Source organism: Cupressus sempervirens, chromosome 4 (genome assembly GCF_028749045.1).
Source record: "Cupressus sempervirens isolate cs-2001-9-10 chromosome 4, ASM2874904v1, whole genome shotgun sequence".
NCBI lineage: Eukaryota > Viridiplantae > Streptophyta > Pinopsida > Cupressales > Cupressaceae > Cupressus > Cupressus sempervirens.
The window spans coordinates 17,835,715-17,979,893 of NC_143121.1; the positions used below are offsets into that span (position 1 = coordinate 17,835,715).

Sequence of the window (144,179 nt, forward strand, 5' to 3'; positions counted from 1 at the left end):
CTGTTGCATTTTTGGTAGTGACCCATAAACTTTGGCATAGGATTCTAATTTTTAGTCTTTCTCCTACAAAAATTGGTAGTATTACCTATCTTACCACAATTATGACAAGTAGGCTTGGAGTTCTTACCTTTTTTATTGCTATCTTCACCACTTTTGGATAGTTCTCATTCTTTAGTAATAGTGTAACCCGATCGAAAAGTATCATTTTTTTACCTAGTAGATCTCATTCTCAAAATACTTGATGGCTTCACTAGGTTTGTTGAAACTTTTAGCAAAATCTTTTTCTCTTTTTAGATCATTTCTCATTTGTTCATTTTGCAACTTTGGTGTTGTGATCACAATATCTTTTCAATTTAGTTCATAATTTTTAATCATCATTTAATTCAAGTTTTCCAATTGCATGTGAGAAATCCTATTTACATCCGATGTTTTCTCTTCTAGTCTATTCATATTCTCTCTTGATATTTATGACCTCTTTAGTTAGGGCTCCATTCTTTTCCTTCAAATCTGCAACTATTGCATTAAGTTCACTTATGTTTCCATTTGCGCACAATTCAATATTGTCAATCTCTTAGTAATGTGTGTCATTCTCTTCAATAGCTATTTCCTTCCTTCTCTTTAGTGATAACTTTGACTCATTCCTTCCTTCATTCAGCTCATGTATGACAAGTTGTATTTCAATCTTCTAGTTCTCAATAGTCTTTCCGAACTTCTAGACTTCCATCTTCAAGATCTTTCCTCAAAGATGTAAAGGTTTACTTTTAGAGAACTTAGCTCTGATACCAATTGTTGTAAATACAATAGTAGACTTTGAGAGGGAGTGGCTGGGTGAATTAACACTTAAATCATCAACCTTAATATCATTCACCACACATCCTTCTCAGAACTTATATATGTAAACTGAAATACCAAATTAACCATATAAATCTATAGAATGAAAGTAAAAACATTCAACAAGTGCATGAAACAAGATATTTGGTTACCCAGAAACCCTCCAAGGAGAAGGTAAAATTGGGGTGAGGATGACATGCACAAATCTCCACTACTACATTAATAAAGTGTATTCAATTAAGGTTACAATGTTTTGATCATGAAATATGATATAACTTGTAAATGTTCTTCCCTATTAAAAGCTTATGAGATTATTAGATCTTACCCTATGAAAACATTTCAACACCTTGTTAGAAATATTCCTAGTAAAAGTAATTTAACTTACAATGAAGTAATATCCTATTAAAAGATTTACAATAGCTTGTTAAGACTACTATGTTAAGAGATTTAACTGATTCACCTAAGAGAATGTCTAAGAAATGATCCTCTAGTTAACACTCTCTTGCTTAATGATAAATCATCTCTTTCATGATGTGTACTTGATTCTTTCTAATTAGATGTAACTCTATTGTCTTTAATTCCTTTCCTCTATTCTCTTCTAACTAATTTTGATATGTATCACAACTCCTTAGTCACCATGAATGCTCTATTTTCACATGCAAACTTCTATCTTTTCTCATTACTGCATTCATAAAAAGTTTAGGGTTTCTCCTCCTTAAGAAGACCTAGGTGACTTAGGGTTAGATAAGAATCAATGATTATGATTCAACCATATAGCTACTTAATCCTTCCATTTTTCTACTTGGTTTCATGTAAAGAAAAGGGATTCATAATAAACATTCATTCTTATCATCTAAGATCACAAAATAATACTTAAGTTAGCTCAAAAATTGTTTACATAGAAGCTTGTGCCATTACGAACAACTATGTCAAAACTATATTGATTGACACTTGAAGTCCCTAATGCTCAACATCAACTACAACTTCAATGTTGTAACTCAACCTTTAAATGGCTTGGCATCCATTGATCACTTGACATTTGAATAACTCAACACATACTATCTGCTTGGCACTTGAGTGACTTAGCACTTATTAGAGAGCATATATGTTAAGTATGAAAACATATAGAAATTCTTCTTCATGCTTAAAGTTCCTCTAAGAAAGTTTCTCAAAGAACTAGAAATCAATTCGGCCTAGTTGAATTAAGACCCTTTCAAAATAATCTAAACATAAAAATAGATCTATTCTTCAAAAGAAGACATATCTAGAGAACCACAAATTTGATGTAGCAAGACCATGAAATAATGAACCTATGAAGTCATTTGACCTTTCTTGAGAATTTTAGGCAACCAAGAGCCAAATTTGTAAGGATTTTTTAATGCAACTCTTTGCAATGATAAAGGAGAAGTCAAATCTGTAAATTGTTGCTCTTCAAGATGAAATAATTTGGACATGGTTTCCCTAGAGATATTAAGAAACATACTTCTATCCTTCCTCTGACTAGGCATAACATACATCTAAATACACTCCTAAAAAAGTTCTAGACTTTGGTATGCATGCAAGAATTGGAGGCCATGAGAAAATTAGTATCCAAGGCTTTGGTGGGAAAAGGGTCTGCAAGTTTCTCACACAATCTATATGTTACTCCTCCTAGCTTAACTCCTAAAAGGTTCATGTCTGATACAACATATGACTTACTATATAGACTATGGGTATTCCCAAAAATGTGCATAATAGACTTCATGATTCAAAATTCCTTCCTATTTCTTGAGAATTAATGGAGAAAAATACAATCTTTCTACTAATATGTGAAAGAAAAAAGTCAAATATCATAAGACTTACTTGAAGAGTGAGAAATATGACAACTAAAAAAGAAGGTATCCTTCCTTAGATTCCTACTACTAAAACTTAACCAACTAAATAAATTGTTCTTTCAAAAGAGGAAAATCTTACTCAAATATACTCCACAAAGATATGGCATTAATTATGGGAAGGATAAAATTAATTACACATGCCATAGGAATAGGAACATGTGAGAACATGATGCTTTTCATTAAATATAATGTAACTTAAATGATATGTTACATCTGCATGTACCAAATTTCCACTTTTTCCTTTAAAAATAAATATCAAAATGATATTTAATGATTTTCTTACTCCAATTTACTACCTCTTCATAAATTATAAGTCACATACAAGTGTATTAGACCTAACGAGGTGTCCAGCTATAGCATATCTTCTAAGAATTGAACTTTGTAGCATGTAAGGCTATGGCCCACCATAATATTTCATGAAGACCAAAAAATGGGTTGAAATGTTGATCCTTTTGTATAAAGGGTGTAAGATGTTCAAGAGTTATTAAAGAAAATAAAACTTTGAAACATGACCTCAAAAACTATATTTACAAAGGAAAATAGAGGATTATACTTGGTAAATAATAGGCTTTAAGAGATGGAAAGGAGAAGGCTCATAGAAGAAAAAATGAAAAAGGGGTTATTGAACCTCAAATTGCATTTGGCACTTAGAGAAAAAAAGGGTTTATAATAACCATTTTAAAATAGGAGTGAAAAAAAACTAAAGAATAAAGATGGTGACTTTGAGAAAAATCCTGAACTAACATTGGCTTTGCTTGGGGACTAGTTTTGAACTAACTATAGAACTCAAAAACTCAGGTTATCAAAACTAAAGACATGAAATAGAAGGAAAATGCAAAAAAAAAAAAAAAATGGGAACCTAGGCTAAATATGTAGAAAAGATGGATGAAAAGCTTCAATACTTAAATAATTTCAAATCCTATCCAGTATATGTGTACAATAGGATTTCACCATCTAGATATGAATATTTCATAGCATTAGGTTTGATTACTTCAAGCACCTTGAAAGGATCTTTCCACAATGATTCACATTTTTAATGATTCCCTTTCTTCTCATTTCATTTATCCCAAAAAAGGACTTCATCACTAGGCATGAATTTTGTTGGTCTGAAATTTCAATCAAAAATAGTTTTTAACCATCATCTAATGTTCTATAATCCTATCCACCATTTTATTCATCTGTTTTTTTCCAAATAGTTTAGGTATATAATGCTCTTCTCTAAAGATGATTATAGAAATGAATCTTTTATTGTTTTTTATAATTTTGTAGCTACAAGATTCAAAGGCAAAGGAACTTGTGTATTAATCCCATACACTAGTTCAAATGGAGACATACCTATTTCCCTCTTAAGAGAACTCTTGTCCACCTAGATTGATTTATATAGTTTCTTATGTCAATATTTACCATTACATCTGACTAATTTCTTCATGAATGGGACTAAATTTTTATTACTCCTCTTAGCTTGACCATTACCCTATGGGAAATAATCTAAAGGATGTGCTAGGGTGATCCCATTTTTATAGCACAACATAGCAATTTATTCAAAATAAAAATAAAAGGCATTATTAGCAACTATCTTTGTAGGTACTCCAAACCTTATGAGGATATGATTGATTAGAAATTCACAAGTTACTTGGATTTTTTCTTTCTTGTTTGGAATAGCCTTGACCTACTTAGTAAAATAGCTGGTTGTTATCAATATATATATGTCCTACACTAGATGTTGTATTCATAGGCTCAATTAAATCAATTACCAAATTTTAAAAAGGTTCATTGACAATCACTAGTCTAAGGGGCAATGTTTTTAGTTGAGGTTTGCCTATAAAAAATCTATGTTTCTCACCGTATTTGACATATAGATAAGCATATCGAAACATCCCAGGCTAGTAAAAATAATTCCTAAGAAATTTATAAGTTGTGACAGAGGAAGAGAAATGACCTCTACATACTTTTTCATGAAATTTTTTGAGAAATTTCTTCTAGTGAGCTTCATCGATACATGTTAGGTATGTCCCACTTATGCCCTCTTGTACAAGGTGCCTTCAAAAATTACATATTTCATAGCCTTTAGCCTGAAATATGCTTCCTTGTTCAGAGTCATTCTTTCTAGACAATCTTCATATGTCAACTAGTATGCTACTTTGGAAAACCATGAGTTAGACTTACCCACAATACTTGTGATGGTTCCTTCTCATTAGTTGTAATGAAAGTGTTCTCTACCATTAACTTGGATAGGCCCTTTCCTCTTACCAAGTTTTTTGACTTTGTATCAATATCATATTATTACAACTTAACTACTTCAGTAGCTCTTTTATTTAGTCCCACATCTGGTTCATTCAAGATACTTTCACAATGGTTTCAAAAACATAAATGACAAAATGATAATGCAGGAAATAATATCTAAATTTTTTAACTGCTTTTATGATAGCTAAGGCTTTCTTTTCATTGAGTGGGTATTTCAATTCATGCCTTTTCAAAGACACCCTCATAGACACAATTGATGATTTAGTACCTTACTTATTCTTTTATGTTAGGATATCAGGCAACATATGTTCAAAATCATAATAATAAATGATGAAGTCTTTCTTAAAATTAGGAATTACCAACATTGGAGCTAGAGAAATAGATTTCTTTGTCTCCGTGAATTCTTAATACCCATATACATTCCATTCAAAGAATTCTTTCTCAATCATCATATTTATTATGTCTTTCATAAGATCCACAAAATATGACACAAAAGCTCAAAGGAAATTTACCTAGCCAAAAAAAGATTTGACTCCTATTTTATTCACTTGAAGACTCAACTATTGCATAGCCTTTACTCTCTTAGGATTTATCTAAATTCCCTTTTCTGACATGATATGTACTAGTAGTTTGCCCTCCTTAACAAAGAAATTTGACTTTTTAGGATTTAGGAATATCCCATGTTCTCTAGACCTCTATAGTACAATAAATAAATCTTTGAAATGATATTTATTCTTCTTAGAAAATATAGCCAAGTTGTCAAGATAAAATACAATGACTATGTCTCTTAAATCCTTAAAAGAGGATTCATGGCTCATTGAAATGTAGCACTAGCATTGATGAGGCCAAAAGGGATTCTAGTAGAAGAAAATATTCCCTAGGGGGATATAATTTTTTTTTTTTTTTGTGTAGATCTATGTATACTACACTGATTTGGTTGAAAACTTAAAAACTATCAAGCATTGACACCATTTCTTGTCCTGTGGCCATTTGAAGTAAATGCTCCATTATGGGGAGTGCATTTTTATCCTTGAGACTGACTTAGTTCAAGTTACAAAAGTCCACATAGATCCTCATTTCTCCATATTTCTTCCACACTGGGACTATATTAGCCACCCAACTAGAGTGGTGGATTAGGTAAATAATTCATGCCTTGAATATCTTTTCTATTTCCTTCAAAATAGTATGGAACACTTTAGGATTGTAATTTCTTAACTTTTCCTAAAGGGGACAACTTCTATTTTTTACGGAATAGAGTTTCTGTACTCTCCATTCCTAGAACTTTTCAAATCATTATAACTCAAATCTGAGTAAACATTTTTAAAATCATTTGATGATAATTTAGGTTGGTCTCTTTTTTTTGAAGAACATGTTTTTCCAATAGAAATCCATTTATGATCATCACCGCTCTCGACATTGATCTTATCATATTCTCTATTTACTTCAAGGTCTGGCCCCTTTTTTGGTATAAAAACCTTCACTCTTTTATGAAAATATATTTTTAGGAGAAACTAACCCCTAAAGAATTTTTTTTCCTTTTAACTAAAATATCTCTTGATTATTAGAGGGGTCTAAGTGATCTTCAATTAGTATTTTTTAAGAACCTTAAAAATAAGAATCAACAAAAGATCCTGTCCAAGTCATAAATAGTTCAATCTATTTATCATTACCAAAGACCTATGAATGATTTACATTATTAGGCACACTAGGGCGATAATCTCTCTCAATCCTATATTTCTTTTGATCAAATTCCTAATGTGGAAGAAGTAATGAGGTCGATACTACTAAAGAATCTACTTGGAATTCTTGAGTCTAGGGATTTCTTTGATATTGAATGCATCAAAAGACTCAATATTGTCCCACACTAGGTTTCAATACTATTTTAGATGGTCATCCTTCATAGCATAAAGACCTCAAACTTGTTGTACAATTAGTTCAAAATCTCCTTTTACAATGAGTGATTTTATTCCTTTCAAATTCACTTTATGCAATCCCAAAAGAAGGGCTTCATACTCTAAAGTATTATTGGTGTTAGGGAAATATAACTTGAAAGAATGTGTTGACATATATCCTTTACAGGAAATTGGGACAACACCAAATCCTAATCCATAACTAGATCAGCTTCCATCAAACTCGATGCTCGACATTTCTTCTTCCTCCAAGTGATCTACCTCTTCTTTAGATTGAATAAAGTAGTTACCAAACTAACATTCCTAATACAAAATGTGAGATTTTGGATCATCTAAAGGAAAATTTATGTATTTTTTCTCTCCTTAGGGATTAAAAGGAACTTCTTTCTACCAATAGGGATAAATGCTTCAAACCACTCCATTTTTATGTCAACCCCCATGTCTCTACAAAAAGTTATACTAAGCAACATTTCATTACTCGTTGGTATTTCAACCACTAAAATGATTCAGTTCAATCTCTTGTCAAGATATAATGCCAAGACTACCTATGCATCCTTTACCTAACCTATTAGAGGCACCTACTTTCCATCTATAGAATATCATTTTCTATAATTCTTGGTAAGGCTTAGTCTTAAGGCCTTGGCAATAGAAGAAGGCATTATATTGTTAGAAGCACCTGATTTGATAAAGCAATTACTTACTTTCCTTCCATTGTGTAACATGGAGATATAAAAGCGATAATGTTTTCTATCTTGATTTTCTATCTCAATTATCATTAGGCTCTCAAGATCTACAAGTTTCTCTTGGGTATGCTCATTTGAAACAAGTGTTTTAGTAGAATTAGAAGTTCCTGGTTTGAGAATTATTAGATTGCTCACATTTTATAAACACAACTAGTCTATCTCATTCCTTAGGATTAGATTTTAAGCAATCAATAGTTCAAGATTGAGAAAATTGAACTATATCAAATGAAGCATAAGAGCTTAGATTTACTATACTCTTCTTAGGAAAATAAAATTTAGTACCTTTGGGAGGGGTCTTTGGTAGGCTAAGATGAGTCTTTCACTTTCATACCTTGTGAACTTGAGCATGCTCCAAGGGTAAATTTGGACACCATTTGACCTCTTCTCAACAAAAACCATGAGAAATAATTTGTGGCTAACAAACATCTCCACTCTAGTCTAAATCAGACTTGTATTCTAGAGAGAATGCTTGTGAGGTGCTCGTTTCAGATGAATCTGATTCTAAATCACTAACTATCCCATGCTAACCTTTGGTTTCTTTCATCTACAAGTGTCTTAGATAGTCTATAGATGTTTCACCTTCATGATCTATAGTAAGGATAAAATAATACATTATTTCTTTTCTGGGGTGGACTTCAATTTGCCACTTATTCGGTGGGCTAGGCAATTGATAAGTACCCCTTTCCAATTGTGTAGGGAAATTATTCTATCCAACTTGATTATCATATTGATTTGGATAAATACTATGCCTACCCTACTATCCCTTTAGGGTGATAATGTCATTAACTAACCTTTCAACCATAGGGTCTATACTCATAGAGGCCTAAGGGTTTGAAGTTTGAACATGTCTCCTCCATTTTTCTGCAATTAGCAAATCATCCTCTAATTTAATGAGTAATATTTGGGAAGCAGCAAAATTAGCTAGTAAATTTCTTCTTATTTAAAAATAAATATCAAATGACATCACTCTTATGAAGAATACTTTTTGATTCTCAGTGTTGGGTCTTGAGGTTGTGGGAATTCTTTCTAGAATTTTGTTGCATTTAGCTATAAATTCCCTCATAGGCTTATGCATTTCTTTCTTAAATTGGGAGAATTGGACAAGAATAGAATTATCAGCACTAGGGGTCTTCAAACATGCTTCAAATGCATGATTCATGGTATTACAATTATTTATGGAGGTATGTGGGAGGTGACTAAAATAATAGGCTATAGTATTAGTAAAGGTTTGAATGAAGAGTAGAAAAATGACATCTTTAGTAGGGGCATCCATAGTCTCGTGAGATGCTTTGAAGGAGCTTAGATTCAACTAATGTTTTACTATCTCTACTAAATTTGGGCAAAAAGTCTTTAGCACCCTTGGGCATAGCTCCAATATTTTCTCTATGTTAGAGAGGCCCAATTTTTGGACCCTAAAAAGCCATATGTGGATTGATAACATTCAAAGGTTGAATGTTTATGAAGAAGGGAACTATAATAGAGGTATTAAGGGATTGTAAAACAAGAGGGGGTTGTATGGGAGGTCATGGATATGCAAGACTACTAATTGACCAAACTTTATTTTTCCTTCTTTTAGTATGATCAAGTTTGAAATTAATTAACTTTAAAGTTTCAAAGTCATCACTCATTATGGTCTCAATCTCTATATGTCCTAGAATGTCTTCTCTTGACCAGTTTTATCAACCTTTTTAATTTAATTTCTCATTAGTTTTTGTGCTAAACTTTCTACCATAGAAGTTTCTCGAACCACATGAATATCTCTCAGTCTCTCGCCAATTTCTTATTCTCTTTCTAAGACTCGAGCAATTTGTGCATATTTTTGGTTACTGTTTCTCTCCAAGCTACTTTGTTTATATCTAATATGATATCTTCCTTAGTATTATTAAAACTAATATTAGGGTATAAAATAGGGAAAATATCATAATGTGGGAGTACCATATTGGAGCATGGCACTAGTCATTTATTTTTGAGCTACTAAATCTTCTTTGTTCGACTCCCTAGTAGAGTCACAAAAAAATCTTTTGGCAAACAATTTTTTTTAAAGAAAATAAAGAGTCAAAATCCTATATTCCCAAATTCATAAGACAAAAGAAATCTTCCAACAGTTGAGGAATACTATTTTATTTCATCCATCTTTGAATGTTGCTAAGGTCCATCTCCCTTATTATAATTTTAATGAATACATTCTCTTAAATAAAAATTATTTTTAAGTAGAAAGTAATAAGGCCTCCCATCTATTCTTGTATAGAGGGATAATCAAACAAGAACAAATAAATAAATCAAGAATTGGATAAAATGGATAGAATGCATAGTTTCTCCATCAATTTATTTTTTGAAAGAGATATGTAATAAAAAATTATCTAACACATGCACCATATAAATATCCAACATCTAAAGAGACCCAATACTTCAATTCTGATTCAATATAGAATTGATAGAGAACAATCCAAAGCATACAATCCTTAAATATATATGTATAAGATCTCTTTTCATCTAAAAACTATCTTTTTTTGTATAATGTTGTTAAAATATACATCAAGAACTAATGATATCTAGTATGATATCCATGAAAAACTGCCAACCCCTAACACAATTGAGTTTCTAGCTTAAATAAAGTAATGTCAGTGAATCTCCATCAAAAACTGCCAACCCCTAACACTAATATATTTCTAAATTAAATAAAGTAATGTTTGAGAATATCCATCAAAACTTGATTCTTAGACAATTTAAAAATAGTTAAAATAACCAAGTTTTTCAATGGGTAAGAAGACCCCAGAAGTAATTGATTTAAAATTAGAACTTGAAAAGAACATAAGGAAAATATTCCCTAAAGAGAATCATCATCATGCTTCTTCAATGAGTCTTCTTCTTCTTTATCATCCTCCTATGTAGAAGGTTCTTGCACAAGCTTCTAGACTTTCTATGTACCTCTGAATTCTAACATGGTATTCTTGTTTGGACTCTTCATGCTTTACAAGTAGTTTGTCCATGTGTCCATATCTTGTTTCATTTTGCTGAATCCATCTAGATATTCTGGAAGTTTTTGGCTACACATGTTGATCATAGTTTCTATTTTAGAAATTTTTGTAAGATCTTTCATGGTCAAGTCAACCCCATTTTTTATTTCTTTTAGGGGTTTTTCATATTGTTTAACTAGTGCCTCTAAATCTGAACCTCATTTTTTGAAAGCTACCAAAGGAGTCAAATTGATGGTCTACAAATATTTATTCATGCTATCTTGAATTGCCTTGAACTCCTTTTTAAAAGACTATATGCAAGAAATGGAAAAAACTATAATTAGATACATACAAAGCTATGTTCTTTTGCAATGTATAGATCATCCCTACATCAACTAGGTATAACAATTTTTCCTCTAGGAATTTATCTAGACCATATTCATCTGCATCTGCTAGCTAAGTAACCAAAGCCAATAATCTTTCAGATTCTATTTTCAATATTTTCAATTGTATACAAGCCTCATCTATCACAACTTGACCAAGAGTAAATATTCTATATAGGTTTAGTATAAACTTGTTACCTAGATTCATCAAATAGTCTTTCCAATTATGGATGATAGAAGTTATGGCTTTTCCTTTCTTTAGGTTAGTTATTAGTTATTGATTTTTGTGTACATTAGGATCAAATGTGGCCTAAGATGAACCATAAATTGCTGAAACTTGACTTGTTAATGAGCTTGTATAATCCTCAATTATATGCAATTCTACCATCAATTTCCCCTTTTCAACATCATCCTTTTGTGATTGCAAGATAATTTTCTTGGTGGATGATTCTACTAAGTGCTCATTCATCTCCATATTTATCACTCTCAAATTGGTCTGACTAATCTTAAAATAATTCAAATTCAGCCCACCCATATCACCTTTGTGATTATGGGTAGCTACCTCAAAATTGTTTTTGTATGTTTTTTGATCAAATACTATCTAGGATAAGTTCTCAGTTCTTTTGGATTTTGAGGTTTTGGTAGTATATTTACTCACAATGTCATCGATAGGAAATCCAAGTGGAACTAGGCTCCTCTTTTTGTTAATTAAGGCCACCAACCAATTTTGTGTGGAATCGGGAACTTTCTGAGATTTATTTCCTTTAACTAGAGCATTCAAATTTTCTATCCTCTAAGGAGAGGTTTCCATAGTCATCTTGACCTGTTGAAGATTATCAATGAGCATACTTATTGAATCCCATTCAATTTTACTATCAACTTGAATAGCTATAGTAGACCCAATAGGTATTTTCATCTTGGTCTGGTTTATAGAATGATTTTTTTGCACCAGCAGAGGATTATTGACATGTGTCTTGTTAATCCTTGTTTATCTCCTACTACTTGTAGATTTGGGATGAACATTAGAAAAAGAATTAGTTTATTTTCCATCATATTGGGTCTTTTTCATTATTAGCCAATAACTGCTCTCTGAAGCATGATCTTTGTTCTTTCAAGAATACTATATTCTTCTTGAGAATCCAATTTTATAATAGCTTTGCTAGAAATCAAAGACTTAGTTATTTGAGTGCCTATTAAATATGATTTATCTTCTTTAATATCAAAGACATCTATATCAAAATTTTAATGGAAGAGATTAATTTGAGAAATGGTGAGCATGTTACATTCTCTCCTCCAAACCTCTAGTTCATCTACACAATCATCCCAAAAACCTTCAATATTAGGGACATGAGAAAACTTCACCTATGATTCAAACAAGCTATAAGATATCATTTTACACTCAAAGTTTTTCCTACCATAATATGACTCAAGATGAAATTTTATTTAATCTGAGCTTGTGCATGTAGCATCTTCCATACTCCTATAGGATAATTTTCCTAGTTTGAGCAGGAAAATGACATCATAAACCTCATCAGTGGAAAACATGTTTATGACTCAAATTAATTGTTGAGATACCTCTACCAAGGAAAAATAATCAAGGGAAAATCTAAGGAGTCTTAAAGGTTCCTCATCAAAACCACCTATACTTATGTAAGTGAACTTGGAGAATTGGCTTTAAATGCAACCAAAAGATTGAATAAATTTCTTAAATTCAATAGAGAATCTATGATGAAGAGAAAATTTCATTTCAAAACACAATTTTTGTAATAGAATTCCATGAATCTTCCCAAAATTTTCTAGGGCTTTGTCTCTATGTAACACACAGTTGTAGTTACATATAGTGATGTTTGTTGCATAGCATTCATGTGGTAGATACGGAAAATCTTGAGCACTAACACTATATGAAGACATATAGAAATCCTTCTTCATGATTAAAGTTCCTCTAAGCTTGTTTCTTAGAGAGATAGCAAAATTTGACTCATCCTATGAATTGTTATGCTTTGAAAATAATCTAAACATAAAAATACGTCTATTGGGACTTAAACTTATAGCCCTAATCTTGAGTACCATTGAGAAAATTAAGCCCTATAAATGCTTTTTGATGCTTATGTACCTGGCTGTCCACTTGAGGCCAAAGAGGTGTTTAATGTTTCTAACACCTTGCATTTAGTGTATCTATATGTTTCATAAAGTTAAATAGCCATTCTAAGCTATTTCATGAAGTCTCATTTTGAGCAATGTCCAATTCTACATTTTCGCCTAAGTGTCAAACATTGACACGAATATTTCATGACTTTCCATTTTTAGAGTGTCTAGTGTCTATATCAAAGAGACTATGTTTCATATTTTGAGTCATTTCAAATCTGTTTGACTAGGTTTTGAGTTCATGCTGACGCAATTTGTTTTGAATTTTGGGAAGCCTTATTTGGCTTATCATATTTTGACCCAGTCAACCAAAATGCTAAAATTATTTTTGCATCATATTCTATATGACAAATCAATTTGATCAATTTTCAAATGTTATTCCAAATGCAATTTGTAAAGTTTTATTGGTCTCAAGAAATGTAGATTTGTCAATGCCCCTATTCATGATGTCATAAGTTCAAATTTGTGATAGGTGACATAGAATGGATTGTACCATTTTTTTCTACTCTAAAAATAATTAAAGTGTGCCAATATTGAAGTCTTGATGAATCTATTTGCACACTTTCCCAACTCCATTTTGTTTACAAAAAATGTTTTTCTATTAGTGTTTGCAGTCTGCAAATTTGAGTAGCCCACTTTAACTACTCTCCAAATGAGTCTTATTATTTTTCATTAGCCCTAATCCCAAATTTAAGTTTTCCTAATGAAAATGGTCTAGTTACTCAATTTTTTTCCCCCAAGTTTCTATTTTCCAAAATTTTTAATCCAAAATGTAATGTAATTAACTTTTTTCCAACATGTTTTCTTGCAGGCAGCTCTAAAAGGGCAACTTTGAGAGTCAATATATTTTGACTGAGAATTTTTCCTGAGATGAGGTTCGATAGGGTAAGACTATGTGGAATAGAGAATTAATATGTTCAATTTCAAAGCTTAGTTACCTGTTTGGGCTTGTTTTTAAAGCTAGCTAATAGGCCTTTTTAGCAGAAAATCACAATTTAAACAAAGTGAGTAAATAAGTTCTAAATGATTGTTTCATTTCTCAAATCTGATTTTGATCAATATCAAAGTCTCGGTGAATGAGTTTGTAGTTCAATAATTTGGAAACAATTTTTTTTTTAGTCAGACCCGCTTTGGAGTTTGACTAACTCCAAGTTGACAAAGTACATCATGAGTTCAAAGATGTCAAAAAGATGTTGTTGTGCTTCCAACTATTACAATGTTATATTTCAATACAAGATAAATTCAATTAAGTGAATAAGAGGAATTCCATGGTCAACATAAATAACAATCACCTTTGCACAGGTTTGGGTATCAATTGCTTCTAATTGTAGTTTAACAATGGCCATGCCTAGAATTGGGAGATGATGTCGGATGGGATCAACTGAGTCTTCATCAATCAATTAAGAATGGAATCTTATAACTACTACCTCTTGACACACAAAGGGTCTTGCTATATATTGAAAAATTTATTTTAAAAATGTTCATTGACTACAATTATAGTAGATAACTTATCTTATGGTGGGGATAAAAACAAGTCTAAATTTTCTACCCTTTCTCTATAGTCAAATCTCCATGATGTTTAATAATCACATTGGTGGAGTTTATGATCCAAGAAGAGACCAATTTAATAATCACCAAAGGTGATTTGATCAATTTCTTGGACATGGATTTGTAACAAAGCTTTTTAGTTCTAGTCTTATTTACAAGTATTATGGATTGAAGGTTATTGCCAAGGAGTTTGGTCTAGATGCAAGGCATCTAGATGTATACCATGTCTATTTGGTTGTATATAAGAGTTTTCTAGAGGATGTGACATCTAAAGATAAGGTTTTTTTTTAAAGAAGGCCACAAAATTGAGACGTGACACACTCCATGACATATGGAGGAAATGGCCCATGATTTGCATAAGGCACACATGTTTTCACTGGGGAGTAGGGACAACATAAAAAGAAAAGAACAAAGTAGAAACATGAGTATCAAAGGGAAGCAACTATCAAAAAAGGAAGTCATTGTGAACTATAGAGGTGCCTAAAGTAAAGGCCACATTTTAGTACGTAGATGGAGAATAGGGAACAATTTATTAGAGACGAAGAGGAATCCATGCTAGAAGGAGAGATAGTCAAAATAAGAAGGCATTTGAACATGCCAAAAGTTGCCAAAGGGAATCCACATACATAGAAAGAGGGAGAAGTGAAAACATAGATAAAGAAAAGGAGATATGTGTGCATGGAGGAGTGTCTCTATTCCTCTATTCCCACATTGTTAAAGCGGGGGTGTTTTTTTGTTTTTAGATACCATTCCACTCATATGTTATGTGTCTTAAAAGACACATATGATTTGGAAGCCATGGCATGCAGAGGGGCCCACTTGGCCAGTCGGTGAATAGTGTAGTATTTTGGTTAGAAAGAAAGGTTCATCATCAGAAAAAATTGAGAATTTTGGTGGTTGCTATGTCACCACTAGAAAATGGGGTGGTCTCACTAGTAGCGACATGGAAACCTACTAGAAAGTTGAAATTCTGGCAAGTGACCTCCTGAAAATAGTAGAAAATTGACAAAGAACATGGGTCCCATCTAGGTGATTTTGCGATTATGTGGTAGCATCAACAAATAACAAAATGACACATGGCACTGCATGAATGGTCACAAGAAGTTCCCCAGGAATATCACCAAAATTTGGTGGTCACCATGTTGTTACTAGTGAGATGATCTTGTTTTCTAGTGCTAACATGGCAACATGGTGACCTACTGGAAAATCCAAAAATCTGGTGAGGAGTCATAAAGAGATGTGTGTCCCACCTATAATTTTGATGAATTAGATTCTACCATGTGGCACTAGATGATTGGGGACAAATGGAAAGGGATAAAATAAAGTTTTAAATCAGATTTTTCTTATCTAAATACACCAAAATTTCAAAGATTGAAATATTTTAAAATTAATTTATTTTTTATATAGTTTCACCTATATAATCATTTAAATTTTTATTTTAGCTCTATTCATGACTCGTGAGCCAAATTCTCAGATTGATCAAGGGCACAATTTTTACCCAAAATATATAGTGTAACATACCATTGGAACTAGGAGGAGATGAATTTTTGAAATATTGCATCATATTTTGCACAGGTGCGTACTAGTTGATTCTACCAAAATATTTGTATATTCTGAGGCATTCTTAGTAGGATAGGCAAATTTCATCATCGGGCATCAAAATTAGTTGGGAGGTACACACTGAAGTTTTTTTAAGACTAAAGTGATTCTAAAGAGTTTTCTTGGCTTCTATAGGTCATATCTAACTAATTTTTTGGTTTACGTTTGTCTTGGCTTCAAGTTTGGCATCAAAATCAGTTATGTTTTTTTTTTATCGAATATCTAAGATATTTTGTTCTTTTGAGAGGCAAAATAATTAAAGATTTGATTTACCAGTTGTAGAGAGAGATTAGAGAGATTATTTTAAACTTCAAGGAGATGTTTTTCAAGTGGACACATGTTTAACAGACAACAGATGTGGGAATTTACTCTCCTCTATATCTTGCTTTCTTTCAATTTTTGTAGAGGTTGGGAGTTTTCTCTGTGATATCAACAAGGTTCCAATTTTTACTGTGGGACCAAGTATTTGATGGTTTTACTTCCTATCTAATTGAGTAGAGCTCTAGTAGTGAAGGCCACACATCTGCTCTTGCATAGATTTTCATTGTATTTCATATATTGTTATTCTGAGATAATGGAAATTGATGATAGATCGACTAATATATCTTGAGTTGCATTTAGTATTACTAGTTGATGTATTTAGTATCTACAAGGATGAATAAAATGGGGATTTACAATGAATTATCTATGTTCTTTTATTCTTTCTCCTAATTCTTAATATGCTATTAACTTTGAGATTGAATGAATAAGGTTTATTCAATTTAAGATAGCTTAGATGAGTTGTATGTCAAATCTATTATTTATTTCGATTCAAGGAGTTAAGTAAATGTTTCAATGTTCTAATAAGGTTTCTATGTGTATGGAGGGGATATTTCATGAGAATGGAGTTTGGGTTTTAGTTGACAAACTTAATTATAAAGCAATCAATTTAGGTCATCCTAGTGGTAATGACTCTATTTTTCAATAGATAAGGCATTGATCACTAAATCAGATGCAAGATAAGATGAAGGGCACTTGCACAAATATTTTAATCAAATAAATTCAATTTTTTACATTTTGTAGTGGGCTGAAAGGAATTAACCCTCACTTAGCTTATGAGTTCATGGGTTATGATTTGTAGCTATCTTTCTTCTATGTCATTGCATACTTATTAAAAGAAAGGGTTTCATCTGCTATTATTTGATTCAAATTATATGTTTAATTACACTGGTACCGTATATTTAAACCTCAAGGTTAACCTACCTAGGTTTTGCAAAGCCTAAAGTAAAGAAGGAGATATGCCTTATAGTTGGCCAAAGATTACCATCAAGTGCATCCATCATAGGAATTTTCTAGCCTTAGATGCATTGCTCTAGTTTCTTGGTTATTTTCAAAACTATTAAATTAGGGGCCGAAAAAATGGTGACACTACTGGGGAGATAGGATAATAACACATTTTTTTAAGGACAAAGATCTCTGGTGTTAGTTGAATATTTAAGTCCTATTTTTAGTATGGTTTAGCCCATCTGAGTCACCAACAAAATATTTGATCAATTTTCCCAGTAAGCTTTATTTTGTTATAGTAGTAGGTCTTAGATTGTATGCAAATTATGTTGAGAAATGAGTATGCCTTCAATTAGTTCAATTTGGTGTAAGTGGCTATTGTAATTTCAAAGTCAAGAATTTTATGTTCCAGCTTTGTGTAGAGGTTTCAAATCCAAGATAAATCTAAAGAGGTGTCTTCTATCTGCTATTGTTTCAAATTAGTTTGTGGTATCTTCAAGACTAATTTGATGCATGTCTCAATTAATGTGAGTGGTTACTTAAAGTTAATCTCTATACTAGTATAGTTCTATACATGAATTGTGATTAGTTGTCACAAGAGAAGAACATATTCAAAGAGGTTGAAACATTCAAATGGTTGGTAAGATTTTTGATATGCTAGTTCAAATAGTTTAGTAAAGAATTGATGAGATTTTGGGTCTACTATTGTAAATAGTGGATAGAGAAATTTTATCCATCTAGATCTTGAGGTATTTTAATTTTCATGTATTATATTTTCATGAAAATTGATTATTAAAAGGCAGTGTTCTCCATAAAGTGAGTTTCAACACTAAGTGGAGGAGAATATCTTGACAAGTTTCATACACTTCATTGTATTGAGTTTTAGTTGGTTATATAAAGTTTGTGAAGTGTATTTGAAGAGATTTATTTGGTAGAAGGTTGTATAGATCCATTGTGAGTTGTGAATCTAAGATTTATTATTGATGAACGAGTTTTAAATCTTTGAAAAATGTCAAGTTTCATTTCATCTAGTATGTAGCCTGTCAGTGAAATTTCTACATCTATTTCTGCCAAGTAGTATATACCATTATGTTTTGATGGTATTCATGGTTTCCCACATGTCATTCCTAATGATGTTAGAAATAAATTGCCTAAGTTTGGTGGGAACCATCTTGTTTCAGCTACTCATCATGTTTATTTGTATAATGATTTGATGGGTGGCTATGGGATTGCTCATGAGGATTCACACATGAAGTTATTTGTTCAAACTTTGGAAGGTGATGCTAGAGACTAGTTTTCTTTTCTAACAACATGTTATGTTTTATCTTGGGGTGAGTTGCATTCCACCTTCATGGAGTAATTTGGAGAAAGAGTAAGCATATCTAATTCTTGTGATAAGTTATTGAAAGTTCATGTTAAGTGTGATGAACTTGTGCCTCAACTCAATATCAGATTTGAAATTTTTTTGAATGATATCCCAAAGAATTATAGACAAGATGATCAAATGTGTGTAGTTGTCTATTTTGATGCATTTGACAAGAAAAAATGGCTTATTTATTGAGGGACAAAGAACCTAGGACATTATATTAGGATTTTATGATGGTATAGAGATTGGAAACAATATGAAATATGGATTGACTAGAAATCATTTTCCTAGAAATGTGTGCTAGTATAATGTGTTTGAAAGAAATGATGAATGTGGTGTTAATGCCTCAATTTCAAATCAGCTTATCAATACCCTATTGTAAGTTTTAATAAATTGGAAAATTTAGATTAGACTATCTATATAAGGAAGGTTACTTTGATTATAAATGAAGTTACACATGTTGTTGATGCTACATCAGTAAGAAACATTTCAGACTTTGATAGGGTTGAACACTATGTTGATTTTATGAATTAAGGTTTAGTTATAGAACTAAGTTCGTCTCATGATACTTATATCTATGATGGTATAACTAATACTTCAGAATATGATTTATGTCTCTAATAATGAGTTTGATGTTGTTAATATATCATTACATGGAGAGGTAACACAAGATGAATGTGAGTCACATTTATCTCAGTCATAGTCAAAAGAATAAAGCACACATGTTTGTAATGTTTTTGTAGTGGATGATAAGGTGGATTCAATTGATTAGTCAAATATGAAAGAAATGATTCTTCTTATTTATAGATTGCATCATGTTGAGAATGTTATAAAATCTAAATTTGAAAAATCTTCACCTCAATATGAGAAAAAAGAAGCAGAAAGTCATGTTTCAAGTAATGACAATAAATTTGTTGATCTGACATATTATAAAGAAGCATCATGTGAAGACAATCATGAGATTTGTGGCTCGAGACAAGAAGAGGATAGTGGTGGTAAATATTCATCTTCATAAAAATCTGATACAAATTGGGAAGAAGAAAGAAATGACAAAATGTTTCACTCTTATGCTAGTAGAGGTATGAGCTCTTTTTCTAAATCTGAAAGTGAAGTTCCATTAAAGAGTTATAAAATCAGCTTGAGGTTGAAAGTTGTGAAGAAGATTTGTGTACACAATATGAAGAAAAATAAATTATCTAGAAGGATGGATTACCTTATTGTATAGATAAATGTCTTGAGGATGTGTGCAGTGATAATCAACATACAATTGATTCTGAGATTAATGAATTAGAACCTATTGATAAAATGAAAGAAGATTGGTTTGCAAGACATTTGAATCACCTTGATGAAGACAATGAGAATAACATTGATTTAATTTCTACATACTTTGTTGATGGAGTAGAAAGTGCATCTTCATATAGCTCTAATTTTTCTTCACATCCTGAAAGTCTCCATGAGGATAAAATGGGTAGTGAGTTTAAAGTGTATACTAATGCTTTATATGATAAATATCTCGATGATGATCAAACTATATTTTTTCAAGATGTTCAAAAAAAATTATTACATGGAGTTATCAATCCATTGTTTGAAGAAGACATGGAATGATTAGATTTAATTGAGGATGATCTTAACAATGATACATTATCCTACTACTGTAAGAGATCAATTTTTTCTTCTTTCAAGTTTGATAGTGATTATGATGATAATGTTGCATCTCATAATATGGATAACAAGTTGTTTGATGAGGTTATTAGTGAAAATAAGCATGCACCTTCTAATGAGTTTTATGATGAATACTCTAATGTAATGATTAATCCATTTACTAATTTCAAAGGACCATTTGATGATCCTAGATTAGTTTTAGATGTTGACATTGATAAAATGTGTGAGTACAAATCTGATTGTTCATTTGAATACAATCTAGATATACATAAGGATGGATATTTTCAAGGTATGTGTGACCTTTTTCCCAATGTTGAATATGGAGCTTTCATATTCAAGAGTAATAATATGCATGGTTCAATTGATGAATAAGATTTTTAGTTTAAATCTAATATTTTTGAGCATGGTGATCAAAATCTTCATAATGAGAAAATGGTTGAAAGTAAGGATGTAGATTTAGTTATGCTAAGTGAGTTAATTTATGATGCTAATCTAATTGGTAAAACTGATAGGAGAAGTATTTCTAGTTTACCTAAGGAAATTTTAGATAAGAATCAGATTTATGATAGAGGTAAAAGTTTTTTTTGAAGTTCGGTGGCTCGAGGCCATCATTTTTACATAGTATAAGTAGTTGTTTCTTGCTTTCAATAAATTTGTGCAAGAGAAGCTTTTGTTGAAAGTGTGTGGTCTTCTTCTTCTAGATATCTGAATCCTTTCCATGCCTACAAGGGACATGCATCCCCAAATAGACCCACTATTGGGACATAAAATTGAAGCCTCAATTTTGAGTACCACTGAAAAAATTAAGCCCTATAAACGCTTTTTGATGCTTATGTACTTGGCTATCCATTTGAGGCCTAAAAGGTGATTTAATGTTTCTAAAACCTTGCATTTAGTGCATCTATATGTTTCATGAAGTTAAATTTCAATTTCAAGCCATTTTGTGAAGTCCCATTTTGAGCAATGTCCAATTCTGCATTTTTGCCTAAGTGTGAAACACTAATAGGAAGTTTTGTTTGCAATTTAATATCTCAGACCCAGTAATGTTTCATGACTTGTCACTTTGGGAGTGTATAGTGTCAATATTAGAGAGTCTATTTTTCATGTTTTGAGTCATTTCAGATCTATTTGTCTAGGTTTTGAATCCCTCAAAATTGGTCATTTATTGATGCCATGCTGATGCAATTTGTTCTAAATTCTAGGAAGCCTTGTTTGACTTGTCATAATTTTGACCCAGTTGAAAAAATGAAAAAAATCATTTTTCATCATATTATAGAGGTTAAAGACTTTCTATATTTCAATTTTGAGCTTATGAAAAATCCAATCCATTAGATCAGTTTTCAAATGTAATTCCAAATAAAATTTGTAAAGTTTTACTGGTGTTGAGAAATGCAGATTTGTCAGTACCCTTGTTAGTGATGTCATAACTCCATATCCATGATAATTGAGATCAAATGGATTGTACCATTATTTTATACTCCAAAAATACTTTAAGTATGATAATTTTTAAGTCTTGATTAATCTATCTACACAGTTTCCTAGGTCCATTCTATTTACTAAAAATGTTTTTTTGTCAGTGTTTCCAATCTGCAAATTTGAGTAGCCCATTTTGAATATTCACCAAATAATTCCTATTACTCATAATGATCCCTAATTCTACATTTATGTTGTCCTCATGATAGTGATTCAATGCCCTAGTTTTATTTTCCCTAATTGTATGTTTACCTAGTCTTCAAAGCCAAAATAGAACATGATTTATTATTTTCTAGTGTGTTTTCTTGCAAGAAATTCTGAAAGGGAAACTTCAACAGTCAATATCTTTTGATTGAGAATATATCATGACATGAGATTTAACAAGGTAGGAGTATGTAGAATAGAAAATTAATATGTTCAATTTTAGAGCTTAGTTTCCTATTTGGGTCAATTATTAAAGCCAACTAACAGGCCCTGTTAGCAGAAAATCATTGTTTGTATAAAGTGAGTAAATAATTTCTAAATTATTGTTTTAGTTCTCAAGTCCAATTATAGTCAATATCAAAGTCTCAATGGATCAATTTTTAGTTTAGTTGTTTAAAAAAAAAATGTTTTTTAGTTGGAACCACTTTGGGGTTTGACTGACTCCAAGTTGATAAAGTACTTTATGAGTTCAAAAATGTTGAAAAGATGTTTTTGTGGTTCCAACTATTACAATGTTGTATTGCAATACAATATCACTCAAATTTAGTGAATAATAGGAACACCATGGGAAAGATAGATTACAATCACCTTTGCATAGGTTTGGGTATCAATTGTCTCCAATTAAAGTTCAACAATGGCCATGCTTGAAATCAAGAGATGTAGTTGGCTGGGATCAACCAGGTATTCATCAATCAATTAATAATGGCATCTTATAACTACTGCCTCCTAGCACACAAAGAGTCTTATTATATATTGTGGCATATTTTTTAAAAAAAGTTCATTGATTGCAATTATAGTCAATAACTTATCTTATGGTGGGGATAAAAACATGTCTGAATTTTTTGCCCTTTCTCTATAATAAAAAAGCCATGATGTCTATAGTAAGGTTAGTTGAAGAAAATGGAAGAGTGAAAACTATTGACACTCATCACTATGAGGAAGCTTTGAGCTATTAGATGATATGTGACACTACTAAATATGTCAGTGCAAAGATTGTCTAAACTAGAGATTCGTATGTGCTAGATTCATTAGATGTTGTGCTGGATACTAGTGGAGTTTATGATCCAAGCACATACCAATTTGATTATTAGCAAAGGGGATTTGATCAAGTTTTTGGACATGGATTCGTAACAAATCTTAGCAGTGTTGGTCTTGTTTACAAGCATTATGGATTGGAGATCATTGCCAAGGAGCTTGGTCTAGATGTAGGGCATCTAGATGTAGAACATGTTTATTTGGTTTTATATAAGAGTTTTGTAGAGGCCATTAATGCTATAGGTAATGGAATCAATCGATATGATACAAATCAGCCTCCAAAGTATGTTAACTCTACACACCTTTCATCTCAAGTTGGGAGGTTGAACTTAGTTTGGATTGATGAAGATCAATCCCAAGAGAAAGAAAATGAAAGATTTCATTTTGCTATGAGTCTTGGTAGTGGAGAATTTAAAAAGAATGTTCAAAGTCATCCCAAATCCTAGTTACTTGCTCATTCTATCATCAAGGAATCACTTAGACTAAGGCACGAGATTGATTCAAGTGGAAAAATTTTGGTTTTGAAGTTATTTTTCCCTTGGAACCTGTACCTATTTGAAGTTGAACTAGAAACACACTTAAAAAAGAAATCGCTGAATGAAGAGGTAGCACACAAAGGATTTTAAATGTTTATATATATATATATTCTACTACCTTTGAAAGGAATCTATGGTAGGTGATCGAAAGGGCACCCACATGAAATGGAAAAGTTTCCAGCCACTAGAGAGGAGATGGCAAGTTAATGAGCATGATGGGAGCTCCTATGGCTAGGGGAAATTTGAAAGAGTGACGAGGCGACATTTGAAGATAGGATTGTTTTTTAAAGAAGGCTACAACATTGAAAGGGGAAACACTCCATGAAATATGGAGGAAATGGCCCATGGTTTGCATAAGGCACCCATGTTTTCATTGTGGAGTATAGACCATGTAAAAAGAAAAGAATAGAGGATCAATACAAGCATCAAAGGTAAGCTGCTATCAAAAAAGGAAGCCATTGGGAACTATAGGCATACCTAGAAAAGGCCATTTTATAAGAAATAGATGGAGAACAAGGAACATTTTATCAAGGATGAAGATCAATCCATGCTAGAATGAGTGGTAGTCAAAAGAAGAACCCATTTAAACATGCCAAAAGATGCCAAGGGAGTCCACATGCATAGAAAGAGGACAAAGCCATAGTGCAGACAAAGTAGAGGACATATGCATGCATGGATGAGTTTCCCTATTACTTTAATCCACTCATATGTTATTTGTCTTAAAAGAAATGCATGTTTCGGCAAATGTGGCATGCAAAGGGGCCCACTTGGCTAGTTGATGAATAGTGTAGTATTTTGGTTGGAAAGAAAGGTTTGTTGCCAAAAATTGAGAATTCTAGTTGTCGCTATGTCACCACTAGAAAAAGGGATGGTCTCATAGGTAGTGACATGGTGATCTCCTAGAAAGTTGAAATTCTAGCAAGTGACCTACTAGAAAATGTAGAAAATTGGTAGAGAATGTGGGTCCCATCTGGGTGATTTGGTGGTGATGTGGTAGCATCAAAAAATAATAGAATGACACGTGGCACTGAATGAATGGTCAGACAATTTTTTTCAAGAATATCACAAAAATTTGATGGTTTCAATGTCACCACCAAAAAATTGGAGGATTATTGAGCAAGTGACATTGTGACCTACTAGAAAGTCCAAGAATCTGGAAAGAAGTCATAAAGAGATGTGGGCCCTACCTATAATTTTGATGAATCAAATTTTACCATGTGGTATGTTGGTACTCAAAATTGAAGGCCCAATTTTGAGCACTACTGAGAAATTTTAGCCCTGTAAACACTTTTTGATGAGTGTGTACCCGGCTATTAGTTTCAAGCCTATGAGGTGTTTAATGTTTCTAACACCCTCCATTCAGTGTGTCTACCTATTCCATGAAGTTAAAATGACATTTTGAGCTATTCCATGAAGTCTCGTTTTGAGAAAATTCCAAATCTACATTTTACCCAAGTGTCAGACAGTGACAGAAGGCCATGTTTGCACCTAAATATCTTGCACCTAGAAATGTTTTGTGACTTTCTACTTCGGGAATTTAGTATCCATACCTGAGAACCTATGTTTCAAATTTTGAGTCATTTTGAGTCTGTTTGACTAGGTTTTGAATCCCTAAAAATTGGTTAGTTACTGTTTTCATTCATTTGCATTTTGCACCATTTCTGGGAAGCCCTATTTGACCTATAATAACTTTTGACCAGTTGATCCTAATGCTAAAATTCCTTTTGCGTTGCATCCTAGATGTCAGAGACTTGTCATGTTTCAAGTTTCAGCTCTTGAAGAATCTGTTTGATCAGTTTTCAAACCCAATTCCAAACGAAATTTCTAAAGTTTTACTGGTGTCAAGTATTTGCAGATTGATTTGTACCCCTGTTCATGACATCATAACTTTAGATCCATGATTGGTAGGACTAAATGGTTTGTTCCCCTATATTGTCCACTAAAAATACTATAAGTGTGCCAGTTTTTAGAACTTGACAAATCCGTCTTCACACTTTACCAGGGTCATTCCATTCACAAAAAATGATATTTTACTAATGTTCTTTGTCCTGCAAATCCAAGTAGATAACTTTGCACGTCTGCCATTTGCGTCTTGTGATTCATCATGAGCCCAAATGGTAGAATCATACTTTCCTTGTGGCAAAGTACCAGTGTCCCAGTTTTTAGAACTTCAAATACCCATTTGCCTAGTTTTCTAGGCCATTTCCAAATGCAATTTCAAGCTTTTTAACAAGTTTAATTGTAGGTAATTTCAAGTGAGCAACTTCAGAGGTCGATATCTTTTTACCCTGATGTCGTCATGTAGTGAGATTAGGTAGACTTGTTGAATGTGTCAGAAAGAACAATGGTCTTGAGTTTTAGAGCTCTATCAGATGTTTGAATCAGTTTTTAAGGCCACACAACTGGCCTCTTGACAGAGATTTCACAGTGATGTGGAAATAATTGCATTACATTTTCAGTGATGATTCAACATTCAAATTGGTTTCCAGTCAGTTTGAGAGTGTTAATGGATCAGTTGCTGAATCAATGGTTTGAAAATGAAATTTTTTTTAGCCGAACCCACTCTGGGGCCCGACTGACTCCAATCAAATTGTCAAGAAGTTTGGGCATGGAACGTTGTGTTCATGGGTTGCAATGAGGCAACATTGATGATTCTTAATGATCAACTGTTAACAAAGGCAATCATGAAGGTCCCTCGCCATTTTCAAAGGAATAGTAGACCCATTCTTCAAAGATGCATGGTTAGAAGGAATGGAGTCGGGTGTTCAAAGGAAAAGTCTCCACGCTAAATGACAAGTGCAAGTATGTAATAAAAAGAAAAAGAACTAACCTTTTCAAGAGCAGCTAGGGCATTAAAGAAGCAGCTCTTCTCACACATGAGTTAAAGGCATGGAAGACCTAGCTAATGCATTCCAAGGATATATCACAAAGGACATGTTATAAACACCAAGCCGCCCCTCACAAAGATTTTCACATCTTTACATCAGAATCCCCAACATGTGGGCTGCCCCTCTCATATTTTCAATGCTGAACATATTTTAGAATCTAAGTTTGATTTTCCATTGAAGGCTATCCAATCATCAGTTTTATTTTCTATTAATGTCTGCTTTGTTGGGGGATGATCTCTTTTTATCCCACGCAACAAGCTTGATGTTTATGGGATATCTACAGATGTTGTTGCATGTGGGCTTGATGTACCTAATGTTGATCTGATTATTCATTACAAGCTGCCAAAATTCTTCAAAAGTTTTGTTTATATATCTAGGCACATTGGGTGTGCCCAACCAATTCTATGGGCTGGTTACGGTAGATGATGATAACATTGATAAGATTTCCTTCAAAAGTTCTCGCTTGTAAAGCTTCTAATTATCGCCCTTTCTTCCTTACTGAGGATTAGAGAACGAGGTCGCTCAACTATCTATTATAATGAGCAACAATCTAGGGTCGTGATCAGAACTCAAATAGTAAACCATGTCCATAGCAGGTTGAGAACAGAGGAATTCGCAGGTATCAGAAAGAACCGCCCACAATAACAATGAAGTTCACGCAATCATACATAAAAGAGCCATAGCAACCATTAAACAAAACATGGCTAACCGAGAGGAAAACTCCATGCCATTTTGAAATATAATAGGCTCCACGCTTCAAAAAAGGAGGTGACATCATCAACAAGGGAGGAGCCCCACATTGGTAGTAAGAAAAGCTCACACAAATTGAAGAGACACCTTGCAGCTAAGAAGGAAAACATAGAGCAGAGAGGAGAATGTTCATAATTGATTATCCCACATTGATAAAACGAGGGGATTATCTTGTGTTTAAAGACAATAACAAACACTTTACATAATGTCTTAAGAAGATGCCCTTTTGAGAGGGCAAGTGGCCGCATGGTGGGGCCCTATGCACGAGGATGACATTAATAGGCAATCATTAAAACATAAATTTTAAATGGATACACACAGATGCTAATGTGGCACATTCGGAGGAGAGAGCTGAGATTGCAACATGTGGCCAAGATCTGTAGTGGGCGCAAGCCAGCAATAGAAAGTTTCCCACAAGATAAAGAATGTGGGAATGCACTTGGGTGCCACGTGGCAGTGGGCCCAAGACACAGTTGAATAGTGGCTACTCAAAATGGGACCGTCAGATTTTGCCACATGGCGAGATCCGACGGTTGGTGCTAAATAGCAAAAGGAAGTTGCAAGGTCAATAAAAAATGTGGGAAAGTTGATAAATGACACATGGTGACAGGTCCCATAGATGATGATGTGGCATCTGAGAGCAATGGTCAGCCAATCAAATGTGAACACATGGAAAAAGGATGGTCAAAGCCCATTGATCAGAATTGGAAGGATAAGGAAAGAATGAGAGTAATAAAAGATAATAATATTTATTATTTTCTAAAAGCATGGACCCACGTTAATTTTAGTTTTAAAAGGTTTTAATGCTAAAGTCAAACTTTAGAACCTTTAAATTTTTCTAAATTTAAAGTATCAGAAGTGCAGACCAAGGGAGTGCCATGCTAGGAAGGCATTTTTCAAATTGAGATTACATGAGTTTTTGGACGGCTAGATATGCCTTATCATGTACCGCCAGAATCGTGAAAGTCTGCATTTTCTGATTCTAAGGTTAGTTTCTGCACAGAAATCCTTTCGTTCAAGTTACACGAGGTTTTCTATTAGGTACCTGAATGACAATTGTTTTCAGTTATGAATGTTTAGAATTGAATTCTAATGAAGTAATGACTTGAATGGGTTAAAAACACAATGAAAATGTAGTTGGGGTCACATTCACTTGGTAAAAAATGAAGTTTTCACCAGTATTTTCATGGGGCAATCAGATTTTTTGGGTGATTCAAAGAATTTCATCATTGAACTAGGATATTTGCAAGTTAGTTACAATATAATGATGAAACAAAAAATAAGATCAAATGGTAGAGAGATGAAAGAGGTTTTCAGTTGCACAATATGGAATTCCAAATGGACACTTGTCATCTTCAGTTTCAATTTGAGAATTCATCTCCTTGCTATATTATTCTTTCTTTCTTCCATTTATGGGGTTCCAAATTTTTGTGATTGAGAGACTAATCATGGTTCCAATCTTGAGTTCTCTCAGATCTATGTTACCATTCTTCAACAAATTTCTCATGTAATGAATAGAAAGAAATAATGAATACAGATAGTTCTGATATGTTAGGTAGCTTTCCATTTAAATTGCATGCATCTCCTGTATTTGTTTTAAATAAATAAATAGAATTCAACAAAAAATTAATTTTCTTTCTGGTATCTTGTCTCCCATTCATGTTGTCTATAATCTCTTGCGTTTTGTAAACAAATAATATGAAACTCAGTTGCAATCTATTGGTTGTATATGTTGATTTATTTTGCTGGTAACTCAAAGGGTTATGTAAGTTCTTAATTCATCATCAAAGGATTGCAGATATCAGGAAGGGATAGGTCGAGTATGAGATTCAGAAGGATGTAGATGTCTGATTCATAAAGTGAATAGATAGATCAGGAAAGTCCTGATATATGGCATATATCAATGACTTTCTGGGATGTGTGTTAGGGATTTCTATGACTGCCCAATAGATAAGGCACTGATCATCTTGAAAGATCATAGGCTTATGTTGATTCATGTCATGGTTTGCTGAAAATCAACATTATTATTCAATTGTATTTCCATTTTATGTTGAAAGAGTTATAATAGAATGCCCTCACTCAGCTTATGAGATTCCTAGATCTACTTTTAGCTACTGTAGATTGATGTTATTTCATGAGTTATCAGGAGAAATAAGGGTTTTTATCTACTTCATATTAGATTCAGTGTATGCTTTGATAACTGGTACCATATAAAGAATCTATAGGTCCACCCGCCTAAGTTTTGCAAAGCCTGAAGAAGAAGAAGGGTCATGCCTTATAGTTGGCCTGGTGTCTAAAATAGCATGTTGAAAATGGGAGTTAGGTGCCCCTAGATGTGTTATATTCTCATTGGGATAAATTGGAAATGGGTAACATTTTCAAACACCAAAAAAATTGTGACTCTGCTCGGGACTTGTATTGAATCTGAGTAGTAGGAAAACCTTGAGAATTTGAAGAAGATTCAATACAACAAGAAAGATGTGCTACAACAGTAGGGTTGTGTGAGGTGTTTACCATTTCTCTGTTGATGTTTTATGTTCCCCAATAAGCTTTATTCATAATCAGTAGTATGTTGTGAGAATTGGATGAAAATTGTGTGCTATGACTATTATAGGTCTATCTTCAATCAGTTCAGTTTGCAAGTGTTGTTGACAAAGTCCAGAGTCAAGAATTCATTTATAAAGTGTAAATTCTTTTCAAGATGTCATTGATCTGCAAGTTTCCTACATTGAAGGTTTGGTTTAGATTTGTCAAGTGACTAATTATGTTTTATTTTCTCACATGAGTGAGTGGCGACTCTCAAATCTCTGTACCAATTTTTTCTTAGTCGATTTCATTGCAAAATCTTGAAGGACTTTCAATTATATGGGCAGATCTAAAATTGTTGATAGTTTCTTGGAAAGGAATTCTAAATTCTTGATAAGTTTTAAAGTGTTGTTTGAAATATGCTGTTATAAAGAAATTGAAATGTAAAAAGTAGATCATAGCAGTGATCTCTTTATCCTCTTGAAAGGAGGTGGCGACACTAAAAAGTTTGATTAGTGGTGTGAAGGAATTCCAGTCTTGCACCTATGCCAAATCAGCAGATCGAAGTTCAACATCAGCACTGGAGGTATTTTGAATTTTATGCTTCTTTTCATGGAAGTCAAGTGTTTAAAAAAGTTGCCTCTATTCAGTAATTTTCAGCACTAGAAAAAAGAGGTAGAAATTTTGTTTTATAATTGAGTCAGATCTTAGATTTGAGATTAGTTTGCCAAATTTTCAAAGTTTGAAAATTGTGAATAATAACATTGCTATGTTGAATAGACTGGTCTACAAAAGGATTGTCAATCTTATAAGAATTCAAGTAGGAAGTACTCAAGGTTTAAGTGTCGAACAATGCTATTTAAGGCTTAAATCAGTAAGTAGTAAGATGCCTTTTCATTGTAGACCTGAGGAATCTTCCCTGCCAAATGTTTTCCTTGATGTTCTAGCACCCAATTCAGTCAATTGGCCAACACCTATAAGACTAGAAAGGTTTTTACAAATTGAAAGATTCATTCAGGAGATGGAAAATGATGATTATGAATTTCATGTTATGTCTTCTAATGATAATGAGTGTGCTGAAAGCCAAGGTAGCATTGAATATAATGAGTCTGTACAGCAAGATAATATGTCTTCTAAATGTGAAGAGGTGGATTCAAATGTTAACAAATCAGGTAATAGCAATCAGCATGAAAAAGATGGATATGAAAGTGAAAAGAAATTTTGTTACAGTACATATGAGGTTGAAGAAAGTTGTAACAACAGTAGATCTAGTGATTGCCATGATAAGAATGAATGTTGTAATAATATTGATTTTCTAGATTGTTACACTAAGGATCCTACTGTTGTAAGTTCTTCATGTTATCCATATGATAACCATAGTCAGGAGAAGATTTGTGAGTCAATCTTCTTGAGTTCTGATGAAATCTCTATTTTTTTGGCTTGTGATTTTGGAAAGAACATAAGTATCTCTAAGGATCTTCGTATTTTCTCTCATAATATTTTCTCATTCAGTCAAATCAATTCCCCAAAGTTTGATGTGGAAAAAGAGGTAGAATCTGAACAATCCTTATCAAATTCTGGAGGTGTAGGTGATAGTTCCTCAAATGTCTTTGCACATGACGATTTGTTGAATGTTGATTATGTTAATGAAGGGAAGGTTAATGTTGTTTTAGATTCCTTTTATGTTGATCTTGTTGAACATTTTTTTGATGTTTCATATGATGAAGAGGAAAACAGTGAATATTGTCAACAGTTTATAGATTTTCTTTACATGCTAATAAGTCTTGTGAAGATAAGTTCAAGGTGTATTCTAACTTTTAGTTTGATGAAGAAGATGATAGTGATCAACATAGTTTGGATTAGTACTTTTAGAATGAGTTTTCAATTTTGGTGACTAATCAATTGTTTGAATGTGAAGAGGTTTCAGCAAAGGATAAATCTAATTTAGTGAATGATATGACTGCAAGTAGGCAACAATTAGATTCCAAATACTCTTCATAGCCAGAGGTACAAGGTGAGTTAACATCTAATTCATGTAACTCGTTCAATGAAGTAGAATATCAAGCTTTTGTGTTTCTAGTTGAAGGAATCCATGACTCAATCAATAGTGATCAGTTTCATTTTTAGTCTGATGTCAGTTATTATGATCACACTGATTCATATTTTCATAGTGAGCAATGTGTAGAAAGTTTGTCTAATTTTTATATGCACTATGAAGATGATGATAGCAATTTTTTTTTGCCTAATGAAGTAATTGAAAGTGTTGATATGAAGGGTGAAACAAATAAGGATGAGAGTTTCAGTTTGCCTCAAGAGAACGTAAATGAAAATAAGGTGTTTGACAGAGGTAAAAAGTTTTGAAACTTTTTGGTGGCCTGGGGCCATCACTTGTACATAGTTAGAGTAGTTCCTATTTTCAATAAAGCTGTTCAAGAAAGTTTTTCTGTTTAGGTGTGTGGTCTGCTTCTTCTAGAGATCTAAAATCTTTCCATGCCCACAAGGGGCATGCATCCCCAGAAAGAGCCACTGTTGGCGCTCAAAATTGAAGGCCCGATTTTGAGCACTACTAAGAAATTTGAGCCCTATAAATGCTTTTTGACGAGTGTGTACCCAGTTGTTAGTTTCAAGCCTAAGAGGTGTTTAATGTTTCTAACACCCTCCATTAAGTGCATCTATGTATTCCATGAAGTTAAACTAACATTTTGAAGTCTCGTTTTGAGCAAATTCCAAATCTGCATTTTACCCTAAGTGTCAGACATCAACAGAAGGCCATGTTTGCATCTGAATATCTTGCACCTAGAAATGTTTTGTGACTTTCTGCTTTGGGAATATCTAGTATCCATACTTGAGAACCTATGTTTTAGATTTTGAGTCATTTTGAGTCTGTTTGACTAGGTTTTCAATCCCTCAAAGTTGGTATCCTAATGCGAAAATTCCTTTTGCGTTGCATTATAGATGTCAGATGCTTGTCATGTTTCAAGTTTCAACTCTTGAAGAATTTGTTTGATCAGTTTTCGAATGCAATTCCAAATGGAATTTCTAAAGTTTTGCTGGTGTCAAGTATTTGCAGATTGATTTGTACCCCTATTCGTGATGTCATAACTTGATATCCATGATTGGTTGGACTAAATGGTTTGTTCCCCTGTATTGTCCACTGAAAATACTACAAGTGTGCTTGATTTTAGAACTTGATGAATCCATCTTCACACTTTACTAGGGTCATTCCATTGACAAAATGATATTTTACTGATGTCATCTGTCCTGCAAATCCAAGTAGCCAACTTTGCACGTCTTCCATTTGTGTCCTATGATTCGTCATGAGCCCAAACAGTAGAATCATACTTTCCTCATGGCAAAGTACCAGTGTCCCAATTTTTAGAACTTCAAATGCCCATTTGCCTAGTTTTCTAGGCCATTTCCAAATGTAATTTCCAGTTTTCTAACACGTTTAATTGCAGGTAATTTCAAGTGAGCAACTTCAGAGGTCGATATCTTTCGACCCTGATGTCGTCATGTGGCTAGATCAGGAAGTCTTGTTGAATGTGTCAGAAAGAACAATGGTCTTGAGTTTTAGAGCTCTATCAGATGTTTGAATCAGTTTTTAAGGCCACGCAACTGGCCTCTTGACAGAGATTTCATAGTGATGTGGAAATAATTGCATTACATTTTCAGTGATGATCCAACATTCAAATTGGTTTCCAGTCAGTTTGAGAGAGTTAATGGATCAATTGCTGAATCAATGGTTTGAAAATGAATTTTTTTTAGTCGGACCCACTCTGGGGCCCGATTGACTCTAGTCAAATTGTCAAGAAGTTTGGGCATGGAACATTGTGTTCATGGGTTGCAATGAGGCAACATTGATGATTCTTAATGATCAACTATTAACAAAGGCAATCATGAAGGTCCCTGGCCATTTTCAAAGGAATAGTAGACCCATCCTTCAAAGATGCATGGTTAGAAGGAATGGAGTCGGGTGTTCAAAGAAGAAGTCTCCACGCTAAATGACAAGTGCAAGTATGTAATAAAAAGAAAAAGAACTAACCTTTTCAAGAGCAGCCAGGGCATTAAAGAAGTAGCTCTGCTCACACACGCATTAAAGGCATGGAAGACCCAGCCAATGCATTCCAAGGATATATCACAAAGGATGTGTTATGAATACCAAGACACCCCGCACAGAGATTTTCACATCTTTACATCAGAATCCCCAACACATGGCCTGCCCCTCTCATATTTTTAGTGCTGAGCATATTTTAGAATCTAAGTTTGACTTACCATTGAAGGCTATCCAATCATCATTTTTATTTGCTATTAATATCTACTTTGTTGGGGGATGATCTCTTTTTATCTCATGCAGTAGGCTTGATGTTTATGGGATAGCTACAGATGTTGTTGCACGTCAACTTGATGTACCTAATGTTGATCTGATTATTGATTACGAGCTGCCAAAATTCTTTAGAAGTTTTGTTTATAGATCTGGGCACATTGGGTGTGCCCAACCAATTCTATGGGCCGGTTATGGTAGATGTTGTTCATATATAAGATTTCGTTTGAAATTTCTCGCTTCGAAAGCTTTTAATTATCGCCCTTTCTTCCTTAGCAAGGATTAGAGAATGAGGTCGCTCCATAGTCTATTATAATGAGCAACAATCTAGGGTCATGATCAGAACTCAAACAGTAAACCACATCCATAGTAGGTTGAGAACAATGAAATTCGCAGGTATCAAAAAGAATCGCCCACAATAACAATGAAGTTCATGCAATCATACATAAAAGAGCTGCAGCAACCATAAAAAAAAAAGGCTAACCGAGAGGAAAACTCCACACCATTTTGAAACATAATAGGCTCCACGCTTCAGAAAAGGAGGTGACATCATTAGTAGGGGAGGAGCCCCACATTGGTAGTAAGAAAAGCTCACACAGATTGAAGAGACACCCTGCGGCTAAGAAGGAAAACACAAAGCAAAGAGAAGAATGTTCATAATCGATTATCCCACATTAATAAAATGAGGGGATTATTTTGTTTTTAAATACAAAAATAAACACTTTACATGATGTCTTAAGAAGACACCCTTTTGAGAAGGCAAGTGGTCACATTTGGGGGCCCTATGCACGAGGATGATGTTAATAAGCAGTCATTAAAACATATATTTTAAACAGATACATGCAGATACTGATGTGGCACATCCAGAGGGGAGAGTTGAGATTGCAACACGTGGGCAAGATCTGCAATGGTCGCAAGCTTGCAATAGGAAGTTGCCTGCAAGATAAAGAATGCGAGAATGCAACTGGGTACCACGTGGCAGTGTGCCCAGGTCACAGTTGAATAGTGGCAGCTCAAAATGGGACTGTCAAATTTTGCCACGTGGCGAGATCTGACGGTTGGTGCTAAACCGCAAAAGGAAGTTGCAAGGTCGATAAAAAATGTAGGAAAGCAAATAAATGACACGTGGCGATGAGTCCCATAGATGATGGTATGGAAACTAAGAGCAATGGTCAGCCAATCAAATGCGAACACATGTCAAAAGGATGGTCAAAGCCTGTTGACCCAAAATGGAAGGATAAGGAAAGAATGAGAGTAATAAAAGATAATGATATTTTATTATTTCCTAAAAAGCATGGGGCCATGTTAATTTTAGTTTCAAAAGGTTTTAATGCTAAATTTAAAATTTAGAACCTTTAAATTTTTCAAAATTTAAAGTATTAGAAGTGCAGACCAAGGGAGTACCATGCCATGAAGGCATTTTTCAAATTGAGATTACATGAGTTTCTGGATGGCTAGATATGCCTTATCATATACCACCGGAATCGTAAAAGTCTTAATTTTTTGATTTCAAGGTTAGTTTTTGCACAGAAATCCTTCTGTTCAAGTTACACAAGGTTTTCTATCAGGTACCTGAATGGCAATTGTTTTCAGTTATGAATGTTTAGAATTGAATTCTAATGAAGTAATGACTTGAATGGGTTAAAAAGATAGTAAAAATGTAGTTGGGGTCACATTCACTCAGTAAAAAATGAAGTTTTCGCCAGTATGTTCATGGGGCAATCAGATTTTTTGGGCTATTCAAAGAATTTCATCATTGAACTAGGATATTTGCAAGTTAGTTACAATGTAATGATGAAATATAAAATCAGATCAAATGGTAGAGAGATGAAAGAGGTTTTCAGTTGCACAAGATGGAATTCCAAATGGACACTTGTCATCTTTAGTTTCAATCTAGGAATTCATCTCCTTGCTATATTATTCTTTCTTTCTTCCATTTGAGGGGTTCCAATTTTTTGTGACTCAGAGACCATTCATGGTTCCAATCTTGAGTTCTCTTATATCTGTGATACCATTCTTCAGAAAATTTCTCATGTAATGAACAACAAGAAATAAGAATACAGATAGTTCTGATCTGTTAGGTAGCTTTGCATTTAATTTTCATGCATCTCCTGTATTTGTTTCAAAGAAATAAATAGAATTCAACAGCAAATTAATCTTCTTTCTGGTATCTTGTCTCCCATTCATGTTGTCTGTAATCTCTTGTGTTTTGTAAACAAAGAATATGTAACTCAGTTGCAATCTATTGGTTGTATATATTGATTTATTTTGCTAGTAACTCAAAGGGTTATGTAAGTGCTTAATTCATCATCATAGGATTGCAGATCTCAGGAAGGGATAGGTCGAGTATGAGATTCAGAAGGATGCAGATGTCTGATTCATAAACTGAATAGATAGATCAGGAAAGTCCTGATATATGGCATATATCAATGGCCTTATGGGATGTGTGTTAGAGATTTTTGTGACTGCCCAATAGATAAGGCACTGATCATCTTGAAAGATCATAGGCTTATCTTGATTCATGCCATGGTTTGCTGAAAATCAACATTATTATTCAATTTTATTTCCCTTTTATGTTGAAAGAGCTATAATAGAATGTCCTCACTTAGCTTATGAGATTCCTAGATCTATTTTTAGCTACTGTAGATTGATCTTATTTCATGAGTTATAAGGAGAAATAAGGGTTTTTATCTGCTTCATATTAGATTCAATGTATGCTTTGATAACTGGTACCATATAAAGAATCTATAGGTCCACCCACCTAGGTTTTGCAGAGCCTGAAGAAGAAGAAGGGTCATGCCTTATAGTTGGCCTGGTGTCTAAAATAGCATGTTGAAAATGGGAGTTAGTTGCCCCTAGATGTGTTATATTGTAATTGGGATAATTGAAAACCCTCCAACATTTTCAAACACCAACTCAATGATTAGGGGAAAATGGTAAGGTATAAAATAGAGTTTTAAATCAAATTTTTCTAATTTGAATGCACTAGAATTTCAAAGATTGATAAAATGAATTTAAGTTTTTATATAGTTTCAACTATAATCATTTAAATTTGTATTTTAGCTCTATTCCTTACTCGAGAGCCAAATTTTAAGATTGATCTCAAGGGCACAAGTTTTACCCAAAATATGTAGTGTATTATACTGTTAGAACCAAGAGGAGATAAATTTTCCAAATATGGAGTCAAATTTTGTATAGGTGCTCACTGGTTCACTCTATAAGTAGATTTGTATTTTTTGAGGCATTCTTAGTAGAATGAGCAATTTTCATCATGGGGCATCAAAATCAGTTGGGAGGCAAATATTGAAGTATTTTGAAGCCTACAGTGATTCTAAAAAGTTTTCTTGGCCTCTATCTAGGTCATATTTAACTAATTTTTTAACCTTTGCCTTGGTATCAAGTTTGGCATCAAAATTAGTTATGTTTTTTCATTCAAATATCTATGATATTTTGTGCTTTATAGAGCCAAATTATTGAAGATTTGATTTACCAATTGTAGAGAGACATTAGATAGATGATTTTAAAATTCAAGCTGATTTTTTTCAAGTGGACACATGTTAGATGCACAATAGATCTAAGAATTCACTCTCCTCTATATCTTTCTTTCTTTCAATTTTTGTAGGGGTTGGGACTTTTTTCTGTGATACCAGTAAGGTTCTAGTTTTTACTATGAGACTAGGTTGTTGATGGTTTTACTTCCTATCAAATTAAGTAGAGCTCTAGTAGTGAAGGCCACACATCCACTCTTATGAAAATTTTCATTTCACTTCATGTGTTGTTATACTAAGATAATGGAAATTAATAATAGATCGAGTAATATATCTTGAGTTTCATTTAGTATTACCAGTTGATCTATTCAGCCTTTCAATGATGAATACAAAGGGGATTTACAATGAATTATCTATGTTCTTTTATTTTGTCTCCTAATTCTTCATATGCTATTAACTTTGAGATTGAGATTGAGCGAATAAGGTTTATTCAATTTAAGATACCTTAGATGACTTTTATGTTAGATCAATTGTTACTTTTGATTCAAGGAGTTAAATAAATGCTTCAATGTTCTCATAAGGTTTTTGGGTGTATGGAGGTGGTATTTAATAAGAATAGAGTTTAGGGATTTCAGGTGACAAACTTAATTGTATAGCAATAAATTTAGGTCATCTTGCTAGTAATGACTCTATTCTTCAATGGATAAGGCATTGATCACTAAATCAAATGCAAGCTTAGATGGACATTTACATAAATCTTTTAATCAAATAAATTCATTTTTTAACATTTTGTAGTTGTATGAAAGGAATTAACCATCACTTAGCTTATGAGTTCATATGTTATGATTTGTAGTTATCTCATTTCTATGTCATTACATAAGGGGTTATGTGCAAGATCATAGTGTGCTAAAAAGTGGTGATCTAAAAAATATGTAGTTCTAAAATTCCTCAAACTATTTCAAAAATCTATACCAACATTTTTCCCACCCACCCTGATACTAAATGCAAACAATTAATATCTTTATAAGGTCGACTATATCTCTTGATACCAATCTTATATGGTCAACTTTAAAAAATCTTAAAAATGTGTTTTTGGCCTATTTTTTGTGATTTTTACTTCAAACATTTAGCTAATGACTTTTTTTCAACCAAAATTTGATGAAATGAAATTAATTTCTTAAGAATGTTCTTATATTTCCATAAATATAAGTTTTGTCAAACTATGTGTTTAGTAAGTAATTATTACTTATTTTCTAATGGAGTTATGTATAAAGTTGTGACTAACACACTACTTGAAAAACAACTATAACTTTCAAATAGTACAACTTTTTAAAAATCCCAAAGATGCATCACATTCTATGTTTCTTCCACTATAAGGAGAAAAAATGAAAAATTAAATTTTGCAAAGTTTTGAATTAGTTAAGGCAATCAAACATGAGAGTTTTTTAATTCCAGAAATGCTAAAATCATAAATTAATTATTAATTATTTATTTAGAATAAAAATACCAAAAAATATGTGCCACATCTAGGCATGAGTTTACTACTTATATCTAGAATATTGTTTTAAAAAAATTATCTTTTGATATTGATTAAGGTGGAAGACATAAGTCTACTTCTTATTTTTGCTCTAAAAATTTTTAAAAATATTGCACTCAAATTCAAAATTTTGACCAATGATTTTTTTTTTTTTTTTTTGAGATAAGTCCTAGTAGTTTAGAAACTAGATTCAATTTCTTATATATTATTTTCTCTTAACTTTTTGATATAAGGTTAATAACAAGTAGAAAATTACATATCATGTCTTGACATAACCTTGATTTTCTAAGTTTTTATTGCCATTTAAGAGCATAGTTTGGTTGACCATGATCCTACACATACCTAAGTATCAGAAGACAAAATGGCTTCATCTACTATTACTAGGTTTAGATAATATGTTTAATTGCACTAGTACCATATATTATAACCTCAAGGTTAACTACCTAGGTTTTGCAAAGCCTGAAGTGAAGAAGGAGTTATGCCTTATAGTTGGCCCAAGATTGCAGTTGAGTGCATCCATTATAGGAATTTTCTAGCCTTAGATGCGTCGCACTAGTTTCTTGGTTATTTTAAAAAAAAATTAATCAGGAGCCAACAAGATCTATTCTTCAAAAGGAGACACATCTAGAGAACCACAAATTTGGTTCAGCAAGACCATGAAATCATGAACTTGTGAGGTCATTTGACCTTTATTGATTATTTTATGTAACCTAGAGAAAAAATTTTAAGCATTTTCAATCCAACTCTTTGTAATGATATTTCTATAGACATTTTACTTTTATGAGAATCTAGCAAGTGATAAATTAGGAGTTAAATCTACAAACTCTTGCTATTCAAGATGAAACAATTTGGACAATGTTTCCCTAGAGAGAATCATAAATATACTTCTATCCTTCCTTAGAATATTTCCACAAGGCATATCATACATCGAAATACATTCTTGAACAAGTTATGGACATGGGTATGTAGGCAGGAAGGTGTAGGCGATGTGAAAATTAGTAACCAAGACTTTGAATGGATCTGCAAATTTCTCATGCAATATTTTTGTTACTCCATCCAGGTCAAATCCCAAAAGGTCTATGTCTTATACAATGGGTGACTTACTATAGAGACTATAGGTATTCCCAAAAATGTGCAAAGTGGACTTTATGATTCAAAATTCCTTCCCGTTTCTTGAGAATTAAAGGAGAAAAATACAATATTTTTGTAATAGGTAAAAGAAAAAGATTCAAAGAACATAGGACTTACCTGAAGAATGGAAACTATAAAAATTATGAAATATAGTTCTCCCTCTTTAGATTCCTATTGCTCACAGTTAACCAACTAAAGAAATTATGCTTTTTGAAAACGGAAATCTTACTAGAATATACTCTGCAGCATATATAGGGCATTAATCATGGGAATGAAAAAATGAATTACACATACCACGGGAATAGGAACATGCAACAAGATGATGCTTTTCATTAAATATAAAAAGAGAAACTTAAATGATATGTTACCTCTACATGTGCAAAAGTTCAAGATTTGCCTTCTAAAAATAAATCTTAGCATGATATGTAATAATTTCCTTACTCCAATTTACTACTTCTTCATAAATGATGAAGTTATAGACGAGTGTGTTAGACCTAATGAGTAGCACATCTTCTAAGAATTGAACCCTATAGCATGTCAGGCTAGGGTCGACCAATGTTATTGCATGAAGACCAAAGAATGAGTTGAAATGTTGAACCTTTTAAACCTTTTGAACTTAATTCAAATGGTACAAAGGGTGCAAGAGGTTCAAGAGTTATTAAAGAAAATCAAAACTCAAAAAATGACCTCAATCACTATTTTTACAAAGGAAAACTGAGGATTTGACTTGGTTAACAATAGGCTTTGAGGGATGGAAAGGACAAGGCTCATGGATGGACAATTAAAAAAAGTGGTTATTGGACCTCAAATTGCATTTGACACTTGACATAACCAATGGCTCAAAATAACCATTTGAAAATAGGAGTGAACAAAAGCTAAAGAATAAAAATGATGATTTTGAGAAAAAATAAAAAATAACATTTGCTCTGCAAACATAAATCGAGGAAACAGAAAGAAAAAAATGTAGTTTAAACAAAAATGGGAACCTAGGTTAAATGTGTCTGAAAAAAGCATGATGAGATTCAATACTTAAAAAATTTCAAATCCCACTCATTATATGTATCTAGGATGCTTTCATCATCCATATATGGTAATTTCACATAAATAGGTCCAATTACCTCAACCACCTTGAAAGGACCTTTCCATAACGATTAAATTTTTTCATGACTCCCTTTCTTCTAATTTCATTTATTCCACAAAAGGACTTTATCACCAGGCATGAATTTCCTTGGGCTTGCCTTCTAGTCAAAAATCTTTTTCATCCTCATCTAATGTTATGTTCCTCAAATTCCTTTGGAAGACTTATCTAAAGAGCAAAAACTATGACAAATGTAAAAGATGATTCTCCTTCCTCAGATTCCTACTATTGACACTTAACCAAATGAAGAAATTTTTCTTTCAAAAAAGGGAAATCTCAATCAAATATATTCCACAACAAACATAGGGCATTAATCATGGGAAGGACAAAATGAATTACACATACCACAGGAATAGAATGATGTAAAAAGATAACACTTCTCATTAAATATAAAGTCAGTAACTTAAATGATATGTTACTACTGCATGTGCCAAGTTTCCACTTTTTCCATTTAAAAATAAATCTCAGCATGATATCTAATTATTCCCTTACTACAGTATACCACCTCTTCTTAAATGATGAAGTCACAAATAGTGTGTCAGACCTGAAAAGGTGTCTTTTTGTAGTGATTCTTTTAAGAATTGAAATCCATGGCATGTAAGGTTGGGGCCCACCAATAATATTGTATGAAAACCAAAAAAATGAGTTGAAGTGCTAAACCTTTTAAACTCAAAACATGACCTCAATCACTATGTTTACAAAGGGAAATTGTGGATTAGAGTTGGTTAGCAATAGGCTTTGAAGGATTTAAAGAATAAGGCTCATAGAAGGACACCTAAAAAGGGGGTTACTGGACCATGAATTGCATTAGATACTTGGTAAAATCAATGGTTCAAAATAACTATTTGGAAAGAGATGTGAACTAAAACTAAAGAACAAAGATAGCGAATCTAAGAAAAATCCCAGACTAACAATTTCAAAACTTATTATCAAAATTAGAGTATCAAATCTAGAGGCAAATGAATATGGACCTACCACTATAGGATATGGAATCATGAAAAATTTCTTCACACTTGAACATAGTGTGTTCACTTCCAAGACTCATCAAAAAAACTATACTAGAACTACCTTGTCCTCCAGATATCTAGGAAACCTCATGGGAAATCCATCATACACTTCTATTCACAAATAGGAGAAGTTTTGGAACTAAATGAATGAGCATCAAAATTGGCTAATGAAAAAAAATTCCTCTAGCAAGAATATTATTTCAGGGCATCCTTTTAATTCATGACACAACCTCATTATGAAAGCATCATTAACATATATATACCCCTTGTAGCTTCTTCACAGTTGTAGATATGGGTAAGATTTGTAGACTTTGGTCCCTTAATCATAATTTTTGATGCTTGGAAGAGTGCACCACAAGTGGTGTGTCACCAAAACATAGATCAAGTAAGAGGACATGTAGAATTGCTTGAATCCTCTTGAAGAATTCAACCATAAAGCAATCTCATCATAGATGATTTGTGCCCAATCAATCTTTGTATCCTTAGCATGTATTTATTGTACTAGGAAGAAATTATGCTTAATGAATTTGAAAATATCCTCTTTTCCCTTTAGCCTAAGGAGAAGTGTGAGGATATCCATGATCTCTAGGTTTAGATTTGTGCCAAATAGAGTCTTCAACATTTTTCTCTTCTTCGAGAAAGTACTAGAACTAGGTCCTCTACATGGCCTCGCATATAAGGGTCTTCATTATTTTTAACATGGATGTGGAGTACCCATAATCCATATAACAATACTTCTCCTACACAGGGATGCCAAATGTAGACTACATTAGCTTCTTGTTAATTGATATGAAAATGGACTAGTTTGAAAATAAAATTGTCTTTTTTTTCTAGGTATTATCTCTTTATACATTCCATCACTAACTTAGGTGTATGAGCTAGCATTGGAAAAATGACTACTTATACAAATCCACTCCATTTAATTTTATATGTCATTAGGTGTATGGGTTGAGTGTTTGGTCTCCTATAAAGATCACCTAGGTCATAGAACTTGAATGATTTATCTATAATATTTTTTAAATCACTCTCCAAGCTAATCAACATACCATAACCAATAGCTCTGATTTGCATTTTCTGTGACTGCACATGGTGCAATTCTTGATAAATAGTCATATAAATATACTTGAGGAAACTAATTACATAAAATTTTGGTGAAATAACTTTAGGAATTAGAACATGGGCACCACATGACCGGAAATAATTTTGGCCAATGACTATGACAAAAATATTTGAATTTAATTCAATGAGTAATGACTATTTAAAATTTATGTTCATCTGCACATAAAATACTTGTTAGAGTAAATAATTAATTATTAATTATTTATTCTATTTACTTAAGCTTAATTAGGTAAATTAATTTCATTTATTAGTTGTAGTCTAGGAGTTAGTTATAAGTTGTTGACAATATGAGAGTTTGTTCTCTCCTAAGTCACACATATCCTCTCATGTTGTTTGAGGACTTTCCAACTCATGTGGATGTATGCTTAGTTGTCAACCTTATCTCCTAGCATCTTTTAGCTTGTTCTAGAAGATTCCTTGAGCTCTTTATATTCGAGCTCCCTCATTGTATTTCAAAAGACATTCTACATATTGTAAATACAAATTTTCTTATTTGCAATATCTTGTTGTTTCTCACGTCTATTTAGGATTTTTCCCTAGCCCCATGATCTTCTCTCCTTTGCTTCCCTTTGACAACTTATTTGCAAGTAGGTGATCTTGGGCATCTTTAGAGTTGGCTTTCATCAACTCCAACATGTCATCAGAGCCTTCTTGCTACTGCTTGGTTGAAATATTTTTGAAGTCACAAACTCTAATTTATTTGTGCTTTTTCCTTCAAATTAGGGGTAGAGAATTTTTTTGGAGCACATTGGGCCCAAATAGACACTACCATTGGATTTAGAAGGTGCTTTTCAATTAGGATCCATATAATTTTTTTTTGATTTTGGAGATAGGGCTCTAGGAGGCAAAAAACATTTATTCTAGGAGGTTTCATACTGATCATATGAATGAGAACATAAGTTTTTTAAAAACTATCTATAAAATTAGGTGGACCACCACCATGCCACCACTAGGCCATCTTAGTGCCATTGGAACTTAGCCCATGAGCTGTCATAGTTGGCTACATTATGACAGCACTACTACGACCTAGCCACCACCCACCCACAGAGCTCCGTCGGTAGTGAAACCTTCTCCCGCCACCACCACTAGAGTCGTTGATCATCTACAAAGCCCACCACCTCCCTCCTCTACTCATGAACAGTCTACACTACCCACTAGTCAATAGCCACATTGGACTTCTATAACATAGTTAGCACTTGACACATCAGCTCCACATGGCCCTATTTTCTGCCCAGCTATCTACATAGTCAACCATAGGTGTGCTATGTATTAGTGCCATGTTTCCACATGGTTTCCACATCACCCTAGCCATATGTACCAGCCATGTGGCTTCCATGTGGCACTACTATGTCGCAGCCACATGGCTTCTTTATTAAAACAATGACTATTTAGCCATCAAATGTAGGGTCGTATTTTGCTAACATCAGCATGATGTCATCCTTGCATTAGTCCTTGTAGCTCTCCAATATCATTTTGACCTACTCTTAGTTTTTTCACCATAACTTGAGCATACGAAAGTATTTTTTCAATCTAAGAGAAGTACCAAAAAGTTGGTTTTGAGACAGAGACATTGGTGTAAGTACTTTCAAGTTTTGATGTAATTTTATACTATTTATTTAGTAGCAAATGTCCAAAGTCATATTTTTTACTCCGAAAAGCTTCTCTTTTGCATCCCATGTCCATTTTTTGAAAATGTTATAAATTTGGAAAGCTTGTTCTATCTACTTTTCAACAATGATGTTATTTCCTTTAGATTCTACCCCATGCTAATATTAATTATTAATTATTAAAGTAAATAATTAATTTAGCTTTTTCTATTATGCTATTATTAATTATTGAGTTATTTCCTTTAGATTCTGCCCCTTTAGATAGTGTTAGAGCAAATAATTAATTATTAATTATTTATTCTATTTACTTAAGCTTACTTAGGTAAGTGCATTTCATTTAATAGTTGTAGTCTATGAGTCTGTTATAAGTGTATACACTAATGTGTTAGCAAGAAATACTAATCTATTTAAAAGTCAAAGAATTAACTAACAAAATTAATATAAACTTCAAGAGAGACAAAGTGAGGTCCTCAAATGAGAATATGAGCCATGGATGGGCTCCCTCAATGAATATGATCACTTGATTTAGAGATATGTCTATTTGTGGATTTGGGATATATGCTCAAGATTGGTGCTCGAATTTGCTTTAGTGGATGTTGGGATTTTGATGTGGATGTATGTAAAAAGCTATGGAGTTTGTTCTCAAAATGGCATGGTAACTTTAGGTAATGGATTGTGATTATTTTGCAAAGGGAGAGGATCCAATTTATAGGAAAGAGGCTTGAGGGATTGAGGGCTAAGATGCAAGGATGGGGAAAAGCTCATGGAGGGCTCACATTGCATGAGAGGAGAGCACATGGATTGTGCTTCCTTACAACCAATCAGAGAGTGACACATGTCATAGGGTCATTGGTTAGAGCAAGAGTGGTTGAGGGGTCAACAAAGGAGGCTCAAAGCTCATAAAGACCCTCATAATGGCTTGTAAGAGCAATAAATAGGCTTGTAAGAGTCATTTATCGCTTTGTGGGAACATTTCTGGCTTGGTGGTTGGGATATTTTGAGGGAAGACTTTGGCTTGGCTTAGGAAAGTCTTAAGCTTGTTTAGGATTGTGCAAATGATTAAGGGTAGGATTAGAGATGGTTTAGGATTAGATTAGGGATGTTAGAGATAGGCAAGTGGATGGCATTTATGAGGGTGGGTGAGTTAGTAGCTAAGATTGGTTAGTATGGGTGGATGGGGTGGATTAGGCTAAATGGGAGATTAGAGATAGGCTTAGGATGAGGATGAAGACTTTCTAGAAGAGTCTAGAACTTCCTAGGATGAGGATGAATAAAATTTTAGGAAAGAAATAAAGTTTATTTATTTCAAGGGTTTGGGTTGAGGAGATATTTATTAAAATATTTTTAATAAACATGAGGATTAATATTTAATCTTAGTTAAATATTTTGAGTTGGGATTAGGGTAAGGAAATGACGAGATTAGCCTTTAATCAAAATTAAAGAAGGATTAGAAGATTTTGGAAGAGGTTAGTGGTCTTAAGGAAATTGGCCAAGTTTTGAGCAAAAAATAAATAATTTATTTATTTTGAGATTTTTGGTCAATTTATTAATTAAATAATTAATAAATAAGGAAATAATGTTTAAATAAGATTTAAGCATTTTTGGGAGGGATTCCTTAATTAAATATTTTTAATTAAGCTAAAGGGATTTAATGGCATAAAAATAAATTAATTATAAAATAAATAATTAATTAATAAATGATGATGTCATCAGGGACTTTTTCAAAAAATAAAAATACTTTATTTTCTAAAGGATTTTAGGTGTCTACAATAAGTTGTTGACAATACGGGAGTTTATTCTCTATTAAGTCATACTTATCCTCTTATGTTGTTCAAAGACTTTCCACCTTATGTGCATGTATGCTTAGGTGTCAACCTTATCTCCTAGCATCTTCTAGCTTGTTCTAGAAGATTCCTTGATGTCTTTATATTCAAGCTCCCTCATTGTATTTTAGAAGACATTTTGCATATTGTAAATACATATTTTCTTATTTGCAATATCTTGTTGTCTCTCATGTTTATTTAGGGTTTTTCCCTAGAGCTATGCTCTTCTCTCCTTAGCTTCCCTCGGACAAGTTATTTGCAAGCAGGTGATCTTGGGCATCTTCAAATTTGGCTTTCATCAACTCCAATATGGTATCAAAGCCTTCTTTCTACTGCTTGGTTGAAGGATTTTTTGAAGCCATGATTTGAAGTCACAAACACTAGTTTGTTTGTCCTTTTTTTCTTGAAATCAGGGGTAGAGAGAATTTTCATAGCACATTGGGCCCGAATAGACACTACCATTAGATTCAAAAGATGTTGTTAAGTTAGGATCCATATAAAATTTTCCAATTTTGGAGACAAGGCTCCGGGATACAAAATTTTTTATTCCAAGAGGTTCTATACAGATCATACAAATGAGCACATAAAAAAATTAAAAATATATATATATAATCAAGTGGGCCACCACCACTCAGCCCAAGGGTCGTTGCAGCCAGTTGCATGACTATAGCACTACCTAGCCCGGCTACCACATACCCGCAGAGCCTTCTTGGTAGTGAAACCTTTTCCTGCCACTAGCACTGGAGGTCACTGCCTATTTGTAGAGTCTGCCACCTCCGTCCTCTGCTCATGAGCAGTCTACTCCACCCACCAGTTAGTAGCCATGTTGGACTTCTATAGCATAGTTAGCACTTGACACATCAGCTCTTCATGGCCCTATTTGCTACCCAACTATCTGCATAGTTAGCCACAAGTGTGACAAGTGTCAATGCCATGTGGCACTTTGCCACGTGGCTACCACATCACCCCAACCATCTGTACCTACCACGTGGCTTCCACATTGCACTATTATGTGGCAGCCACATGGCTTCTATTTTATTGTGATGGTTGTTTAGCCATCAAATTTAGGGCCCTATTTTTTTGACATTAGCATGACATCATTCTTGCATCAGCCCTTGCACCTCTCCAAGTTCATTTTGACCTATACTTGGTTTTTTGTCCATAACTTGAGCATACTAAGGTATTTTTTCGATCCGAAAGAAACATTGGAAAGTTGGTTTCGAGAGAAAGAAATTGGTGTAGGTATTTTTAGATTTTTATTCAATTTTATACTTTTTTTTTGCAATCAAATTCCAAAGTCCTAGTTTTGACTTCAGCAAGCTTTTCTTTTGCATCCCATGTCTATTTCTTGAAAATGTTATATTCTTGGAAGCTTAGTCTATCTACTTTTAGAAATGCTATTATTTCCTTTAGATTTTTCCCCATGCTATTATTAATTATTAAAGTAAATAATTAATTTAGATTTTTTTTATTATACTATTATTAATTATTAAGTTATTTCCTTTGGATGGTGTTAGAGCAAATAATTTATTTTTAATTATATATTCTATTTAGTTAAGCTTACCTAGGTAAATGCATTTCATTTATTAGTTGTAGTTTAGGAGTTAGTTATAAGTTGTTGACAATATGGGAGTTTGTTCTATCTTAAGTCATACTTATCCTCTTGCATTGTTTGAGGACTTTCCACCTCATGTGGATGTATGCTTAGTTGTCAAACTTATCTCCTAGCATCTTCTAGCTTGTTCTAGAAGATTTTTTGAGCTATTTATATTCAAGCTCCCTCATTGTATTTCATAAGGCATTCTGCATATTGCAAAATACATATTTTTTTATTTGCAATATCTTGTTATCTCTCATGTCCATTTAGGGTTTTTCCTTAGCTCCACCCTTTTCTCTCCTTGGCTTCCCTTTGACAAGTTATTTGCAAGCATGTGATCTTGGGCATCTTTGGAGTTTTCTTTCATCAACACCAACTATACTAAGTTCCCAAAAGAAGTCTTACTTTTCTTAAAGCATATTAGTATGACTAAAAATCATTAAACAACATAAATTCTTAGCTTTGTGAGGAATGCATCCCTCTACTTCAGAATCCAAAAAGTAGAAACACTTAATAATATTAGTACATGCAAGAGAGAAGACACTTAGATTTTCCAAAAATCTATTTTTCTTTTATTTAGAATAACAACATAGGGAATAATTTGTTTACTATTTGCACAATTCATTCTTCCATTTTTTTATTAAGGCTTTAATACTACATTTCCCTCATAATGGGTGTGCATCTCCAACACTAACATCTCAGGAAGTATCTTTTTGACATCTCTAAAGGATATTCACATTTTAGGGTAATTTGAGTTTCTATTTTCAAAGGCCCTAGAGAAGTATCCCTTTTTGTTTCCTTGGGGTGGAAAACTCCTTTTCCAACAATGTTTTTTGGACTAAAACACAACAAACAACATTTAACTTTTCATTTCAACCTGATGACCTTAATTCTTAAACTTGAGCATGTCTTACTAGTTATCAGGCTATAAATGGCTCTCTCAACATCATGGTCACACTATGTGATCATCAGGCTTGAGATTTGACTCAATTTCACATAGCTTCCAAATCAACATTGAACAACTTCACTTCCATGAATATGCAATAGAGAAAGTATAAACCTTCATTCCCTCACAACACTTGATCTTATCTCCACAAATTTGAGTGAGACTTTCTTGAGCTTCTATCTACAACTTCATAGATCCTTGGGCATTGGAAAAATCATAAGTACAACCTTTTTATCACTTCCATAGCTTCAACCTTTAGACTCAAACATGGTATAGTTCACTCAAGGGGAAAATGATCTCAAAATCTCAGAATCTATGGGACATGGAATGTTGCAAAAAGATAGAATACAATGAAATTTTAAACACTTACTTGTCATCAAGATGATACTAGATCACATCCTAGCCATGCCTAAATTAGCCAAACCTCATGCACACTAGAAATATAGGAAGGAGACCCAAGAAACAAAGCAAGAAAAACACTTTGAGAAAGATGAGAACTAGGTGACCTAAAACATACTTGAACAACTCTCTCTTACAAACACACTTACCTCTATCAATGACTTCAATCTTTAAAGGGGTAAGACTCAAACTTGGAAAAAAAGTACTATGAAATTGAGCTACCATCTCTATAGTTATCCATTCAATTTCTTCATTAGATTGTTTTCTTAATTACATGTCTTATCTTCATCTTGATCCTCATCATCTAAAAATACTTGTTTATGATGTGAATGATATTTATTTATTTAATTTTAAACATCAATCTTAGAATCTTCTGAATTAGAATCTTTACAATTGTCACATATATTGATCATGCTACATGGTTCATCTTCATGATTCTTTTCATCCTCTCCTTCTCTAGTTTGTACTATCTAATTTTCTAAAAAGGATTGGGCAACTGTAAAATAATAAAGAGAATGAGGGGATTGACATGTAATACACCAAGGCATATCATGCATCATGTTTAAAGAGTTTCTTTGTAATGGATCTTGTGTACCTTTATATTTTGTGCTTTAGGTAGGATTAGGAATGGGCTTTCCATCCTTCCATTGTGTGGTGTAGGGATAATTTTGCATTCTATTCCATTTATTGTAATTGTTGTTGAATTGGAACTTATAACCAATATTTGGCTTATTATCATGGTTTGCTGATGGATTTAAACTCTTAAAAAATTCATGACTAGATCCATTTTTATCATCCTCAAGTTTCTTAGTTCCAACATGCTTATCACCTTCCTTTCTATTGTTAGAGTAAATAATTAATTATTAATTATTTATTCTATTTACTTAAGATTACTTAGTTAAATGCATTAATTATTTGTAGCCTAGGAGTTTGCTATTAGTTGTTGACAATATAGGTGTTTGTTCTCTCCTAAGTCATACCTATCCTCTCACATTGTTCGAGGACTTTCCACCTCATGTGGATGTGTGCTTAGTTGTCAACCTTATCTCCTAGCATCTTCTAGCTTTTCTAGGAGATTCCTTTAGCTCTTTATATTCAAGATCTGTCATTGTATTTCATAAGACATAACACATTTTTCATATTGTAAATACATATTTTTTGTGTTTTCATATTTGTCTCTCATGTATATTTAGGGTTTTTCCCTAGCTCCATGCTCTTCTTTCCTTGGCTTCCCTTTGACATTTTTTTTGCATGCAGGCAATTCTGGGCATCTTCGAAGTTAGCTTTCATCAACTCCAACATGGTATCAGAGCCTTTCTGCTCCTGATTTGTTGAATGATTTTTGAAGTCGTGATTTGAAGTCACAAACCCTAGTTTGTTTATGCATTTTTGTTCAAATTAGGGGGACAACATTTTTTTGGAGCACATTTGGCCAAAACGGATACTGCCATTGAATTCAAAAGGTGTTTTTTAGGTAGAATCCATATTAAAAAAATTGTTTTTGGAGACAAGGCTCCAGGAGGCAAAATTTTTTTATACAGGGTGCTTCCATATGGTTGTACAGACAATTTGGCATCTAAAATTTTTTTAAAATTAGTGGAGAGCATGCCACTGCGGCTCTGCCCAATGGCCATTACAGGGCCACTCACGCTCCACCTATTCTACACTATGACAGGCTACACCACCCTTGAGACACTTAGTCTTTGCCTCTACTCGCATGGTGGTGACGTGGTTCTTTCCATCGATAGTGCTTCTGCTTCCACCATTGCCATGAGTTCTGCAGCTCGATCTCTACCATAATGCTCCTCTCGACTAGTATCTACTTCAATCCCACCACTTGACACAATCAGTAGTGCCAGGTTGGATTTTTTTGCATAGTCATAGTACAGTCAGTGTGCTAAGTGGATTTCTCTGCACAAGTCAATACATTGTTTTCCTGCCATGTGGCAATACACCACATGGCACTTTTCCACATGGCCCATGCCATGTCAACCAGATGGCACATGGTGTTCCACATCGATTGCCATGTGGCCTTTCTTTTTTGTTTCGATGGCCTTCAAGTCGTAAAATTTAAGCTCGTGTTCTACTAACATCAACATGATGTCATCCCTAGATCAGCCCGTGCACCTCTCCAAGGGCATTTTGACCTACCTTTGATTTTTTGGCCATATCTTGAGCATATGAAGGTATTTTTCTAATCTAAAAGAAGTTTCAAAAAGCTGGTTTACACATTGGTGTAGGTATTTTTAGATTTTGATGCAATTTGATACTATTTTTTTGTAGTCAAATGTCTAAAGCCCCATTTTTTTATTCTGGCAACCTATTCTTTTGTGTCCCATTGCCATTTTTTGAAAATGTTATGTTTTTAGAAAGATGATTCTATGTACTTTTTAGAAATTCTATCCTTTCCTATGCTACCCCATGCTCTTTCTATTATTATTTTGGCATTTTTAGTCCTTGATGGATATCTTAGGTGTTTCAAGTATGAGGGTCGTTTTCTTTTTATGGGATCTTTTTGTTTAGAGTTGTACTTTGTTTTGTATCGACTTGTTTTTTGGTTTTGATCATTGTAGCTATCATTTTAAAGCACTTTAATGTATCACACTAAGATAAAGTGCCACTCTTGCATTTTGGGGATCATGAACATTGTTTTGAGACAAGTGTACTTGTACTATTTTTAAAAATCACCATGGGAGGGGATAGATGTTTGCCACTTTTGTGCCTTCTTCCTTTTTTATGTCTCATGCAAAGTTGGTGTGATCGTGTCTTTATAGGTTTTTTGTACCTCTTCATCTTTCTCCTCATTCTTGATTCATCTACAAGAGTCTTTGGCTAACCTTTTCAGTTTCCTATCATCGCACCCCATCTTCATTAAGGGGGGTTGTTCTATTGTTCTAATGCTTCTGTGGTTTGACAGTTTGTTAGTGTGAGCTATGTATTCAGTGGTTGATCCTATATATAAGGAAATTGTAGTGGCTGGCTACCTATGCATTTTGGTGAGATGGAAAATCTACTATATAGACACACTTAGTTCATGCCATCTTCTTCCTTGGTGGTTCTTTAGATCAATAGTTTCTTTCTGATGGAAGATTTGTGGCTTCTTCATGCTTTAGTGATGCTACTCTTTCATGATAACTTTCTTCTTCTTATTTGCAAGGACATTTTCTCTAGTTGGAGGCTTCTTTAGTCCTTTACTAATATAGATGCACTTTCAGTACACCATTTTAAAAACTTTTAAAGTTGCCTCCCATAAAGAATTTCCCAAAATTGTTCCCAGTATGTTTAACAAAGTTTCTATGAAGGATAGAATTATTTTTGAGTCAAGATATGCAAATGTGGAAGCAAATAGAAGTCAAAGTTCATTTTTCCACCATGGAGAAGCACTTTTTGAATTTTATGCAATGGAGTATTCAACTTGGGATTTTCCACCAAAAGTTAAAAAGAGCATAGTGGAAAACTAATTTTCCACTGTGCCTTTCATAATCATTTTCAGATTTTCCATTGGAGAAGAAAATATTTCATTTTCCACCAAAGTCAAAAAAATGTGTAGTGGAAAAATCATTTTTTGCTGTACCTTTTGCACTCATTTTCTAATTTTCCATTGGAGAAGCAAATATTTCATTTTCCAGGAAAAGGAAAAATGCGTAGCAAAAAATTCATTTTCTGCTACAACTTTTGCAGGCAAAGTCCAATTTTCCACATGAGGAGAGAAAGGAAAAATCCCAATCCACAATGAAGGTATATGGGGTCTAGCATCAAGATCACTCCAGAAAAATAATTTGTGAATCAATCTACATCAAAATTGTGGACACTACATGGAAATGGAAAATTGAAGATTGGGTGCGCTTTTCATACTCAAAAATGGAATTTCCACCAAGCATCAAATCCACAATAGAGAGATGGAAAAGAGATTTTAATTGATTAAAAAATGAATGATAATCTCACAATGATTTATTGCTTAAAGATTTGAACATCAACGTGGCATTAAATGTGAAATGGAAAATTCATTTTCCACTGCGCCTTTTGCAGTCAAAGTTCAATATTCCACAAAAGGGAGAAGATAAAAATCAGATTTTCACTATAAGAATTCCAGAGAATTTCTTCCAAATTTCAGTAGATAATTAACATTATAAGCATGGAAGATAAAATTCTTATAGATTGGAGACATATGGATTATAGAGCATTGAAAGAAGAGTGGTTGGAAATTTTATTTTATCAATTCTGATTTTGCACGAGTCTTATAGACAAGCATTCAATAGGTCATATCTTTTGACTCAATTGTTATTTTTTCAATTGGTTTGGTCAAAATGTAGAACACTATGTTTAAAAGAACATATCCAGAAATGAGATCGATCCAATCGTGGAATAAAATGATATGGCCCACGAAAAATGGCCTATTTTTACCTTGCAAAAGTATTTATTTTGCTGTCCTCTCAACAAAGGAAAGATTTTGGCTATTGATTTAACATATTTAAATGCCAACTATAAAAATATAATTTAAATATGTTAATATATATCATTATTAACTTTAAAAGTTAATAAGCATATCAATTTTCAAAAGGAAAGGATGAGAAGTCAAAGAGACAAGATCAGTTACAGAACTGAAAAGTCACCGGAAGAAACCAAATGATTGTTGGAGAATGTATTTATAGTAAAACCTTTTCATTTGTAGAGGTTCTTTTTTTCTAGAAGAGATAGAGAGTTGGAGTAGGGGGAAGAGAATAAGTTTAGTTTTTTTTAATTTGCATTTTCATTATGCATGTTAAGTGTTCGAGTTATTGTAATAGATTTAGCATAAGTTGTGAGCAAATAAAATTTGAGTATTCTTATTTGTGATGTTCAAAGTAATAATGGTTCTATTCTAAATTAGAGCATTTAGTTATTTTTCCTTTGATTATAATCAATCAGAGTATTGTTATTTTCAGTTTGGGCATCATCTCACATCTTGTGTTGAATAATGAATGGGTTGTAGATCAAAGTATTTGCAGACATTCCTATTACAATAATTACAATTATTTGACACTCACTTTCATTTTATTTTCCACAACATTTGCATACATAACATCTACATTGCATTACCAATGTTGGGGAGTCATAGGAAGTGTGAATTCCTAGGGTTGGCTAGGTGTAGAACTAAATTCTCTGCCTTAGTTAGTTCTATCTAGGGCTGACTTGGTTTTCCTCTTCCATTGTTGGGTTAAGAACGTACCCAATTAATTTAGGAACAAAAAAATTCATTAAATATCATTGATAAGGGAGTTGTACCTTTCAATTCAAAGGAAATCTATCAACCTCATGATAGATTATCCAACTGTTGGTATCAAATTATTTCTCATAGGTTCAGGCATTCAAGAGTTACATTAGAAAGAACAATCTATTTGCCAACAAATTTTTGGTGACTCTGCTAGGGAAGCAAAAAAGAAGATTAGTGTTGAAGTTTTACTTCCTCAATTTTTATTATTATCTCTACTTGAGATTGGTGACTCTATTTTGATTCTCATCATTTTTGGTTGAAGAGTCTAGTGCTTTCATTTTTAGAATTATTATTATCTCTACTTGCGGTAGATTGGGACCTCTATTATTAAAGACCATGCTCATTAAAGTTGTGAAATTAAGAAGGCTAGATCCTTCTTTGATTGAACTTCATCAAATGCATGATCTAGTATTGCATAATCCTTTTGATGCTTTAGAGAAAGCATTACCCATGGAAGAAAAATGAACCAAAGTATCAAAGAAGATCATGCACCAATTGTGTTATGGAAAGGTGTCTATGCCAAGTATCACAAATTTATTACAGCATCATGGGGAAAGGGTGTTGCTAATAAGAAATGAATTAAAGGTGGATGATGAAGTGGTTTTAGAAGTCCCACCTAATTTTGTTTCTTATAATTTTTCAATCTTGAGTGAAAAAGAAGTTCAAGCAAGAAAGAAAATCAGAAGGAAACCCACATTTGAAGAAATAAATGCTGAGAGTGATCCTAACCTACAATTCCTTTGGACTACATTTAAACAAAGTATCACTAAAGCTGAAAGAAAAGGATTAAATCCCTTACAAGATCATCAATCCACTCTATTGTTAAAGTGTGTGATCCAAGGATATTTTAATGTTGAAGATCAAAGAAAAGGGAAGTATGTTTCAACAAGTTTACCTGGAGAAAAATTAGTTAAAGAAGAACCAATACCAATGAATTTCTTAGTTCTTGGAGAACAAGAAATACCCCAAATTCCAGAGGCACAAATTTCAATGAACAGAGACACTCTTGACAATGGCAAGGAAATGGTAAGTAAAATAGAAAATGAAGATTTACCCATGCTTTCCTTTTCTCTTGTTGTTGAAAGTTTCAGATTTGAAGAGAATAATGAAGATCACTTTTTGCATAATATTTCTTGTGAAAGTCATCCCTTGATTTGTAAACAAGAAAAATATGAAACTTTTAAGTTTGAAGAAGATGATATTCAAAACGATTTTTGATCTTCATGAGTTTATGATGATCCTGTATTAGAATCATTTTCTTTTGACGAAAGTGCAAAGTTAAGTATTCCCAATGAACTATGTATCGACAAAAAGGTTGGATCATGTTTCAGTGAAATTCAAATTAAGTCTAAATTTTTAGTTGAAGAAAAAGATGCAAGAACAAATTTTGTATAGGGATCTTTAGTGGCTAACGAAATATTGTAGCACCATGAAGATGATTCAAAACTGGATTATATTTTTCTTTATCATGAAATGGAAGCTAATCAAATCTTGATGCTAGCCAAATGTAAGTCATCCTCTATAACTGATTTGAGTATTGAGATTTTAAATTTGGTTGAGAAATTTTCAGAATTGATAGCCATGAAAAGTGATGAAGTAATTTTGGTTTAGTTTGACCCTATGTATGATGAAGAATCATTTTTTTTTTCAATCTCAGTTTGATATCTAAAATTGCTATCAATGATGATTGTAGTGAATGTGAGTATGATGCAACATATATTTTAGAATTGTGTAGACATTTAGATTTTTATAATCTCAATTTATCTACTGTGAATCTTCTCAAGAGTGATTATCGATAGTTACGAGTGTGAAAATGTTGTAGTTCCATTTTTAGAAGTGTTTGATCATTTTTATTTTTAGAAAATGTTGGTTGGATGTACAAGAAATGATTTGAAAGAGGGTACAGAGAAATCAGAAATCTATGATGAGGCATGGTTGTTTGGAAAGTATTTTTAGGTCACTAATTTCTTACACTATGGTAATTTTTTTTTTAGAAACAGAGAGTTTGCCAAGAGAGCTTAGTTTTGGTTCAGCTTAGAAAAGCATAATACACTTCACCAGAGGGGCTCATTTTTTTTTTGTCAACCAATGGCCATGTGTGAGTTTCTTCTTACTTACTCTTCTTTTGGTGAGGTCTCCTCACTTGTATTTATAAATAAACTTTTTTTTCCACAATTTTGGTGGGCATAGCTTAGTGTTTCCTACTTTCTTAGTTTTGGTTTTTCCTTACTCCCCTCTACCCTCTCTACAAGAAATTCTTTGATCATCTTCTTTGTGCTTAGACTCTGTAACCTAGTGGATAGGCACTTGTCGTTTGCTAGAGATTCTAGATTCTTTATACACTTTGCAGCACATAATCCCCTTTTCAAGCCAGCTGTAGGTGCACATTCAGTACATCATTTTTAAAAACTTTAAAAGTTTCCTCCCATAAAGAATTTCCAAAAATTGTTCCTAGTATGTTTAACAAAGTTTCTATGAAGGATACAATTATTTCTGAGTCCAGACATGCAAATGTGGAAGCAAATAGAAGTCAAAGTTCATTTTTCCACCATGGAGAAGCACCTTTTGAATTTTCTACAATGGAATAGTCAACTTGGGATTTTCCACCAAAAGAAAAAAAAAGCATAGTGGAAAACTCATTTTTTGTTGTGCCTTTCGTAGTCATTTTCAGATTTTCCATTGGAGAAGAAAATATTTCATTTTCCACCGAAGGCAAAAAAATGCGTAGTGGAAAACTTATTTTTTGTTGTGCCTTTCATAATCATATTCTAATTTTCCATTGGAGAAGCAAATATTTCATTTTCCAACAAAAGGAAAAATGCATAGCATAAAATTCATTTTCTGCTACAACTTTCATAGGTAAAGTCCAATTTTCCACATGTGGAGAAAAAAGGAAAATCTCAATCCACAATGAAGGTATATGGGGTCTAGCATCAAGATCAATATAGAACAATAATTTGTGAATCAATCTACATCAAAATTGTGCCCACTACATGGAAATGGAAAATTGAAGATTGGGTGCACTTTTCATACTCAAAAATAGAATTTCCACCAAGCATCAAATCCACAATAGAGAGATGGAAAAGAGATTTTAATTGATTAAACAAGGAATGATAATCTCATAATGGTCTATTTCTTGAATACTTGAACATCAACGTGGCATTAAATATGAAATGGAAAATTCATTTTCCATTGCGCCTTTCGTAGTCAAAGTTCAATTTTCTTCAAAAGGGAGAAGAAAAAAATTAGATTTCCACTATAAGCATTCCAAAGAATTTTTTCCAAATTCCAGTAGAGAATTAACATTGTAAGCATGGAAGATAACATTCTTACAGATTGGAGATATATGGATTATAGAGCATTGGAAGAAGAGTGGCTAGAAATTTTATTTTATCAATTCTGATTTTGCAATAGTCATATAGACCAGCATTCAGTAGCTCATATCTTTTGACTCAGTTGTTAATTTTTTGATCACTTTGGTCAAAATGTAGAAAACTAAGTTTGGAAGAACATATCCAAAAATGAGCTCAATCCAATGGTGGAATAAAAAGATATACCCCACGAAAAATGGCCCATTTTTACCTGGCAGAAGTATTTATTTTGTTGTCCACTCAACAAAGGAAAGATTTTGGATATTGATTTAACATATTTAAATGTCAACTGTTAAAATATAATTTAAATATGTTAATATATATCATTATTAATTTTAAAAGTTAATAAGCATATCAAATTTCAAAAGGGAAGGATGAGAAGTCAAAGAGACAAGATCAGTTATAGAATTGAAAAGTCATCAAAAGAAACCAAACAATTGCTAGAGAATGTATTTATTGTAAAACCTTTTCATTTGCAGAGGTTCTTCTTTCCTACAAGAGACAAAGAGCTAGAGAAGGGGGACAAGACTAAGTTTAGTTTTTTTTTTTGCATTTTCATTATGCATGTTAAGAGTTCAAGTTGTTATCATAGATTTAGCATAGGTTTTGAGAAAATAAAATTTGAGTATTCTTATTTGTGATGTTCAAAGCGACGGGGGTTCTATTTTGAATTAGAGAATTTAGTCATTTTTCATTTGATTATAATTAATTAGAGTATTCTTATTTTCAATTTTGGCATCATCTTGCATGTTGTGTTGAATAATGAATGGGTTGTAGATCAGAGTATTTGTAGACATTCCTATTACAAGAATTAGGATATTTTAACACTCTCTTTCATTTCATTTTCCACTGCATTTGCATACATAGCATTTATATTGCATTACCAAAGTTGGGAAGTCATAGGAAGTGTGAATTCCTGGGGTTGGCTAGATGTAAAACTGAATTCTCTACTTGTGTTAGTTCTATCTAGGGTTGGCTTGATTTTCCTCTTCCATTCTTGGGTTAAGAATGTACCCATTTAGTTTTGGAACAAACAAATTCATTGAATATCATTGATAAGGGAGTTGTACCTTTCAATTCAAAAGAAATCTATCAACCTCATGATAGATTATCCAACTATTGGTATCAAATTGTTTCTGACAGGTTTGGGCATTCAAGAGTTACATTGGAAAGAACAATCTATTTACCAACAACTAGATTTTTAGTTATCTATTTTTTGAGAGGGGTTTTTCCCATTGGATTTTCTCCTTTTCTTTGGTTACAAAGATCACATTATACAAGGGTACCTAACATGGCCTCATTATCGGCACCCATTTTGCATTTCATCATAGTTTTGTGAGCTTAAGACATTTCCCTAAGTTGTAGTTAAGGGGAAGTGTTAAAGTAAATAATTTATTATTTATTATTTATTCTATTTACTTAAGCTTACTTAGGTAAATGCATTAATTAGTTGTAGCCTAGGAGTTTGTTATAAGTTGTTGACAATATGAAATTTTATTCTCTCCTAAGCCATACTTATCCTCTCACATTTTTTTAGGACTTTCCACCTCATGTGGATGTATGCTTAGTTTTCAACCTTATCTCCTAGCATCTTCTAGCCTGTTCTAGGAGATTCCTTGAGCTCTTTATATTTGAGCTCCTTCATTTTATTTCATAATACATAACACATTTTTCATATTGTAAATACATATTTTTTGTGTTTTCATATTTGTCTCTCATGTCCATTTAGGGTTTTTCCCTAGCTCCATGCTCTTCTCTCCTTGGCTTCCCTTTGACAAGTTTTTGCAGGCAAGTGATCATGAGCATCTTCAGAGTTGGATCTCATCAACTCCAACATCTATTAGCCCTTAGAATGAATATCTTGAACCATCCCTTGTCCCAAGCTAATGAAATGGTGAAGGATGAGATAACAAGGTCCGAAAGCACACTCAACTATCCAAACCACCTATGAGAGTAAACACAATGGAAAAAAACACAAAAGCAAAGAAATGCAAGAGATAGAGGAGCAAAATTCATTATAGATTCATCAAAATAGAAAATTCATGCCCATCTATAAGTCCTTCTAGGTTATAGCCAAAATTCCAATTTAGATTTGATCCCAAAGGATAAGCTTCAATTTTTTACTTTTCTTTTTCTCTTTGTACTCTACTTGCCTACCCTAAGGCTCTACCTAGAGTCTTATTTAATACATTCATGACACAAGGTTGCTTGTTGTGAATAACAACAAATAAACCCCTACATTAAATTCCCAAAATGCTACAAGTTCGCTCTTTCCAAATACCTATTAAAAAATTAAATGCAAAGGTTGGGTTTCAACAAGAAACTGTAGACATAAAACTTGACACATGAAGGACCAAATAGAATTTTTCAACTTTGAAAGCTCAATAACCAAAGGAATTTTACAACACTCAAAAACCAAAGGAACTCGAAAACATTTCGAAACCAAAGGAACTTGGAAACACTTGGTAACCAAAGGAACTTAGAAACACTAAGAAACCAAAGGAACTCAATAGCACTCAGCAAGAACTATAAGCTTGGAAAAAGAAGAGAACTCAATAATGTAAGACATTGAAAAATAGGAGCAACAAAGAAACTTGGTAACCATATAGGATAGAAAAGAAACCTAGGATGCTCTTGCATCAGATAGCTAGGGTTGAAAGAAATAATTCTCCTCAATCATTGAGATATCACAACTCGAGCTAAATTCAACTTAGATTGGGAAATCCATGTGGCATCTTCAACTAGTATGTTCTTTCAAATAACCAAATACTAATAGTAATATTTTCCATTTATACTCTTACCAACTCTTTGATACAATACCTATTCAACTTGTTCAACTTTCTTCTTAGGATAATTATCTGATACAACAACTTCATCATCTGATTCATGATATGCATACAAATTGGCCATATTGAATATAGGAGATATATCCAAATCCTTAGGTAACTCAACTTCATAAGCATCACTACTATCGAAATTCTTCAAGATCTTAAAAGGTCTAGACTTGTTCTTTTTTAAATTACTATATGTTCTAATTGAAAATCTTATTTTCTTCAAATGAACCATCATCTCATCACCAACTTGAAAAACATGGTGTCTCCTATACTTATCAACATTCTCCTTATACTTTGAATTAATTTCTTCTAACCTCAACTTCACTTTCTCATGGAAAGACTTCATAAAATAAGAAAAATCTTCTCCTAGAAAATTTCTCTTTTCTTCAACATTGAAATCCCTTAATTTTTGACATCCCTTTAGTCTATATTCTAGTGACAATCGGAAAAGGTGTTTTCCCTATACTCCTATTTATAGAATTTTTATATGTAATCTTAGCTTGTGGTAATACCCACTCCCAATTATTTGGATTATCTCCAACTAAATATCTCATAAAATTACCCAAGCTTCTATTCACAACCTTTGTTTGGCCATATATCTATAGAGGGAGAGTAGAACTAAAATTTAAACTAGCACCCATCTTCTACCACAAAGTCTTCCAAAAGTATCCAACAAATATACTATCTTTTTCAAAAATAATACTTCTTCATAACTCATGCAATCTAAAAATATTTTTGAAGAAAATCTCATCAATGTGCTTAACATCTGATGTCTTCTTACAAGGTATGAAATGAGTCATTTTAGAAAATCTATCCACAATAACAAAGATAGAATCATACCCCTCATTATCATAGGCAATCTAAGAACAAAATCCATACTAATGTCAACCTAAGGTTTCTCAAGAAGACAAAATGGTGTATACAAACTAGTATTCTTACTTGCTCATTTTGAAACTTGAAAAACTCCTTAACTCTTTACAAACTTCTGAACATGCTTGTACATTTGAGGCCAATAATACTTATCCTTGAACAGACTCAATATTGTATCAATTCTAAAATGTCCATCTAATCCACCAATGTGCTTTACCTTAATCCAATTTAACCTCATAGAATCTTATGAACCCACAACTAAATACCCTTAAACAACATACCTTCTTGAATAAAATAGTCATCAAACTTACTTGGTTTTCCTATCAAACTGGGTGCTCACACTCTCTTGAAATTTAAGAAAAAATAGTATTACTATTAAACAACTCATTAATCTCATCAAAACTAAGAACCTCAACCTTCATCTTGGTTAGTAAAGAATGTCTTCTACTCAATCCATAAAAAATTTTGTTAGTGACTCCACTCTTATGCTTAATCACAAATATGAAACTCTATAAGTACACAACCCACTTCAAATGTCTCTAATTCAACTTATGTTTACCTCCCAAGTACTGTAAACTTTAATGATTAGTATACATCAGAAACTCCTTAGGAATCAAATAATGTCTCCACTTCTTCAACTTCAAAAATAGCATAAAAATCTTGATTATACATACAACACTTCCTTTTAGCATCAGTCAACTTCTCACTAAAGAAAGAAATAGGTTTACCTTCTTCACTTAATACAACTTGTATTATACTACCACTTGCATCACATTAAACTTGAAATATCTTATTCAAATCAAGAAAATATAATCCATGTAATTCACGAACCATTATTTCAAAGTCTCAAAACTGTTATCAGCTCCATGTGTCCACTTGAATTCCTTTTATCTCCCCTCATTATCTGAGTCATAACATTAAAAATAGAACTAAAATTCCTTATAAAATTCATCTAAAAACTAGCCAAACCATGGAATAATATTACCTAACCCACATTCTTAGGTGTAGGCTACTTAAAAATTTCTTTAACCTTCTTAGGATCCATCTTCAAGACATCAACTAAAATCTCAAATCCCAAATACACAATCTCTTCTTGCATGAGAGAACACTTCTTTAGATTAATCATCAAATTTTCCTCTTTTTCTCAAGATGTTCTTTGTTAGTCTTCTTGAATATTAGAATATCATCCAAATAAACTATCACAAACTTACCCAATAATTTTTTGAGAATCTTGTTCAAGAACCTCATAAAAGTACTAGATGCATTAGTCAAAATAAATGGCATCACCAACCATCCATACAAACCATATTTTTTCTTGAAAGAAGTATTCCATTCATCACCTTCTCTTCTTCTATTATGATGATAGCAACTCTAAAAATAATTTTTTTAGTTTGTGGTGACCAATTAGGGAAGTACTATACATACTCTATAATTCCTCGATGGGGTACTAGATTTATATCTTAGATCTAATAATGGTGGTCAATATTGTAGTCATGAATTTAAAGATTATTGCTCCACTAATGGTATTCATAGACAAAAAATAGTTCCAATGATTCCACAAGAAAATGGAGTGGCTAAACACATGGAAAATACTATAATGTACTATGCAAGGAGCATGAAGTTGCACGCAAGGTTGGCCTTACACATGTGGGTGAAGGCTATCAATACTAATGTATATTTGATTAATAAAGGTCCCTCTACTCCTTTAGGCCATCATATTTGATAGGAAGCATGGACTAGTAATAATGTGAGTTATTCTTTTCTCAAAACTTTTGTTTGTGAAGCATTTTCTCATATACATTCTAAAAATAGAACCAAGTTGTAAGCTGAGTCAAAGAAATGTGCATTTGTTCGATATTGAATTAATGATTTTAGTTATAGGCTTTAGGATTTTGAAAAATCATAAAATTTTAAGAAGAAAGGATGTCATATTCAATAAGAAAGCATTGTACAAAGATCTATTATAGCAACATCAGAAGAAAGAAGATAATTATGTAGTACTAGATGATTCTTCAAAAGATGACATTCTAGCAATTCCCCATGATGTGTAACAACCACAATGAAAAATACCATACACTCGAGTAAATTTTAGATGGTCAACAAGTCTAAATATACCTCTAGAAAAAATTCTCCCTCCTTGTAATCTATTTTATAAATAGATGCTAGTGAATCTAAATGTTATGATGAACCTCTGTATGTGGATACTAAGATTCAATGGGAGTTTGCAATGGTAGATGAAATGTACTCCTTGATGAAAAATAACACTTAGGATATATGCATGTTGCCTGTAGGTAAAAGGTATTTATAGAATAAATGGGTTTACATGTTGAAAGAAGAGGACGAATGTAAGAAAATATTTAAAGCCAAGTTAGTGGCAAAAGGATTTGTACAAAAAAAGAGTATTGATTTTGATGAGATATTCTCCCCTATTGTTAAAATGATTTCAATTCAAATTGTTTTAACTATTGTTGCTACTAAAGATTTGCATTTGGAGGAGCTTGATTTTAAAACAACTTTCCTTCATGGTGATTTGGATGAAGAGATATATATGGCACAAACATAGGTATTCGAGGTCAAAGGTAAGGAGAACTTAGTATGTACATTGTAGAAAAGTTTATATGGCTTGAAGCTAGCACCTTGGCAATGGTATCTAAAATTTGACATATTTATGCATGAGCATGGATATAGTAGGTTTCACTCAAATAATTTTTATTTTTTTTACTTTAAGATGTTGTATGATGACATTTACATTATTTTATGTTTTTATGTTGATGATATTCTTGTAGCTAGTTCTAACATGGATCACATTAAGGGGCTAAAATGCTAGTTAGCACATGCATTTTCTATGAAGGATTTTGGGAAAACAAAATAAATCCTTGGTATGAATATTTGTAGAGATAGAAAGAACAAGTAATTAACATTATCTTATGCTGATTATATTGTGAAGATGTTGCAACATTTCTCTATGGAGAATGCTAAAGTTGTTAGCACACCTTTACCTGATCATTTGAAGTTGACTAAAGAGATGTATCCTAAGGCACAAGAAAAGAAGGATAAGATGTCCAAGGTATCTTATGCATTAATTGTAGGAAGATTGATGTATACTATGGTATATTCAAGTCCAAATATTGCACATGTTATCGATGTCATTAGTAGGTATATGATTCATCTAGGAATTGAGCATTGGAATGTAGTCAAATGGATTATCAAATATTTGAGAGGAACATCAAGTAAGTGATTACACTTTTGGGGCTCTACTATGGATTTTCAAAGATATGTTGAGTCAAATTTGGCAGGGGATATTGATACTAGGTGGAGTACTACAAGTCTTCTACTTATTATTAGTGGGGCAATCATGAGCTAGGTTTCTCACTTGGATAAGGTTAATGTTTTATCCACTATAGAGACATAGTATGTTGCTGCTATAGAGGTAGCCAAGAAGATGATATAGATTCAATTCTTCTTGGAAGAATTGAGCCAGCCTCAAAGGGATAATTATTTGTTTATAGATAGCCAAAGTTCCACTCATCTTGTGAATAATTCTACTCTACATTCAAAGAAAAAACACATACAATTGCAGTATCATTTCTTTTAATCAAACTTTGGATAATGGAAAGTTAAAGCTACACAAGATACATATAAATGACAATTTAGCATATATGTTTACAAAGGTAGTTTACAAGGGAGAAGTTGAACTCATCTTCAACTTTGATTGGTATTATAGAATGAATAGGAATAAGACAATAGAAGATTCCATAGTGGTTTGATTTAGTGTGAGACTCATGGAGTAGCAGCATAGCTACATGATCAATCTCCAAGTTGGAGATTGTTGTTTAGTGTGGAGCCTAATCAATCCCTAAGTGGGAGATTGTTTGTTTTTGGTGACTTATTAGGGAATTAGTGTACATACTCAATAATTTTATGAGCATTTTATGGCTGACATATTGAAACATAAAGTGGTAAAAATACTTGTATAAAAGGGCTTAAGGTTAAGGATTTTTTTCATAAGGTTTGATGTGAAAATTGCTTCTTGTGGTAGTACTAAGTTATAAGGGATTATAGATTATAATAAAGTTGTAAATAGTGGATTATAATAATATTGTACTTTTTATTTGGTGGACATTTCCCAGGGATTGGGTGAACCACATTAAATCTTGGTGTCTTGTGTTCTCTTTTGTCTGCTCTATTATTTTCAATTTTTGGTTATATTTACATGTAATTGTTATTTCTATCCATGGTTTTATCTTTAAAAAATCCATCCATCCATAATGGATTTTTTGGGTGCAGAAAAGTATTTTACCAAGATTTTTTAAAGATAAAACCATGGATAGAAATAACAATTACATGTAAATATAACACATGGATGGATACGTCCAGGATCATGGTCAACCAAACTATGCTCTTAAGTGGCAATAAAAAATTAGAAAATTAGGGTTATGTCAACTTGATGTGCAATCTTCTACTTCTTATTGACTTTATATCAAAAAAATTGTGAGAAAAGAATCTCTAGCAAATTGAATCTAGTTTCTAAATGACTAGGACTTATCTCAAAAAAATTAAATTTTTTTGGTAAAAATTTTGATTTGAATGCAATATTACAAAAATTCATAATAAAAATAAGTAGTAGACGTATGTCTGACCACCTTAATAAAAATTAAATGATAATATTTTTAAATAATATTCTAGATATAAATAGAAAACTCATGACTAGATGTGACACATATTTTTGTGTATTATTATTCTAAATAAATAATAATTAATTAAGTTTTCACTTTAGTATTTTTTGAATAAAAAAACTCTCGTGTCTGACTACCTTAACTAATTCAAAACTCTGTAAAATTCAATTTTTCATTTTTTTTCCTTATATTAGAAGAAACATAGAATGTGATGCATCTTTTGGATTTAAAAAATAGTGTACCATTTGAAAGTTATAGTTATTTTTCAAGTCATGTGTTAGTCAACACTTTATATGTAACTCCATTAGAAAATAAGTAATAATTACTTAAATCATAATTTGACAAACCTTACATTTATGGAAAGATAAGAACATTCTTAAGAAACTCTTTTCATTTCATCAAATTTTGGTGAAAAAAAGTCATCAGCTACATGTTTGAAGTAAAAATCACATAAAAACAATCCAAAAGAAAATTTTTAGGATGTTTTTAAAATTGATCATATACGTTTGGTATGAAAAGATTTAGTGGAATTTAGAAAGATATTAATTGTTTTCATTTAGTATTAGGGTGGGTGCAGAAAAAGTTGGAATAGATTTTGAAATGGTTTAAGATATTTTAGAACTACATATATTTTAGATCACCACTTTTTGGCACACCATGATCCTACAAATACCCAGACTTAAAATTTCTTTGATCAAACCTTTCGACAACACCTTATGCACTTGTCTATTAACTTTTTATTTGCATTAGGTGTCAACCTATATGGTACTTCATTCGACAAACTAGCTCCAAGAATGAGATCCATGAAATGACTTATACTTCTTATTGGAGGTAAACCACTAGATATATCTTCTACAAAAATATTTTTATACGCATTGAACAATTTTATAATTTCCTCTGGCACTTAGTTAATACTACCAGTTTCAGCTGTCACTTGGTTATCATTATCTTTTGTCACTTGATCACTATTGACTGGCATTTGGTTAGTACTATTCTCTGATACTTCATTGCTACTAGCGCAACTCAATCTTTTAGGAATTACAGAAAAACTGATTTGTTTCTTATTCATTTCCTTTTCAAATTGATTTCCATTAACCATGCAAATTTTCATAGTAGTACAATCAGCCTCATCTAAAATTTAAATCAAAGGTACTAATATTTGATATATCTGATTCACCTAGATATTATATTGGTTCAATTTTCCATCATGTATAGCATATCTATCATATTACCAAGGTCTACCCAATAAAATATGACAACAATCCATAGGTATAATATCACACAAAACTTCATCAAAATAATTTTCAATCTTGGACTTCATAATACATTTTTCACATACCAATATCTTGTGCTCATTCTTGATCCATTAAACATGATAAAGTTTAGGATGCTCCAACCTCTACAACTTCTATTTTGTAAAAAATTCTTCTAATGCCAAATTTGTAGAATTTCTATTATCAATGATCATATTGCACCATTTTCTAGCCATGTTACATCTAGTTTGAAAGGATTTCTCCTTAAGATAGGTTCCTCATCACTTCACTTATTACATAAGGTTCTTCTCACCATTAGATTTTCTCTAGCCTTAGGTCCACTTGGTGAAACCTTAGTGTGTCCTTGTACCACAAAATTTATGTTATCTCTCCTACTTTTAGAGGATCTACACTCAAAAGATCTATCCTATTAGAAACAATAGTCCTACAAAATAATTAAGAAGGGAAGGAGGGAGGGGAGGGGGGTGAATCAGTTATCCAATAATTAAAATTGTTATTAATCTTACACAAAATTTTCCATTCAAACAGTGTAAACAACAACTATAACAAGATGCACATAGAAGATTACACTAGATATGTGAACTAGGGGAAAGCCTTGATTAGATGGAAAATATTAATGGGAATGATGCCCATAAGATAATGTACTAATATAAATATTCCTTGTTAGAGGATGGACCCTATTAGGAGTCTACTACAACATTTAGTACATATGAGTCCTTGTTAGGAGACTTTGAATTCTTGTTAGGAGATACAAACCCTATTAGGAGTTGTAGTACAACCTATGCAAGAAGATCTCACTGCCCAAACATACAATTTCAATTACAAGAAGAGCTCACTTCCCAAACAAGTAATTTACTATTAAGTTCCTCTTTCCTCTATTCTATACATCAAACCAATCACTTTAAGACCTTTCAGACCAGGTCACAAACCTTAGATCCAAGTATCCAACTTTGGATCACTACATAAAACCTTGACAATGAAGTTTCTTTCACTTCCCCTATGTTCTACTTATCTTCACATTCTGCTCATCATGCTACTTAAAATTGTCTCTCATTCATACATATCTTCTTACCATGATAAAGTAAAATGTCCTTCATTTACATCAAATCCATAAAGCAATTATCTAAGTTGATTGTTACACTTTCTTAGCTAATTATAATAAGACCACATTAAGAATGCATTACACTTAGTAGTGATAGAAATAATCTTCCTCATTATAACTCAAATAACTTTCCATACACATAATATTATTATTAGTGAGCTTAGCTATATCATTATCAACATGTCTTCTTCACATCCTCAACCTTGATTCCTGAAATAACAATTATGCTAAGAAATATAACAAGTTTTCTAGAACATGCCTCTATAAACTCTATCTCAAAATAGACATCACCAAAACTTACATAACTTCTTCTAGACTTAACATTTCTCCATCCATCATTGACTCCGTATACTAGATATTTAGAAGTATCTCCCATAACCGAAGATAGTGAGAATAAACAACTAGCCATCCATACCAACTTGATCTTTTCATTGCTCATTTATTAGATACTAAAAAAGACTATTATGCTAACATCAATGACAAAATCATTCATTAATGTAACATATCATCATCTATAATACTTTCCTATAGGAATAACATCATCATTCATGCTTCCAACAATCTCCCTTTTTGGCATTGATGTCAACATAAATGAAAAAATCTAGTTGCAAGAATTAAAGCACTTAAAGACTATTAATCTTTCTTTTCAGATCATATTCATCAATCATTCTCCCCCATTGATATACCTCAATGTGCTTCCCATCGAACTGTCATTCCATGTTGTACTTTTTATGTTGTACTTATTTCTAAACATGATGTACTTGTTCTTTTTTTTTTTTTTTTTTGTTAAACTTCTCCTCCATTGACTTCAATGTCAAAGGTTTTAGCAAACATCAAAATTCTACAACAACTAATTCTTACTTAGCTTAATTGTTCAATGAAACTATTCAAAAAAAAATCCAACAAGAGTCCTACATGAATCTTTCCATCATAGATACTCTCCCATATAAGAAGCATCAACATTTAGTCCAAACAAACAAAAGTACTATGTTACTCTAGTCAGGTGCACTCTTGCATCTTCTATTCTGATGTAGGAAGGGGCATAACCCCTACCATACCTCACAAATACTCAAAAGTCTCTTTGAAAATATATGAAATATTCTATTTAGTGCTCACATACTCCAATCTAATTTCCTTTTCTGCAACCATCTCTCTCAACATTTGATACTTTATCAAATGCAACACTGGATTCTTAGACATATTTACTATGCTTGTGTTGTCACAATGTATGACAACAGGTTCACTAAATTCTATCTTTATATCCTTCAACATCTGATTCATCCAAACAAATTGATTATAATTCTTTACTATTGCAACATATTTTACTTCCACTATAATTTGTGAGGTACAATCTTGCTTCTTGTTTAGCTAAGAAACCAATTTTCCTCCAAGAAAGAAGGCTCCACCACTTTTTCTCTTTTTGTCATCTATACTACCTACCCAATCAGAATCAATATTACCACATAGAGTAAAATCATTACATCTTTCATCCTACAATATGAACTTTGGTGTTCCTTTTAGGTATCTAAATATCCTTTCAACTATTGCATAATGTGCATCTCTAGGATCATCTTGGAATCTTGCAATAATTCTAACTACATTTTCTATATTTGGCCTTCTATGAGTCAAATATTGCAACCCTCCAATCATAGATATGTACTTCTTCTACTCAATAGTAGGTGTCTTATCCTTTGTAGATAAATTTTGTCCAGTTACCATAGGTATTCCAATGGGTTTACATGTTTCTAACCCAAACCTTTTCAGTAAATTCTTCAAGTATTTAGACCAAGAAATAAAGATTCCTTCTTTTCTACATTTTTTGTAATCCTAAAAAATATTTCATTTCTCCTATCATGCTCATTTCAAATTCCTTGTTCATTTCTTCTGTAAACTTGTCACTTTCATCATCATTTCTATCAAACATGACATCATTAAAAAATATCACCAACGTCATTAATTTGTCATCAATTTATTTCCAATATAGATTACTATCTTCCATTCCTTTTCTATATCCATGTTTTGTTAAATTCTTGTCCAATCTTGCATACCAGGTTTTAGGTGTTGGCTTCAAGCCATACAATGCTTTCTTGAGTCCACACATTATATCCTTGTCATCTATCAAAGGAAAAATTTTAGGTTGTTCTATGTATACCTCTTCTTCAAATTCTCCATTCACAAATGTTGACTTGACATCCATCTAATATACTATCATAGAGAATAGGTTTCATCATAGTCTATTCCTTCTTGCTATGTGTAACCTTTACATTCCAATCCTTCCCTTTTCCTTACAACTTCACATTTTTCATTCATCTTATTTTTGAATACCCACTTAGTTCCTATCACATTCTTGTCTCCTAGTCTAGTGACCAATTCTCATGTCTCATTCTTTTCTATCTGATCTAATTACTCTTTCATACCTTATTTCCAATGATCATCTTTACATGCTTCATCTATATTCTTACGTTCAAATTGAGATATCAAACATAGTTCTTCATGGAATCTACTTATTTTCATCAACCTTTATCTTTTCTTCTAATGATTTTCTTAGGTGGATGGTTCTTTGTCATATTCTTACCCAAAATAGCAGTTGTTATCTCAAAACTTGGCTCTGTTGAAGGTTTTGAGATTTATTACTACCTTGTTTCTCCTTCATTCATCAAATTATTATTAGTCTCAAGGAAGACTTCATCATTCCTTGGTTTAGTAACAACATCATCATCTGAATTGTAATAAACTATTCGTTTTTGAATCCTATTTTTCACATCAACTCTTACATTTGCACTTTCCATAATAGTCTTAGTTCTCAAATTATAACATCTATAAGCCTTTATTTTCAATGAATAACCAAGAAACGTACAAGTCTTCATCACTTCTAGCATCAAACTTACCAATTTCATCATCTCTTTTTATATAACACTTATTTCCAAAAAATATAAAATAATTAACTGTAGGTGAGTGACCAAACCATAGTTCATAAGGGGTCTTGTTTGTGTCTTTCCTAACTTGGATTTTGTTCATAGTGTAGACTATCATATTCATATATTCCTTCCAAAAAATCTTGGATACATCATTCTCAACTAACATAGCTCTTGCTGTTTTTGTTACTAATTATTTTCTTCTGTCTTCTATACCATTTTGTTCAGGAGTTGTCACCTCAACTCTTTCTTCTACTCTAGGAATAGATATTTGTTCTTCAATTTGATTCTCATTTTGCAAATAATTGTTAATGGTAACTTCCACATTTTCATGGTTAGCCTCTAGATCAACAAAAGTTACCAAAGCTATCTCTTCTACTACTTCCTTTTCCCTAACAAATTCAAGCTCATTATCTTTATCACAATCCTTAAAAGATCTTTTCAACATGCTTTAAATTCTTCATCTTCATCAAAAAGAAATCTCTTGCTAGATTTCCTTACTCTCTTAGGGCACATAGATAAAAAATGACCAAACTCGTTACATGTCCAACAAGAAAAAAATATTGATAGCTTCGTTCTCTCATCTCATAAGAAAATCAACACCTTCCTTTATTTTTATGTCTTCTTTGAATCTAGATTTGTCTTTAGTTGTGCCTTGATCTAGAAACTCAATGATCAAATTTTGTACACAATTCTAATCTTTTACCAAGAAGCTCCATTTTTTGGGTTCCAAAATTTTCTCCATCAAAATTAGGACTTTATTTTTTGAAATAACTTTCCACTAATCTCCCAAAGCTATTAAGTTTATCCTTTATTTTAATGTCTTCTTTGAATCTACATCTGTCTTTAGTTGTGCCTCGATCTAGAAACTCAATGATCAAATTCTGTACACAATTCTAATCTTTTACCAAGAAGCTCCATTTTTTGGGTTCCAAAATTTTCTCCATCAAACTTAGGACTATATTTTTTGGAATAACTTGCCACTAATCTCCCAAAGTTGTTAAGCTTATCCTTCAAGGACCTAATTCTTTGATACTAATTGTTAGAAGAAATAGTCCACCAAGATAACTTTGGGGGAGAGGTGAATTAGTTATCCAATCATTAAAACATTTATTAACCTTACATAACCTTATCCATTCAAAAAAAGTAAATATCAACACTAGGATATATTAACTAGGGACACCCTTGATCATAGGGAAAACTCCAGTCAAAAAGATGCCCATAAGATGATGTACTAATATAAATATTCCTTGTTAGAGGAAGGACCCTATTAGGAGTCTATTACAATATTTAGTGTATATGAGTTCCTACTTGGAGACTTTGAGTCCATGTTAGGAGATTCCAACCCTATTAGGAGTTGTGTCAACCCTATTAGGAGTTGTAATACAATGTATGTAAGAAGAGGTAACTTCCCAAACATGCAATTTCAATTACAAGAAGAGATCACTATCAAAAAAAGTAATTTAGTATTAATTTATTCTTTCCTCTACTCTATCAACCAAACCAATCACTATCATACCTTGTAGACTAGGTTATGAACTTTAGATCTAAGTATCCAACTTTGGATCACTCAATAAAACCTTGATAATGATGTTTCCTTCACTTCTTCTCTTCTCTATTTATCTTCACATTTTTCTCTTTGTGCTGCTTACAATAACTTCTCATTCATATATATCTTCTTACCACATGTGATAAAAGAAAATTTTATTCCTTTATATCTAATCAATAAAACAATTCTCTGTGTTGGCTATTACACTTTCTCAATAAATTATTATAGGACTACATTAAGAATACATTACACTTAGCAATAACATTAGTTTGTTTCCTTGAAACTTGAATAACTTTATGTACACACAATATTATGATGAGCGAGCTTAGCTATGTCATTATCAACATGTCTTCTTCACATCCTCAACCTTGATTCTTAAAATAACAATTCTGCTAAGAGATATAACAAGTTTACAAGAACATGCATCTATAAACTCTATCTCAGAATAGACATCACCAAAAATTACATAACTTCTTCTAGACTTAACATTTCTTCATATGATGTTATATTCATATACTGGATACTTAGAAGTATCTCCCATAACCTTGGATAGTGAGAATACTCAACTAGCCATCTACATGAACTTGATCTTTCTATTGTTCTTTTATCAAACACAATAGAAGAATGTTATATTGAAATCAATCATGAATGTAACATATCATCACCTCCAATATTCCCCCCATAGGAATATCATCATCATTCATGCTAACAACATTCCCTTCTTTACCACATCTTACACAATTACCACAAAAACTACCTCTAGAATAAGAATTACCTCTTCCTTGGTAAGAACTAGTAGCTTCTTAGTAGGAATCTCCATATTTCCACTTGGTCTTACCCTTGTCATCATTCTTCCATTCAGATTGCCCTTATCTTGCACAAGCTTTTTAGATATACCACCTTCTCCATGAAATCTATCCTTGCATCTCTAGAAGCTACCACCTCTACCTCTTTATCTTTGTTCATGTTTCTCTATCAAGACCTCCTCACCCTTCAAGACATATTTATATGCCTCCTCTACACTTTCCAATTTCACAAAACTTATCTCATCTTGAATTTCAAATCTTAATCTACTTAGATATCTAGCAATTTTCTCAACATCATCATCCACATGCTGAGGTCTCATGTCCTATCTATAGAATTCATCAATATACTCCTTCATAGTCATGTCTTTTTGTCTCAAATTTTGAATCTTTCTCAACAAACTAACATGGTAATTAGGAGGAAGGAACTTTTTCTTTAACTTTTTGACCATCCTTGGCCAAGTTTTGATCTTCTCATTCCCCTCCTTTGTTTATCATTTTGCAAATGTTCCCACCATAGTGAGGCATGCCCTTTCAACCTAATAACCACAATCTTTACCTTCCTAATATATGAATGTTTTCATAGTCAAATAAATTTTCCATTTTAGAGATCCAATCTAAGAAAAAATTGGTATCCATTTTTCCATCATAACGAACAACTTCTACAAAAGGTTTTCAATTTTTCCTAGATAATACTCTCAATAATCTTGCCTCATCTTGATCTTCTTTAGGTTCTCGATTAGGGTTTAGTGTTGCTACTTCATTATCACTCACATCATCAAGATGACCTCCTCTTCTATCGTATGTCTCTACAAAATCTAATTTGGTTGGAATCTATCTCAATGTATTCAATATAACATTGTCAATAATTTCTCTACCTTAGACCATCTTTACAATAAGATTCCTACAAGATCATAACCTTATATTTCAAAGTTGTAGATTTGCAACCTCATAACCTTATTCACTTAGGGTTCTACACAATCTAATTTCCACAAGGACAAACCAAGCTTTAATACCACCTAATACAAGGAGGGATTAGATAACGAGGGCTAAAGGCACACCCAGCTATCCAAACCACTTGCAAGAGTAAAAAGTTTCAAAAAAAAAACAACAACAATAAAACATAAAAGATAGAGGAGAAAAATGCCTTATAGATTAATTAAAATGGAAAATAAAAGGCCAAATATAAGGCCTTCTAGGTTATGAGAAACATGTCAATTTAGATTCAATGCCAAAGGATGAAAATCGCACTCAAAATTTTCTTCTTCTCTTCCTATTCTACTTCCCTACCTAAGAGACTACCCAAAAACTTATTAAATATGTGAACAACCATAAGTCATCTTTTTGAAAATAACAACATTTAAAGCCCTAAATCAAATTCCAAACAAGCCACAAGTTGTCTCTTAACAAATAGCTATTAAAAAAATAATTGCATGTTTTGCTTTCAATAAGAAACCACGCACAAAAAAATTGACACATGAAGGAACAAAAAAATGTTGTAACTCAGTGGGCTCAGAAACCAAAGGAAATAAAAAAGACTCTGCAACTAAAGGAACTCAAAAAAACTCATCAACCAAATGAACTTGAAAACACTTGGAAATAAAAGAAATTTGGAAACACTCAAAAACTAGAGGAACTCAACAATACTTAGAAACAACTATGAGTTCAACAAACAAAGATAACACAAAAATGCAAGACATTACGACATGGTAGCAATAAAGAAACTCAAGAACTAGGTAGGATATAAAAGCAACCCAAGATGCTCTTTCCTCAGCTAACCATATTCTTTTATTTTATTTTGAATATTTATAGCCTTCTTTAGGAATCTGTCAATGTTCTAGGATCTTTATCTCTTAGAGTGTAAGTTATCTTACTATCAAAAACATTGAAATAAGTGATAATGCACACATCTTCACCTAGCCTCATCACTTGAAATAATCTATAAATCCCATTTTTGAATCTTCCATTGAAATCAAATGTTGATTCATTTTGATTCTCCTTTATGTTATTAAATTCATTCAAAATAAAACTTGCATTAGTGTTGTCACCATATTATTTCTTGAAAACTTTTCCAAATCATTCCATGACTCCCTGATATCATCAAGAAGTCTTCTAAACTAGTCCCTATAATCTTCATTAAGAGAATGAATAAATAGCTTCATCACCACATCCTCATGTTCTACCTCACAGTCATTAAGCATATCAATGAATTTTCTAAAATACTCTTCACCATTTATAGCATTATTACATGAAAAATTGATGACTTTGTCTCTTAAATCATTAAAACTAGGATGAGGAAAACCATGCATGCCTACAAAAGACATATATTTATACTTTTCCATGTAAATGTGTCTTTTCTAAAAATCTATAGTATTAGATGTACTTGGTTGAACCCCTTTGGTTTGTAAAAGTATTTGAGCTTGCTAAGAAACATGTATTTGGCTAGTAGTACTTATTGACGAGGAAGCAAGTGTTTTCTGAGATTTATTTTCTTTATTCACTACTATTCCATAGACATGCATAGAAGGCATAGCTTGTGAGGGCTGGTTTGGTCATGATGCTAGGGAAGAAGTAGATTTGATGAAGTATATTTAGTCTCTACAGCCTAGGTATTCTTTTGAAATTTCTCAAGTTCTTTGGCTAGATCTTCTCTCTCCTTTTTTCCCATTTCTAATACCAAATCAAGGTTAGACATGACAAGATTCTTAGGGGCAATTTTGGGCTCATTTATTTCTTTCCTTTATCAGGATTTTTTTATAGTTAGATCTATGAGCTCTAGTTCAATAGGCTTGTAGGGTTAGATTTTTGAAATGAAAATCCCTTCTTTTTCATTTAGGAGACATTCTTGTTTAGCATTCTCTTCCACAACCTTCTTCCTAAGAGTCTCCATTTATGTCGATAACTCATATGGGTCTGTAGAAGTCATTTCTAAATAAATTGGGTCTTCTAAGTCTATGAGATTTCTCTGAATATATGGGATTTTTCTAGGATTAAATTTTTCATCTAGCATATCTTTACATCCCCATATAGCATTCACTTCTCTTTCCAAGTTAGGCCTAGGAGGAATGTCTCCTATAGAGGAAACTATCTTGTCCTAGTAGACCCTTTCTTTTGGTAATGGGGTGGTGAATATCTCTCCTAAAATCCTAGTAGTTTCTAATTTAGAATTTAGGAAGAGGATTCTTTTTCTACCACAATTTTTTAATATGAATGAATTGATACACTATGCCTAGGCTACCATGTGGGGTTAAGATCTTCTTTCTTTTTTTCTTGGTTCTTCCTACCCAAATGAGGTAAGTCTATATATAGAGGCACTTCTAGATTTTATTTTGTGGATGCTCTTGTATTCTTCCTGTTATCAAAAATTTTATTTTTAAATGAGAAAAATTAGAATGTATAGCACTAGTTAGACAACCTTTGACTAATTTCCCACCCTATGAAGGGAAAATATTTTTAAATATGGAGACAAGAAAATGTCATGGGAAAATAAAATACTCAAATGTAGATATGATATACAACACCCAATCATAAAAAATTTAATAGCGTATACTTTGGGAAATGTAACTATACTTTTCTAATAAGGCATCATTTCAAGTATAAAACCTATGTCACATTCCTCCTATTGATTTGAATTTTATCTTTAAATTCTCAAGGTATGTCACTAGAAGAGAACTAGCACAAATAAGAGTAAAAATAAAAGAGACTATAGTGGTTTAGCACATGGGTTTTTTCAAACAATTACTAATAAGTCACCATTTTTTTGGCTCTTGATTTGATAAAATTTTAAATATCTTTAATGATATCAAAAAAACCTAGGAATTAGCTAGAAATCATACTGGGTGTTTTGAAAACAAACTAGAAGGACTGACTAACAAGACATCAAAGTCTTCTTCACTTTGAATTATACAAGATTCAAGTGTGTTCATTTCTATTCAATTTAAAGAGAATAATCTAAACATAAATCCAAGAAATGAATGATTACATAGCCTTCTTGTTCTAATATAGTGGTAATATAGATATGATAATTAGCTATTTTACAAAACTGTAGAAACCATGAATCAAGTGCGGGTTGACTTTTTATTCTTAAACAATAGAAAATTAAATGCTTGATTGATATAAGTTTTCTACATTGTTTAAAACATTCCAATCAGATCAATTCATAAGGACAAATAGTACCTTATTCATTGGGTTATAAGTAGTAGAGATCACACACTTACTTCTAGATCTTATCTCCATAGCTTATATAATTTTTTATCTATATTCATTTCCAACTCATGATTACCATATCTTTGATCAAATCCATAGTGTTTTTTATTTTACATCAAGCATTTATATAATCCATCAGATTATTAGTCAAAGTAAATTGAAATATAATTCAAAATGAACTATGATTGATACTTGGTAAAATTTGTTATCAAATCTTAGAGAAAAAAATAGAGACAAGAAAAGAGGAAAGATATGGGATGAAATAAACTCTCATTATTTTGCGTTCATTTCTTTGAAATTGTATACAATTTCAATGATCACCTCTATTAGAAAATAACACAAATAGACCAACAACTTTAACTTTTTTATTCAATTCTAGAATAGATTTACATTATATGTGGACTAACTCAAAATTTACATGTACACATGCAATGAAATAAATTTTTACCTTCCTCTAGCCTTGGAAACTCACTTATATAGTGTGAGTTGCAACAAGCTTCATGCTTAGAGGGAAAAAAGGATAGTTTTCCTCAAAAAAAAAAAAGATTACAACATAAACAAACTATCACAATCAAAACTTGCATGAGAAGAGACAAAAACTAGTGATCTTTATCTTAGTAACAAACACTAGTAGAACTATGGAAAATAAATGACTACATGACTAAAACTTTTAGTCCAATGAATAAAAGTTATCAAGTGCTAGTAATTATTTGTAGTTTATATGTATAAATGACAAAGTAAATGACTAATCTAACCATCGAGTAAAATCACGAGGTTAGATAAAGGTAAGTGACTAAACAAATGATCAAATAAATGAATAAACAATTGGTCACTAATAATTAGTCACTCAAAGGGTACATTCTTAGCCTCTTATCTAAAAGGTCTTGGATTTGAATGCACTTGAATTTAATAAATAAGACATTAATCATGTGGGATAGCCAACTACCCCAACATGCTATTGCATCAGACTCCCCGAATGTGAAAAGATGTTCTTAATAGTTGGAAGAACATATTTTGGGATTCAACATATAAATCTCAAAAAATTGCTTCACATACATGTCATCCAAGTCTTCAACTTATACACTATTTCCCTTGTTCTTCTTCTACTTCTTCGCCTCCATCCTTGGTGTTTCATAGGTTTTTTTGTCCATGCTGATGGGCAACCCTTTTAGGATCTACCAACTCAAGTTGGCTACCAATACTCAGGTTCCTTCTATCGATCTCTTCATTTTGCAAAGAAATTAGGGAATTCTTCCTGCCACCTATCACATTTTTAAACACATTCTTGACACAATCATGCACAACCCTACAATTATATTGAAAAGGTCTACCAAGAAATACATGACAATTATTCATGTCCAAAAATATCACATAACACTTGATTCTTATAATACCTAATGTGGAAATCAACAATGAACTACTCCTTCACTTCCAAAGCATGCTCGCCTTGCAACTAGCCAATCCTTTAAGGATAAGGATGTCTAACTCTCTTCAATCCAAGTTTCTAAACCATCTCTTCAGCAACAAGGTTACAAATACTACCACCATCCACAATCAAATTTTAGACTTTACCATGACACTTACAATGAGTCTTGAACAAATTAATCCTTTGACAAGATTCCAGTGTCCTCTAACCAAACAATACTCACTAAGCCAATAAACTCTCTCCTTTCTCAAGTTCATGTCATTTTCAACCTCATTTGCAATAGTAGCTCTTTTGTCACTAGCCTCTTGTTGGCTTGGTTTTTCACCCTTTATGATTTTAGTTCTTCTTAGTGAAAAACCCTAGGGTTGTAGTCCAAAATTAGTGTTTTCTATTGAAATGCTAGTTCAAAAAAATTCCTAAAAGTATTTTAGTCCCTCATTGTATGCCTTAGCTTCCAAATTAAAATCTTTTTATATGTATTTCAAATTTATGTTTTATTGTTCTCAAGAATTAAACCTAATTAAACCTTTTAATTTTGAAAAGCTTGTCATAGCTTTGGTTATATCTCTTAAGCTTTTAGTGAAGCAACCTAACTCTGATGGTTTATTTTGATTAACTATCGATCTCGATGAGATTAATGATGATTACTTCACCACAATATAAAGATGCATGCCTTTTAAAGAAAGCAAGGAAGCACCAATTTTCCATGTAGAACTTGCTAACAACGGGTCTTGATTATTCCACAAAAAAATTTTGAAGTATGTCATACCATTTTCAAAAGTTATCAGTACCTGGTAGTGCACAGTCAAATTTCCTACAATCTCATTGGTTGACTCTTTTCAATGGGATTATTTTGCATTCAATTTTGATGCACTATTGATCCTTTCAAGATCAACGACTAGCACTTCACTACAATATAAGCATTAACCAAAGTGGGGAAATACATTTGCAATACTTGTCCAAGATGATGTCATGATTAATGTTACACAACTAAAAAAATGCACTTTTTACACTGTTGATCTAAGTGAGATTAATGGATGGCACTTTAGTACATGATGAAGATCAATGATATTTAAGTAAAGTGGGTAAGCACCCTTGTAATACCTAGCACTAATGATATCATTCATGCAGTCTCAAAATAAAATTATTGCTATTGACAAGTGTCAAATACTATTGTGACAAGTGTAATACATTGATTGGCTGGAGTAATCGACTCTACACTAAATGATGTAAATCTATTCCATCATTGATCTTTTTATGATCAAAAGTTGGTATTTTATCACAATATGAAAATTCTTGATAGTTACACAAAGAAAGGAAGTGCCAATAGGATGTGTGGCACATGTTGATTTCATGAACCAAATTTTTTCAAATGTAGCAGTGAAGTCTGTACCATGGTAGTTGTCAAATGATGTTGGCAAAAAAGGACAACATCTTATTGGTTAGTCTAGTTGATTGGGTATTGTAAAGGAATATTTTCATATCATCATTGATCTTAGTGAGATCAATGATGCTATGAAATTCACCATAATATAAATATGTAGGAACTTTAAGCATAGTGAGGAAGCATCATTCTTCCATGTGGCAAGGTGGGAACTATGGTAATGAAGAGGTGCTAACTCATGCTAGGCTAGAGAAGACATTAAGATGTAGTGAATTAATTGGCCAAATAGATCAATAGTCACCAGGTTAGAATAGGGCCACCTTTTCAAGGGTTTTTATTTATAAACTACTTTAATGTTCTATGATTGTCAATCTTTGTAAGATTGATGATTAGCTCTTCACCACAATATGAAGATACAAAAACTTTAAGAAATTGAGGAAGTGCCAACTTGGCACATGGAAAGCATCTTAGAACTTTAAAATAAATAAATAAATCTTTTTCAAGTCTATCCAATGCTAAGAGATCTATAGATCAAACTCAAATTTGAAGTGCCAAATGAAGATTAATGGCTAAGGGAACATTAATGTTGCTTAGAATTCCTTTGTGTGATCTAAATACTATATTATAACTTGAAAATTCACCATTAATGAGCCACATAATCACAAACTTCTCAAAGTGCAGTGTTTCCAGAGCTAGGGCATGAAATTTTACAAGGATTTTGGGGATTTTTAGATAAGTTTATAGAGAAAAGGAAGCATAAATTAGTAGGTAAGTGGTCTATGACTTTTGAAAACTAAGGGATTATAACTGTGTAAAGTTTAAATGTCAAAATGCCTCCATGAAAGGAATTCTTGAGTTTTATTGATTATCTTAAAAGGTATGTTTATGATTATTTCCTTGAATAATTCCTTCTTTCTATAAATGAATTAACAAAAGTCTGAGAGCTTATTCCAAAAATCCCTAGGTTGGTTGTAGATGAGGGTTTTTATGATAGAGCCAATTGGGTGAGAGATGCTCAAGTTTCAATAGGGTGTTTATAATTTTTTAAGAAATGCTTTGTAGAATGCAACCTAGATACCCCATTGAGTCTTGGGAATTTTATATTGATAAATTGGTTGTTCCTAGGGTATTCATTGATAGTGACCTATTGTTTGATATGGCAAAAAATATCAACAAATCGTAAAGAATCATGCTAGAGATAACCTCTTTAGGGTTTCACCTACCCTGTTCAATGAAGTATTTAAGATCAACCCTAAAAATACAATCCATGAGACAATTGATATGGATGAATCTTAGGCAAGATACAATGCACAAAGAGTATATTTAAGAGTAGGGCCAAATAGAACTGCGACGGTGGTCATATGATTGTCAAATTTAACCTTATCTTTTGTTGATACAACCCCTCTCTAGATTTTTTTTTTTTTTTTTTTTGCAGTCCAACTTTGGGAGACCATATCTTAGTCATACAAACTCCAAATTAGGTGCAATTTTTTTGAAATTGGGTAAAATTTCCTTTAAAATTTAATAGTGTAGCTCGTTTCTAGTTTAGGTGCAAGGATTTGTAAAAAAATGTGTCTTTTGAAAACTATACTTATCCAATCCTACATTTTACAACTTTAAATGTTGTGTATAGGATCATTTGGACTTGAAAATAGGTTCCATTTTTTTAACGTGTGTTGTTTTTTGTCTACTTTCCAGATCTACAATCAGATTATAGGGTTGTGTGGATAAAAGTGTCACTTTCATAATTAGGTTTTTTTCTACATTATAATACTTTCATATATTTTGAGAATTGTTGTATATTTGAGATAAATTTTAATGTTCCAGTTTAGAACTCCATAAGGAGGTTGTAAAACAAAAAATGAGAAGTCTACTAAGGCCAAAATTGGCAAGTGGCCATTGCAAATGCACTACATATAAAGTGTCAAAAGAATCTTTTTTGGGGGGGGGGTTTCTTGATTGAGTGAAAAGGGGGGTTGTTCTTGGTGTTGTGTTCCCTTTTTTCTACAATTTTCTTTCATTTTCTACATCATGGGAAATTTTAAGTTTCCAAAATTAATTCCACGTAACTATGCTACACGATCCATTAAAATGTGGTGTCATTTAATACATAAAGGAGTTTCTCAATATGTAGATGGTACCCTTCCTAAACCAATAGGTGATCAAGTATCTATCAATGAAATCACTAATTGGGAAACAATGGATAGAAAAGACCTAGATGATATTTGTTTGTGGGTAGAAGGCAAGATCATATATCAAATTTAAAAGTCTTGTACATCCAAGGAAGCTTGGGATACCCTCCAAAACCTATATGGTAAAGTGTCTAAGGAAGATGTTTTCAAAATTGAAGATGAGCTTGTCTCCTTAGATCCTAAGGCATTTGATTCCATATAGGATTTCGTCATAAAGGTGAATGAATTAAGAACACATCTTGATGATTGTGGGAGTCCTATTAAAAATGATAGGTTAATCTATCTCATATATAATAATCTACCATCTAAGTACTCCACATTTGTTTCTACTTATAACACCTCAAAGACTACATTAGGGTCTGCCTATTAGAAAGTATCTCTTGATCACTATGCTGAACTATTGAATAAAAGAGAAAACAAGTTGAAATCAATGGATTCTCAATTCACCAAAGTCTAAGGCATTGGTAGCAAATAATGAGCATTCTCAAAATTTAGCTGGCCATTCTTCAAATAAAGGAAGGGGAAGAATAAGAAATTAGAGGATGCAAAAAAGACAACACCACAATCAAATCAACAAGGCAAGTCTTTTTTGGATTGAAATAAGAAGGGTGAAAACAATAAGGACAAGAAAAAGTGTGCTTATTGCAAGAAATTTGGTCATGAAGAACATGAGTGTTATCATAAAAACATTAATGAGTTGATGACCATCATGAGGAAAGATAAGATTCCACTACCTAATGCTTACAAGGAGAAAGGATCTTCTTCATATTCAAAGGCAAAAGGGTAAGAACTTATGGAAAATTCAAGCTCTTTAATGGAATGGGTTCTTGAATGAAGTGCCGACTCATATCATATTGGTTATTCAAAAGGAAATTTTTCTTCATTGAAGCAATCAATGGTACCACACATCTTTGTGGGAGGTGATACAAAAATGGAAGTTGAAGAAGAAAGAAACATGGAGATGGAAAACAGAGAGTTCAAAGATGTTCTCTATGTTCCAAACCTAAGTTCTAATCTCCTTTCAGTTTACCAAATCACTCACCTTGGAGATGGTCATAAAGTTGAGTTCCTTCCTAACTTAGTAAAGGTGCATAGTTTAAAAGATGACTCCTTGGTTGCAATGGGCAAAGTTAATCATGAGAAAATGTTGTATTCTTTCTCCCACTTTGTGCCCAAGTCTCCTTTACAAGCCTTGTTGACTCAATCCAATTCACACATCCAATTATGGCATGAGGAGTTTGGTCTTCTAGCCTTCCACTATCTTCAACAACTTTGCACAAATAAAATGCCAAAATGTCTACCTCCAATCAACTTTTCCATAGCTAAATGTTTAATAGGTCTAGTGGTTATGCATCTAGAGGAGAAGTTATATAAAGGGAAGTCTTCAAGAGCACCATTTGTTCTTTACTTGGTTTACATGGTACTAGTAGGTCCTTTTGTAGTGACATCAGTTAGCCAAGGTCACTACATACTTACTTTCATTAATGATTTTTCATGGTACACTTGGGTCTACTTTCTTCATCACAAGAATGAAGTGTTCAACAATTTTTTAGCCATCAAGATTCATGTTGAATAGAAATCAAGTAAAGCCATCAAATTTCTAAGGATGGATAGTGAAAGAAGATAAGTGAACAAAATACGTAAAGACTTTTGAAAACTTGAGGAAGTTGATCTTCAAAATCCACCAGCATTTAGTCCACATAAGATAGATGTTGTAACACTGAGGATTTAGACTCTTAAATCAATGACAGGTTGCATGATACAAGCCAAGTCTCTAGAGCCATCAATTGAAGCTAAAGCAATCAATAGTACCAATCACATACTTAACAGGTCTCCTCATCCTTCCTTAGATAGAAAGAATCCTTTTGTGGCATGGTGTGGTAGAAAACTAGTTGTGACACGTTTTAAAGTCTTTGGTAGTCTAGCATGGGCAAACATATATTCTAAGGGATGCAAGGCACCACCACCAAGGCCTTGTACTTTCATCAGTTATGAAGATGATGTGAAAGCATACAAACTTATCAATCCTAAGACATATAAGATATTTGTGAGAAGGATGTACACTTTGAGGAAAGTTCACCCAACTTAACCTCTAATCCTCTCCACACATCGTACAGTGTGGAAACTAATAGTGACAATAGCGATAGTGCTTCAATATATTTAGATATGTGGGATTCTATTGATAGATGTAGCAAGAGGTCACAACATCACTATAGTCCACATGCATATATTTCCATAGTGATACGTCCATAATAGCAAGGTACATTTGGTCTTCCAGCTCCAACAATAGAGGATGACTACATAGAAGATATTTTTGGTTTGTTTTTGGAGTCATAAATAGCAGATTTGGTGAACTCTTTGATGATGATGATCCTTCTTTAGCTATTGTGAGGGCTCACTCTAACCCTCATGTCGATTCTCAACATGATCAATCTTCATAGGTTGATGTGATTGTGGATACTTATGTAAATAGTTGTAGGAGGTCTCTTTGTCATTTGAGGAGATAGTACATTCTTTTAGACAGGTTCTACATTCACCCTTGATAGGGACAATTAAAAATGTTTAAGAGGCATCAATGATCATCAAGATTATTTTTAGACACATTGGAAGCATCTCAATTGTACCTATGGTATTTTTTTTTCCAAAGGGGAGGAACACTATTCAGCAGTCATGGATTAGCTTCTATATTGGAGTAGCTATCACTGATCGACACTCTTCTTTTGGGAGTAGACTACATTGTCTCTCTTCTTCTTCTCTCTTTTGGGGGGGAACCTTTTCCTCTTTTGGGATAGTTTTCTTCTCACATTTCTCTATTGTATATACTTGATGTATGTCATAATAGGGGCTTGATTACTCCATCCATCCATGCATCTAGTTTTTTCATCTCTCTTTTTAGGTGAGGGTTTTTCCCATGTGGTTTTCTCTCTTTCTCCACTTTATGAGAGATTTCATTTCTTTATGTACATGGCTACCAAACATGGGCTAGTAGCTAGGACACATCATCCATTTCTTTCTAGCTTTTGTAATCTTAAGTGCATTCCCATAAATTGTACTTAAGGGGGAGTGTTGCTGTAAATAATTATTCACTTATTACACTTTTCTTAAGTTTACTAAGGTTAATGCATTATTTTATTATTTATTTAGGTGAGGCACTTAGGAGTTTTCTTACTCTCATGAGTGATCATGTTGACAGCACTAGAGTAACCAAATCTCATTCAACACATGGTGTCTACAACACTAGATTTTGCATCATTAACTGAGTTGTCATGTAGACAACATAGCTACTCGCACTCCCATTTTAGTACATGTTGTCTACAACATTTTTTTTCATGCTACACCATTGTACACTTATCCTTTCATCATCACACTTACTCCTATGCTTAATGGAGGATATCCCACATCTAGTGGACATGTACTTGGTTGTATGACTTTTCAGGTTGCTAATTCTTATGCATTCTATAAGCATTCCAAAGGCCTTTATATATAGGCACTCCTAATATACTTTTGCATAATTTCATACCAATTAAATATTGAATGAAAATATATCTTCATTCTAATCATACACTCTTTGGTTTATTGTTGTACTTATGCTTGAGTTCCTTGATCTTGGGTGAATTTTTCACTAAGGAAAATTCTTACATGGTATCAGAGATCAGGGAGATTCTCTTCACATAGTCATTCAAGACCATTCTTTCTTTAGCACATCGATCTGGATCAAGAGAATGGGTAGATATTGGGTGTGTCTAGAGCCAAATAAGACCTCACCATTGCATTCAAAATTTTGATTTGGTTAATTGACTATAAATTTTCCTATATTAGGCCATAGTCAAAATTGAGTTAATTTTTTTTTTTGAAAAATGACAACACAAAGGCCTGATTTGCAAAATTGGTATGATCATTTCAGATCTGTACATTTAATTTTTAGAACTATAATTTTTTCACCTACATCTCTTCAATTTTTTGGAACTCCATTATCTTGGTCAAATGAATGGTTTTGACAATTGAGTGTCAACACACTTAACCATTTTCACTATATATGCCAAGTACACAATGTATGACAAATAAAAATTTCAATAGGTGCTTAGTCACAGTCTATGCCAAGCAATTCAAAACATAATATATGCCAAGTGACTTGGGAATGTTCATGTGCCAAGTAAAATAAATTTATAGATGCCAAGTGATCAAGGAACATTCACGTGTCGAGCAATAGAGAGTTAAACAAGTGCCAAGAAAATCAGGAATATAGTAGATGTCGAGTGATCCAGAAATATTTTAGGTCGAGCATCAGTAATGCAATATGTTTTTCTATGGAAGTTGTCTCCTACTTATCAATTGATGAGCTTAAGGAGCTTTCTAATGAATAGTTCATAAGGCACAATAATTGGTGAAGGTTTTGCAAATGGGGTTGCAAGCTTTGGGTTTAACTATGGAGGAAACTCTGTAGTTAAGCATGCTTAGGCTGGAGTAGTACTGAGATGGTTGACCTCCCGAGAAGTCTCGATGCTTCACCCCTATGAGCATCACCTAGATCCAATGAGTGTTAAGTGTTCCATTTATTCTCATGAGAGATGGATTCATGTTGAATCACTACTCATGAAATGTGGGTTAACGAGTTTGACTCAAAATCACATAGTTAAATCATGATATTCATATCACAATGCAATATGTGCCGAGTAACATAGGATCATCATAAGATTTTGTGCCATCATAAACTAAGATGTAAAGCCATTTTTTGCATGACTCAAAAATGGATAAGGGGATAAGATTGAATCTTTGCACTTACCTATGAAATCAACATGTAGCCAACGAAAAAATTGGAGACAACATGCAACCAATAGGTGAGAACCAAGGATTTGAGCAGGAAATTTATGATTGTGATTATATTAAGTCTAAAATTCCTTTATAAGGAGACCATGAAACCATGTTGAGGTTGTTAGAATTGTGGAATTGTCAAGTTATTATTGTAGAATAGAGAAATCAAGAAGATGTGTCAAGGACTTAGTGAAAGGGATAACAACTACACATCTAGTTCATTAGAAAAAAATAAGGGGTACACACAGAGATCAAATCTACTAGGGATCAGAAAAAGAAGAGTAGATATAGTACATAAATCTAGCAATTAGAGATTTCCTTTAATTAGGTCAAATGTTCTAATAATTTCTTACCATTGCATTAGAAATTGAAATCCTATGTTGATAGGTTAGCTTAACAGCTAGGTAGAGGAACCTTTGGAGAAGGTGATGAAAGTCCTATTAAATTAGGTGGGTTTAATAACCTATTTGTAAATCCTTTAACAGGGTAACACTTCTTGTAAAGTTTTTGTAAATCCTTTAACCCAGTTACTATTAACATAGTGTAAAGCCTTTAACAAGGCAAACCATCAGAAGTTATTGAACTCATTACTGCAACGATTTTTGTGGGTGTCATCCCCACCCTAGTTTTACCTTCTTATTCTTGGAGGGTTTTTGGGTTACCGAATCTCTAGTGTTATGTGGTGATGCATGCTTTCATTTCTTGTTTACTTATGTGTTTACTTACATGCATTTTAATTTTATCTATGTGGATTTAAAAGGATAAAAAATTGTTACTTTTGATTCACCTCCCTGCCAAAAGTACTCTTCCCATTTGAACATTCCAACAATTGGTATCAAAGCTAAGTTCTCTCAAGGAGAATCCTAACACCTTAGAGAAAAATATTAGAAGATGGAAGTTTTCAAACTTGGGAAGATCATAGACAATCAAGTGATTGATGTGCACCTTGCTCTACACAAGCTAGAGAGGAACTAAGAAAATCCTTTAAAAGAAGGAAGGGCATATTCATAGCTAAGAATGATATACATTACAAGGAGATTGACACCAAACATGCATTTTCTAATGGATATTTCAAGGAGTTTGATGCAGCAACAGTAGAATTGATGGAGAAAAATAAGGCTCAGGCATATGTGATAAGATCTCTTAAGATGGAACAAGAATCACAAGCCATGATGCTGTGTGAGATAACTAAACAAAAGAAAAGAGAAATTTAGGATAGAGCCATGCTTGAGGATGACAAGAGAAGTCTTGCAAAAAAACTTGAGGAGAAGTCTATAGAACTCACAAAGATTTCAAACATGTAGTTGGATACACTTAGTCAGATGATGAATGCTCATCATGACCTAAAGATGCAAGACATTGAGATCTATACTCAAAAAATGTATAATGAACAATTGCAGAGTGTGTTAAAAAGAGAAAAGGAGATAGAAGATAACTTCAACAAGTCAAGTGAATCCATCAAACACTTTAAATAGTTGCTGAAATCACCAAGATCAACCAATGATACTTCAGGACTAGGATTCACTAGTACTGAAGAAGGTGAAACATCAAAGAGTGTTGAACAAAGGAGTGACAAAGGTAATTACTCCAAACCCACTTTTCATTTCTATAATAAAAGGGGGCACACTACTAATGCACATAGGAGTAGAAAGACCAACAAGTAGAATATACCTAAAAGCAAAGGGTATTGTCACAAGTGTAACATGCAAGGACACCTAACACAAGATTGCAAGACTAAAGCCATAAGAACACCAAGGATTGATGTTCAGTATTATAATTGTAAAAAGTATGGACATAGAGATTTTGAATGTAGATCAAAGCCTATGTGGACACCTAATTAGCCAACAAGGAGAAAAAAATATGCACATCACTGTAATTGGGACTAAAATACAAGGAAAATTTGTCACTACTATCAAGAATATGGTCATGTACCTCAAAACTGCATAAGAACATACTTCAAAGGGAATTACAACAGATGGTTGAACCAAACCACTTGTTTCACTTGCTTGAAAACTGGACATGTTATTAGGTATTTCCCAACAAAGGCCAAGGCACCCAAGATAGAAGTCAATAAAAGAAAAGAAAAAGTTGATGTGGAAAATATTAGGGCAAAAATGAAGAAGACATGGCAAAAGAGAGATGGACCAAGCACATACAATGGATGGGTCACTTCACCCAAGAGGTCAAGTGATCACACCTCATCCAAATAAGCACAAAATAGGTACATGGAGTTGATATATCCATAGATATATCACACACCGGTCCCAAAAGAACATGTAAGTGCTACTTTGAAATCTGCATAACAAAAAGATGGAAAGTTAAAAGTTAGAAGATGATGCCAAGCTACCTTTGGTTGCCAAGTAAAACTCCAATATATGCCAAGTTGAACAGTCTAGTGGATGCTCAGTAAGACATGTTAGTGTTTTTCAAGCAACTGAAAAATTAAGTTGATGTTGAGTGAAATGTGATAGTAGCTACCAAGTAGATGAAACATAGTGGATGCTGAGTTGATGAAACCTTTGATTTCCGAGTGTACAGTTGTAAGCACAAATGCAATAAATGCTAGGTTTTTTAACCTAATAAAGTTGAAAATCATTCATTTTTGACCCATTCAAACATAGAGCAAAGTCAAGCGGAGTGAATAGGCAATCATATAGCAACCAAACAATGATTTGCATGAATTTCAACCATCATTCAACATGATCTCATCAACTCATGGGTATTTCTTTCAAGTGCCAAGCTACGTAATTTCTAAAGTTTATTTGAATAGTAAACCCTAGTTCAGTAAATGATGGCATCTGGATCTAAATCTACCAAAGGGAAGAAAGGTCATGAAACCTTGCTAGTTAGTAATGAAGTCAAATAGCCTAAATTTAATCCCATCCCTAAAGTTTCCTATAAGAATGATCTATCTAGTTCCCTATCCATCATATTTGATAAATTTTTCATGATTCAAGATGTACAAAAATGTAACAATTGTGAAGTTGGAGCCATAGGAGATTTGTAAATATTTAATGCCTTTGATAAACTATGTTATAATGGTAAACTAAAAGATGAGTTCTCCATAGTTTAGAAGAAGGGTTTGACCAAAGCCCTAGTTTTCCCTACTATTCTCAAAATTGAATGGATTTGAATAGTGTTGAGCAAAATCCATGATGGAGCTTTTTTGTTAGAAACTGGGACAATGAAGTTTACTAAGAAAATTGTCCATAGGGTTACCAATTTTCCAACCCTAGATGAGCCAAAGACTCTGAGAAGTGACTAAAGAGAGGCCATAGAAAAAAATACTAGTGCTAAATGGAATAATAGGGTAATGAAAATAAACACCATCATAGAACCTTTATTGGACTTTGCAGTCAAAGTCATATCCCGCAAGTTCTACCAGTTTGGAAGATTAAATAGTATACCATGTATAGTAGTGGATGTGGCATATAAATTGGTGAAAAAGGATCATACATATGACCTTGCATAGAACATATTACAACAGATAAATGAGAATCTAGGAGCTATAAGGAAGTCTAAGGGGGCTCAATGTAAATTTGGATTAGTTTTGGTTTGTATGTTTTTCTATGTCATGAAAGAATTCCCTTCAGTAGGAAAGGTGAATTGGGATCATAATAAAATAATTATTGAAAAAATCAATCAGTTCATCAAGCAGATGGGTGAAAATTTGGATTCCCAAATGACTAGTTATTCTAAGGACTTCAAGAAGTGCATGAAATAGAGGATGAGGATACTAGTCTCACTAGTTGAACAACATGAGAAAGACATTTGTTTTCTAGTGGATATTGATTATACTTACATCTAAGTAGTCATCCTTAGAGTAAGATGGCTTAGGCCATTAGGTTATGAATTGGATGTTGATCAAGCCTCAGCAGCAATAATAGCCTTACTAGCAAAAGAAGTTAACAAGGCTACAAAACATTTTGGAACCTATGACATAGTCAAATCTAGGGTGGTCACAGAACTAAAGATATCTATTGCAGTAAAGAAGAAGGAGAAACTCGTGAAGAAAATCAAGGAAAAAATTGGAGTTGGAGAAGCAAGCACTGCAGAGAAGGAGGAAGCAGGTGAGGAAGAAGATGATAGTGAAAATGAAGAGGAAGAGCCAAAGCAAGGGCCTCTACAATTGACACAAAGCCTAGTTGAGGACAAGGATGAAGGTGCCGAGGAAGAAGAAGCTGACGAAGACCTATTAGAACCAAAGTCACTAAAAGAAAGGCCAAAGCTCAAACCGCTCCTCAATGCAAGGCAAAGAAAGGACTAAGCCCATAGAAAAGAAGCCCACTACCTGAGCCACCACAAGAGACATGACCCAATAGGCTAAAGAAGAGGTAGAAAAGAAGAATAAAGCCACAAAGAAGACTAATGAAGAGCCAAGAAAGAGAAGAAAATATGTGGCTCAACCTAGAGTCAGATGATAATATTCAATTCAAAGTGGTAAGTCATCCATCTAAGTCTTCCATTGATAAATTATGCACAAAGATTAGGAATGGAGACTTAAAGGATTTAAAGAATTTAGATTTCAACAAGCTCACTAAGGATGAGTAAAATTAGATAGAGGAAACTATGTATGCAATGATGGACAAATATAAGCACACCTCTTCAATTAGATGGATCAATGTCTAAGGAACTGTACAAAATTGTTGAAGAGAAATGGCATTTTTTCTTACAAATAGAGAAAGAAATAAGGGAATCTACACTAGCCAAATTATTTCCTGACTTAACTAAAATTCAAATAGCTAATACAAATAAAAGGCACAATAGTAGATTTACTCGAAAATATAGGGAATTTTTTTATTTTGCAAAATAAAATTGATGAGGTTGTAAGAAAATCTACAAAATTGTGGAAAATAATTTATAAGAAGATTGATGATGTTTTTGATGAAGAATATAAGGTAGAAGCAAGTTCCAAGAGAAAGGAAACAAAAGAAATGATAAGAAATAAGGAAGAAGAGAATAAAGGAAAGGAAGAAAAGAAAGATGAAGAGGAGAAAGAGGAGGAATTGAACAAAGAAAAAGAAATCAGTGCAAATAAGTAGCAAGAACAAAATGTTCAAGACACACAATTGTTACCTCCTAGCCCTCCTCATACCACCATCACACCTATAGAGATCATCAAGATAAAGGATGTTATTGAAACTTTTGTCAAAACATCAATCCTTTAACTAAAGAGGATCTCACAAATATCCTTGACCAATCAACACAAGTAGCTACATTTTGTCCAAGCCCCATACTAGTCAATGTTGATGAGTTGGAAAAATTAGTACTAGATCTAAAGGAAGTCAAAGTGAAAACATAAGAACCACCTTTGACCACTCAAACTAATGGACTTCTATTCCTTCCACCTCCATCTACACCAAAAGAAATAAAAAATTCACTTTAGGAGCTGAGTGCAGCAGCAAGGGAAGACAAAGAAAAATCAATACAGTCAATAGGTACACCTCCAACTAGTACGATAGATAAGGAAACACAAGTAGAAGAGAAGGAAAAGGAATGATATGAGGAGGAATCTACAATAAAAACCTTGGATGAACTACCCAAGATAGGTACTCTCACTCAAACTCTTAAGAAACCGAGCATTGACATGTTAGCATTGCAAGTTTACACACTAGGCTTGAGCTCAACTAAAGTAGCCAAGAAACTTCATTATGGAATTCCTGAGCTAGATGAAGACATCAAAATACCTTACTATGAATCAAAAACCCTTACTAAAGAAAAGATGAATGAAATATAGAGTGCACTGAATAGGAGAAGGAAGAAAGAGGTATTGAGAAGAGAATACAAGTATAAGCAAGCATTAATTCAGACTAAGGACATCTTTATGGATTCCTTTAGCTTGCAATCACCAAATGAGTTAAGACCAATAGTAGAGAAATTATTTGATATAGTTGATCAAGTGACAAATGAAGACCATGACATGAATTTCAAATTAATGGAATGGTCAGAAAGGAAGTTCCAAGGAAAAGTAAATGAGAAAATATCTAATGATATAGCATTGGCACAAGTTGATTTGCCAAAGAAACTAGACAAAGTAAAAATTTTACTTGGAAACATATTCTCCCTATACAAAAAGTTATGCAATTTTTCCAACTTCACACATGAGGCTAGCCAAAGGATATTGAGCTTGGAGAGAAATCTAAAGATTTCTAGTGTGCAACTCCTAACCAATCTAGATCAAAGTAAGAAGCATTTTTCTCAAACACTTCAAACCCAAAGAGAATTAGCTATATTAACATAGGAGGAGGTTAATACAAAAGCTAAGTTGATGTAAATTCACTCCTCTATAACCCCTCACTTAGAGGTACTCCATAAGGAGGAAGCATATGTAGAGATAGCCCTTAAGAAAGATCAAAATCTTTCTACACATGAAGGACTTGTGCACCTTGTAGTAGATATTTCCATCCAACATAAGTCATCAAACATTGCACTGGACAATTGGGATGTAACTCTAAAAATACTCTTGAAGGTAAACAAAACATTTTTTGCTAAGCATGGTATTACTCCATAGAACCCTTTGACATTAGTGTCAAAAAGAGGAAGATATACATGGGGGAGAAATATACATAGGTATATAAATTAGGGAGAGATATGTATATATGTGGGAGAATACCAAATTTTTTCATTTTTTATTAAATTCTTTCATTCATTTTGAGAATAAAGTGGAAATTTTGTAAATAGCCAAAAAGGGGGAGATGCAAAATTTTGGAAATCACATGGAAAATAGGGACTTTATAGATCAAATATAGTATATAGGCTTAGAATGAAAAAATAGGACAAAATACAAAGAGAATTAGGCACATAAGCACAAAAATTTCAGTTTCAAGAATGGACAAGGCATAATCAACTCAGGGGGAGTCATAAGGTATAATTGTTACTCACAAATTTTTGAAATTTTGCATGTATGCCGAGTAAAATAAAGAATGTTATCAATAAGGTTACATCATAAATGCTTAGTTAAGTGGTTTTGACACTCATGTCAAAGGGGGAGATTTTTGGTCAAATGAATGGTTTTCACAATTGAGTGTCAACACACTTAACCATTTTCACTATATATGCCAAGTACATAATGTATGCCAAATTAGAATTTCAATAGGTGTCAAGTCATAGTTTATGCCAATAAAGTCAGAACATATTATGTGCCAAGCGACTTAGGAATGTTCATGTGCCAATTAACAAAAATGTTCAGATGTCAAGTGATCCAAGAACATTCATGTGCCAAGCAATACAAAGTTAAACAGGTGCTAAGAAAACTAGGAATATAGTAGTTTCCAAGCAATCTAGAAATAGTTTATGCTGAGCATCAGTAATACAATATGTTTCGAGTAACATAGGATCACCATAAGAGTTTGTTCCATCACAAACTAAGATGTAAAATAGTTTTTTGCATGACTCATGAAGGGATAACGAGATAATATCAAATATTTGCACTTACCTATGAAATCGACATATAGCCAATGAGAAAATTGGAGAGAGCATACGACTAATAGCTGAAAACCAAGGATTTGAGCAGGAACTTTATGATCGTGATTACATTAAGTTTACAATGCCTTTATAAGGAGACCATGACACCATATTGACATTGTTAGAATTGTGGAATTGTTAAGTTATTATTGCGGAATAGAGAAATCAAGCAAGGTGTCAAGGAGTTAGTGAAAGGGATAACAACTACACATCTAGTTGATCAGAATAGAACATTGGATCCACAGAAAGATTAGATCTAACATGGATCAAAACAAGAAGAGAAGATCTAGTACCTAAATCCAACAATTAGAGATTGCATTTAATCAAGTCAAATGTTCTAATATTTTCTTAACATTGTATTAGAGATTGAAATCCTATATTGATAGCTTAGCTTAATAGCTAGGTAGAGGAACCTTTAGAGAAGATAATGAAAGTCCTATTAAATTAGGTGGGTTTAATAGCATATTTGGAAATCCCTTAATAGGGTGACATTTCTTATAAAGTGTTCATAAATCCTTTAACTAGGTCACTATTTACACAGTGTAAAGCCTTTAATAGGGTAGGCCTTGAATAGGGAAATCCATCAAAAAGTGGTTGAACTCATTGCTATAGTGATTTTTGTGGGTGTCATCCCCACCCCAGTTTTACCTTCTTATTCCTAGAGGGTTTCTGGGTTACCAAATCTCTAGTGTTATGTGGTGATGCATGCTTTCATTTCATGTTCACTTATGTATTTACTTGCATGAATTTTACTTTCAACTATGTGGATTTAAAAGGATGAAAAGTTATTACTTCTAATCCCCCCCCTCAGAAGTTCTCCTCCCATTTGAACATTCCATCAAATTATTTTCTAGAAATTTTTGGCCATTAGGTCTATAGGAGAGATATTTTGTAGGTGAAGATTCAAGCTTGCTAGTACAAATAAGATATTTTCATCATATTCAAAACATTAAAAAAAATCCCAAATCAGATTTTATTTCATTCAAATTGGACATTTGAGGCAAAATCTAGAGCCATTTGATTTTTGGAGGCATGATGGCAGTGATTTAGGAAAAATAACAACATAAGTGATTTTCAAACAACAATATCTACCTCCTCCTTTTTGCCAAAAATTTTTTTGTTTTGTTTTGGAGAAGAATTTCATAATATACACATTGGTGAAGATGATTTGAGATCTTTATTCATGAATTTTTTTGCAAATCAAAAATCCCAATTTTTGCCACATCAAATGCTTAGTATGGGCTCATCTAGACACATAATTATATGTTCTATTTTTTTTTTGTCTACTTTCCAAATTTGCAATCTAATTATAGATTCTATGGAAAGAAATGCTACTTTTAGAAATAGGCCCTAAATTGGCATATGGCTATGCACTAAGTGCCCAAATAAAAAGTGGATAGTTTTGAGTAAAATTATAGAATTCATCAATGCTATTGAGCCCAATTATAATCTACTGGTATATAATAAATATTCAGGGGCTAGAAAGAATGCACTAATGAATATTTTTTCTATGATACTGCAAACTATTAATGAAAACAAGAACATCTTAATCAAGGCATATCCTGATAACTCTACAAAGGTGGAGAGAAGGATAAATAGCGTAATGGTGGTTAACATAATCATATTTCCACAATCCATTTGTAAATAAAAAGTTCTCTGGATTTGACTATGTGTGTTTTTTCTAGCATTAACTTTTCGGACCATACTACATGGTCCATGATTAGGAAGAGAATGTGCAAGATAGTAGAGATATATAGATTAAGCATTACTCAAGAGATGTAAGAAGAGAAGGGGTGAAATGTCCCTTTCTCTGATTTTATATGATATTTCAAGCCTCAAATCAGATCTTTAAAATCAAACAACCAATATTTCAAAGATCCACCAATTTCTCAATAAACCCCAAATCGGGTATGCCAGAAATAGTGCCAAAAGCTTCACAGCTTCACCTATTATTAATAAATCTGAAAGTGGATATTTTTACAAAAATTTGAGCAGTATAAAAGCCTATAAAATTAAATTTCCAGATATGTATAACATGCACACAATAGCTCCCAAACAGAGGACAAAAATAATGCTCATCGGGCTCCCGAAAATAGCACAAAATAGCTTGGAATCACCACAAAAACTTAATAATCTATTACAAAAGTATAATCATATCCAAATACATATTTCCAGATCTATTTTAACATTTAAAAGTCCGATATACAGCAGCAACCCAAACTGATATGAAATACTCAACCGCAAACACCAAACTCTTACAAAAAAATACACCCGAAAACTCACAAATCTGCACTGTTCAGCACAAAGGCAAACTCTGCATGAGCATGCACATGGAATGGCTTCAAACTCACATCCTTAGCCTTCCCAAAAACTTTCAAACTCCCATTCTTGGGTCTCCTTCTTCACAGGTTTGGCAGCCTCTGAAGAACAACAAAGCAATGTGCAAAAATAAAGTTCTGGAATCAACCCAAAATGCCTCCAAACCCCTTAAAAGAGGGCATATCCCTAACTCATGTCCAATAGGGGTTAATAAAACATATTTTAATAATAATTTTCATTTATTATTCCATTAGCTTCCAAAGATTATCCCCTTTTTTCGAAACTTCACCTTTTTGGGCTTGCCTACCTTAGAAAAGATTATTATTTTTAATTATTTGATAAGGGGACATGACAAGTCCTCCCATCCCAAATATTGTTTGTCCTCAAGAAATGGCTGAAAAATAAATCAATCAATCCACCTAGATCCCAAATTTAGTCATGAACTATATTACTGCCAAATAACATAGGTTCCTACAATATCCTCTGCAATATGACCAAGAGGAATCCATAATCAAACTGACAATTGCAGCTCAACCAAACTCCAAAATCACCACTGCCATAGTCAGAAACCCATGAGACACAAACTCTTAGAACATTAGAACCCAATTAAAGTGGACAAATCAAACTGTCAACATAGTAAATACCATCAATGTATCCCATTGGCCTATACGAAATGTACAATCCAACTCTGCAACAATGGTGAACGCACTCGAATGAAACTGTACCAAGTATGGATAATCCACACACTGTACAACTCCTACAGTCAACACAATTCTGCAAATCACTGGCCACTATCTCATAAGCATAACTCCCATGCACTGCTGATGGTGAAAAGACATTACAAGATAAAGAGCAAGAAATGGAACCCAAACCAAATTTTTCATGAACAAGTGATATAGCCCACTGTGACTGACCACCAACTAAGTCAGAAGATGTCATAGCCAAAGGAGTAGAATCATTAATAACAACTACTGAAGCATCACTCCCAAAATCCTGCTCTAAGTCATGTATTATCAACCTGTCAACTACAGAACCTATTGCCATGTCATGCCCATCACAACTCTCATCCTGAGGCATCAAACCATCCCATAACTAATGACAAGCACTAGGAACCAAAGTATATCTCTGTATCATCATCTCATCAACATGGTCGTTAAAGGTGAATTGATGAGCATACCTCATACTGTAATGTTGATAGAATGTGCCAATCTCAGTCAGTGGCTCAGACTGCAATCCAAATGTAACTAACTGCAATCGATCACTAACCAAGTTGAAACTGACTACTACATCTGAAGACATCACCAAGGGAGCAGGAACCATGCCAACTATCAGCTCACCAACATCACACATGGTCTTTGATACAACATCTCTAATTTCTGTGCCATTAGTACTAGAGGTTACAACCATGTCAGGCATACCATAACAATCTACTACAGCACCCAACTCAACTGAACCTGACTTTAGTGGGGATGAACCTGATATGCCAATGTTAGTATCAAGGATGGATGGATCCCCATCTCCACTGTCTTTGAAAATCTTGACCATGGACATCCTCAGATCACCAGACACCACAGCTTGTGATTGTACAGAATCTGGTAAAGACTGTAGTTTCTCTAACTCCATGGTCACCTTAGCCAAATGAAATTGTGACTCCTTGAAAGCCAACTGTGCACTCTCAAGAATCTCAGAAGTCACATCGAGTTGCTGAGTAAGCTTACTCACCTCATCTTCCTTGGCCAATAATTCATCATATTCTGTGCTCCCCCACTCCATAAGATAATCTCTGTCGGCTACCAACTGCATATAATTCTGTCTCAAAATCCAAATAGCCTCCCATAAAGAGTGGATCTCTATTAAGGAAAGATAACTACCTTCCTGCTCACCACTAGTAGGAGAACCCCGTCCATAAACTGCTAATAACTGATGAGCAACATCAAAATGCTAGCAAGAGATAGCAATGTCTCGCTCACTAACTCTCAACTAATTAGACACATGATGGCACTGGCTAGACTGTATCCTACAAACCTCCTCTAATGCACTATCTAAAGGAGTATCTTCAAAGTTTCTAGTCTCTAGAGTATTACCATCCATATCCTGTGAATCAACTCCAAAGCTCATATCAACATATGGAGTATCAAAAACTGTAGCACTACTATCCAACTCCTCTGTACTAAAAGAAAGTGTCAAGGAAACTAAGTCTTCAAAATTGCCCACTGCATCCTCCTAGATGTCATCAATGCCAATATGATCCTGGGACTCATCTGTACACACTGCCAAATATGAAAGATCATCAACACATTCCAGCAAGTATGGTTGATTGGATATATGAACAAAGCCCAACACCGGTGTATAAAAACTAATACCAACATCGGACAAGCTGCTAGCACAAAAAAAGACAATGCCGTGCAATCTGCTAATCAAATCCATGATAGCACCCAAACAAACACTGCTACCAAAAAGTGTTAAAGATCTCCAATCAATTGAATCCCAAATGCCAATATAACAATCTCGATTCCATATTTGTAAACTAGAACCAGCTGGCAACTCAAGAAAACTTCTCACCTGAGTAATATGACCAATACCAACTAACTCCACATACCTATCATGATGAGATAATGAAGTCACAATACTTTCTTTGTTCACTTTTAGCTGTCTAGACAAATCATGTGAAGTACTAACAGCCTTAACATCATGTGATGAAGCATCTAACTATGGCTGGTACTCTTTCTCAACAAAGTCATGAATGCTCAATGTCTGCTCATCTCTACTAGGTATCTAACCATCATGCATAGCAATATCCTCATAATCATCATCTGAACCCACTACACTGTAGTCACTACCTATTGTAACTATACCATCCTGAATACCTGTGACATCACCCTTTGATGACCTGTATACAATTGTCTCAATTTGAGTATCAAGTTGACCATTACTATCAATCTACATAATATCCTTTCTCACTACCTCCTGTGGTGGAGTAGAATGTGAGACCTCTACCGAGCTATAAGCTAGTTTCTCAAACTCCTCATGCAAGTTCTTAGTAATTGTATCATCTGTCCTATGAGAAAAAATACCAAATAGAAATCTAGTCAATTTATCCACCTTAGCTGGGTCAGACAACATGTCATTCATCATACAGTGGTGCTTAACCAACTATTCAGACATGTCATGGCTTATTTTTCTAAATTTATCATGAATGTCTAAATAGCCATCCTTTCTACTATTCTGACTATGGATATCAATTTTCCAAGATCCTGTCCTTTGAGACTTTGTACTATACCTATCCATTCTAGATAAAGTAGAGTGTAACCCCAATATGTTATAACTTCTTCAAACACCAAGAATCTTTATACTTCAGTTGTTTGACATTTTGTCAAATACTTTGCAAGCAAGGGGTTGTATGATTGATATAATTTTTAAGATTGTTGCAAGGACTCTTGTTTTGATTTGCATCAAAGAGAATGCTTACGAAAAGACTCTAGATTGTCTAAACAATAACTTAACATGAATGTGAAACTAATTTGGAAATATTCAATACAAATATGAGACTTAAACTACTTGCAATATGCAGCTACAGCAACTAGTAATTATGACAAATACCTTAGATGTCTTGGAAGAATTTCTTTGCCATCTCATCTGGATAAGCCATACTTTTTCCTTCCTTGAATTTTGTACTTTTACTTTCAACTGGAGGTTTGATCAAAATTTCTTTATTTTTTTCTCACTGTAAATATCCCTTTTCTCTTTCATGTAGTTGCATGCAACCATAAATTTTGACATACAGTTGATTAGAAGCAATATGCAACCACCAAATTCACCAAGAACTAACATGAAAATGATTAGAAGTAGCATGCAACAATAAATTTTGACATGCAACTGATTAGAAGCAACATGCAACCATAAATTATGACATGCAAGATTTGGGTACTTGTCAAAACTGACATGCAAACTTCTACAAACCCTCAGGCTAGAAAGATCATAGCTCTAATACCACTAAAATGTCCCTTTCTCTTATTTTATATGATATTTCAAGCCTCAAATCAGATCTTTAAAATCAAACAACCAATATTTCAAAGATCCACCAATTTCTCAATAAACCCCAAATCGGGTATGCCAGAAATAGTGCCAAAAGCTTCATAGCTTCACCTATTATTAATAAATCTGAAAGTGGAAATTTTTACAGAAATTTGAACAGAATAAAAGCCTATAAAATAACATTTTTATATCTTTATAACATGCACACAATAGCTCCCAAACGAAGGACAAAAACAATGCTCATCGGGCTCCTGAAAATAGCACAAAATAGCTCGGAATTACCACAAAAACTTAATAATCTATCACAGAAGTATAATCATATCCAAATAAATATTTCTAGCTCTATTTTAACATTTAAAAATCTTATATACAGTAGCAACCCAAACTAATATAAAATACTCAACCGGAAACACCAAACTCTTACAAAAAATACACCCGAAAACCCACAAATCTGCACTGTTCAGCACAAAGGCAAACTCTACATGAGCATGCACATAGAATGGCTTCAAAATATCATCTTTAGCCTTCCTAGAAACTTGAAAAATCCCATTCTTGGGTCTCCTTCTTCACAAGTTTGGCAGCCTCTGAAGAACAACAAAGCAATGCGCAAAAATAAAGTTCTGGAATCAGCCCAAAATGCCTCCAAACCCCTTAAAAGAGGGCATAACCCTAACTCACATCCAAGAGGGGTTAATAAAACATATTTTAATAATAATTTTCATTTATTAGTCCATTAGCTTTCAAAGATTATCTCCTTTTTTTGAAACTTCACCTTTTTGGGCCTGTCTACCTTAGAAAAGATTATTATTTTTAATTATTTGAAAAGGGGACATGACAAGGGGAGAGAAAAAAAATTTGTGTAAAGCACAAAAGGATAGAAGTGCACCACCTAATGAAATTAATGAGACATGAAAGATAAAGGGTAGAGAAGAATTTAAAAATAAAAATAAAAGGTGATGAAAATAAGAAAATAGAATGAAAGAAAACATGAACTTAAGAGAACCATAAAACACATACAGTAAGAGAAAAAGAAAAAAAGAAAACCATGCATAAGCGAAAGCATATGTGTGTGTGTGTGTGTGTGTGTGCGCGCGCGTGTGTGTGTATCTATACATCTATATTGACTAATATATAAATATATATAAGTATACACTATTATATAGTATATAATATTATATAATAGTATGTATTATTATGTATTATCACAACCTATTACATACCAAAAAAAATACACTAAGAGAAAAGAAACAAATATACATGCACAACTGAAAGCGTGTGTGTGTGTGTGTGTGTGTGTGTGTGTGTCTGTATGTATGTATATATATGTATGTATATGTATATATATGTATATGTACATACATACATACATATACATATATATATACATGCATCTATTTACATAGAACATATTCATATATGTATTTAAACATATATGTTTATACATATATATATATATATATGCCTATATATGCACGTACCCACACACACACACACACACACACACACATATATATATATACACATGTACATACATATATATATGTGTGTATGCAAACATATTTATAAGTACATATATATAACAAATGCATATGTATGAAAGTGTGTGTGTGTGTGTGTGTGTGTGTGTGTGTGTGTGTGTAGATACACACACACGCATATACGTATGTATACATACATAGATACATACATATAAGAAAAGAACAACAACAAGATACTATTAAGACAAAAGAGAAAAGATAGATAAGGAATCAAGAAGTGTAAGAGAAGTGTAAAAAAAGAACCTAATATGACATACATGTATGACCAAGATGCATGGTTTCTATGTGCTTGTGCATGAGAGAGAGAGAGGGAGGGATAGAGGGAGGGAGAGAGAGTTCAACATAAACCAAGGAGGGAGGTAGACATGAGCAACCATGGAGAAAGGGAGAGCAAGAACGAGAGAGAGGGGGGGGAGGGAGAAAGTGGGAACACCACTATACAATAAAACAAAAGAAAGAGCATGAATGAGAACCACAAGAGAATCAAGGATGGTTAGGTTTGACATGCATTCCAAAATGGGGGCTATCAATAGAATCGAGTAGTGGGCACCACGTATGGTTGATGGACCATACATCATCATGGTTAAGGTTAATGGGATGGTAGATAATGGAAACAGCCCCTTTCAACTTCCTTTAGAAATAATTTTCCTCCTTGGACATGATTTTAGTATTTTTCAAACAAATATGATGTCTGCTAGAATATGAATGTTTTGCTAGAGAAAATTTTTGTACCCTCTCATGCTTGATGTCAGCAGTGTGCTCCCAGATCCTTGTGATAATATATCTGATGGGGACACAACCCACACAGAATGGACACAACAAAAAAGGGGAAATTATATTAACTAAGAAAATAAGCTAGTACAAATAGTACAGAGAAAATAAACTTCAAAACATGCCCTAAGGGCTTACAATAGCATAAATCTAGAGATAATTTCTCCTTTAAGTACCTCCTCTCAAACTCCACTCTGAATTGCCTTTTACAATGCTAGAAATCTCCTTAAATAGACCCCAAAGGGTTAAGGACTAGGAGTACATTCTAGAAAGTGCTAGTAGGCATCCACCAACCAAATAAAAGGTTCCAGAAGCTTCATTAGAAGTCGACACAAATCTAGAAGAATCCAGAAATGGTAACCAAACTTTCGGGAGGCATAACTTTTGAACTGTAACTCCGATTGATGAACCATTTACATTTTTGAAAAGCTCTTGAAGCGCTTTATAGCCCTATGGACCAGCTTTTATCATCCCCCATTTTTTTCCCTTTTTGAGGTCATTTAATGCCCCTAACCTGAATTTGAAGCATTCTTAGGAGGTCTCCAAAACTCAAAAAATTGCAATAACTTTCAAACCGTGGGGCCTTTTGAATTGATTCTTTTTTTGGAATTCTCTAAATTAAAATTACATTAATCTAGCCAATTTACACCTCCTAGTTCACAAAAATGATGGATCAATTACATACTCCTACTTTTTTGGGATTTACGCAAACACTGATAATGGAACTATGAGAGTTGGAACCTTTATTTGACCCAACTGGGTATCCAAAAATGAAAACACATGAAATAGAAACTAAGTCTAAGTATTTTTTTTTTGCTGACACAGGATTGCCCTTATACCTCTGGATGCTCCTGCATCAGATACCCAAGGTAGATTGGAAAGTGACCCTGTCACTTTATGAATGGTAGAGGAAATCCCAAATGGGAAACCTCAGCTGCTGAAATCCAGTTGAGTCCTCGATCGGTCATCCTTTCCATTTGACCAAATACTCTTCATACTGCCTATTTTTGGTACTCCTACCCAGACGATGATCTAGAATGTCTTCTATCTCCTCCTTCTTAGAAGCAGGAATTGGACATGGCTCTAACACCAGCTCCTCATCTGTACCATCATCATGATACTCTGTTAAATCTGCAATGTTGAAAATGGGAGAAATGTGAATACCACCTGGCAACTCCACCTCATATGCATTTCCTGAGTCATGTTTCTTCAAAATTTTGTAGGGGCCAATTTTTTTCATTTTTAGCTTGTTGTAAGTACCGGCTAGAAATATTTTTTTTTGTAAGTGCACCATGACTAGATCCCCTACTTGGAATTCCTTATGTCTTCTCCTTTGATCAACCCTAGCTTTATACTCTTGATTCATCTTGGTAATGTGTGCCTGAACCTCCTCATGTAGATGCTTGATATGTTCAACAAATTCTTTCACTTCAGCACTTGTCCTCTCCCCTTGCTCTATCTTTCTCAATTCTGGTGCAGTCCTTGGGCTACTCCCATATACAATTTGGAATGGTGATTTTCCAGTACTCCTATTTACAAATTTATTATAAGCAAACTCTGCCTATGGTAGAATCAAATCCCATCCCTTGGGCTTATCTCCAACTAAACATCTCAGAAAATTGCCCAGACTTCTATCTACCACTTCTGTTTGGCTGTCAGTTTGCGAGTGATGTGTGGAAATGAATTTGACGTCTATTCTCAACTTCTTCCACAATGTCCTCCAGAAATACCCCACAAATTTAGTATCTCTATTAGAAACTATACTCCTTGGAAGACCATATAGTCTTACCACCTCTTTGAAAAACAAGTCTACAATATGGACAGCATCATGAGTTCTGTGGCATGGAATGAAATGTGCCATTTTGGAGAACCTATCAACCACCACAAATAATGAGTCATTACCCCTTTGTGTCCTTGGAAATCCAAGAACAAAATCCATACTTATGTCCTCCCATGGCCTTGATGGAGAAGGCAATGGCTGATATAGTCCAGTATTGTGGGTAAATCCCTTAGCAACTTGACAAACTTGACAACTCTGTACAAACCTTTTCACATCCTATGACATTTGAGGCCAAAAATAATGTCCTCTCAAAATGGAAATGGTCTTATCTCGACCAAAATGTCCTGCCATCCCTCCACTGTGTTTCTCCTTAATCAGATTTTCCCTGATGGAACTCCTTGGAATGCACAATTGACTACCTTTGAGCAACATGCCATCCTAAATCAAATAGTCTAACCACTTGGTTCTATCTACAGCAACAGGTTCTTTGCAAGCTTTCCATGCTTTAGCAAAATCGGGATCCTCGAAGTAAAAATTTTTGAGTTCATCAAACCCAACTGCTTCAACCTGCATTACTGTAAGCAACAACTGTCTCCTACTTAGTGCATCTACAACCCTATTAGATTTTCCACTTCTATGCTTCAACACAAATGTATAACTCTGCAAGAACTCTACCCACTTCATATGCCTCTGATTCAATTTACCTTGGCTATTTAGGTACTGTAATGCCTGATGATCTGTATATAATAAAAAATCCTTTGGCAATAAATAATGTCTCCATTTCTTTAAGGCCTGAACTATTGCATAGAACTCTTGATCATAAACAGAATACTTCTTCTTTGCATCATTCAATTTTTCACTAAAATATGCAATAGGATTACCTTCTTGGCTTAATACAGCCCCAATAGCACTACTACTAGCATCACAATCCACCTGGAAAACCTTTCTAAAATCTAGAAGTGCCAACACAAGTTGTTCTATTACCTTCTTCTTTAGTAATTCAAAACTTCTCATAGCTGTTGCAGTCCATTTGAACTCTTTTCTATCCCCTCTTATTGTATCAGTTAGGGGTGCACATATGCCACTGAAATTCTTAATAAACTTCCTATAAAAACTAACCAGACCATGAAATGATCTTACCTCAGTAGCAGACCTTGGAGTATGCCATTCCAAGATGGCTTTTACCTTCTCTGGATCCATTTTGAGGCCTTTAGGTGATATAACAAACCCCAAATAGACTAACTCCCTTTTTGCAAAGATACACTTCTTCAGATTAATTAACAATTTCTCTTCCTTTAGCATTTCAAGGACACTACAAATATGCAGTAAATGTTCTTCCAAAGTCTTGCTAAAAATTAAAATATCATCCAAATAGACAATAACAAATTTTTCCAAGAACTTCTTAAGTACCTCATTCATGAGCCGCATGAAGGTGCTTGGGGCATTCATCAATCCAAAAAGCATGAATAACCACTCATAAAGACCCTCTTTGGTCTTGAAGGTTGTTTTCCACTCATCTCCATCTCAAATCCATATCTGATGATAGCCACTCTTGAGATCTATCTTTGTGAAGTACTAAGCTCCACTCAAGCAGTCCATAATATCATCCATCCTTGGCAAAGGAAATTAGTACTTGATGGTTATCCTATTTATAGCTCAAGAATCTATACACATCGTCCATTCTCCATCCTTATTTGGTGTGAGTACTATAGGTATTGCACATGGACTCAAGCTCTATTGAATCAAGCCCTTCCTCAACAGCTCTTGAACCTGTCTATTTAGCTCCTCTATTTTAGTAAGATTCATCCTGTGAGTAGCCTTGTTAGGCAAACTAGCTCCTGGAATCAGATCTGTCTGATGACTGATTTGCCTTACTGGTGGTAATCCAACTAGAACATTATCAGAGATAATATCTCCAAACTCCCCTAGTAAATTTGAAACTTCAAGTGGTATTTCACTACTACCTTCTTTATCTTTCCTAGGAATCAAAGCATAGCACATATGTTGATGTTTCATGCCATCTAAAAACTTCATTCCACCAACAAGACAAATTCTAGCACTGCTACATACCTTTTCACCTTCCTTTTTCATGGGCTTCAATTTGTGGCAAACTCCATCCTTTGTTAGAGAGTATGTGTTTGCATGTCCATCATGTACTGCATTTCTATCAAACTGCCATGGTCTACCCAACAATAGATGGCAAACATCCATTAGAATAACATCACAAAGAACTTCATCATGGTAACTCCCAATTTTGAATTTTACTAAACATTGTTCACTTACCAGGACCTTATGATCATCTTTTGCCCAAGCCATCCGATAGGGCTGGGGATGTTTCTCCCTCTTGAGCTTCAGCATAGAGACCATCTCTTCTGATACCAAGTTATCAATGCTACCACCATCAATGATCATGTCACAACATTTATCCTCACACTTGCATTTGGTACGGAACAAACTCCTCCATTGTCCTAGTTCAATCTCACCACTTAGTAGGACTCATTTATTTACCAAGGTCTCTCCTCTTTCTGCATCCTTTGAATGTAATGATTGTGCATCCTCATCCACATGAGAAACCCTAGCTTGGCCCTCAGCTCTCCTATCTATCCTTCCTTGTCATTGAGGGCATTCAAAAGCACGATGACCTTCTTCATTACAATGGAAATAGGTACCACGAAAGCCTCCTCTTCCTTGTCCACATTCTCTACCTCTTCCTCTCTAATTTCCAATGTCTTGATCATGGGAGCGGTTGAAACCCTCATTCCTCTGGTTCCTGCTAGTACCCACATCTTCATTTTTCTTTTGAGTTTCATTGTAGCCTCCAAATGATCTACCGCTTCCCCTTCCTCCTTGACCACACCCTCTTTGTCTTCCTTCAAACTTTTTATTCAGCTTCTCTTCAACTCGTAGGGCAAAATGGTATGCCTCTTCAACACTGGTCATTCTTACCAGACTTAATTCCTCCTGGATGCTAGGTCACAACCCACTGATATAATGAGCAACCTTCTCCTTATTTGCTTCTGCATGCCCCACTCTAATAAAGAGTCGGTAAAATTCCTCTGTATATTTTTGGACTGATCTTCCTGCTTGCTTTAACCCATGCATCTTCTTAAACAAATCAAGCTCGTAGTCTACAGGAATGAACTGCTTCTCCAATTTGTCCACCATGCGATCCCACTGTGTGATCTTCTCCTTTCCTCTTCTGTTTCTTTCCAATTGGACCTCTTGCCACCAGATTTTGGCATGGCCTTTCAGTTTAGCCTTTGCAAACTTAACCCTATCTGGGTCCCTAATATCCTCATACTCAAAGTATTCTTCCAGTTCATTGATCCAATTGATCGACTCATCTAGTTTCAGATTTCCTGAAAATACACCCACTTCAATTGTAGGTCTTTTCCAAAACTTAGGAATGGCCCTAAAAAGCCTTTCCTTTGCATGATTCAAAACTTCCCTGTCAAATTCCCCTTCTGGTCCAATTTCATCTTCTTTGTTGTCATCTTCACTTTCATCACCTGTGGCCACAATTGTTCCTCTATGGAGCTCCTCCTACAATGCTTGTACCTACCTTTGGAGGGCTCTAACCTCCTTAGGATTAATAGCTCTGGCCCTTCCCCCATGATCTCTTCATGGAGGCATCTTTTTAAATCAAACCCACAACCACACAGTCCTGGTGCAAACTGCCTCACAGTCGGTGCTTTGTCTACACACTCAGGAAAACCAGCTTTGATACCACTTGATGGGGACACAACCCACATAGAATGGACATAACAAAAAAGGGGAAATTATATTAACTAAGAAAATAAGCTAGTACAAATAGTACAGATAAAATAAACTTCAAAACATGCCCTAAGGGCTTACAATAGCATAAATCTGGAGATAATTTATCCTTTCAGTACCTCCTCTCAAACTCCACTCCGAACTGCCTTTTACAATGCTAGAAATCTCCTTAAATAGAACCCGGAGGGTTAAGGACTAGGAGTACATTCTAGAAAGTGCTAGTAGGCATCCACTAACCAAATAGAAGGTTCCAGAAGCTGTGTTAGAAGTCGACGCAAATCTAGAAGAATCCAAAAATGGTAACTGAACTTCTGGGAGGCATAACTTTTGAACCGTAACTCTGATTGACGAACCATTTAAATTTTTGAAAAGCTCTCAAAGTGCTCTATAGCCCTATGGAGGAGATTTTCTCATCTCCCATTTTTTGGCCCTTTTCAAGGTCATTTAATGTCCCTAACCTAACTTTGAAGCATTCTTAGGAGGTCTCCAAAACCCAAAAAACTGCTATAACTTTCAAACCGTAGGGCCTTTTGACCTGATTCTTTTTCTAGAATGCTCTAAATTACAATTACATTCATCTAGCCAATTTACACCTCCTAGTTCACCAAAATGATGGCTCAATTACATACTCCTATTTTTTCGGGATTTATATGAACACTGATAGTGGAACTGTGAGAGTTGGAACCTTTATTTGACCCAAATGGTTATCCAAAAATAAAAACAGATGAAACAAAAACTAAGTCTAAGTATGATTTTTTTTGGGTGACACAAGATTGCCCTTATACCTCTAGATGCTCCTGCATCAAGATCCTAGTATAGCCACAATGTTGGTTCTTTAGCCTCTTTTCCCTCCTGCCACCCAACCTCTTATCTTGAGATTTGAACCCTTTGTTCATCTAAAGGCCTCCTCTTCTCTACATGTGGTGGCTAATTAGGGAAATAATTTGGTTATTAACCTATCTAGTGCCACTATAGACCCCCTCTCTTTCAACTTGTTTAAGTGAGGCATAAACTTTTTCCATTCCCCTTGCTCCATCCCTCATGTTCAATTTCTTCTTGAGATTGAGAATGCTATCTGATCCCTCCCATCTAGTGTTGCTAAAGAAGTTAGGAAAGATTGTGTCATGGCTCTGTGACATGCCAAACCATTGAGACAAAACATCTCTAGGGCATAGTCATAGGCTTTCCATGATTTTGCAATAATAGTGATATTATTATTATGAAGGTATAGAAGGGTAATGCCACAGTCATCTTGAATAGGCAAGACTATATCTCTAAGATACTTGACTTACTCTTAGATACTAGTAGCTACAGGATCCTCTCTCACAATCCATTCTCAAAGATCTTGAATAAATTCAAAGCCTTAGTGACCCCCTACTTATATGGGGTTCAAAAAATTCACAAGGACGACATCCCCTTGCATCCTATTATTGATACCATTGGATCCCCAAAGTACTCTTTAGCCTCTCATCTTGCCAAGATTATATCTCCTTTATTGGGATGTTCAACTCTTTTGTCAAATATTCTTGTCATTTTGTCCAATTTATTAAGGACACTAAGTGGAAACAAGGTGATATCTTGATTATCTTTGATGTGGTTTCTCTCTTCACTATTCTTGATTCTATTCAAATTAGGAGGTCCAAGGTTTGAGATGAGATCACTAACTTGTTTGAGTTTTTCTTGAGATCCACATTCCTCTCTTTCCAAAAGGTCATCTATGAATAAATTGAAAGGGTAGCAATGGGTTCTCCCCTTTCACCCATCATAGAAAACCTCTATATGGAGTATTTTGAATAGATGGCCCTCCGTTCCTTTCCTCTTAAATCCAAACAGTGGAAGCATTACGTTGATGACACCAATGTTTTTTAGCCACATGGAATTTCTTGAGCACATCAAAAATTTATCCCCCACCATCTCCTTCACCATGGAGCTAGAATCAAACAACCAGTTACCATTCCTTGATGTTCTTATCATGAAGAAGTTAGATGATAGTTTTGGTCATCAGATGTTTTGTAAAGCCACCCAAAATGACATGTACCTCCACTCCTCTTCTCACCACCACCCTTCCCAAAAATATGGTATCCTCAAGACTCTTTGCCTCAAAGCCTATAGAATTTTTGAAGTAGAAAACTTACCCCAAGAGCTTGACCATTTGTGTCAAGTCTTCATGGGTACTCTCATAAGAAAATATTTAAAGTGCTCACCTAGGCCAAGTCCTCTTATCACTCCTATAGTAAGAATCAGACCCCCTAAAACCGTCCTCCTCATAATGTCTCTATTCCTTTTTTTGAAGGCATTCCCAAAAAAAATGAAAAAATCTAAACAAAAAAGGGCCTTTGAGCTTCCTTCAAACCCCTCTCAAAATTAAGAAATTATATCCCCCTGCTCAAGGAATCACATAACTCTCTTTTAGACTTTAGATTCTAAAAGATTAAGTTCTCATGTGGCATGCCTTCTATTGAGGAAATCAGTTCCTTTATTATCACTAAGATCTAAGAGCACAATGCCAACATCAAGCATGAGAGGGTACAAAAATTTGCTCTAGCAGAACACTCATATTCTACCAAAAATCATATTTGTCTGGAGAATACCAAAATATTTTCCAAGGAGGACAATTATTTCAAGATGAAGTTGAAAGAGGCCATTTCCATTACCTACCATCCCATTAACCTTAACCATAATGGATGGTCCATTGACCATACATGGCACCCCTTACTTGATTCTCTTGATAGCCCCCATCCTAGCATGCTTGATAGACCCCACCATCCTTGATGCTCTCATGGTTCTCCTTCATGATATTTGTTTTCATTTTTTTTGTAGTGGTGTTCCCCTTTTCTCTTGCTCTCTCGTGTTCTTTCTCTCCCTTTCTTTATGGTTTCTCTTATCTACCTCCCTACTTGGTTTGTGTTGATATATCCCCCCCCCAACTCTCTCTCTCTCTCTCTCTCTCTCTCTCTCTCTCTCTCTCTCTCTCTCCTCCCTCCCTCCCTCTCTTGCACACAAGCACGCACAAGCCATGCATATTGGTCATACATGTATGTCATATTGAGTTCTTTTTTAAACTTCATTTACACTTTGTAGTTCCTTATCAATTTTTCTATTTTGTCTTTACAATTTCTTGTTGTTTCCTTATGTTTTTATTTTCCATATATATGTGTATTTTTTCTATATATATATATATATATATATATATATATATATATATATATCTATGTATATATATATGTATATGTATATGTATATGTATATGTATATGTATATGTATATGTATATGTATATGTATATGTATATGTATATGTATATATATATGTATATATATATAAGTATATACATATATATCTACATATATATGTACATATATATGTATATATAAGTATATATATGTATGTACATATACATACATATATATGTATATACATGTACATACATGTATATATGTATATACATATATACACACACATACATATGCATTTATATATACATATACTTTCATAGATATGCTTTTGTTATATATATGTATTTATAAATATATATGCATATGTATATTTATATATATATATATTTATATATATATATATGTATATTTATATATATATATATTTATATATATATATATGTATATATATATATATATATATATACTCATTGTATAGATATATAAATATGTATAGTATATATGTGTATGTGTGTATATATATATAGTATAAATATACACACACACACACATATATATATATATATATTGATGGGGACACAACCCAAGAATAGAATGGACACAACAGAAAGGGAAAATTATATTAACTGATAAAATAAGCTAGTACAAATAATACAGGAAAATAAACTTTAAAACATGCCCTAAGGGCTTACAATAGCATAAATCTGGAGATAATTTCTCCTTTCAGTACCTCCTCTCAAACTCCACTCCGAACTGCCTTTTACAATGCCAGAAATCTCCTTAAATAGACCCCGGAGGGTTAAGGACTAGGAGTACATTCTAGAAAGTGCTAGTAGGCATCCACCGACCAAATAGAAGGTTCTAGAAGCTGCGTTAGAAGTCGGTGCAAATCTAGAAGAATCCAAAAATGGTAACCGAACTTTTGGGAGGTATAACTTTTGAACCGTAGCTTTGATTGACAAACCGTTTACATTTTTGGAAAGCTCATGAAGCGCTCTATAGCCCTATGGACCAGCTTTTCTTGTCCCCCATTTTTGGCCCTTTTTGAGGTCATTTAATGCCCCTAACCTAACTTTGAAGCATTCTTATGAGGTCTCCAATACTCAAAAAATTGCAATAACTTTCAAACCGTGGGGCCTTTTGACCTGATTCTTTTTCTAGAATTCTCTAAATCACAATTACATTCATCTGGCTAATTCACACCTTCTAGGTGACCAAAATGATGGCCAAATTGCATGCTCCTATTTTTTTGAGATTTTCTAACACATTGATAGTGGAACTGTGAGAGTTAGAACCTTTATTTGGCCCAAAAGGGTATCCAAAAATGAAAACACATGAAACAGAAACTAAGTCTAAGTACATTTTTTCGGTGACACAGGATTGCCCTTATACCTCTGGATGCTCCTGCATCAGACACCCAGGGTAGATTGAAAAGTGCCCCTGTCACTTTATGGATGGTAGAGGAAATCCCAAGTTGGAAACCTCAGCTGCTGAAATCCAAGTTGAGTCCTCAATCGACCGTCCTTTCCACTTCACCAAATACTCTTCATACTGCCTATTTCTAGTACTCCTACCCACACGATGATCTAAAATGTCTTCTATCTCCTCCTTCTTAGAAGTAGGAATCGGACATGGCTCTAATGCTAGCTTCTCATCTGCACCAACATCATGATACTCTGTTAAATTTGCAATGTTGAAAATGGGAGAAATGTGAATACCATCTGGTAACTCCACCTCATATGCATTTCCTAAGTCATGTTTCTTCAGAATTTTGCAGGGGCCAAATTTCTTCATTTTTAGCTTGTTGTAAGTACTGGCTGGAAATCTTTCTTTTCGTAAGTGCACCATGACTAGATCCCCTACTTGGAATTCCTTATGTCTTCTCCTTTGATCAGCCCTATCTTTATACTCTTGATTCATCTTGGTAATGTGTTCCTGAACCTCCTCATGTAGATGCTTGATATGTTTAGCAAATTCTTCCACTTCAACACTTGTCCCCTCCCCTTGCTCTATCTTCCTCAATTCTGGTGCAGTCTTTGGGCTATTCCCATATACAATTTAGAACGGTAATTTTCCAGTACTCCTATTTATAGAGTTATTGTAAGAAAACTCTACTTGTGGTAGAATCAAATCCCACCCCTTGGGCTTATCCCCAACTAAACATCTTAGCAAATTTCCCAGACTTCTTTTTACCGCTTTTATTTGGCCATCAGTCTGCGGGTGATGCGTGGAACTGAATTTCAAGTCTGTTCTCAACTTTTTCCACAATGTCCTCTAGAAATACCCCACAAATTTAGTATCTCTGTCAGAAACTATACTCCTTGGAAGACCATGTAGTCTTACCACCTCTTTGAAAAACAAGTCTGCAATATGGATAGCATCATGAGTTTTGTGGCATGGAATGAAATGTGCCATTTTGGAGAACCTATCAACCACCACGAATATTGAGTCATTACCCCTTTATGTCCTTGGCAATCCAAGAACAAAATCCATACTTATGTCCTCCCATGGCCTTGATGGAACAGGCAATGACTGATATAGGCCAGTATTCTAACTAAATCCCTTAGCAACTTGACAAACCTAGAAACTCTGTACAAATTTCTTTACATCCTGTAAAATTTGAGGCCAAAAACAATGTTCTCTAAGAATGGCAATGGTCTTATCTCAACCAAGATGTCTTGCCATCCCTCCACTGTGTTTCTCCTTAATTAGATTTTCCCTCATGGAACTCCTTGGAATGCACAATTGACTACCTTTGAGCAACATGCCATCCTGAATCAAATAGTCTAACCACTTGGTTCTATCTACAGAAACAGGTTCTTTGCAAGCTTTCAATGCTTCAGCAAAATTAGGATCCTCAAAGTACAAATTCTTGAGTTCATCAAACCCAACTACTTCAACCTTCATTACTGTAAGCAACAACTGTCCCCTACTTAGTGCATCTACAACCCTGTTAGATTTTCCACTTCTATGCTTCAACACAAATGTATAACTCTACAAGAACTCTACCCACTTCATATGCCTCTGATTCAATTTACCTTGGCTATTTAGGTACTGTAATGCCTAATGATCAGTATACAAAACAAATTCCTTTGGCAATAAGTAATGCCTCCATTTATTTAAGGCCTAAACTATTGCATAGAACTCTTGATCATAAATAGAATACTTCTTCTTTGTATCATTTAATTTTTCACTAAAATATGCAATAGGCTTACCTTCTTGGCTTAATCTAGCCCCAATAGTGCTACCACTGGCATCACAATCTACCTGGAAAACCTTTCTAAAATCTGAAAGTGCCAACACAAGTTGTTATGTTACCTTCTTCTTCAGCAATTCAAAACTTCTCGCAGCTGCTATAGTCCATTTGAACTCTTTTCTATCCCCTCTTATTGTATCAGTTAGGGGTGCACATATGCCACTGAAATTCTTAATAAACTTCTTGTAAAAACTAACTAGACCATGAAATGATCTTACCTTAGTAGAAGACCTTGGAGTAGGCCATTCCAAGATGGCTTTTACCTTCTCTGGATCCATTTTGAGACCTTCTGGTGATATAACAAACCCCAAATAGACTAACTCCCCTTTTGCAAAGATACACTTCTTCAGATTAATTAATAGTTTCTCTTCCCTTAGCCTTTCAAGGACACCACGAATATACAGTAAATGTTCTTCCAAAATCTTGCTGAAAATTAAAATATCATCCAAATAGACAATAACAAATTTTCCCAAGAACTTCTTAAGTACCTCATTCATGAGCCGCATGAAGGTGCTTGGGGTGTTTGTCAATCCAAAGGGCATGACTAACCACTCATAAAGACCATCTTTGGTCTTGAAGGCTATTGTCCACTCATCTCCTTCTCAAATTTGTATCTGGTGATAACCACTCTTCAGATCTATCTTTGTGAAGTACTGAGCTCTACTCAAGCAGTCCATAAGATCATCCATCCTTGGCAAAGGAAATCGGTACTTGATGGTTATCCTATTTATAGCTCGAGAATTTGTACACATCCTCCACTCTCCATCTTTCTTTGGTGCGAGTACTGCAGGTACTGCACATGGACTCAAGCTCTCTCGAATTAAGCCATTCCTCAATAGCTACTGAACCTGTCTATTTAGCTCATTTATTTCAGTAGGAGTCATCCTGTGAGCAGCCTTGTTAGGAAAACTAGATCCTGGAATTAGATCTATCTGATGACTGATTTGCCTTATTGGTGGCAATCCATCTGGAACATTATCAGAGATAATATCTCCCAATTCCCCAAGTAAATCTGAAACTTCAAGTGGTATTTCACTACTACCTTCTTTATCTTTCCTAGGAATCAAAGCATATCAAATATGCTAATGTTTCATGCCATCTAAAAACTTCCTTCCATCAACAAGACAAATCCTAGCACTACTACATACCTTTTCACCTTCCTTTTTCATGGGCTTCAATTTGTGGCGAACTCCATCCTTTGTTAGAGAGTATGTGTTTGCATGTTCATCATGCACTGCATGTCTATCAAACTACCATGGTCTACCCAACAATAGATGGCAAACATCCATCAAAATAATATCACAGAGAACTTCATCATGGTAACTCCCAATTTTGAATTTCACTAAACATTTTTCACTTACCAAGACCTTATGATCATCTTTTACCCAAGCAATCCAATAGGGCTGGGGATGTTTCTCCCTCTTGAGCTTCAACTTAGAGACCATCTCTTTTGATACCAAGTTATCAGTGCTACCACCATCAATGATCACATCACAACATTTATTCTCACACTTGTATCTAGTATAGAACAAACTTCTCCGTTGTCCTAGTTCAATCTCACCACTTAGTAGGACTCTTTCATTTACCAAGGTCTCTCCACTTTCTGCATCATCTGAATGTGATGATTGTGCATCCTTATCCACATGAGCAACCCTAGCTTGGCCCTCAACTCTCCTATCTATCCTTCCTTGTCATTGAGGGCATTCAAAGGCATGATGACCTTCTTCATTGCAATGGAAAAAAGTACCACAGAAGCCTCCTATTCCTTGTCCACGTCCTCTACCTCTTCCTCTTTGATTTCCAAAGTCTTGGTCACCGGAGCGGTTGAGACCCTCATTCCTCTGGTTCCTGCGAGTACCCTCATCTTCATTTTTCTTTTGGGTTTCTTTGTGGCCTCCAGATGACCTACCGATTCCCCTTCCTCCTTGACTGCACCCTCTTTGCCTTCCTTCAAACCTTTTATTTAGCTTCTCTTCAACTCGTAGGGCAAATTGGTATGCCTCTTCAATGTTGGTCATTCTTACCAGACTTAATTCCTGCTGGATGCTAGGTTCCAACCCACTAATATAATGAGAAACCTTCTCCTTATTTGCTTCTACATGCTCCGCTCTAATCAAGAGTCAGTAAAATTCCTCTATATATTCTTGGACTGATCTTCCTGCTTTCTTTAACCCATGCATCTTCTTAAACAAATCAAGCTCATAGTCCACAGGAATGAATTGCTTCTTCAATTTTTCCACCATGTGATCCAATCTTTTGATCTTCTCCTTTCCTCTTCTATTTCTTTCCAATTGAACCTCTTGCCACTAGATTTTGGCATGGCCTTTTAGTTTGGCCTTTGCAAACTTAACCCTATCTGGGTCCCTTATATCCTCATACTCAAAGTATTCATCCAGTTCATTGATCCAATCGATCAACTCATCTGGTTTCAGATTTCCTGAAAATACACCCACTTCAATTGTAAGTCTTTTGCCAAACTTAGTAATGGCCCTAAAAATCCTTTCCTCTGCATGATTTAGAACCTCCCCATCAAATTCCTCTTCTGGTCCCATAACTTCTTCTTCATTGTCATCCTCACTGTTGTCACGAGCGGCAACATTTTCTCCTCTACGGAGCTCCTCTTGCAATGCTTGTACCTGCCTTTGGAGGGCTCTAACCTCCTTAGGATTAATAGCTCTGGCCCTTCTACCATGCTCTCTTCATGGATGCATCTTCTAACTCAAACCCACAACCACATAGTCCTGGTGCAAACTACCTCACAATCGGCAATCTGTCTACACACTCACGAAAACCTGCTCTGATACCACTTGATGGGGACACAACCCAAGAATAGAATGGACACAATAGAAAGGGACAATTATATTAACTGAGAAAATAAGCTAGTACAAATAGTACAGGAAAATAAACTTCAAAACATGCCCTAAGGGCTTATAATAGCATAAATCTGGAGATAGTTTCTCCTTTTAGTACCTCCTCTCAAACTCCACTCCGAACTGCCTTTTACAATGCCAAAAATCTCCTTAAATAGACCCCAGAGGGTTAAGGACTAGGAGTAAGTTCTAGAAAGTGCTAGTAGGCATCCACTAACCAAATAGAAGGTTCCAAAAGCTGCGTTAGAAGTCAGTGCAAATCTAGAAGAATCCAGAAATGGTAACCGAACTTTTGGGAGGTATAACTTTTGAACCATAGCTCCGATTGATGAACCGTTTACATTTTTGAAAAGCTCTCGAAGCGCTCTATAGCCCTATGGACAAGCTTAGCTTGTCCCCCATTTTTTAGCCCTTTTCAAAGTCACTTAATGCCCCTAACCTGACTTTGAAGCATTCTTAGGAGGTCTCCAAAACTCAAAAAACTGTAATAAATTTCAAACCGTGGGACCTTTTGACCTGATTCTTTTTCTAGAATGCTCTAAATCACAATTACATTTATTTGGCCAATTCACACCTTCTAGGTCACCAAAATGATGGCCAAATTGCATGCTCCTATTTTTTTGAAATTTTCTAACACACTGGTAGTGGAACTGTGAGAGTTGGAACGTTTATTTGGCCCAAAAGGGTATCCAAAAATGAAAACATATGAAATAGAAGCTAATTCTAAGTACATTTTTTGGGTGACACAGGATTGCCCTTAAACCTCTGGATGCTCCTACACCATATATATATATATATATGTGTGTGTGTGTGTGTGTGTGTGTGGACACGTGCACACACACACACATATATATATACACATATATATACATATGTATACATATGCACATATATATGTACATATATATATACATATATATAAATATGTATATATATGTATATATATAGATATATATATGTATACATACATATATATATATATATATATGTATGTATACATATATATATCTATATATATACATATATATACATATTTATATATAGATATATATATATGTATGTATACATATATATATATGTATACATACATATATATATATGTATATCTATGTATATATGTATAGATATATATGTATACATATATATGTATATATATACACACATGTATACATATATGTATGTATATACATATATATACATATGTATATACATATATATACATATGTATATACATATATATATACATGTGTGTGTGTGTGTGTGTGTGTGTGTGTGTGTGTGTGTATAGATATATAGACCACTTTTGATGCTCTTCCCTATTAAAGGCCTACCTTGTTAAAGGCTTTAACTATGTCATTAGTGACCTAGTTAAAGAATTTACAAACACTTTACTTGAAGTGTCACTCTATCAAAGGATTTAATCACCTCTTCAAAGGATCTACAAACTATCTGTTAAACTAACCTATCAACATTGGATTTTCTCCTCTAATACAATTGCTAGAGAGTATTAGATTCAATAAACCTAATCAACTAGATATGTAAATGATGCTCAGTTGACTAAGTCTTTGGCACTCCTATTTCATGTTCTATTTTGTAATTTTCTATTTGCTTAGCAACTTCCTGAACTTCTTCTAAGCAACTCAAAATTGAGGGGTCTATGTCTTTTTATAAAGACTTCGAAGACTTAGGGTTTGAAATGAATACATGAAGTTAACTTTCCTACTCAAATCCTCAGATTTAGACTACTAGTTGCATGCAATCTCTAATTTTCTTATAATGAATACATGAACTTAACTTTCCTGCTCAAATCCTCAGATTTAGACTGCTAGTTGCATGCAATCTCTAAGTTTCTTATTGGCTACATACTGATAGCATAGGTAAAGAAAAATATTTGAGCTTATCTTTTAATCCCTTCGCGACTCATCCAAAATGGTTTTGCATCTAATTTTGTGAAGGCACAAACTTATATGTTGATTCTATCTTACTCGACACATATTGGACTACTAGTGCTTGAAACATATATGATTTTTCTTTTCTCAGCACCTACTATATTCTACCTTGCTCAGCACATGTATGATTTTGGCTTGATCAACACATGAAGCATTATGACATGCTTGGCATCAATTCTTACTTAGCACCTATATATCACTCGACACTTGTATCATGCTTAGCAATTAAAGTCACTTAGTAGCTATTGAAATTCTATCTTGACACATACTGTAGCTTGGCATATATACTATACTTAGCTTCTATATGAAAAGTGGTTAAGTGTGTTGACACTTAAAAGGGAAAACCATTCTCAGACCAAAAATCTCCCCCTTTGACATGAGTGTTGAAAACACTTAACTAAGCATTACTATTTTGACCTTATGAGTACATTATCAAATTTGTTTGGCATATATACAAAATTCCAAAAACTTGTTCAAAATTTTGTAAGGAACAATATACCTCAAAATTCTTATAACTCCCCTTGATCTAATGTGCTATGTCCATTTCTATAACCATAATTAATATGCTAATGTATTTGGTACTCTTTTCCTTCGCCCTATTTCTATACTCTATGCCTATGTCCTATACTCCTTCAATTCCTCAAAATTTTATATCTTCCCCACACTATGTATCATCTCCCCCTTTTGGATATCTAGAATCTTTCCCCTTTATTCTCCTTTCATTTTATTTCTTATTTCTTCCTTCTTATTTTATTTCTCCCCCTTTTTGACACTTATGTCAAAGGGTGCTAAAGAGTAATACCATATTTCACTAGAAATGTGCTATTTACCTACATTATTCAGAGCTGCATCCCAATTTTCCAAAGCAATTTCTAGTGATTTATGTTGGATGGTAGTATTTGTAGCAAAATGTACAAGTCCATCCAATGTAGAAAGATAAGGATCTTTCATTATAATAGTTTTAGCATAGACTTTCTCTTTATGGAGGACCTCCAAATGTGGGGTAATGGAGGACTATATTTGCATCAATTTGGACTTTATATTGGCCTCTTCACTTGCTAGTATAGCTAATTCTTTTTGAGCCTGAAGTGATTGAGAAAAATGCTTCTCACTTTAAGCTGGATTAGTGGGTAGCTACATGCTAGAAATCTTAAGATTTCTCTCCAACCTCAATATTCGTTGGTTGGTCTCCTTTGTGAAAAATTTGAAATCACACAATTTTTTGTATAATGAGAAGATATTCTCAAGTACAATTTTTGCCTTCTCAATTTTCTTTGCCAACTCAACATGTTTAAGTATTATATCACTTGATATTTTCTCATTCACCTTTCCTTGATATTTCCTCTTAGACCACTCCATAAGTTTTGACATTGGTGTCCTAGTCTTCACTTGTTACCTGGTCAACTATATCTGATAGTTGTTCCATTATTGGCTTTGTCTCATCTGGTGAATGCAAGATGAAAGCATCCAAAAAGATGTCATTTAACTCATGTAATACTTTCTTATTTTTATACTCCTTCTTGAGTATTTCTTTCCTCTTTCTCATATCCAATGCATTTTGCATCTCTATAATCTGCTCAATGCTAATTGTCTTGGAGTCATAGGTAGGTATAAAAATATCTTCATCTAGCTCAGGGTCTCCATAGTGAAGTACCCTGGCAACCTTTGTAGAGTTTGATCCTAGTGTTGAGATTTGCAAAGGTATTACCTTAGTGCTCGGCTTCTAAACAAATTTTTTAGGAGTACTATTGTCAGTAACTCTACCAATGTCTGAATAGAAACATGCTCCTTGTATTTTTATGTGTCCTCATTTTCCTTATCAGACTTCCCTTGATCACTCACAATAATTTGAGGTGTACCTATTAATTGTATTATAGGATTAGATGTAGCAATGTATCCTATTTTTACTATGTCTTTCATTGCCTCTACACTCAACTTTTGTTTCTTGGTATCACCTCATGTGTCAACTATTGCAATTGCTGGAGGTGGTGGTGGAAGCATTAAAATTTGAGTACTAGTAGTTGTAGAGATAGAAAGTGTTTCTTGTAGATTCACCATGTCTCTAGCTTTGTCATCTATTACCTTTTGTAACTCATCCACACTAACCAATATTGGATTGTTGCATAATCTATCTTGCTATGTTCATTGGTCAAGGATATTTGTGAGATCGTCTATAGGTATTGGATTGATTTTTTGAATGAATTATTTAGTGACATCCTTATAGTTATTGTATCTATAGGTGTGATGGTTAAATGAGAAAGGCTAGGAGGTGGCAATTGTGTGTCTTGCACACTCTGGTCTTGTTTCTACTCCTGCTCAATTATTGCCATTTGATCTCTTTTTTGTGCTTCCTCCTCCTCTCTTTTTTCTTTCTCTTCTTGCTTCTCCTTTGTACTTCCCTTTGCCTTATTTGCTTCTTTATCTTGTCCCTCTTCTACATCCTTGTCATCAGTTAATTCATAGATTGACTTCCATAATTTTGTGGACTTATTCACAACATCTTCAATTTTGTTTTGTAGGATACTAAACTCTCTATATTCTGGTGCAAATTTGCACCATGTTTCTTATTAGCCTTGTTTATTTGACTCTTGTCAAGTTAGGCATCACTTATGCCAATGTGGAATCTCTAATTTCCTTTTCCATTTTTAAATAATAATTCCATTTGTTTTCAATGATCTCATACAATTTCTTAGGAATTATATTGTCTAACTTAATAGGTGTGTTCTTAAACTCTGTCATCATGGCATACACTAATTTATCTATCTTTTTTTGGTCCTCTCTACTTAAATTATTAAATTCAACACTTTTCAAATCAATAAATTTTGCATTCTTAACATTTTCACAAATTTTATCAACGGTTGATTTGGGAGGATGACTTACCACTCTAAATTAGCTTATATCCTCTAACATTACTCTCTCCTCATCATCAAAATTTGGTTGTGCTACATATTTCCTCCTTTTTTATTACACTTTACCAATCTGTTCAATGGCCTTCATCTTCTCTTTTTTTCTCTCTTTGGCCTTTTGAGTATATGCCCTTGTGGTAGCTCTTGTTGCTGGTATTGGCTTGGCTTGTATAGACTTTCTAATCATTTTAGCTTTGGTTGGTGCTACACGATAAACTTTAGCCTTTCTCTTCTTTTTCTTATCTTGTGCTGGTGCTTCCTCAGCTTCTTCTTCCTTGACACCTTCTTTGTTGTCTTCACGTAAGCCTTTTGTGAGTTTCATTGGGCCTTACCCCTGTTCTTCTTATTTTTCACTATCATCTTCTACTACTACTACTTTTTCTTCTTGTGCACGTATTTCCCCTTCAATGCCTTCACCAAATTTCTTCTTTTTTTTCCTCTCTAATTTTTCATTCCTCTTTATTATAGAGGCTATCTTTAAATTCATCTCAACTTTAGACTTTACAACATCATATTTTCCAAAGGGTTTGGGAATCTTGTCTATGTCTTCTACAAGAAATGTTGTGATTGTTGTTGATGCTTTATCTATATCTAGTTCATAACCTAAGGGTCTAAGCTATCTGACCCTCGAAACTACTACTTGGATGCAATTGTAATGAATGTCTACTAGGAAGAAAATGTCATTGATATGTTTTTCCATTAACAAAATTTGAATTCTAAGCCTTTTCTTCATGGATTTCTTAAAATCCTCAAAATAGCTTGTAATTTGGGCTTCTAAGTTGTCACCCATATGCTCTATGTATTCATTGATTTTTCTATTTGTAGACTTGTTGGACTTCTAGTTCACCTTCCCAATTGAAGGAAATTCTTCCAAGACATAGAGAAATATGCAAACAAGGACTGAACCAAACTTGCATTGAGCACCTTTAGACCTTCTTATTGCTCCTAGGTTCTCATTTATTTTCTATATTAAAAATTCTTTTAGATCAAATGTATGATATTTCTTCACAAGTGTGTAGGCTACATCCCCAGCAATGCAAGGTACACTATTCAATCTATTGGATTGCTAGAACTTGTGTGATATGACTCTTACTGCAAAATCTAGAAGGGTATCTATGATTGTATCAATTATCATGTCCCTTTTATTCCATTTGGCCCCTATGTTTCTTTCAATAGCCTCTTTTGGGTCACTTCTCAAGGTCTTACGTTGATCTAGGGTTAGGAAACCTATAACCCTATGTACTATCCTCTTTATTAATTTAGTCGGTCCTCCTTCCAAAAATAGACATCCTTCATAAATTTGGCTTAGGATAATATGAATCCATTCTATTTTGAAGACTATGGGAAAAACTAGGGCATTGGTCAAACCCTTTTTCTCTACAATTTGGAATTCATCCTTTAAAATCCTATTATCACACAGTTTGTGATACGCTTGGAAATTTTTTAGGTCACCTATAGCACCTACCTTATAGTTGTATCATTTCCTTACATCTTGTACCATGATGACCTTGGGAAAAATAATAAACAATGCATCAGCAAGGTCATTCTTGTAAGCTACCTCAGGAATTAGACTAAACTAAGGTTGGTTGACCTCATTGCTAACCATCTAGACCTCATGAACTTCCTTATCCTTGGGGCTTCTAGGACTGGATATCATTCTATAGATCTAGGGTTTTAAACTTTAAAAACTTTACAACTACATTAATCAACACTTGATGAATAACTTAGATCAACAAAATTCATGCTATATCAGTGTTGAAATTGATGCAAAAGGCTTCAAAACTTCTTTTTGATCTCTTCTGCACTCTTCTTATGTTTTCTTTGTGTTTGAATGGTGAGAGAATGATCAAAATTTGGCCTTATACCTTTCAAAACCTAGCATTAAATGCTTAGTGCATATAGTTGTACACTCAGATCTTGAAGGTTTCAACATGACTTGGCTTCCATTGGTTTTCCATTACTCAACTTCCACTTGATTTTTACTTCATTCATCTTCCATTGAATTTCCCCAGCTCAGCACTAACTACCAACTTAGTTGCCACTAGCTACTAGACATCCATTAGAGCTTTACTCGACATCTAAGGACAAATCTGTAGTATTTAGAAAAATTTCAAGTTTTAACCTAGCTTCTTTATTCATGCTATTTTCTTCTTTATAGTACTTCTTTATCTTGGAACTAATGTATGATATAATTTTTTATATCAGTCTCATACCCTATCCTTTCTTAGTTTGATGAGGTGTGAGCACTTGACCTCTTGGGTGAAGTGATCACTCCATTGGATGTGTTGGCTTCATCCCTTCTTTTCCATGTTTTATTCATCTCTACCATGATGTGTTCCACATCAACTTTCTCTTTACCCTTGCTAACTTCTAATTTGGGTGCTTTGGCCTATGTTGGGAAATACCTACTGAAATGACTAGTTTTCAAGCAACTAAAACATGTGGTTTGACTTAACCACCTACTGTAGTTTCTTCTAAAATGTGTTCTTATGCAATTTTTAGGAACATATCCATACTCTTGATAATAGTGATAGCTCTACCTGGTATTGTAATACCAATTGTAGTGATGTCCATGGTTATTTCTCCTTGCAGCCTAATTAGGTGCCCACTGTAGAACAAGATTTTAGTGTGCAAGGAACATTAACATTAAAGAAAGCATTCACAAACCAAAACTAAGTTCACATATATGCTTAGACAAAGAAAACAAACAAGAGATGAAAACCTCAAAGGATGAAGCACTTCATTGCTTTCTTCATTTTGTAGATGTGTCCTTTGATGTGGATGTATGCTCAAGATGCTCAAAGCTACTACAATGGAGGTGGGTAATGGCAAATTGGTAGCTTTGTGAGCTCTCAATTTGGCATTATAAGGGTATGGGTATGGATTTTGGCTCTCAAAAGGGCATGATAACTTTAGCTCAAAGATTGTTGTTGAAATGGCTTGGGAGGGGATTCAATTTATAGGCTAAGGGCTTGAGGGATGGAGGGTTAAGATGCAAGGAGAGATGAAGGATTAAGGAGGGCTAGGATGCACTCAAAAAAGAGTACATGCATTGTGCTTGTTTAGCACCAATGGGAAGGTGACATTTGTCACAAGGAGGATGAGTGTGAGAGGGTAGGGTAAAGGGTTGGTTAAAGGCATGATGAGTGGGTTTGAGTATGTAAGAGAGATGTAAGAAGAATGAGTGTGGAAGAGGGAAGAGTGTGGAAGATGGATGTAAGAGTCATGAGTGGGCTTGTAAGAGTCTTTTATGGTTTGTAAGAGCACTCATGACTTGGTGGTTGAGATTTTTGAGGGGAGACTTTGATTTGGTTTAGGAAAGTCTTAAACTTGCTTTAGGGAATGTGACAACATTATGGGGTGGATTAGGGTTGGGTTTAGGATTAGATTAGGGATGTTAGAGATGTGCAAGTGGATGGCATTAATGAGGGTGGGTGAGTTAGTGCTAAGCTAGGTTAGTATGGGTGGATGGGGTGGATTAGGCTAAATGGAGGATTAGGGATAAGTTAGGGGTTTTTAGATTTGAGGATATTTAATAAATGGGGATTTTTGGAACTAGATAGAAGAATAGGATTTAATTGATAAATAATAGGTTATTTGATTTATCAATTAGGACTATAGATGATTAATTAAATTAATCAGCTAGGGGATGGCTGTAGACACCTAAAAATCCTTTAAAAAATAAAGTATTTTTATTTTTTGAAAAAATCCCTAATGACATCATCATTTATTAATTATTTATTTAATTAATTAATTAATTAATTTTTATGCCATTAAATCCCTTTATCTTAATTAAAAATATTTAATTAAGGAATCCCTCCCAAAAATGTTTAAATCTTATTTAAACATTATTTCCTTATTTATTAATTATTTAATTAATAAATTGACCAAAAATCCTAAAATAAATTAAAAAATTATTTTTTGCCCAAAACTTGGCCAATTTCCTTAAGACCACTAACCTCTTCCAAAATCTTCTAATCCTTCTTTAATTTTGATTAAAGGCTAATCCCATCATTTCCTACCCCTAATCCCAACTCAAAATATTTAATTAAGATTAAATATTAATCCTCATGTTTATTAAAAAAGTTTTAATAAATATCTCCTCAACCCAAACCCTTGAAATAAATAAAACCTTATTTATTTCCTAAAAATCTAATTTATCCTCATCCTAAGAAGTTCTAGACTCTTCTAGAAAGTCTTCATCCTCATCCTAGGAAATTCTAGACTATTCTAGAAAGTCTTTATCCTCATCCAAAGTCTAGACTATTTTAGAAGATGTCTTTAAACCTAATCCTAATCCCCTCCTAACCTTGTCACATTCCCTAAACATGGGTTAAAACTTACTAACCCAAGCTAAAGTTAACAAATATCTCCTCCTTCACCCACCCTCATTAAATACCATCCACTTGCCTATCCCTAAGCTAATCCTAAACCATCATAATCCATCCTCTAATCATTTGCACAAGCCTAAACAAGCTTAAAACCTTCTTAATCAAGTCCAAGTCGAAATTGCTCTTATCACCCTCAAAATATCTCAACCATAAAACTTTATGAAGTCCACTAGGTCATAAATGACTCTTACAAGCCCTTTTATTGCTCTTACAAGTCATTATGAGGCTCTTTATGAAGATTTTATCCCTTGAGCCTCCTTTTTTGACTCATCCTTCCCCTTTCCTCCATCCTCTCACCATGTGACATGTGTCACTCCTTGATTGGTTGTAAGGAAGCACAATCCATGTGCTCTCCTCTCATGCAATCTAAGCCCTCCATGAGCTTTTTCTCATCCTTGCATCTTAGCCCTCAATCCCTCAAGCCTCTTGCCTATAAATTGGATCTTTCCCCTTTGCAAAATAACACAATCCATGAAGTAAAGTTATAATGCTATTTTGAGAGCCAAATCCATACTAAAGCCATCTATCCACACCAAAAATCCACAATCATCCATTGAAGCCTTTGGAAGCCTATTGAGCATACATCCTATCCATTTAGATAAAGCCACTCAACAAGAGAGCTTCTCATTGAGAGAGCCCATTAATGGCTCATATTTTCAATTGAGAGCTCATCTTAGTCTATCTTGAAGTTTATGAATTTTGTTTAGTTTGTAGAAGCTTTATTTAAATTTGGTTTCTATTAGCATACTAACATTGCTCATATACAATGGCAAAGGATTAATTAAATAGAAATTTAATTAATGATGCCTTTAGAGTTGACTAAATAGGATTACCAAAGCTATGTAATCAAATTTAGGTGTCTACATTTTGCCCATCTTTGACATAGTGTTGAGGCAATACTATTTCAAAGAAGATCGAATGAAGATGACATGAGGAAGATGTTTTAGCAACAAGGTTGCCCCAGTCTCGGATAAGAAGAGGAGAGACTAGACTCATATGATGCCCCCTCAAGAAGGCGGTGAAGAGATAAATGAGGTTCGATGACTTTTTGAAAAGTACAAAAAATTGAGATGAGCTAAGAAACAAATTGGCAAAGAGAAGGGGTTGAATTAGCTCAAACTCTCACTACGGGAGAATGATAAAGAGAAATCAGAGGCACAATTAGTAAAGAAAGCTTAAGACTTTCTAGGATTTGGGGGGGGGGGGATGAAGGAGCGGAGCGCTATAAAAAAGGAATCCAGGATAGGGGGATGGATGATGGGGATGATAAAGCTGATGCAACAGGATTTTAAAGAGTCAGATTGGTGGAAGATGGGTTTCGAAGATCCGTAGGACTAGGATTGTGGATCTCAAAAGATAAGGCTTGGTGGATTGATTTGATTGGTGGATCCCTAAGACTAGGATTGTGGATCCCTAAAGCTAAGTGTGAGGAGTGATTCAAAGAGATACTGATGCATAAGTTGGGATAGGTGCTAGATATGGATGGGGGATAATGGAGATGAAGGGAATCCATTGAAGCTTTTTGAGCAGGGGGATACTCCAAAGAGAAGTACCACCATGTAGTTGAGCACTAGATTTTCTATAGGACTATTGGTTAATTGCCAAGGTTACCAAAAACATCAAGGCCTTTTCACCAACCGTCCCGAGGACTGACGAACTGTCTCAAAACAAACACGCAAGGATTGCCCCAGTATCACACATGAATCCCAGAGGAAGCAACGTGGAAATGACACTAGGTAACCCACAAGAAGAAAAAGAAAACAAGCAAAAGACTTGATCAAGACCTTACGCTCTAACTGCCCCATTCGCAGCATACCATGATATGGAAGATCGTGGCAACCTTAAGGAGGGAACAAGGAGATTGCTTGGAAAAGATATTTCAAGACCCAAAAGGGAAGATCCCAAATCAAAAGAAAGAAAAAATCCAAAAGAGAACCGTTTGCCAACGAGATGAGTAGGACAAGGTACTAATGGACCAAGATCAGACATTAGAAAAGCTACATCCTGCAAGGACCTATCGAACAGTACCTAAGCTGGTGGATTTGGATGAGTGATGCATCTGGCAAGCTAAACTAAGAAAGATAACACTTTGGTGAAAGGAAATCTAGCTAAAGGATGCATTGGAATAGCTAACCAAGATGTGCGATGTGTGCAAGATGCTGATCAAGGATGAACTGACACGAATGCTGGATAGATACAATGGTACTAAGCTAAAGAGGATGTACAAGCTGACGAACCAAGATATGTTACAAATATACAAGTTTTTTCATGTTTTTGGTTTTTTGTGAGATGGAAATGCTTGTGAAGGATGGGATATCTGTAATAGTTGATAGGTGGATAGTTAGATGGTTTGCGAAAAGCTTAAGTGAAAATGAGGTTTTTTGTGTGCATGTGATAGGATACAAGCTAGGATACAAGATTATTTACAAGCTGGAATATGGTACAAGCTTTGGACAAGATTTGGATATACAAGGTATGGTACAAGAGATTTAAAAGGTATAATACAAGCTTTGGTACAAGATTTTACAAGTTGAGGTACAAAATTTTACAAGCTGTACAGGAGGTATTTACAAGCTTCATTAGATTTTGGATATTTGGTTGGAACACCAAGGGAGCAAGCAGGTTGTTTATGGGATGGTGGGTGGATGGATGAGGGATAGGATAGTGATAGATAATGGATTAATCTTAGTACACAAGGTGCCTGAATTACTAGGTTTTCACCAAAGTACCTATCCAAGGCGCTTGAATTGCCAAGTTTTCACCTTTGGACGCTTATTTCTCTTTACTATTTTTTTTTTTTTTGTATTTTTCAAAAGATGGGTATACCAAGGATCTTCAAGCATAGAACTTTTTGAGATGAACGATGTTAGTAGGATCATTCAAGAGTTCTCCTTCTGGTCTAGATAACTGATAGGCTCCAGAGCCAAAAGATGTTATGACAACATAAGGACCAAGCCATGTAGGTTCAAACTTGCCTTTCTTTTCTCGATCTTCTTGGACTTTCATATTTTCTTTGAGGAACATGTCACCTGGCTGAAAGTGTCATGGAAGCACCTTCTTGTTGAAATTCCTTTTGAGATGAGTTTGATAGACTATGAGATGATCATAGGCTTGTTGTCTCTTTTCATCTAAGAGATCTAGCTGGGTGAGCCGAGCTACTCTGTATTCTTCATCTAAGATTTTCCCTCGCAAAGATATGCATAGTGAGGGAAGTTCAACTTCTATAGGTAATACCACTTTAGCACCATAGACTAGGGAGTATGGAGTTGTGCCTGTGGATGTACGGAAGGAAGTTCGATAGGCCCATAGGGCTGGATTTATTTGTAGGTGCCAATCATGGGCGAAATCATTGACAACTTTCTTTAGGATTATGAGGAGGGTTTTGTTAGTTGCCTCTGCCTAGCCGTTACCTTGTGGGAAATATGAGCTAGAAAAGCGGTGATGGATGTAGAGGGAAGTGCATAATTCTTCCATGTTGAGATTTTTAGAGTTACCTCTGTGGTTAGTGAAGATGGTGGATGGGATACCGAAGCGACAAACAATGTGGTATAAGATGAACTTGGAGACCTAAACTCCTGTAGCTGAGACTAGGGGGACTGCTTCCACCCACTTAGTGAAATAGTCTATAGCTATTATTATCCACTTATGTCCATCAAATGAGAGAGGTGTGATAGTTCCAACTAGATCAAGGCCCCAATAAGCGAAAGGCCAAGGTGGTGCAATAGGCTATAGATCTTCTGCTGGAGCATGGACAAGATTTGCGTGCTTCTGACATGGGAGACACTTTTTGAAAAATTCACATGAGTCTTCTTCAATGGTAGGCCAATAGTAACCTGCTCTAAAGATTTTTCATGCTAGGACAATACCACTCGTGTGGGAACCACAAAGTCCAGAGTGTACTTCTTTTAATGTCATCGCGGCCTCATTTTCATCTAAACATCGAGAGAGAGTATCATGATAACCCCGATGATATAGGATATTGGCTATGATAACATAGCGGGATGATTTTTAGATGAGGTTCTGGCATTGGGTATGTGTGAGGTGAGGGGATATGATACCATCGTTAAGGTAAGCATGAATTTCATGGTACCAAGGGGATTGGGGACCAACCAAGATACAAACATGGTTTGAATCCTCATTCACATAAGCGGGTGTGAGGAGCTGCTCGACTAAAAACTCATACTCCATAGCTTCTTGGGGAATTTTCAAGAGTGAGCTGATAGTGGCCATGGCATCTGCTGCCTTATTCTGCATTCGTGGCACTTGTGTAAACTAAAGCTTTGTAAAATGCTGGGTCAGCTGATCAACTAGCTCTTTGTAGGGTAATATATTTTCATCTTTGGTTTGATATTCATTTTGGACTTTCTTGATGATGAGTTGAGAATCACCAAAGACTTGTAACTCAGTGATATTCCATTCTGCAGCTATCTTTAATCCTGTTGCAAGAGCTTCATATTCTACTATATTGTTGGTGCTAGGGAATTGTAGCTTGAAGGCTTTTGGAATGTAATCTCCTTGAGGTGTAACCAACAATATTCTTGCCCCTGATCCATGAGATGTGTATGAGCCATCAAAATAAAGTTTCCATGGGGGTTGTTCTTCAATTAGACAAATATGCTTATCTAGAAATTCTGTGATCAAAGGACATGCATCTATTAGAGGTGCATAGCTAGGTGATCTGCTATAGCTTGCCCTTTGATTGCCTTTCTATCCACATACTGGATGTCAAACTCACTTAGTAGCATAACCCATTTTGCTATCCGACCTGTGAGTGTTGTTCTGGAGAGCATATACTTGAGAGGATCAATTTTGGTTACTAGTTGGATGGTATGACTTAGCATGTAGTGGCAAAGCTTTTGAGTTGAGAAAACAATTGCCAAACAAGCTTTTTCCATAGGAGTGTAATTGAGTTCATAACCAACTAGGGTTCTACTATTATAGTAGATGGCTCTCTCTCTGCTATAATCATCATGTTGTGCTAGAAGTGCCCCTAGAGCAATAGGTGTTGCTAATATATACAAGATCAAGGGATGACCAGGAACTGGCAGAACCAAGATAGGGGGATTGGTGAGATACTGCTTGAGCTGGTCGAAGCTACGCTGACATAAAGGATCCTACTTGAAGTTCTCATCCTTCTTTAGTAAATGTGAAAATGGTGTACACTTATCTGCAAGCTGGAAGATGAAGCGTCGGACGGATTGAAGCTATCCTTGAAGAGAGCGAAGCTGTCATAGTGTCTGGGGAGGAGGCATGTCTAAGATAGCCTTGACCTTCTTGGGGTCGATCTCTATACCTCGTTTAGAAACTATGAAGCCTAGAAGCTTGCCCGATGTGACCCCAAAGACACATTTCTTGGGATTTAGCATGAGATGATATTGGGCTAACCTATCAAAGACTTTCTCCAGGTTAGTGAGATGATCCATGAAGGTATGAGATTTGACCAAGATATCATCCACATAATCCTCCAAAATGCTATGGATAAGATCATGAAAAATGGTTGTCATAGCTCTTTGATAGGTAGCCCCAGCATTCTTTAGGCCAAAAGGCATCATGGTGTAGCAAAAGGTTCCCCAAGGGGTAGTGAATGCTATCTTATGTTGATCCTCTTCTGCAATCTTGATCTGATTATACCCAAAATATCCATCCATAAGGGACAGAATTTCATGTCCAGCTGTAAGATCTACAATCATATCTATGTTGGGCAACGAAAAATCATCCTTTGGGCAAGCTTTGTTTAGATCTTTAAAATTAGTGCAGATTCTGATGTCACCGAAAGGATTAGTGACAGGGACCATGTTGGAGATCCACTCTGAGTAGTTGATAGGTCGGATAACCTTAGCAGCTAACATTCTTTCTAATTTAGCTTTGACCAGTAATGCCACCTTGGGGTGCATTTTTCTAAGCTTTTGTCTGACAGGCTTGATCTTTGGATCGACTGCAAGATGGTGAACTACAAGCTTTGGATCCAACCCTAGCATGTCCTGATATGACCATGCAAATCGGCCAATTTTCTCTCTTAAGTCCTCAAAGAGGAGATCAGCTTGGTCTTGTGATAGGGATGCAGCAACATGAACAAGTTTGGGGATCTCTGAAGAACTAATGTTGACTTCTCTAGTATCCTCTATTAGAATAGATGACACCTCTGGTCGATTATCTTGAGGAGGCAATACTAAATCCTCATGTTTTGCTTGTGGCTCTAGATTTTCTTGTTGAGGGGTTCTCTTCGCTGCCTTATCTAGTCCCAGATTCACCTTAGTTCCAGTTTTGGGTATATAAGAACTAGGTTGGGGATTTTCTCCAAAATACCCCTTGGGATCTAGCTTGTAGATATAGGTAGAATCTGGCTTTATCTTGTTGTGAGGTGTTTCAGCTCTCATGAATCTTAGAAGCACTTCCTTTGATGCGAACTCATCAATTTGTATGATGCTTGGTTGGTCCCAATCTATGAGTTGTGGATGAGTGAGTGGTAGGTCAATGAGATGGATGGATAGTTCTCAAAGAATAGAGTCTCCTAGGAAGATTTGGTCTGGGATATCGTCATAGGCTCTCTTTTCAACTTCCTTAGGAATGTCTTCAATTTTGATTTCTTGGAGGTGCATCCTTATGTAACCAATTGTTGATATCTAGAGTGAACTCCTCATGAAGAGGGGTTTTTGAGGATACAAAGGTTGTTGGGCCAAACTGTTTGTATCGAGGATGTGGAATCTCCTTATCTTTTTGATATGTCAGTCGTCCATGGGTATGCGGATCAAGTGGGATTGCTCTGAAAGAAAATGCATCTGATAGAGTATACCTTCCATAGCCTTTTTTGTTGATCTTTACGGAAGATAGGGTGGAGGCGAGGATGCTTTCTGCGTCATTACAAGTGTGGGATGAGCCGGCGACAGCTATGCCGATGTCTATTCTAGGGAAATGATTTGTATATGAAGCTTTAACCACATTGCAGTAAGCAAAGGGTTCTAGTTCAGCATGGATGGTTACCTCAGTGAACTGATGCAGAAATTTGATGCACTGATGGTAGGTGGATAGAATGGCCTTCATAGCGTGAATCCATGGGCAATCGAGGAGGATGTTAAATGGTAGGTTTAGATCAACAACATGGCAAACTGTCTCTTGGATGATCGGCCCAACCTTGATTGGTAGCAAAATAGTCCCTTCTGTGGTTCTTTCCAAGTTGTCATAAGCTTTGATGGTGATAACCTCACTGATCATATCTGCCTCAGTATACCCAGCTTGTTTTATGAATTTTAGGGTGCAAATGTTCAAGGCTGATCCATTATCTATCATTACTCTTTTCACAGAAAAATTGGATACCATGATTGCTATGCAAAGTGAAAGGGTGTGATCTGGCTCGACCGTGGGTATGTTGGTGGGTTTGAATGATAGGGCACATGAGGAGGATAGGTGTCCGACGAGATTACGAAAAGCAGTAGCATTGATATCAGAAGGGACATGAGATTTTATGAGAGCACTATCAAGGATGTCTTTGTACATAGGAATAGTGTGGAGAAGGTCTAAAATGGAGATTTGGGCTGCCATGTTCCCAAGGTGTTTCAAGATATTGTACCGGCTTTTTGATGGAGCTGATGGTGCTGATGAAACTGGTCGGACTGAGATGTTAAATCATGCTCTTCGAGTGGTAACTGCACACTCATTGTCTAGTCCTCAGATATTGATGACATTGACAGAAGGCTCTTTCTTGGATATACAACCTATAAGGCTACCATAGTCTATATAGGATGAAGTGTGGTCATTGTTCTTCCCATGTTGTTGGTTTGGCTAGCAATTGTTGGTGTTGTTTTGGATAGGTGCTTTTCCAAGATTTTGGTTGTTGTGTGGAGGAAAAGCATTTTGATAAATCTATAAGCCTGCATTGGGAGAGGTTTGGGCGCCAACGGTGATTTCTTTCGATCAATGAGGTCCTGCACATAATCTTTCAGTTTCATGCATCTAAGGGTGGTGTGACCGTTTACCCTATGGAACTTGCAATACTCATTCTCCTTGTACCATGTAGCTTTGGATTGGCTTGGATCAATTTGCTGGGTAGGAGGAAATTTGATGAGGTTTTCCTTAGCCAATTTCTCAAAAATGACATCCAATGGCTCACCAAGGGGTGTATAGTTTCTAGGTGTGGGTTAGAATCTAGGTTTTTTCCCTATAGCTACATTGATGGCATTGGCTTGATTGTTAGACCCTTGAAAGTTGGGTCTTGTATTGTGGTTTTGATAGCTTTGGTTATTTCATTGTTGGTAATTGATAGCTTGTTGGTTGTTTGTTTGATATGGTGGGTTAGACTGGTTTTGAGAAGGACCAACAATATTCACATGTCTGGTGTCAGTAACCCCATCTGTTGCAACATGCTTGTTTTTGTTCCAATACCTAGACTTGTCATTGGAATGTGATTGATTTTGGTTGGCCTCTTTGTAAATCTTGACCACACCATCTTTAATGAGTCCTTGTTCAAGGATCATTCCTTTCTCTTTGATATCTTTATAGGTCTGCAAATAGTTCATGGTCATGTGGTGAACCAAGCTGAGATGTGCATTATCAATAAACATTTTCACCACATGGCATTCTGGAAAGGTGTAGGATATGCGAGTGGTAAGGGTTTGCCATATTTGCAGGTATTCAGCAAGGCTTTCTCCACCTTTTTGCTTGGTGTGGACAAGATCAACTATTGATAGCTCTGTTTCAACAAGATGGGCATATTGGGCTATGAATGCCTTAGATAATTCAGCAAAGTTTTTAATTGTGCCATAGGGGATTCTATAAAACCATTCAAGAGCTGGCCTAGCCAAGCTTTTGGAAAAAAAGAACAAGAGGAAGACATCATTGTATGCCACATCCTGGCAATGCATGTAAAATTCTTTGATATGTGTGACAGGGTCTCCTTTTCCTCTGAATTTGTCAAATTTGGGTACTTCAAAGTGTTTGGGAAATGGTGTCATGGTAATGGCTCTGTCAAATGGGTAAGGACACACATTTTCAAACTTGAATGTCTTTGGATCATTCCCTTCTTGGATGGCTTTCAAAGTTGTCTTCATTTGCTTCCATTCTCAATTGATAGGTGATGGCTGGGGTGCCCCCAATGTAGGAGTGCCTTGAGGTAGGTATGCACTAGATGGGGCCACTGAATATGGATGGCTATGAGGGATTTGTTGATAGGGATTGTACATTGTTTGGGCAGCTACATGGTGGATGATGGGTTGTTGAGGGGGGGGTGGCGCATATTTCTGCATGTGTTGCGAGGCTTGCTGTTGATGTGGGATTCGAGGTTTGGATTGAGGAACATAAGCTGGTTGTGGGATAAATGGATTGCTTTGTGGAGGTAAGGTATAAGATGGTTGTGAAGCTTGGGAAAAGGATCGGGGGGCTTGTGGGGTTTGACCAAGGTATGTGGGCTGCGCCCCCATTTTGGATGGTACCTGCAAATAATTGGTGGTTGGCTAGATTGGTGGATTACCTCCTAGAAGTGGCATTGAAAAGTAGTTGGTAATAAGAGGTAATGGATTAGTTGGTGGTGGAGGTGGCAGGAATTGAAAGCTTGGGAATGGAATTGATGGGGTTTGATAGCTTGGTGGCTAGATTTGGAAGCTTGGTAGTGTGGTGGCGGGAGCTGGGGTCACTTGGAAGCTTGGTAGAAAATTGGCAGTAGCTTGTGGTATTTGATAGCTTTGTGGAGTGAAGGTAGTAGCTTGTGGATTTGTGGCTGATGGTATTGAGCTCCCAAGACCTAATGGAAATGATGGGATTGTGCTTTGGGCTGTGGTGAACAAGCTGGGGGTGATGAAAGTTTGATTACTTGGCCCCATGGGTGGCATCCCTATTGTATATTGCTGAGGTTGGCCAAAGATACTAGCACTAATTTGGGAGATGGGTGGATTTGGAAGGCTGGGTTGGGGAGCAGCAGCAATAGTGAAGGGGGTGAATGGTGAGGTGTTTTCGGTAAAGGGGGTTTGGAGTGGAGAGGTATGAACCAAGGATGGAGTGGTGGTGGTTGGGTTTTCTTGTGGCATGGAGATTTCAACTTGGATGTATGATGGTATGTTTGGGTCTGTTGGATCATATGGATTGGCTGGAGGCTCTTCTTTTGGCATATATTGAGGATAATTTGGATCATAAGAGCCTATGGGTGGTGGTAGCTACCCAAACAATGGGTGAGATGGATCTAATAATGGAGGGGGTCTTCCAAAGTTGAAGGTTCCTACATTGTCCCTTCGAAAATTAACCATGATTGTCTCTTTGTTCTTGTCTATAATGGCGTTTACCAATACTGCATTTCATGGCTGGTTCATGAAAGCTTCAATGTCAGTAGGTGATGGCATAGCTTTCTCTGGGCTGAAGGATGGCTGAGTGCTCAAGGGGGGTGAGGTTGTTTGGTCCAAATGATAGGGCTCCATTGTTTCTTTCTTCTTGGCTAAGCGAGTGACGGGTGGCATAAAAATGATCCTAGGGATATGATGCAACAAATGCTGGTGGATGCAAAAGGGGGGAAGGCTTTTCTATGCAAATGATATCCTAGGTTGAAGCAAAGCTATATGACAAAACCTAAGGAGGATCAGGTTGGGGATTCTAACTTCAAAGATATGTTGTCAAAGCATAAAAGGTCTGCTTTCCTATGTGCAAGCTTGGTGGTGATTGTGTCAACTTAAGGATAGATTGATGATCCTTTAGGAAGAACATGAGATTGACCACTTATGGATCCCAACCTTTAGCTCAAGGTGATGAGGGATAACAAGTGACAAAGCTAGATTACCCTAGACAAAGCTCTATCAAGGGGATAACCTTGGTGAGATTGGTGGATTTGAAATATTTTAGGAATGGCAAACTTTTGGCAAGGTGACAACAAATTTTGAAGGCTTGGATGTGAATATTTTGGATTGCTGGCTAGATGGTTTGATTCTAAATGAGATGGATGAGCTAATAATGGTTAAGGGGATGACCTAAGATGGCTGGCTTTTCTACAAAGATGACTCTAAAGTGAAGCTTATCCAAGAAAATGTGGAGAAACAAGGGTGTCTAATCATAGAAATTATGCCTAGTTGGTAAGGCATGAGAAGGATTAACTCCTAGATGTTGGCTGAATTTGATGGTGTGCTCTAACCAGGCCTCTTGAAGTGCTTCGTCGGTAGCTTTGTCCTCTGCTTTGTGGAGTTTTGCAATTCGCGGGCTTGGTGTTATTTTTTTTCTCTTGGCTAAAAGTTCTTGGTATGCCAGAGATGGCTTGAGTTTGACTTTGTGAAACTTCTGTTTGAGTTTGGGTTGTTCTAACATAAATTCCTAAATTTTCTTGGCTTTGAGAGATCTCAGTTGTTTTGCTTCGACTCGTTCAACTTCTAAAATAGGCAGTGACTACGCTAAGTGTGCCCTAAGCTAGGATGGACCAAGTTTGGCAAACATTCATTCAATAAATAAAATAAAATCAAGCAATAGATAGGAACACCCAAATAGAAGTTTGTGGTTCTCAGAATGTGATACATGCGCCGAGGAGTGCGTATCTTCTAAAAATGTTTCGATTAGTCACTTCAAACACATTAACATCCTAGATGGTTGTCTACAAAGTTGATAGTTGGTTTAGCTAGGGAGTCCTCGATATACGCAAGGTATGTGAGGCCCAAATTCGTAGATGAGACCAAAAAGATGTCACATAGCCGAGAGGAGCGGTAACCCACTTCTCCTCTTTCACTTCTCAAGGGTATAAAGTTCCTTGAGGCTTAGCCCGAGTGACAAAATCTTGATCCCAAGAGAGGTGTCTTTCGATTCACCTCCCGATTCTTATACTTCTCCAGAACGCTGGAGTTGAGGTTGTCCAAGGGGTGATGAAATCCCCAAGTAGGCCTCCTAAAAAGAAACAAGGTTTTGGATCCTAATCTTATGCACCCAAGATGGCCTCGAAAGATGACAAGGGGAGAGAAGACTTGGATGACCTTGGGCTAAAAGACATGCTTGTTCTTTTACCAACTGACTCTTATGTGTGCTAATCTAGACTTTGCAAGAACTCATGTTTAAGAGACAATGTTCAATTCCAACTTGAAGCGCCAACAAAAGTAAATCGATCGAAGAATGCAAACAATAAGAAGAGTTAGGGTCAACAAAAGCAAACTCGCACGCCCAGAGGCCCTCTACGTCAAGTATCGATTAATTTTCTTTAAGGAATTCAAGATTGAGTGTGAGTTTGTTTTAAGCCCAAAATAAAAGTGTGTGAGATTCGATTTCAAGCATGCGCCCGGAGGCTCTCTATGTGAGTTGTTCAATTTTAGTGCCCAAACTTGAAGTGTGATCGATTTAATCTAGAGTTTTGGTCATTTAAAATTTTTGATAAAGTTAAAGCAAATGTTCAAAGACCAAGTGAGTTAGTTAGATTGTGGAACATTTAACACCTTTTTCAAGTAGACCCATCCCCATAAATGACGCTGAGATTGCAACCAATGGTTGAATTGATGGGTGATTAGAAAAGAGGTGAGTCCAAGGAACTACTCAAATTGATTTTTGCAAATTTGTATTTAACTTAACAAAGTTTCTTAATTGTCCAAAAATCAAACTTTACCTAAGTTGCATGTGAAAAAGAGATTTGTTATATTCAATTTTAGAAGATCCAAATAAAGTGTTTGATATTGCAATGGTTAATTGATCCTTGACATTCAAGATTGGATTTGTTGTTTTAAGCATGCATTCTAAGGAAAATTGATTTTAATCCATGGCATTCAAGAGTGTGTTTTGAGCAACATTCATTCAATGGAAAATGTGTTTAACTATTCAAGTTCATTTTAGCAACATGCATTCAAAGACAAATGGTTAAACATTCAAGTTCATTTTTTAGCAATATGAGAACCTACAAGAAACATGGTTAGTGGTTCCATATGTCCTCCAACCTACAATGAGACAAAAAAAAGCAATTTAGTTAGTTACCTAAAATCTTCAAAAATGAGAGCTTAACTATGAGAAAAATTTTTTTAACTTTTTTTGTTGTTTTTCCTACACATAAAAATGCTTAAAATGGTCTAAATCCTACGGAACCACTAAAAGTCAAATTCTTTTTTTTTAACTACAAAGTGCAGAAATAAAGATTTTAAAACAGAAGTGCAACAGAGATAGGCGAAGATGACAGTTCATCAGCCGCAGATGCCAAACTACAGAGACGCTAATCTGCAGAGACGCTAATCTGCAGAGATGACAAAGGAAGAGGCGGAGACAACAAACTAAGTTGGCGACAGCGAAGACGACAATCTAAGTTGTGGAGATGACAGTTTGATGGCTGGCGGCAATGGAGATGATAGTTTGATGGTTGGCGGCAGCGGAGATGACACTTTGACTGATGGCGATAGCGGAGACGATGGTTCAGGTTGCAGAGACGATAGAGTAGCCGACGGAGGCACTGATCTGCGGAGATGACAGTCCAGGATGCATAGATGACAGTCAGAGATGCCAAACTGCGGAGATGACAATTTGGTTGCGGAGACGACAGTTTGCAGGCGCAGACGCCAAACTGCGAAGATGACACTGCGTGAAAAAAAAGAGAGCTGAAAAACGTGGATTCTTTCTAGAATTTTTTTAATTTTTTGTTATTTTCGGATTTTTGAGGGTATGTCTTCTTCCCAAGTGCGTTCTTTAACCTGCAAAAACAAGCAAAACACCCTCACAACACACTCAAACAACACACATTAGATGGTTAGTTTAAAACAACATATATATAGAAATTGATGATTAAATGACCCATAGTGGGGTCCCACCGGGCATGCCAAAATATAGAACAAGATTTTAGTGTACAAGGAACATTAACATTAAAGAAAGAATTCACAAACCAAAACTAAGTTCACATATATGCTTAGACAAAGAAAACAAACAAGAGATGCAAACCTCAAAGGATGAAGCACTTCATTGCTTTCTTGATTTTGTAGATGTGTCTTTTGATGTAGATGTATGCTCAAGATGCTCAAAGCTGCTTCAATGAAGGTGGGTAATGCAAAATTGGTAGCTTTGTGAGCTCTCAATTTGGCATTATAAGGGTATGGGTATGGATTTTGGCTCTCAAAAAGGCATAATAACTTTAGCTCAAAGATTGTTGCTAAAATGGCTTGGGAGGGCATTCAATTTATAGGCTAAGGGCTTGAGGGATGGAGGGTTAAGATGCAAGGAGAGATGAAGGCTTAAAGAGGGTTAGGATGCACTCAAAAGAGAGCACATGGATTGTGCTTGTTTAGCACCAATAGGAAGGTGACATTTGTCACAAGGAGGATGAGTGTGAGAGGGTAGGGTAAAGGGTTGGTTAAAGGCATGATGAGTGGGGTTGAGTATGTAAGAGAGATGTAAGAGGAATGAGTGTGGAAGAGGGAAGAGTGTGGAAGATGGATGTAAGAGTCATGAGTGGGCTTGTAAGAGTCTTTTATGGTTTGTAAGAGCACTCATGACTTGGTGGTTGAAATTTTTGAGGGGAGACTTTGATTTGGTTTAGGAAAGTCTTAAACTTGCTTTAGGGAATGTGACAACATTATGGGGTGGATTAGGCTTGGGTTTAGGATTATATTAGTGATGTTAGAGATGTGCAAGTGGATGGCATTAATGAAGGTGGGTGAGTTAGTGGCTAAGCTAGGTTAGTATGGGTGGATGGGGTGGATTAGGCTAAATGGAGGATTAGGGATAAGTTAGGGGTTTTTAGATTTGAGGATTTTATTTATCAAATAGATTTATTTAATAAATGGGGATTTTTGGAATTAGATAGAAGAATAGGATTTAATTGAGAAATAATAGGTTATTTGATTTATCAATTAGGACTATAGATGATTAATTAAATTAATCAGCTAGGGGATGACAAAGGATTAATTAAATAGAAATTTAATTAATGATGCCTTTAGAAATGACTAAATAGGATTACCAAAGCGGTGTAATCAAATTTAGGTGTCTACATCCACATAGGCTTTGATCCACACTCAAAATCTCTATGTCCATATTTCTTGTAGTTGTAGCAGTGACCATCAAATTTTGGTGTCCTCATGGTTTTGGTCCCGCAATCTTGTGTCAGGTGCCCCTACTTGTTGCACTTGTGACAATGACCCTTATTCTTGGGTTTGTCTTGTTCATTATTTTTCCTACTCTCGCATACATTAGAAGTATGTCTCTTTTTACCATAGAAATGAAAAGTAGGTTTAGTATTCTTACCTTGGTCACTTCTTTGCTCTGCAATCTTTGATGACTCCACTTCTTCAGTGCTAGTAAATCCTAATCTTGAAGTGTCA

At 34.3% G+C, this 144,179-nt stretch overlaps 1 pseudogene; it reads left to right on the top strand.

The window, feature by feature from the left end:
• Window positions 1-23,071: 23,071 nt before the first annotated feature.
• Window positions 23,072-92,985, top strand: LOC149559701 (uncharacterized; annotated as a pseudogene).
• The last annotated feature ends 51,194 nt before the right edge of the window (window positions 92,986-144,179 follow it).